At 44.9% G+C, this 132,722-nt stretch overlaps 1 protein-coding gene across 1 annotated transcript; it reads left to right on the forward strand.

The window, feature by feature from the left end:
- The first annotated feature begins 39,663 nt into the window (after positions 1-39,663).
- Positions 39,664-110,180, forward strand: VWC2 (von Willebrand factor C domain containing 2). Its single transcript, XM_066631223.1, has 3 exons — positions 39,664-40,383; positions 65,834-65,963; positions 110,029-110,180. The coding sequence occupies exons 1-3, from the start codon at positions 39,664-39,666 to the stop codon at positions 110,178-110,180; spliced, it is 1,002 nt and encodes a 333-aa protein (XP_066487320.1).
- Positions 110,181-132,722: the final 22,542 nt, after the last annotated feature.

Consider the following 132,722-nt stretch of genomic DNA (forward strand, 5'->3'; position numbering starts at 1 on the left):
TATGAAAGTTCCCTTGTATCTTCTTTGTGGCCTCTGACACTATATCAGGTTTGCTTGTTGAGTAGCCTTGATGAGACCCATTGAATACCTAAACAATTCAGCCATGATGAACCCATTTCAGAAAATCCCAGACTGAAGACACAACAAAAAGCAGGTACAGATTTATTAGGCTGCCATTTTTTTTTTTCAACATAACACCCGGTATTGTTTGCTATTTATTTGTGACACTAAAGATGGCACAAAGGTGTAGCAGTATGCTTGGGGAGAGGGAGAGGTTTTTACAACTCCAGCTCCATAATGATGGTAATTATCCAGCTGCAGCAGCTACTCACAGCAAATTCTCTGTGTGTTCCATATGCCTCAGGGCTACATGACAGTCCCACATTCAACAGGACCAGCTTGGGCTGTTCTTGCGATTGTTCCCAGAATTACATAACAATTTATGCCTTAACACAGTAGTGGGATGAATATAACATTATTAATGGAAAAGTAGCTATTCCTGAAAGATACAAAGCTCTGACTCACAGAGGTATCAAAAACCTGATTAGGACACCCTCAGTTTTGTGTGCCCAATCTCATTCCAGAGGTCATGACTCACTAAACCAGCAGTTTTCAACCAGCATGCTGGGAATGGTCCACAGGTATGCTGCAGGAGTTTGGGGAAGCATAATTTATTAGTAGGGCCATTGGGGATGCGATAGCTTAGAACAGTGGTTCTCACACATTTAGCACCGGGACCCACTTTCTAGAATGAGAATCTGTCAGGACCCACCAGAAGTGATGTTATGACCGGAAGTGACATCATCAAGCAGGAAAATTGGGGAGGGTGGCGGGAGGGTGGACCAGGCCTGGGAGATGGTGGGGCCAGCGTCCAGCACTTAGGCAAGATCCTAACCCAAGCAGCCTGGCATTACACCATCCTGGCAGCTGCTCAGGTCTTAGTAGCTCCATTGGGGTAACTGCCACGTAAAGGGTAAAGGGAAATAGCGGGTAAAAGGAAATTTCTGGGCAAGGTAATTGAGCGGGTGGTGGCGTCCCAACTCCAGAGGGTCTTGGATGAAGCAGATTATCTGGATCCTTTTCAATCTGGCTTCAGGCCGGGCTTTGGGACGGAAACCGCCTTGGTTGCCTTGGTGGATGACCTACGCCGGGGACTGGACAGGGGGAGTGCGTCCCTGTTGGTCCTGCTGGACCTCTCAGCGGCTTTCGATACCATCGACCATGGTATCCTTCTGGGCCGATTGGCCGAGTTGGGAGCTGGAGCCACTGTTTTGCGGTGGTTCCGCTCCTACTTGGAGGGTCGGTCCCAGATGGTGGTGCTGGGGGATGCCTGTTCGACACCCTAGCCCTTGAGATGCGGGGTGCCACAGGGCTCAATTCTGTCCCCCATGCTATTTAACATCTACATGAAACCGCTGGGAGAGGTCATCCAGGGGTTTGGAGTGGGGTGCCATCAATATGCTGATGACACCCAGCTCTATTTCTCCTTTCCTCCAGACTCCAGGGTGGCGGTTGAGGACCTGGAGTGCTGTCTGGAGGCAGTTAGGATCTGGATGGGGGCTAACAAGCTGAAATTAAATCCGGATAAGACAGAGGCTCTCCTGGTTCGGAAATCCTCGATGCAGGTGCTGGACTATCGGCTTGCGCTGAATGGGGTTGCACTCCCTCTGAAGGAGTAGGTCCGCAGCTTGGGGGTCCACCTGGACTCGCAGCTGCTCCTGGATTCCCAGGTGGCGGCTGTGGCAAGGGGGGCCTTCACTCAGCTTCGGCTGGTGCGCCAGCTGCGGCCGTACTTGGATCGTGGAGACCTGGCCACGGTGATCCATGCCTCGGTGGCATCGAGATTAGATTACTGTAACGCGCTCTATGTGGGGCTGCTCTTGAAGACGGTTCGGAAACTGCAACTAGTGCAGAATGCGGCGGCCCGTGTGGTTACTGGAGGTAGGCGGTTCGACTCTGTCAGTCCGCTTCTCCAGCGGCTGCACTGGCTGCCCATTCGTTTCCGGGCCCAATTCAAGGTGCTGGTATTGACCTTTAAAGCCCTATACTGCTCTGGACCAGGGTATCTTAGAGATCGCCTGCTCCCGTACAATCCGGCTCGCCCTCTCAGGTCATCAGAGAAGGCCTTTTTACAAGTGCCGCCGCCTAGGGAGGTACGTGGGGCGGCTGCAAGAAATTGGGCCTTCTCAGTAGTGGCACCAATGCCATGGAACTCCCTTCCCCTTGACTTAAGAATGGCTCCCTCTCTTGAGACCTTTTGGCAAGGCCTGAAGACCCTTCTGTTTAAACAGGCCTTCTGAGTTCTTGGCCTTTTAACATCTTTTCAACATCTTTTAATATTTTTTACAGGCCTGATTCTTTTATGACTTGCTGCTGCTCTATGCTCTTTTTACCTATTTTTTTTTACTCTGACTGCTGTTTTTAGTATGTGTTAATATGTTTTTATTTGTTTTTAAATTGTTTTTAATATGTTGTAAGCCGCCTTGAGTCCCTTCGGGGAGAAAGGCGGGGTAGAAATAAAGTTATTATTATTATTATTATTATTATTATTATTATTATTATTATTATTATTATTATTATTATTATTAAATAAATCCCCTTACTCTGAGTTGTGTGGGATCCCCCTCATACCCAGCACGGGATACAGTTCAGGCCAACCAGCCAGTTCAAGCCAACCAGCACAAGATAGGATTGAGCTGCCCATCTCAAACTCCATCTTGTCTGAGAAAAATCCACCATTCTCAGTATGGAAGGCTGGCTTGTAGCAGTGACCCTGGAAATTGCTTTGAGAACCAGAAACATCTTACCTTTGGAGTGCAAAGGCACATCGGCAAAATATTGGTGCCAAATGTTTCTTCCTGATGCTGCTAGCCCTGTAAGAAGTGCTGACTTTTACTGACAACAAGAAACTGACTAGTTTGGAGTCATGTTCCACTTGCTTGTTATATGGTGATTGATTGACAAGAGTGCTTTTCTGCTTCTGTTCCTTAGAGCTATGAGAACTGTTTGAATCTTAAAATTGGGGTCAGATGCATTCAGCTCTCACTACAGTGCTGTTCCAGTAAGCTCAGAACAATTTTCTATCTCCCACCATGGTTTGCCTAATTAATTTCTTCTAGGCTATACTTAACTCCTAATAACAAGGTAGATGGCAAGAAGCAAAAGAACTCCACACACAACAACCATGTGTGTAAACATGTACACAGTGCAGATCGCAGCTCAGAGTCTCTTAGCAGGCCTTACCCTGCAAGCCGTGTTGCTCTTCCTTTAATCCTATCTGTCAAAATAATACCTTTATCTGTTCCACTTGTGGGATTTTGCCTCCATACCTCCTGGGCTTTCCCTCCACTTGGTGTGAATTTCCTAATTGAATATTTCTCCTCATTAGCAGAAAGATTTTTTTTTGAATCAAATTTGAGGCAAGGAGCTAGATACAAAGGAGACAAAAAAGTCTGTTAATCTCTTCCCATGCACAGGCCAAATGCCTTTTTCATTATAGTTGGATTCTAGCAAATAATAGCTAAGGTGGTTAGGGTTGCATTTGTTATGTCTAAAGTAATACTGACCGGTAAATTCAAAGCTACTCCAAACAAGGCAAATTCTCATGTGCCATGAGCCCAAAGGAGGAGCGATCAAGGTGCACCATCAACACACAGTCTGTAGAGTGCAGAATAAATTCCATAGGCGTAGAAACTCAATTGACAGCACCAGTGGTGTAGCTGGGAGGACTGGGGTTCAATTGCCTAGGGTACCATACCTTGAGGGTGTGTCAAGGGAGTGCGTTTCGACACCTTCTGGGGCCTGGAGAGGCCACCTAAGAAGGCCAACTTGAGGCTGTAAAAGACACTTCTAGTTTTTGGTGAAAACTGGAAGTGCCTTTCAGAGGCTTCCAGGAGGCCTTCTGAGGCCAGAGGGTGTATGGGGGTATGGGAGACGTTAAAAATTTATGGGACCAGGGTGCAAGATGCCCTATCCACGCCACTATGCAGCATCAGTGTGATGTATTATATGCCTGCAGAGTAGAAATGGGATCATGGCAGTTGGGTTTACTTTCCATGTGCTGGTTAGTGCTTCTGCCCAGAGCCTACGTGCAAGGCAGACCCATGATCTCCTGGCATCAAAGAAAGTACACCCAGCATCCTCCACCACCTGCTCCCTGGATCTGAAAAAGAAGAGGGGGGGCCTCTCATACTCCAGCTCACCATTCTCCTCCTCTCCACCCTTCTTCTACCACTCCATTCTCCTCTTCATTTTCTAATCCAGGGAAGTGAAACATGGAGCTGTGGAGGCAGGTGGAGAGGCAGAGATGGGTGGCCCCTATCTCTGAGGCAGCAGATTCAGTCTGCCTCATGGACAATCCAACTCTACACAGGTACATGTAAGCTGCACACACACACAGGCTCTGTATCCACCATTTGGGTCCCTGAATGAAAAACCCTACCTGGAGATGAGGGACTGAATCTGGCCATTCAGCAGGCAAGCCTCTGCTCTACCACTGAACTATAGACCTTTCTCCCATTAGCTCCCATTTCTCCCATTGCAAACAAAAACAGGTATCCATATTGGTCCAGTAGAAAAAACTCCAGCAGGAACAAACAAAAATACCTTTGCAGAAAGCCTGCAGGGTTTTCTCCATTAAGTGAAGACTTGGACCTTGTGCTCAGATTATGGAGTGGTATGATGGCCCCAAAATGGCCCTCATTTGCAAATATATAAATACAAAAAAGGCAGCTCACAGAATCTGTCTCTGGAACTCATCAGGACTCACAGGTCCCTTGGAGGTAAGGAAACAAAAAAAGGAGTAGTTAGTATATTAGCAAAGCATTTATGCACATATTGCCATATGAGGCACAATGACATCATATCTTTCTAAGAGAATCCAGGAAAAGGAAGGCATTGCTGTCTGTTTTGTGAGGGCACTGCCCATCAACCTTCTCTGCCCACCCATCCTATTGGCAAGCAACCATGTCGTAAGAGTGGGAATGATTTACAAACCTTGCCCTTTGCCACAGTCTTGCCAATGAAATACCAGGCAGATGAATGATGCGACTTAACCTTAAGAAGTGCTGGTGATTTGTGACTCAGTTCTTGGTGAGCAGTATAGTCTAGTGCTGTGGGATGGCATGTGGGCAAGGCATGTATGCCAAGTTCTAATGCTGAATGATTGCACAGTGCAAATTATGCCCTTTATTCACCTACTGGTGCTCTATCCTCCTACTGGTGCCCTGATGTCTCTGGTATCTTGTAGAGATAAGGTGCATGAAGGATGTGGTCCTGAGCCAAGGAGTGCCACATATCCTCTAATTGTGCATATCACCCCACTTTATTGCCCAAAGTATTTTTCAATGCATTCGCTGAGATTTTCCTGCTGTTGCACAGATCACGACAATTCAATTGATTCCTTAACCACCTCTCGGTACACTGGTTGAGAATGCAGCAAGTGCAGGATAGTACACACTCTTCCTACACCCTCTGTCACCTGGAGTTAGTAAACTGGAATTTCATCTTGGGGCGGGGGGAAGACAGCAGCAGGACATTTGTCGCTGCAAATCACGTACAGGATCAGTGTTTAGGACAAATGCTCCACCTGCCCAGTGATTGACTGCTCCTGCAGTTGCCATCTATTTCTAAGAAACAGGCCATAGCAGCTGCTCAGTCTGGCTAATCCATCCATTTTTCAAGCACCTAGCCTTTATAACCTGGACAAATTAAATCCAGTGCATAGCATGAAGGGGAAAAAAACAACACCACGAGTTCTTACCCTCAATCCCTATAATACTGCTAAGTGGCTAAATGGTTAAAAGTCAAAGCAACAACAAAAAAGAAACCTCTTGCACTTTATTGCTAAGTGTACCCCAGGCTGCTATGACCTGTCTAATAAATGCAGCACTGTGAAATTGACTAACAGCAAAACCAGTTGCTGCTGTCATACAGCATAACGGCATAGGAACATGTTTTGCTGGAAAGTGCAAGCCATAGGAAATAAAGCATCCCATCTCAGTATGAAAAGGAGAAAGGATACTTTATATATGACAACTGCAAAGTATGTTCCAAAGACTGTAAACAAAAAACAGCTTAATGCTTTTTACACTCATAATCTAAATTGATTTTCAAAATGAGCTTCTGTAAATATCTTTTTAAAAGTACCTTCCACATGCAGCTCCAAATTGGGGTTTTGTTTTTTTCCCCCAGATCTCCAACATTGAAAAATGGCTGATGTCAAAATAAAATGTAAAGGTATTTTAATATCTTGCCCATGATTCATTTCATATTATATATTTCAACTTATATCCTGGAATTTTAAAATTCCATGTTTTGTATAAATAGGCATGTTTTGTATAAATAGAAAATAGCAGCAGAAAAAGACTCAATTAAAACAACTTCCTAACGATGCTTATTCATCACCTCAGTGGTATAACTAGCATATTTGACACATGGGGCAAGCCAGTTGGGGGCAGGTCCCACATCTCTGGGATCTTGAGATGGAAAACAGGTCTACTCTTCACATCAAGTGGCTGGTAGCCCTTGAGATTTCCAGCCCACCCCCTCCCCAATGGAGGCCAGATCTATCAGCTGCTTGAGGCGAGGGGTAGACCTGGTTTCCACCTCAAGATCCTAGAGGGGAGGCCAGTGGTGTATTTGACACCTTGGGGGTATTTGACCACAGTGTTCTTGATATGCCACTGCATCACACACCTCTCTTTTCTTTCAAATCCTTATTCAGAATTCACCTTTTCTGTGAAGCCTCACAGATTTGAGTTTAGAGAAATAAAACTGGTGGATAACTTCAGTATATTTTCAAGCACATCAGCATTACTACTTGTACTTTACATCATTTGGGGGTCACTAGTCTTCCAAAGCAGTGCAAGTGCCTTTAGATTGTTCCTGTTTTATGTGGTAGATCTGGCAAACCTAATCCCTAGGGGCTTTCTTCTTGTCAGAACACATTAGCTTTTATCATCCAAATTACCATGTCTGCTTTTCTCCAAGAGATTGTCCCATTGATTTACTCATATTTAGCATGAATGCAATGTTATCATAATGACGATGATTTTAAGAGTAGCAGTAGCAATGACAGCTTTTTTTCTCAATAATTTCTTTAATCTATCTGTATTGAAGCTGAAAATCAAAGGCATTTAGTGATGCACATTGTTAGAATGGTTTGCCAGTTGCAAATGTTTTAAAAACCAAACCAAGCTTTGCAATACACATCATCTTTTTTTCCATTTCTGGGATATACTTTAGGGATGGACAATAAATCTCTCTCTCTCACATCAGACATTTATTACTGACTCTTCAGATTCTGAGACTTTCAATTTCTGTGTTTAAATTCCAAGTTTCTAGGTGCTAGAAACAGAATCTGAAAATATGACACCAACAACTGTCAGATGTGCTTGGGAACATATATGGATTTGTTCCTGAGACTTAGGGCACAATCCTAACCAGGTCTATTTAGAAGTGGTAAGTCCTATTTTGTTCAATGGGGCTTACTCTCAGGAAAGTGTGGTTAGGATTGCAGCCTAACTCTAGTTAATAATTCCAGAGATACACCTCATTTACATGCCCTTGCTACAATGTTCCATGTTCCAGAAACAAGAGAATCAAGAAAAGGGATCAGCCCAACAGCAATGGACTCTTGCCTAACTACTAGGATACCACAATTTCATTTCACAAATGCACAACCCCAGTCCTATCCAACACCACCTGCCATCGCTACAGCCATGCCAAAACAATTATAGATGCATTATATGGGGGGGGGGGAGTTGCAGAGGACTCTTCTAGGTAAGGAAGATTTGTTCCCTTACCCAGAGGTAAGGGAGCACAGGAGGGAGAGGTGTTCTACTTAAACATGCAACAGCTAAACAGCTGGTACAGGTCCATGTGCACTGCAAGATCCTGGAAGGGGATCTTGTGCACTGTGCACTGCAAGTGTGTTTATCTTGCATCTTGCACCCGGGTCACATGTGCACTGCAAGGTCCTGGAAGGGGGTTAGGATATTGGCCAATCTTGCCCCCTCCAGCCCTGATTGGCCCACCCCTTCCCCTCCCCCTCCCCCACTTCATTTCACCCATTCCACCCTCCCACCATCCCTCCCACCTCTCCTGCTGACTTAGCTTCATCAGTGATCTGCAGGAGAAGTGATGGGGGTGGGAAGGTGCAAGTAGTGTGCTAAGCCAGCATGCTGATGGAGCATCTTTTGTGGCTGGCACTGACTGCTTTATGCACCAAGCACTGTTTCCATGAGCCATTTACAGTTTTTAGGCTGACTAGTCTGTCTAATTCTATTAATGTTCACCAAAAGGTCACCATAATTTTTTTAGAGGAGAAACACATTTTTTAACCATTCTCTGTGGCATGAAAAAACTGCTGAATTCTGCATTTTGTTTTGTTTTTGTCTAAAGGTATAAAGCGGAGATTGACCTTGGAGGTTTTCAGTACAAAAGGTGAAAGTTTTAAAAGCAAAAAACTGAGGAAAAGAAAAGCCGAGCTTCTCATCCAGCAATACCGAAGGGAATTGAAACTTTGTCACATTGGCTTAAGCCTGGATGGATACAGGATAAGAAAACCTGAAGTTGAATTTATGCACTCTTGAGAGGTCAGATCTACAACTTCTAATTGCGTAGTCACTCCTGAGGGTCTTTCCTGCTGGAAGTACTTTATACTTGAACTCACACCTTGAGCATGCATGGAAGTTAAGGGCTGTCTCACATTGTTTTTCTTTCCTTCATTTATTCCATCCTCAGAGTTCGGTTTCTTAACAGTGAGGTGAACTTTCTTTCATACCTGACAGCAACAAATATGTCAAAGCAAGGCTGAAACCCAAAAGTGATTTGGTAGTGATGCGATGACATCATTGCAATTGCAAGCAGCACCAAATTGCTTCCAGGTTGGCTATTTCCAGCCGTTTGGAGCCTCAGGTGGGGGGGGGGGCATCTGCTGCCAAACACAGTGTGGGCCTCAGGTGGACTTGGGTGGCACTCCTGGCACATTACCTGGGGCCCGAGACCACCCCCCTGCTCCATATGCTACTGAAACGACATGTCAGAAGCTGCCCCCATTACCTGGGGATGCACTAGCCCAGAGATGATGATGATGATGGTGATGATACAGGTATTTATATACTGCCTTTCTTGGTCTTTATTCAAGACTTTATTCAAGGCAGTTTACATAGGCAGGCTTATTAAATCCCCGTAGGGATTTTTACAATTTGAAAGAATGTTCTATCTTACAAGAACCACAACATTCAGGTGTTACTTTCTTGATCTGGTTTCATATTCTGGCCTCCATCCTCCCACGCTCAGAGCAGATGGAATAACTCAGCTCAGCTTGTCAGCTGCTTCAAGGTCTCACCATTCACTATGCCGGTGGCCTCGAACTGGCGACCTTCGGATGTTATCTTCAGGCAAATGGAGGCTCTACCCTCTAGACCAGACCTCCTGCCCCTCAAACCTCAAACTCATTTCACACAGAAGGCTGAATAGCACTCACAGAGCCTGCTGAGGGCTGGAAGTGATGTTATTAAGCAAGAAGTGATTCCCTTCCTCCATTTTCTAAATGTGTCTTTCAGGGTCTCCTTGCTTGATCTCAGCTTCTCCTCCTCCTCTCTCTTTCCTCCCTTTTATGCCATCCTGCCCTTCTTCTTCTTCTACTACAATCTCTTGGCCACTATCTTTGGTCTCCCAAGAGCTTGGAAGAATCCTCAAGCTCTTAGGTTCCAAAGTCTTGCGAGACATTGGAAGACCTCCAAACTTTGGTCATGCAGAGCTCTGCAGCTACAACATGAAGAGATTCTTCAGGCCAGATGAAGGGCTTCCATGGCCCAGATCCAGCATGTGGGCCTTGTGTTTGACACCCCTGCACGAGCCTCTCCTCCTCCCCCTCTCTGGATTGGAAAAGGAACAGGGGGACAGAGCAAAAATGGAAGTATAGCAGAGAGGTGTGAAAAGTTTTTTCTTCGTGAGGAAACCTCCCCCTATGAAGCTTGAAGTAGTACAATTCAGAAAAGATGTCACCACTTGATTTTGGTGAATGTATAAACTGTCCCCTCACCAACAGCTCACTCAGAGTTGATTCACCTACAGGCACATGCTTTTTCCCATCACAATCCTGAAGGAAGTCCTACTATGTTCAATGGGGCTTACTCTCAGGTAAGCATTTAGAGGATTGCAGCTCTAATCTCATTGTCAGTTAAAAATAATAATATGAGGACAACCTCAGGGATTCATCTGCAGGAGCAGAACAGGAGAGGGAGGCTGTGGAAGCATTCAGGTCCCAGGCGGCTGTGCACCTATGGGGTCAATATCTCTGAAGTGCCAGTGTATGCCAGGGGCGTGCGGTCAGGGGAGGGCGTGCGGTCAGGGGAGCCTCCCTGGTCCTGTCAGCTCAGCCTCTTCTGTGTTTGCACATGTGCTTCACCCATTTTCTGAGAGGTTGCATGATTACAGGGGAAGCGGAGCTGTCACTACCGCAAGCTCTAGCCCGGCCATTTTCAACCACTGCGCCATGGTACATTGGTGTGTCGTGAGTAGTCTACAGGTGTGTCACAGGAATTTGGGGGAAGGACATTTACTAGTAGGGCCAATGAGGGATGTGAGCAGCATGGTGTGCCTTGTCAGTTGTCAAAAACCTGATGGTGTGCCTTGACAATTCTAATGCCTTGTTAGTGTGCCTTGAGATGAAAAAGATTGAAAATAGCTGCTCTAGCCTCTCGAGAGACTCCGCGAGGCTGTCTGAGTCTCTCTCAGTCTCTCTGAGAACTAAAGCTTGCAGCAGTGGCAGCTCAGCCACCACTGTGATTGCATAGGCACTGGGGCTTCTGGGTAGCCCCCAGAATGCCTTGTGGCCTGATATCACCCAGGAGCTCCGTGTGCTGTGCCTCCCCAGCTTTCAATGTTACTGGTGTATACCTAGTTTCTTTGAGCACTTTTCTTTCTCTTTCAAGAACTATTTTCTTCCCCAAAGGAGCTACTGCTGACCAGGAGTGAGTGAAAAAAAATCCTCACCCTGCTGCAGTATATTTTATAATTTCACCTTTCCTGATGAAAAAGTGTTGATAGTCTCCTGCTCACTGGCTGACTTCCCAGCTGCCTGTTTCTTCAGTTTTATTACAAAGCACTACCATTTTAATCTGATCCTTTCTTCATGATACACGGCTCTCTCGTTTCAAAGTACGCATTCATTGGGGGTGGGGGGAGAGATGTCTCTCGTTTTAAATTAATCGGCTGCTTTCAACATTACCCTGATGGAAAGTGGTGATTGTGTATTATTTACCTTGGAGGTTGGAGGGAGGATAAAATTGTCCTTTTAAAGGGAGATCAGAAGAGATCGTTTTAGGATGAACGGTCCCCTGCGTCAGGAGTGAAGCTTTCTGATGTAACTCACTGATAAACGAGTTTGTCTTATTTTTATTTATTTAGCATCTTGGTTGGTTGGCTTTTAAAGAAAAAAGAGACTCTTCAGCTCCCATTATATTTTATTTTAGCACTGCATCCCAGAACATTCATCACAGTTCGACATTGCTGCACTAAGTCAGTTTCTGCTGGGAACAGTGGCAGACTTCCATGCACCTAAGTATTTAATTTTCTCTTCCCTCCCCGAGCTGTGTTTATTGCAGAGTGACTAGTAATAAATTTTCAGTGTTGACAAAGGTTCTCACCACAGGGGTCCTGTTACCATATGTAGCTGCTGTACATTCACGCTTCAAAGTGAAGGGCTCTGACTACCTAAACCTGGGGAAGCTGGTCCTTGGCCAACCTGCTCAAAGGGCAGACCTGTCCTGATACTGATGGCCCAGTCCAGAGCCAGATGCAAAAGAGGATATACCTCCTCATCACTTTTGCCTCCACTGCAACCCAGCAGAAGTCAGCTGTTTTCAACTGTTTTCACTGTGCGGCGGCATCTTGGTATGCCACAAATGGTCTGCACGTGTGCCAAAGAAGTTCAGGGGAGGGTCATATATTAGTAGGGAGTGTGAGCTCCTGGCTAGCAGTGTGGTGAACCTTGTCAGTTAGAAAAAATCTGATGGCATCCCTTGATCATTTTAGTGCCTTCTCAGTGTGCTGTGAGATTAAAAAGGTTGAAAATCACTGTTATATGTTATCATTGGAGACTAGTGATTCCCAAACTGTGTGCCAGGGCACTCATTTGCCTGTGATTCCTATGACTCCTGGTAAGGACCACAGCTGAGTCATTTGCTGCTGGGTGGGGAGCACTGTCCTTCAACTTCCAATTGAGTCCAGTAGTTTCCTTCAGGGCACAGGTCAATGCTTGTTTCCTTCTGGGTACGGGAACTTGACATTGGGGAAGCAGAGGAAGTCTCCAGAGCATCTTGCTGTTAACTCGAACGGCCAAGGCTTCCCCAAGTTCACTTGCTGATGGTAGAGGATATTTGCACAGCTGGAAAGCAACATGTAAAAAGCATTGCTGGTAGTCATAGCGTCTCAGCCTGATTGCATGTTTATGATTTCAACCATGCCTGGGGAAAAGCCCTACACTGATATCACCACCCTTAAGCTTACAAGTGGCTGTGGATGGAAACCTCTCCACACTCTCCATCAGTGAATGGGGTGAACCTGCAGCAGTTCCTTCCCCTCCCACCATTTGAGATAAGCAGGAAGAGGAGTATGATGAATTTTTGCATTTTTTTTTTTTTTTTTTTTTTGCTATTTAGGGCTCTTCTCCCAGAGGCTTCCGTACTGACTCAGCAGTTTAAAGGTTGCTTGTATGTGCTCCTGCCCAGAGGCATCACTAAGGCTTGTGTGAGAGCTCATTGCTTCACCCCCCATCATGGACCTGCTCCTTTACCAGATCATACAGAATGAATTACAATATCATAAGTGCAGCCTAAATGCGGTGGCATCGCTAGGGTTGGTGTCACCCCATTAACTTTATTTATTTTACTATAGAGCAGTAGGGGTCACCCTATCAATCAGTAACCAACAAAAAAACCAGTGACCAATTTGATGACACTCACACAACTGAAACAGGGTTCCAGTACTAGCTCTGATACACAGAAATGAGAGCTGACTCATACTAAAACCTTACTGGTTCCCTGCAATAATATACCTCACTGACTCTTGGAATAATCTCATTGGTCAGTTTTGAGTTCAGAAAATCCACTTTTTCTTACATAAGGCAATTGTGCTGGGATTTGGGTCCTTCTTCATGCCAGAGTAGCCAAGCCTCCTACCAAGATTGGACGTGCCTACTGATAGGATAGCCAAAACTATGTCTAGGTAAAGGGATGGGATGAAATGGTCAGATGAGTGCCACTCCTCCAATCAGGTAGCTCTATGACACCTTCAAACAGAGATTCCTTAAGTTCAAGCACAGTGATGATCACATGTGTTTCTGCCAGGTCTGCCATGAAATATAGTGCTGGATCATGGAAAGCACACCCACTTACTCTCCAGTAAGTACATAGACTGGGATACCTGGAATGATGTAAGTAGCTAGCAGCAGGGACTGGATTTCTACATAGAAATATTTAGGGGATTAATTATTGGCCCAATCCTGTCAACCTACTGCACTAGTAGAGCATGCGCTCAGCTGGTGCACATTATCACAAAAGCACCATAAAGCGCTTTGTAACAGTGCTTCTAGCTGGCACATCAGTGGGAAGGCCAGAGCTGTCTTGCATGCTCCAGTGCTTGCAGGGATGCCCATTAGAGCAGGTAAGTCCAGTGTAGAGGTGGGGAAGGTGGGAGAAGGGCAGGCAGAGGGTGAAACGGGACAGGGGAGGGCAGCAACGGGGCCAGGGTGTGGGTGGATCAGGCCTAGGAGGGGGTAGAATTGACAGTGCCAGCATATTTGAAATCCACCAACATGAATCAACACAGGCCCAATCCACCAACACAGATCAACACAAATTCGTGCCAGCAATAATACTGGTGCAGGTCCAAGTTGACCCATTGCAATTGCTGTGGCTCACTTCAGGGCAAGCAGAAAAATGTCTCCTTACCTTGAGGAGACCTCCAGCAGCCAGAATTCCCCCATGGGATGCAGCACCACTATATCACCAGCAGGAATTTGATTAGGATTGGGCTGTTCATTTGTTTGCTCTTTTCACTCCAAGTCAGCCAGCATAAACTTCACTGGTTCAGTGATGCAACCCAAGTTGAGGAGGTTATATGCTTTGCTCACGAGTGCTTTGCTCTTCCCAGCTCCCTCTGCTGGGTGTTACAAGTTATTGCATCCAAATTGGTCAAGTTATTTCTTTGTGTTCATCCAGCTGAATGCAGGCATTTTCCATCCATCTGCTTTTGAACTTTTTTGTACCTGCTTTCCCCCCATTTGATTGAATTCCTTTTCCTTTGGGGGTTTTAATAAACTCGTTATTTTATGACTCTCTGCCTGCCTAATCCATGTTCATGGGTCATGAAGATGTTAATGGGTCATGTCTGAGTGTTCATAGGTGCTACTGCAGTTTGATTTAAATAAAAACCCCTGGGGGTCTGTGTTCGCTTGGGAGGGATGGTTTTCCCCAGATACTGCTCCCTATCTGATACCGTTAGCCTGGAATGGTGGCAGCAGATAGAACTATCAACCAGCTATTCAGCTGCTGCACCAGTAAAAAAGGAAAACAGAGGGCAGGAAGGGTATGTGCAAGCTAACCACTAAGCATGACCCCCTCGACCTCTTGGCTTTCTGGCTACCTTCTCTGACAAGAAGCCACTGCTGTGTCCTATCCCCGTTCATAGATAATAATGGGGGATATGAAGAAATCCCCTCCCCAATCTGCCCCCACCACCAGCATACTTGGATCAGTGGCTGGTACGCTGCCTTTGCCCTAGTGACTATACTCCACAGACCATCAGAGAGATGGTTGAGATGGCAAACCACACCAGCAGAACACAGAGTCCACCAGCATACCCTGTGGATTGGATTGGGCCCTAAGCTGCTCTTTTGGAGCTCTCCGGAATCCTGCAGCTCCAGTCGCCAAGCTGCTTCACTTGCCATAGCACTGAGGCCAAAACAGGGCATCCCTGAGATGCTGAGATCAAAACAACAGAGTGGGAGATGTTGCTTTTATGCCCATTTTGTTGGCTTCTCTGAGGCATCTGGCCAACTGTTACTGCAAACACAACGCTGGAGTAAAATGGACTTTGGTCTCATCTACAGTTCTTATGTGCTCAACTACTGCCATACCGCAGTGCTCCATGCAATAATTATGGCCCAAAATCATAACTGATTCAAATTAAATCTGAAGAGAAACTTCACACCAGGCAGTGCTGGCATGAAGAGTCTATATGGGATTAAGTGGAACCATATAGTTAGTGTTGAAATATTATGGGTGCTTCCTGGAGTTTCATCACATAGAAGCAATTTTCAGTGTCACCCAAGAGGGCTATTTGAATTTCTCCTCTCACACAGTGCAGGGTATTTTACTGGAGAGCTTAAGAAGGTAACATGGAGGTAGGCCAGAATCCACTCCCCTTCCACGTATCAAAGTGGACTTACTAGCACAATGATAACCAATATTCTTTTCCCACACAGTCTTTTTGCTTCTGCACTAGCAACTGGGGACAGCTAATTTGGCCCTGGGGCTGTTAGTTGCTGATCCTAAGGTAAAACATCTCATATCTCTTGTGTCATATTGAAGCATGAAGCAGTTCAATCTGTGCTAGAGTGGACAGTGTAAAAAAATGCCATCCTGAATATTGTCTTATGCCTTACTGGGAAACTCTCTTTTATACGTTTGTATTGCACCGAGTTTGAAATTCCACTTGCCTTCAAGGACGAACTCCTCTAACATAACACTCAGTTCCTGTAGTGCACATGCTGTGGTTTCTGCAGACAATGATGAATTTTATATTTTGAGGCAAACACTGATTATTTGATTAATAGTGCAAAGTATTCATGGAAAAGGCTTAGTGATGAAAAGCATTTGTTCTTTTGAGGAAATAAATGATCTATAGTCTAAGGAACATTGACCTAAATTCCGGGTTGGGTCACAAATACATTTCAGGCGTGAGTTCCACTCCATATAAATTAATGGGACACATTCTTAATTCCCATGCTGGTCAGGAGATGCCAGGGGAAGTATTTCCTATATAATTTAATAATATAATATTCATGTCAAAATAAGGAGAGGTTCAGGATGCAGCATTGCCTGGAAACTGTGCCCCCAGGCCTAAAAGTCCTCCCTCTACATTCTGTAATCACAAGGGCTGGCTATGCTACAAGCCAAGAAAGTATGTGTAACTGCAGTGACTGGCCTTTATTCCCTTATTATTTTTCCTTTCTCACTCTTTCCTTTCCCTCTGTTCTCTTCCCCACTATCAGGCTAGGGTCCTAATCTTATGTAACAGGTAGACCACCAGAGTGTGCACCAGTGTACCATGCCTTCATGCTTTTGCAAATGCACCATAAAGCCTTCCCACTTGCTCCAGTGCCTGGAGCAACACCCACTAGGTAAGCCCAGCACAGGGGTGGGGGAGAGGGTGGAGGATGGACAGGAGGGGTATAATGACATGGGGGAGGACAGCGATGGGGGCAAGCGTGGGCAGATTGGGCCAGGGAGGGGGTCTGGATCAATAGCACTGGTGTGCAACATATCCTATCCTACTTTCCAGGCCTGATCCACCAACACATGTCAACACAGACTTGTGCCAGCCATGTAGATGGTGGAGACCTGAGTTGATCTGTTGTGGCTGCTGGGGCTTAACCCAGGGCAAAGGGACAAATGTCACCTTACCCTGAGGAGACCTCCAGCAGCTGAAATTCCCCTGTAGGATGCAGCAGAAGCTACACTGGTGCCACTACATCAGAAGAGGGGAATTTAGGAAGGATTCAGCTGCCCGTTATAAGACCTGCCTTGTTTTGTGTTCTAAAGTTCTACCTATGTTGAAGACACTGCATAACAAATTAAACAGAGTGCAAATATAAGTTTATTCACTTGACTATTCTAATCTCCAAGTTACTTTCAGGCAGACACTGTGACAGAAATCCACATGGCAGCATGGTCTCTCTCTCTCTCTCTCTCTCTCTCTCACACACACACACACACACACACACACACACACACACACACACACACACACACACAAGTAACTTCTGAATGGGACAATCCCATGTTGCTTAGCGGTATGTATAAATTTATTTCGGGGCACATACTAGCAAGGGTGGCAGATCCACCCTCAATTCAAGCAGCAGATCCACTCTAGTCATCCCTGGGTGACAGTGTGGGCATGTAGTGCCATGCCAGTTGAATGAATGGAACATGAATGGAGCATCCTCCCTCAGCCAGTTGCTAGTGGGACAAAAGTTTTGATCTCCAACCTGATTGAGAATTCTGAAAGCTGTCCCACAGGCAGCTGGAGAATACAGCAGAATGAAATTATACAATTTTTCATGGGCTAGAGTGCACTGGTTGCCTTTCCCTATCAGTTGTTTATCCGTGCTTATTTATCTTTCCTTAGCAGGTATTTGTCCTTTATTCTCCCCCTCCAAAAATAAGCATCAATTAGTTGCCAGCTCTCTTTTCTGGGGAAAAGCTCTCTTTTCTGGGGAAGTCTTCAGAATTCTCAGCAGTCATAACTTCATTTACAAGTGGCTACTATTTTCATGCCTAAGTGCTAATGTATATCCAGGTTATCAGAGCCAATCTTCAAGTGCAGCAGAATCAAATGATGCAGTTTTTCTTGGGCTTGAGTACAGCTGAGAAACACTGTATTTGAATGCTTCAGCATGAAACAAACAAGTAAAGTACCTGCACATAGTAAACTGACATATCAGGAAAAGTTTAAACAAGCCATCTCTTTGACATACTAGTTTCTACAGATGCTTCTCCTCAGGGCCTAGGAGAGCAGGGTAAAGGGTGTAATTTGTACCCAGGCCCAGGGTCAGAAAGGGGGCCCAGGAGCCAATGAAGGGGGAATATTACATTTTCCTATCTACTCAAACTTGTTGCCCGCATGGGATGCTGGGGATACTACCACAAGCTTGTGGCTGCAGCTGTTGGCAAGCCATATATGCTGGGCCAAGAAATGCATACATGGCATTCCTTAACACAGTGTCAAATCTGGGAGGAAACTGGCCTGCTACAATAACTCCTTGGCTTGTGGATACGCTTACCAAGAAGGAGCGTTTTGGAGCTCAGGGACCCAGCTGCGGGGCTACAGCTGCTGCAGAAACAAATTTTGGTGTGCACAGGACACTTTCCATGTTAGTGTCAGCCTAAATATAAGGATGCTAATTTTCTGCATGATTTTCTATATTTAAGTGATTTTAGAGAGACTTAGGAGTGTGTTTGGTTTTCCATATTACTGTACCTAGCTGCCAATGCCACATGAGTGGGTAGACCTGCGCTCCAAAGATTTTTCCAGCTGTCTCCACCCTCCCCCCATTTTGGTTGCCCATCAGCACCCTTCCCGCTCTTTTTCACCCCTCCCCCTTTGCAAAGGGAACCAAAAGAAACTTCATACCCCCTGGTAAAATTCCTCTCAGAGCCCTGCTTCTCCTCCTCCTCCTTTTCTTTCTTGATGCTGAATTTTTAAATGCAGCATCCCCCACCTGTAGTGATAGAATCCCAAAAATGTGACCATGTGGTTCTGCTGTATGTGAATATAGCGCTTTGATTTTAAGCCCCCATGTGGGGACCTCTAATTCTGTATTTGGTACAGTAATTATCACAAATGAATATGAAATAGGTGTAGAAAATGTGTGTAGTGGTGGTGGAGAAAGAATGAAGTATTTTCCATTGATCTATTTGAAACTGAGTCCTAGTTCTCATGGAAGTAATAAAGTTACTCCTGCATTCTACCACTTCAGAGTACAAGTGGGATTTCCATGGCTCAGTGATCCTCTATTTTTTTTTTAAGTATATATTCCTGCATGCATAAAACTAGCAGATCAGGAAGAATGCTTGCTAGAACATATGTTCCTGACCTGCTAGTATTCTATTTCCAGGGATTGGGGGAATCGAGGAGAATTCAGTCGTGGAACTCCCAGCTGCTGTCTCAAGATGAAAACCCTAAAGACAACAACAAACTAGGCCTACATCGCCAGGCTGTGTCATAAAGCTGAAACGAAGGTTTCAACATGACTCACAAACACCATGGACTTGCCTATTGAAATATCAGCAAGCTTGCATTTTGCTTCCTTCCAGGTAAGCGCAGTTTGTTAGTTGCCTCAGTGTTCACTTAACATGCTGATCCATGTCAGCCAGGGACCAAAGCTCTAGCCAGGCAGATGGCCTGGGGCAGATACAGCACCTATTTACTACTTTTCATGTTGAAATGGCCTAAGGAATACATTTAAGGAAACATATTCTGATCCCTCCTGGCTGCAGAGATAATCTTTTAAATGTAATCACTTTCAGTAATTAGAGCAAAAGGAAGAGCACCAGGGGAATGTGCACAACATGACATTTTCAATAGCCTACAAATCATACTTTATATGCTCTTTTTTAAAAATGCAAAATTATCCAATGTATAGGCATGAATTTAAATGCTTTACTTAGTTTTAAATGGCACTGCACCATTTCAAATACATAGCCTGAAGAATCAGACAGAATTTTTGATAGACGCGGAGGATGAGATAATGGTGCAGATTCAAAGTGGATTGCAAGGTATGGCTAGTTTCAAATGATTGCGAGCTTCCTTGATTATGATAAGGGGAAATTTAAAAAATAGGGGTCATGATACAAACGTGGTAATATTTCGCATGAGAGAGGCTAATGATCTAAGGTATAAAAGTTTGAATTATCATACAACAACTAGGACCAGCAACTCCCCTCCACCAAACTCTTTCTCTCCTGGACTCAGATCTTCAAATGCCCCTTTTCATGAATGATCTCAACATCTGGATATGCAGGCATGCACACACTCCTGAACTACAGCCCCGTGTATGCTCTAACACACATACGCAGCACTTCCATGCTTGTGAGCTGCTGGATGCATTCTAATGGAAGGAGCAGATTTGCACTCACAAAAGAGCTGGCATGTGAACTTATTCCCAACACTGAAAGGGATGAGGTAGCCCTTTTGAGCTGAGAGCTCTGTCTGTGCATTGGTGTTCCCATGCTCATAAATTTACTTTCAGGGTAATCCTATCTTGCGCTAGAGCAGGCAGGCCAGGAGGCCTGCGCTATATCTAGCGCAAGATTGGGGTCAGAATTGGCTCAGTCGGAGGCAAGGGGAAACTCTTCCCCTTACCCATCAGGTAAGCCACCACAGCCCCAATGGGTCTCCTTGGACCTCAGGAAGTGGCACGTGGCACAAGTCAGAGGAGAATGGAGCGGCTTGGAGCAGCTCTGCGCGGAACAGAGTTGGGATCCGGCATAACTGCTGGGTCCCAGCCCCGCTTCCCACTTCCCACCTGCCCCCAGAACACCCTCCGCCCACTCTCCCCCCCCGCCCTGGAATGCCTCCCTCCTGCCTCCTCCCCACCCTCCTCAGACCCATGTGTCAGCTGAGCTCAGCCAACACAGCCTTCCTGGTGTAAGCGGCCATGGATGCACCCTCCATACGCTGGCGCGGCTTGCTCCTAAGGAGGCGCAAACATGCTTTATGGCATGTTAGTGACCCTCCTAGACTGGCGCCAGCCTAACACAAGGTTAGGATTGTGCCCTTTGCTGATTTGGTCAACAGAGTAAACCAAACCATGATAAAGGTAACAATATCCCATATTCTCCAAACTCTACCTGTTTCATGTTATATATTTATTTATTTCCCACCTTATCACCCCAGAGGGCACCCAAGGCAGCTCACTCTGTCCAGAGCTCAGTGTGCACATGCTTTATGTGCTTAGGGTTCCAGGTTCAATCCCCAGCAATTTTGGTTAAAGAATTTCAGGCCATAGACTGGGAAAGAGGTCTGACTGAGAAGAGCTTCCCAGGCAGACAATACTGGGCTAACAGCCCAACCCTGAGCTGCCCGGGGTGCACAACTGCCACCGCATCCTGAGCTCCTCAACTTGCCGCGGGTGGTACCTAGGGAGAAGGGGACTCTTGTTCCCTTCTCCCAGGTAAGGGAAGCAGCTCCGCAATGGGTCTACTCACTTTACTGCTGACCAAAAGGTCTGCAGTAAGGAAAAGATGTTCATGTAGGCCGCCGAGCCCTACATGAATGTACAGGATCTGGTGCAGTGGAGCTCCCACAGACCCGCGTCTCTGCCTCCCGCTCCCTCCCCCCAGCACGCCTCCTGCCCGCCCTCTATCCACCCCCCACCTCCCCATCACGCTTCCTCCCTGCCCTCCGCCAGCCTCCCCCCTCCCCAGAATGCCTCCTCCCCACCCTTGCTTACCATGCTGCGGCTCAGCAGTCTTGAGACTGCCAAGCAGCGGAGGCCAGGCACCCACCCAGTGCTAGCCCAGTGCTAGCCCGGCACTAGGCCAGTGCCAGCCAGCACTGGGTTAGCACAGGCGGTAGCCTGGCAGTAGGACTTGCAGACGTGCCTTCTGGCATGTTTGTGACAGTGCGTAGTGGCACGAAGCTGCTGCGCCAAGCTCAGGATTGGGCTGTAAATGGGCTACTGGGCAAAATGGAGCAATGGTCTCTGTAGGAGAGCAGGAGGTCTGGTCTAGAGGGTAGAGCCTCCATTTGCCTGAAGATAACATCCACAAGGTCGCCAGTTCGAGGCCACCGGCACCATGCGACCTTGCAGCAGCTGACAAGCTGAAGCCGAGCAATTCCATCTGCTCTGAGCGTGGGAGGATGGAGGTCAGAATGTGAAGCCAGATCGGAATGAAACACCTGAATGTAGTGGTTCTTGAAAGAAAGAACCTTCTTTCATTTGTAAAAATCCCTATGGGGATTTAAATAAGCCTGCCTATGTAAACCGCCTTGAATAAAGTCTTGAATAAAGACCAAGAAAAGCGGTATATAAATACCTGTATTAATTATTATTATTATTATAAGGCAGTTTCATAGTAGGAAAACCCCTACTGACTCCGTGACACTGTGAATCAAAGAAGGAGCTTAGTGGAAAAGAAAGCAAGATTTATGAAAATGCTACCTCTAAAAATACTACTATTATTGGCAAAGCATGCAATCATCAGAAAATTATAACACTGTAACTGAATAGAATAGACAATGTAATTTCTGCCTGAGAAACTAACAAATACATGTTTAAGCATTATGAGCTATGTATCCAAAATGAATGTTTCTCCAAACTCCTGATACCTGAGGCATGCTTTTTTCTGAACTAAATTGGAGTCACACTTCATTCTTGCAATCCAAAAGGAATTACCTTTAAAGCACGTAAGTGGCAGAATTAACAGCTCTCTCAGAAGAGACCCCCAACAACAGTGTTTGCAGACTTATTAAGACATTATGCCTGAAAGTGTGAGGAGGGTGAACGGGAGCGCAACCCCACCACCCAGTCAACATGCTCATTCACCACACTCCAAGGTCTTGGTTCATTTGGTGCTTGTCTGCACAGTACAGCAGTGAATGTCAGGAGTGTTCCTCAACGTGGTGTGAAAGCTTGAACCCTCAAGGCTCTGCATCACATGAACTCTCCTGATGGTTGGCACTGTCTGCTGTAGACAAGCTCCAAATGCATGGAAGACCAGGATGTGTGTGAACAGTAAATACACTGGCGCGATGGCATCACTAACAGGCACAATCCCACAGTCCCCTGCTATGCATTTACTGAACATAGGACTTGTATGGGGGCACTGATCTTCACATGCCTCCTGACTGGGAAGAGGCAAGGACCAAGAAGTGACTCATGCCGGGACAGAATGTGTAGCATCTTCTGGTGGCAGATATTTTTACTGTGTGATCCAGTCATACCCAATATGGAGATGCAAGAGAATTCCCTTGTCCTTAGAAGAGGGTAATTGGATGGATGCAAGGTTAGAGGGGTGAATCACGCAGAAATGGAATAGACAGATGCCTCAGTGAGTGGATACTTTGATCGCAAGAGCCATTTATTAATCAGTGTCTCATGGCATTCTAACATGTCCTGGTTGGTCCCTCACAGAGGCATATCTTGAGTGGCACGGGGGCAGATGCCCCAGTTCAGGTGAAGGAGAAGGAGAACTGACAGGTGAAGGAGAAGAGCAGCAGTGGCAACGACAACAACAGGAAGAGCAAGAGTCAGCTGAGCCCTCCCACCCTCCTGTGTCCATCTGACTCCAAAATGGAGCCATTCTGAATGCTGGGGGGCGGTGTGTGGCAGAGTGGCACAGGGGCGGTATGGTGACGCAGGGAGCAATATTACTACATTGCCCCACCCAGTGCACTATTAAGCCCCATTACACCACTAGCCCATCGTTTGGGGATTTCTGAGCTACCTTAGGCGATTTTTAATTTAGCATGACGTCTCAGAAATAATTTGCTCATTGCTATCATTACCACATATGTTAACTCTTATGCACAAACGATTACACCAGAAACTAAGAAAATTAACACAGCTGTATTTATGGGTCTACCACGACAACAGCACACAATAAAAATAAAATGAATAAAAGCTGAATATTGCGGTAAATGTGGCTAGATGAATATTCACTAAGGACAGTGCCACGCTGCAAGCAGTAAATGAGCTCGTGATGAGTGATAAATGCAATTAACAGATTATAAAACAAGAGTACAAAAGCAAAGAACAGAATGCAAATTAGCATCAACTGACTAAATGGGCTTAGAAGCACAGAAGTTCTACCTTGATATTAAAAGTAGAAAAGCTTAACTCAATCAAAGCAGCTAACAGCACAATCTTTCACATAAGTAATACTTTCACAGAAGTAAGTTCCACTGTGTTCAATGAGGCTTACTTTCACCTAAATGTTTGCGTATGTGTACACACACACACACACACACACACACACACAACCTAAGTAGAATGTTTTCCTAAGCCAGGAAGTAGGGGTGTTTTACCCTTGTGCCATTTTTTTGTACATAATAATACTAGTGTTCATAAATGGGCAATTTTCCTTAGGAGCAAGTAAGGAAAGAGATTAGATAACCAAAATCTAATTCATTACTGTTAGCAGACAAATGCCTTTTTGTGAATTGCTTCCTGCAGTGCAGCATGTGGGACTCATGCCATAGCTCCAGGTTAATAAGCATGTGACCTCTGAGAATAGGTGACTGGTCTTCCTCTTTAAAGGATATATGCCCCACCCCAGAACACAGGTACACACACAACAGGGAGACTTATAAGAGGGACCCTCTCTAGACTAGTTACATGGAAAGGAGCAAGAGGAATAGCCACTTGGTGTCCCTCAAATATGTGTAGACATACCTCCATGCACATGAAAACAGCTGCATACGGAGAAAAACCATACACAAGATTAAATTAAGTAGATTCTTTCAGAAAGATAACACACAGTGCATCCCTAACCTCATAATGGAATGTGTCAGCTTTCAGAGATGAACTTGTTTGCCATCATATCTAGGAAACAAAAAGAGAACTGATTCAGATATGTACTCTTTGACATGATAGCTGCTTGAAGACAGCATCGAACACAGGCATAACAACTACTTCAGATGACCTTTTTAATGCAATTTGTAAAGCACACATGATGAACACGATAGTTATACTGGCCATGAATCTTCATTGTGTCCTTGTTGCCCAGACTAATGCATACCTGGAGGCCAGCATGTTAGTTACACTAACATTATTGCTGCAAATTGTTCTATTTCAAAAGCTGTGATATGAACTTGCCTGAACATGATCTCTTCCCATCAGAAAGCAGTAATAATAAAAGAACAACATGTGATAGACTGAAAAGTTGCCATAAGAACTGATAATACCCCTGTGGGCTTAAAAAGAATGACTGTATTGCAAAAGACAGCAACTAAAATAATCACGGGTCAGAACACCTTCCTTATGAGGTAAGGCTAAAGTGGATCTTTTTGGCTTGGGAAAAGAAGCCATGAGATACTTAAGACATGATTAACAGCCCAACCCTAATCAAAATCACATGCTGCAGTGCAGCGAGGCCAGTGCAGGCTCTGCCGCATCCAGAGCAGGAATTTTGGCTGCTGGAGGTCTCCTCTAGTTAAAGGGAACTTTGTTGTCTTACCCTGGGTAAAGCCACTAAACAGCCACTGTTGGCCACTAAACAGCTTGGTGTACATTGAGGTAGCAGCAATATTTTTCTCCTTTCTTCCTCCAGTGGTACTGTAGGGCAGCAGTTTTCAAACTCTCAGGGAATTTGAAAACCACTGTAAGTCCTTGTGGGGGTGGGAGGGTGGGGGTGAGGGGAAGGCAGTGACATGATCCCCAGGATCGCAACTCTCAGGGGGGCTGCAGGGACTGGGATGTACTCACCAGTCCTTGCAGCAGCGCCCTGGGGGTGCAGGGAGCCCTGCATGGGCATCTGCAGGGTTCCCCAGCCTGCAGAAAGTGAAAGTGGAGCAATTGCACTTCCGGTTTTGCAGAAGTGGAGTGCGATTGGTGCACTTTCACTTTCTGCAGGCTGAGGAGCCCTGCAAATGCTCGTGCAAGGCACCCCCAGGTCACTGCTGCAGGGACTGGTGAGTATATCCCAGTCCCTGCAGCCCTGTTAGCGACGTGATCCGCAGGATTGCATCACCGCCTTCTCCCCTGCCCCCGCCCCTTAAGGGGGCAGAGGCCAGGGCCCTCAGGCTGGGGCGTCACGACGCACCAGTCTGAATACCATTGCTGTAGGGGAAGAGAATCAGAAATCTGACTTAAATGATTCGGTGAGTGGCAAGCAGAGCACAAGGCATTCCTCGTCAGTTTGCCACTCTCCCAAACTCAGTGCTTGATGCAATCCTTTCAGTCTGTATCATGGGTGGGCTTGAGCCCAATATTGTAGATAGGATGCTAAGGCTGTGAGAAAGAGAATGGCTTGCCTATCTTCTAGTTCAGGAGTCTCTAAGCTTTTCGACCAAAGGTACGCATCAAATATCTGGCACAGTGTCAAGGGATGGAAAAAAAAATTAAATATAAAATTTAAATAAATACATTAGAGATGGAACTTAGTTGAATGAATGAATGAATGAATGCATGCCCAGGATTTCTCCAAGCACCAACACAGCCCAAGAAATAAAGCACACACTTAAATGGACCCCCATTTCCCCAACCCAGAAGCACAACTCTGGTTGTGTTTGGTCGACTGGGCCAGAGGCTGGCCATGGGCTGGATAGAGACTCGCTGAGGGCTGCATCTGGCCCCCGAACCGGGGTTTGGTGATCCCTGTTCTAGTACATGATAGAAGCAAGATCTGCATTAAGAACTTCATGGTAATTTGTTTAGCTGCTAAACAAGACATTTGTAAAGCTGCTAAAGCATAAACCTGCTTTTACAGGTTTATATGTCAAATACCTTTAGGGCCAATGTTGCATGAAAAGGCAGCAAAGAAATTTAACAAATAATAAATATTTATTGAATCAGCTCCCTCTTCTTCTCACACACACACCCACCTGCAATGCTTACTGAATAAATATAAGGCTATTAAAGACCCCTGGATTCATGTGAAGAAATTGCTCCAAAATAACCTTGAAAATAACTATCATCTTGATGGGTTTCAAATTTGCTAGCACAACATTTGCCTTGCTGAATCGGAAACGCATTTCTTCCATATCAGTCATTTGCCAAAAAATGGAATACTGTACTCGGTGCGCTTCACTACTACCACATTAATCACATTTATCTGATTCCAGTTTTACAAGGGGATAGCTCAAATGTCAGGGCAGCATCCATCATGCAAAACCTCTCATAAATCTAAATAAACAGAAACTAGATTCTATTGACAAGCTTTTGTGATACAAAAAAAAAAATGATGGTTTGTTCAAACATTCCAATGACAGAAGGTCAAAGTCCCTTAATTCTTTTTCCTGCTGTTGTTACTCTGCCTGCTTCCCAACTTGTTTTGATAAGACATCTCAACTTTCTGTCCTTCCAGGGTCTATTAGGTATATAAATATGAAATAAGGACATGGTACACTGTTGTAAAATCAGCCGCAGAGGTGAAAAATGTTCCAAACGTTACTCAACGAGATTCTGAACTTGTAGATTCCTATCATCCTCATGCACCCACTAAAGCTCAAATGAATCAATGAAATACAGAGATAGTTTCATCCCTCTGCAGCCACAAATGTTTAAAGGCAAATGGGTTTTAAAAAGATGATAGAGATTGATTCTACAAGACACATGTAGTTTTGTTGAAGCCTTGGGCAACAATGTTTTAAATTCACATGATGTGGAGTCTTACATTTTATCCTGTGAGAAACTCACAAAGATCTGAGACCAAATACTTGTATGAATGTGTGCATGACTGGAACTGAAAGGATGCAAGCTAGTAACAAGAAACATACATCAAGAACTCTGATGGAGAACTTTGCAACCCAGGCCCTGGAATGCAGTACATTGTTTCTCCAATACAAATTACATAGTTACATGTCCAAAAGTTCAAGTTTGTAGATAAATATCATTTGGGTTCTGGGTGATAAATCAGAAACTGTCTTAGCTGTGTTTATTCTCCTTGGTCGGTTGATTTAAATATGGTTTGCAAAAAGCCCAATTTGGACTACAAGAACCAATTAAAAAAAAAAGAACGAACCAACTGTGACTTTTAAAAAGCCATGTACAGCAAAGTTTTGAATATGAAATTGCGAATGTTTTGTTTTAAAAATAAAGTATATATCACTTTTGAAGCAATTTCAAAGTAGTGTACAATACAAGTATTAAAAATAAAACACTGAAACCAATTAAGTCCACATAATTACAGGCAGAAGGTCTGGCTCAGTTGGTAGAGCTGCCGCCTTGTATGCCTGAAGATCTGAGGCTGCCAGTTCGAAACAACCGGAAGTACCTGAGAACTGACGACACGCTGATATACTGATGAGCTGACCCTGGGTGGCAGAGAGAAGTTGCTGTCAAGTGAAGCGTGGGAGGCAAAGGGCCAGAGAGAGGCCAGACCAGGAAGGAATCCAGCTGGAACGAGGAGTTCTATGAAAGACTATGTAGAACTATTCAATTGTAAAAATCCCCACGGGGGTTTAGAACAGCCTGCCTATGTAAACCGTCTTGGATTAAAGTCTGAGGAGAAATCTGACGACCAAAGAAAGGCGGTAAATAAATACCTGTATAAATAAATAATTACAATTTTAACCATTAACAGAATTCAGAAGCAAGAGAGCAGAAGGATCAGCTACACAACAATAAAGGACTTTTTGAAAAACACAGATGTTAACTTGCCCTTGAAAGAACAGCATGAATGGACAGATACATCTCTCAGATGGGCATTCCTGAGTACCAAAGCTGCAAGCGGAATGGCCTCACTTCTCATGGAGGCCAACCTAGCCACCATCAAAGATGCAAACTGCAGCAGGGCCTCATAGGTACACTTTAAATTCAGGGATATTTGTATGGGAGGAGGTATTCCCTGAGATAAGTAAGACCCAGATGGTTTGCTTTAAAAGTCAAAGGAGGACTTGAACTGGACCTGAAAACATCTAGTAGCCAGTGCAGGTGTCTTAAAATATGTATATATAACCTTTTATAAGCTAAGAAGGAAAAGGTCAAGAGATGATGGCATGGGTTTCAACTTCCCCAAGCATCTTGTCTGCATTTTCAAATAAGAAAGAGTGCATCTTGAATTGCAATTGACAGTGTTTGTATTAGACTACAGCTGATGAGTCTTCCCACACAGATTCTGCAACCAATGTGGTATCTGACAGATACAAGCAACTTTATCCTCAAAATGCCTTACACATAAGTCAGAGTGGGCTCCAGGTAGCTCCAGGGATGTCAGTCTCCTAGCAGTCATGCTGGAATAGGTCCACTGGACAGCATTCTGCAGAATGTTGGCAGAAAGTAAGATTTCTTTATTAAAGGCACCACTGCAGAAGACACTCAAATGAGCTCTAAGCCTTGTTTGCCTGGATTTATCCCATGTTTTTCACCATCTGTGCTCTAGCCATCCCAACAATTTTGTTTCCAGCAGATCTAGAACCTATTCAGTGAGAGAAGATGGATAGGAGCAATCATGTCAACTGCTCTGAAATCACAGCAATAGTTATTCTAATGTATCGGAAAGTCACTACATTTACTCTTCCAATATTGTGAATTTTCAAGTTTTATAACTTGAATGGATAATTACAAAACATCTGTGTCCCATAATTTGAAATTTCAATTATTCTGAATGCTAACAAAATCAGAACACATTTGAAATTCACAACCTCAGGACTTATTCTAATGTTAACAGAAGACTGATGGTTCAATCCTAATGCGGCCAGTTGTTGTCATAGCGCCTCTTCTGCTGGCACTGCCATAAAGCAGTCAGGTCAAGTCGTAAAAGGTGCTCTGGCAGAGTGCTTAGTAGTGTGCTGCCAAGACCCTGGCAGGAAGACCAGAGCCTTCCTGACCATGCCAGCAGATCCAAAGCTGCCCACTGCTGAACATAAGGTGGCATGGGAGCTGGAAGGGGTGGCAGGAGGGTGGAATGGAGGTGATAGTGGGCAAAACGCGGTGGTGAGGGGACAGGGGAGGGTTGATTGCATCAGTGGTGAGTTCAGCAGATGGGTTCAGTGGTGAAGGGGGACAGGTTCAGCAGCAGCTGAACTCTTTTTCTGGACACCATCACACCCTTGATCCTCCTCCCAATCCTGGGCAGTACATGTGGGTCACAGGCAGCCACCCACCATGAACTGTCACCTACCATTCTCTGAGCCTCCTCATTGGCTTGAAAAGGTTCAGTTCCCCAGCATGGGAGGCTGCCCCTTCCAGCCTCCTCCCTGCCCCTAAAGGAGCCCCACCCCTTTCTGACATCCTCCTCTCTTTGCCCAGGGGTGACTAGTGCATGGCTAGGTATCTGGCCCAAGGGGGAGATCCTCAGCACTGTGGCACTTCTGCTAGCCAAGTGACCCACCAGCAAGTCAAAAGGCATTGGTGCCCAGCCTAGCCAATGTCCCGCAAACCTGAAAGTTAACATACCTGATGCGGCTCAGCTCAGCATCTGGTCTGCTATCCTGTGACCACACCACAACCTGGGCAAGGCACCTGTTCCTGCTCCAAGGTTCACAGGAAAGTCATTTTGTCTTACAACACAATCCTATTCATTCCTTGCACAGGTGCAGTGACAGCACGGAAGATAGGGGCAGTGGGATGGTGTATTAGAATCGCGGAAGATCTGGCGAGGAGGTAGAATGACTAACTTGTTACGTGAAAATCCCCTGAAGTCTGGCATAGTAAATCATTGTTTAAGTGTCTCCTACATTACTGTATTCATTGTATTGTTTTAACTTAATCACTGCTTAAGTACTGTATGCAAACTGGAACTGCCTTCTGTCTGTGTGTTGCTGACTCATTGTATTGTTTAAGTTCCCCCAGCTAGGAACCCAGCCATTAGACCCCATTGAATTTTGCTGATAAGGGACATCCTGATCTTTTCAATGTTTACCCTGCTGTATGGTAGTAAGCAAGCTACCATCCAGCTCAGCACGTTTTGCAAGCCCCTTTTTAAGAGAGGACTTCCCCGCCACATGCTCTCTCTCTCTGGCTCCCCCTCCAGGGACCAACACATCTGTGTTGTGTCAGAGGGTCCTCCACAGAGGACTCTCCCCCCCCCCATCCAACTGCTCTGCAGGACAGGTAACTACCTTTCGTCTGGAACTTTTTCCCTTCTTCCCCCCCTTTTTTCTCCTCCCATCTTTAGTCAGCAACTGGGTTTGGCAGATCAGGGACCCCTAAAATCCTTCCCTACAACCTTTCCCTTTTCTAATTTCCTCGGATGCACCAAATACTCTTTACATGCAACCACCATAAAAGCTAGGTACATTGGATTCAAGTACTAGGACCAAGAAACACATACGTATCATTTTTCCATGTGCATCATGTTTACCTTTGTGCTCTTGTAATAAAACTATAATTTTTTGTTAAAAGTTATCTTTCAGTCTCCTTTTTAAGCTAAAGGGAATTTCTCTGCATTACTCCGTCTTGTTATCCAGCCTGCGATCCTGAGGTTCCAATAAGGGTAGTATAATAATTCCCCCTAAACAAAACAGTCCTTTTGGTAACAAACCGACTCATGAATGAAATACTCTGACTAACGGACTACTTGAACAGGCTGCGGAGTGCTGGAGAGCTGATGTGTGCTGTTATACCTGGAAGGACTGCTGCCTTAGGAACTGGAAGGAGGGGTCCCTGCAGTTTAAACAGGCAAGCTACCCTGGTGGTGGAGTCTATCAGTACTGCTGTAGAGAACTGGGGTCACTGTTGGGGAGCGAAAGGGGAGCTAATTAGCTTAGAGTGGGCATAAGTTCTCTAAGTGAGTCTTGGATTGGGTGTCTGGCACAACAGATGGCCTGTGCCATCCTGCCAGTGCCAGTGGAAGCTTTGATGTGCACCAGAGCTGGCAGCAGAGGCGTGGGGAGAGGATGGGGAGGGGTGTAATGGGACAGGGATTGTGGTTAGAGGGGCAGATCAGAACCAGGAGGGGGTGGGATCGGTGGTCCTGGTGATTGCCAAATCCTATTCCCAGGTCTGATCTGTCAACATGGATTCACTTTAATGTGTACCAGTGAATTTCTAGGAGCAGGTCCAAGTAGACCCTTGCTGCAGCTTGGGCTTTCCCCAGGGTAAGGGGACAAATGTCTCCTTATCTCAAGGTGACCTCCAGCTTGCTGAGTTCTGATGCTGGATGCAACACTGCCACACTGGCCCTGTTGTATCAGCACTGGATAGGACTGGGCTGCCCACCTCCTCATGAAACTGTGATCAGAACATAGCTTTGTAAAAAGCACAATCCATGAAACAATGAGAGAGAGAGAGAGAGAGAGAGAGAGAGAGAGAGAGAGAGAATGGAGTAGAAGTATAACAGGAGAAGCATAAGCACAGGCAAGGAAAGTGAGGACATTGGCAATACTTTCCACAACACCAAATCAGGCACTATAGTGCTCACACAATAACAGGAGGGCCTGTTACAGCAGTACAACAGAGGAAAAAAGTCTGCCAAAGCAAATATGTATAGTGTATAATATTTATTTTCTAGCTTACCATTAAAATTCAGTGCATTTTGAGTTTAGGTGAATGTGTTGCTTTTTTAGGGTATATCTCTCACAAAGAGTTAACTCAGAGTGCATAGGGTTTTATCACTGAACTGGACAACAGATGTGTGCCTGCTCCTATTCTTCCTCACTATAATACTATACTTACTATAATAAACACACTTTCCGCACTCTGGGCTAAGTATCAAGGAAAGACTCATGATGACAAGCCACACTCACCATGGGAAGCCAGTTGTGCAAATTTTTCAGCACACACTGGCCCCTGTTGGTCATGTATTATGCTGAAACACTCTAAACATCTATGGTACTTCCAGATGTCACTTTTGTGATGTTGAATCAGTACACCTGACACCTGCAATCTTCATAAAGAGGATTCCAGTCCCCATGCCGGAACTCAAGTACCTTCTACTGAAATGGCAGAGATGGAATCTTGAACATCAGCCAGCATCTTGAAATGCATGTTTATCAGCTGAGACATGGACCCTCCCTGCAAGAGAAGGCTGTCCACACCATTGCATATCAATGTCCTGGAATTCACCTACTGAATTTGTGCCTTGTCATGCAGCTGTTCAAGACTGAGTGGCACTATACCATAAACAAAAACAAACAAAAAAACCTGGCAAATTGTAACCTGGCAAACTGTAGTAGTAGGATAATGGCATTGTTTTGTGGCATTAATAGAGAAAGAATTGTCCCACAGAATGCTATCTGAACATGTAACAAAAGATGGGTGAATAAAAGAAATCAGAAAAATAAGATCAGTTCAAGAATCAGAGGACAAAATATACGGGGGATGAGAAGTAAGGTGAGTTTAGCCTAGCATCTATTTTCAATGACAGGGCTCAACCAGAATATATTAGCACAGGGGTCTCCAAACTTTTTGGCCAGAGGGCCACATCAAATATCTGAGGTGGTGTTGAGGGCCGGAAAAAAAATTTAAATATAAAATTTATATAAATAAATTAGAGATAAAACTTAGATGAGTGAATAAATGAATGAACGGGCTCATTTATTTATCCTCTCTAGCCCTTAGAACACCCTCCAGACGCAACCAGAGCACAGCTCCAGTCATGTTCGGCCAAGTGGGCCAGAGGCTTTCGGGGGACAAGAGGCTGGACATGGGCCGGATAGAGGCTCGCCTCCGACCACATCTCGCCCCTGGGCCGGGGTTTGGCGACCCCTGCATTAGCAGATGAAAGGGCACCGGAGCAAATGCAGAGTGCATTTCCCTCACCACTCAATAACTACTGAGAGACTCCCAGCATCAAGCATCAAAGGAAGGGCTTCCAGATCTGCAGGTGCTGATTCAGGAGCAGATGGGTTCTGGCAACTCTTTTTCTAGAAATTCAAGACAGTAATCTCCGAGATAGGGAGAGCACATTTCAGGAAACAGTAGATTTTCATTTTCCTCATCACATTTTCTTCCACATGCATATAAACTACCCTGTCTGGAAGAAAATTTCTTTACAGATGTAAACAGTTATGCAAACCAATCAGTGTAACGCACATACACACAATGGGCACAAACAGAAATGAGCAGTCCTCACCAGGTCAACAGCAAGTTTAATACATTTGCTAACCCTTCTTCTGAAATGTCTATCCAGTTAAATTCTGCACGTATTTACTCTAGAGCAGTGGTTCTCACACATTTAGCACCAGGACCCACTTTTTAGAATGAGAATCTGTCAGGACCCACCAGAAGTGATGTCATGACCGGAAGTGACATCATCAAGCAGGAAACTTTTGAACAATCCTAGGCTGCAATCCTACCCACACTTACCCAGGAGTAAGTCCCATTGACTATCATTGTTAAAAGAATATACATATTACCTTGTTAAAAGTACAGGTCTGTAACATTTCCCTAAATGCAGTCACATACCACGGTAGCATCAAGTCTAATATATTAAAAATAAAATATTGAAATGAATGGGGACCCACCTGAAATTGGCTCACGAGCCACCTAGTGGGTCCTGACCCACAGTTTGAGAAACACTGCTCTAGAGACCTACAGAATCCAATAAGGTTGTCTTCCAAATAAGTGTGCACAGGATCAGCCTGAAGTGAGCAGTGCCCGGACCCAAGGTCTAAAGGGGGGCCCAGGAGCCAAAGGAGGGGGCCCAGAAATTTCCTGGGATGTGACATTTTCCTATCTACTCAGACTCATCCATACGGGATGCTGGGGACACTACTGATGCCACATGGGTGGGTAGACCTGGGTTCCAAAGACTTTTCCAGCTGTCTCTACCCTCCCCTTATCCTGCTTCACCCCTCCCTGTCCCTATTCTGTTCACCCATCACCACCCTCCCCTGCTCTGTTTCACCCCTCCCCATTTGCAAAGGGGCCCAAAAGAAACTTTGTACCCCCTGATAAAATTCCTCTAAGAGGCCCTGGCCCAATCCTATCCAATTATCCAGTGCCGGGTGCCAATTGGGCATGCACTGCATCCTGTGGTAGGGAGGCAGTCAGGTCTCCTCAAGGTATGAGAACATCTGTTCCCTTACCTTGGGGCTGCATTGCGACTGCACTGGTGCTGGGAAGTTGGAAAGGATTGGGCCCTCAGGCTGCAATCCTATTCACATTTACCTGGGAGTAAGCCCCATTGGCTTATAATACGACTTGCTTCTGAGTAGACATGCATAGGATTGGACTCTGAGGGCCCAATTCTACCCAATTTTCCAATGCTGGTGCAACTGTGCCAATGGGGCATGCACTGCATCTTGTGGTGGGGCAGCAGTGATAGTAAGGTATGGGAACATTTGTTGCTTTACCTTGGGGCTGCAGTGTGGTTGCACTGGTGCTGGAAAATCGGATAGGATTGGGCCCTGAAGCCGCAATCCTATCCACATTTACCTGGGAGTAAGCCCCATTGGCTTATAATGTGACTTGCTTCTGAATAGACATGCATAGGATTGGGCCCTGAGGCTGCAATCCTATCCACATTTACCTGGGAGTAAGCCCCATTGTCTTATAATGTGACTTGCTTCTGAGTAGACACACATAGGATTGGGCTCTAAACTCTTCAGCTTTTCTCCCCAAGAAGGCAAGGAAAACATAAGCCACCGTGACTGGAGGGCCACCCCCAGTGGCAAATTCCAAGCTGGCTGCACTGTGGAGAAGAGCAGGATGGACAGCAAGTAACCAAATGACAGTCCAATCCTATGCATGTCTACTCAGGAGTAAGTCCCATTAGAGTCAATGGGGCTTACTCCCAGGTAAGTATGGATAGGATTGCAGCCTTAGAGCCCCATCCTATGTATGCCTACTTAGGAGTAAGTCCAATTAGGGTCAATGGGGCTTACTCCCAGGTAAGTATGGACAGGATTGCATCCTTAGAGCCCCATCCTATGCATGTCTGCTCAGAAGTAAGCCCCATTAGAGTCAATGGGGCTTACTCCCAGGTAAGTATGGACAGGATTGCAGCCTTAGAGCCCCATCCTATGCATTAAGCCATTAAGGTCAACAGGGCTTACTCGCAGGAAAGTGTGGCTAGGATTGGGCTGCGAGGCTGCTGGGGGCACGCTGTTTCCGCAGAGAAAGCCCCCTTGTTGGGGGGTTCTGCAAAGGGGGCTGGCAGCGTGTTGCCCAGCGCAGGGCGCTCGATGGTGGTCCTGGAGGCGCGTTGCTGGCAGCGGTGTTCTCATGAGCCACCAGTTTCCCTCCGCGTCCTGCTAGGAGGCGACGCCTGCGCCTCGCGCCCCCCCCCCAGCGGCGAAGGCGGGAAGTCGGAGTGAGGCAGGCAGCTGCTCGCTGCAGTTCGGGCGCCTTCTGGCGGGAGGCGCTGCGGGAAGACGCCTGGCCGACCGCGCGCTTCGCTCTCGGTCTGGGACGGCGGTCGGGGCAGGCGGCGGCAGCAGCAGCAGCGGGGAGAGGGGCTGGCTGGCTGGCTGGAGGAGGGCGCGGAGCTCCGCCAAGAACAGCTGGCAGTGCAGCCCTTTGGGGAATGCTTCGCTGGAGGCGGGGAGGGCGCCGCGAGGAAGCCGCAATGTGAGCAGCGCCCAGGAGGACCCAGCCTCCCTCCCCGCTCCCCACGGGGCCGAGCCGGCGTGTGCGAGCGTCGTGGCGCGGCTGGTGCTGAGGCTCCTTTGCTTCGCCCGGGAACAGACGAGGCAGCGGCAGCCCCGGCGCCCGCCCCTCTCCCCCAGGACAGAGGATGGGAGCGGAAGGGACGCTGCCGTTTCCCCCGCGCAGAGGAGCAGCCGGCCGGCGGGGCTGACATGGAGGGGAAGGACCTGCCTTGCTCGGGCGATGTGGACGAAGGTAAAGCAAAGTCCTCCGTTCTGGTCTCCGGCACTGGCGGGAAGCAGAAAAGTTGCCTTGTGCGGGCTGCAGCCCGAGCCGCCTTTCCAGGTTGCTGGTGGCACCAGCCCTCTGCTGCAACAGAGCGAGGCTGCGGTCCTGTCCACACTTTCCTGGGAGCGAGCCCCATGGCTGTAATGGGACTTACTGCTGCGTAGACAGGCATAGGATTGGGCTGTAATCCTAGCCACACTTTCCTGGGAGTAAGCTCCATTGACTCTAATGGGACTTACTCCTCAGTAGACAGGCATAGGATTGGGTTCTCTGGCTGCAATTCTATCCACACTTACCTGGGAGTAAGCCTCATTGACTATAATCGGACTTACTGCTGAGTAGACATGCATAGGATGTGGCTCTAAGGCTGCAATCCTATCCACACTTACCTGGGAGTAAGCCTCATTGGCTATAATGGGTCTTACTGCTGAGTAGACAAGCATAGCATTGGGTTCTCTGGCTGCAGTCCTATCCACACTTTCCTGGGAGTAAGCCTCATTGACTCTAATGGGATTTACTCCTGAGTAGACATGCATAGGATTGGGTTCTCTGGCTGCAATCCTATCCGCACTTACCTAAGCCCCATTGACTATAATAGGACTTACTGCTGAGTAGACATGCATAGGATTGGGTTCGCTGGCTGCAATCCTAGCCACACTTACCTGGGAGTAAGCCTCATTGGCTATAATGGGATATGGCCTCATTGGGATATAGTAAGTAATGGGATATATCCCATTATATTGGCTATAATGGGATATAGTAAGCCTCATTGGCTATAATGGGAATTATATATATTCTGAGTAGACTGGCATAGGATTGGGCTCTTGCCCCTAAACCCATGTCATCTGCAACCTTTGAATGTAGTCTTTCTGTGTTACACTTACCTTTGCTCACTACTTCTGTCAAAAAATCCCAGAACTCGCATTGCAAGTTCCTCCGGGCAGGAACCTGTCTTTTTGTTTACGTCTTTCTGTAAAGAACAACCTGGTGCACTGTGTGGATGCAACCTGTGCATGGTGTGGATGCTGGATAAAGGGGGGGGTGAGGGTGTCTCCATAAATAGCAAGATATTCTATTTGTGTGTATGTGGGGATGTTTGATCCTGGCAATACTAATTATCTGCCTTCTTCTTTGTCTTATAGTTAGAGGTGTTTGAAAACAGCATTATTTACCTTGCTCAGAAGTAAGCCCATAGTGTCCAGTATGACTTGTGGTGCAATCCTATCTTATTCACCAGAAACAAACAGTATTCATATTTTTAGTAGTTGCCCAACTGACTGAACCCTTCAATTCATCATTCATACTATTTTGTCATCATTCATTTCTGTTCTTTGAAATAGGCAAAGTGCTGTACAATCTTTATCCTCGTAAATGCACCTTTATACTTAGGCATTGCTTCCCATTTTGCAGATGGAGAAACTGAGCCTAAAAACTAAATTTCAACAGAGTAGCTATATTAGGTTGTTGCAATCGAGTAACTAGATTCAAGACTGGAGCCAGACAAAATATTTTTGAGAGAGTTAGAAGAGGCATCACTTTCCATTGTCCGTCTGTGGTTGTCTATATTAAAATTGTTGCACTGTTGCCTCTGGTCAAGCATCTTGTGAGGGTTTTTTCCTTCTCTTTTTTTGGTGGTGCTTCAAAAACCTGTTTACTAGAAGTGAAAGAGGGACTAGTGGTCGGATCACAAACGGCGGTACCTCTCTCAAACCACCTTCAGTTCTCTGAGAAAACTATCTTCTGCCCCAGCCTAAAGCTCTTGTGGAGAGACCCTACATCAGAACTCATGAAGTAAGCTCTTGCCTTTGAGAGCTCATGCCAGAATAAATTTATTAGTCTTTACAATGCAAAAAAACCAGTTGTTTCCAAAATAACTGAAAAATAACTGACTTGTCAAGTTATTCCACCAGGCTGTCAGGTTCATCACTGTCCACCCTACCTCGATGACTCTTATTTTCTTTTCCCTTGCTTAGGGTCTTCTCAATATCCCTGTGTGTAGGCATGCAAGGTATTTATGGGTTTGCTTTTCTTCTTGCATTTTAGCACATGGGATCTTTCCCCAAGAACCCCACACAAGAGGATGTAGTGTTGGCCTTGAAACAATCTTTCTGTTAATCTAAATGGCCATGAGAATCTGAGATGGGTAGTACTATATAGCAAAGAGATGAGGAAGATAATACTTCAGATTGCTTATGCTTGCTTAATCTTGAGTCATTTATTTTGGTGGGAGTAAATTTGGAATAACTGTAACATTGTTTTGCTGCCATGGTAGGTTTCTACTGTGAACTCAGCATATGAAATAAGACTTGCAATGCATTTACATCAGAAAAGGGAATTGAGTACAGATAGTTGGAATATTCATTTGTAGTTGGCAAACAGCAGAGGAGATTGCATATTTTACATACTGATGAGAGGGTAGATGATATCCTTTTTAAATGTGCCCTTTTGATTAATTTCAATCTAGGCAATTTATAGTTGGCACTGATGGTTCTAATTTTCTAAATAACCCTGTACAGCAGAATTCTCAAATTACTGTACAAGCATTCTGTACATTAGAAAGAAAAAAACTAGGAAATTCTGCTCTGGAGGATTCACCACAAGTTTGGCTTCAGTGTGTTGAAATTTGCTTGTGACTTTGTAGGCTTTTTGGGTACAGGTTTTTAAAATAACTATTACAGTTTTACTGATTAGCAGACAGCTGTTCTACTCAGATTTAGAGAGAGATTAATGAAAATCATGATGCATGCAGTCAAAAAACAGAAATATATTGGTGGATGTTTGTTCTGGACTCTGCTGTGATTTGGGGAGCTTCCCTTATTTCTGTGTACTGTACATTCAGTTTGCACAAAGCCAGCTATGATTTTATTTTTCCTCAAATGTAAGATTTTTAAAGCTGTTCAAGGCTTATTTTATCTTGGGATAACGCCTTGTATAAACCTCCTTTTCCTCCTTTCTCCAACGTACGTATGTGTCCCAACCAATGTAATTTTTTAAAAAGTATTTCTTTTTGTATGAATGGTTTTAAATGCCATAAGCATAATTATTTTTCTCCTCTAGTGATTTACAGTCATTAAGGTGTCACATCTTAGACTTACCCCTTTTTAAATTTCTGCAAACTTTTAAGGATGATATAAGTCATTGTCCCTGACTCAGAGACAAGGGAATTGAGATCGAGAAGAATCAACCTGTGCAAAAATGTTGTCCAGCAGCCCAGGTATTCATGACTGTGCTACAATTTGAAGCTGAGTTCCTCAGGTTTAAGACTTCTACAGCCTGTTTTTCCCTTTTATATATGGCAGGTAAAGGTATACATTGTTTACTATGAGAAAATTCAGACTGTAAATTGAAGTGTCCTAACTAATTTCTTTCCAGGGACTGTGGATTGACAGGACAACTCTCTCTGATGTGAATGAAGTGTGTCCTGCCCCTCTGGGATGCCATAGGTGATGCCCAGTTCTACTGCGATGGCAATTGGGGCTCTCTCTAGTTCCCTCCTTGTGACCTGCTGCCTGATGGTTGCACTCTGTAGCTCCACTGCACCTTTGCAAAAACTGACCAAGGCTCAAGACAAGCAGGAGATAAAAGCGAGTCAAGAAAAGAGGGACCACACGTCAGCCCGGGAGAGCCAGAATCAGACAGGACCCGGGAAAATGAATGAAATGGGCCGGAATGGGAGGGAGGAAGGCACCAGAGACTGGAAGAGCAAAGGCAACAGAAATTATTCTAATAAGGAATCTTGGACTAAGCAAAAACAAGTTTTGACTAGCCAGACAACTAGCAGTAAGCTTGGGAGCCTCCAAGCCCAAGAGCAAATGGATGGTACTCAAGAGGAGCTTCCAGCTGCTGAAGATTCCTCCCTCTTGGATGTTGTTGCTAGTACTACCCCTGAACCTCCAGAGGAATATGCCTATCCAGACTATCGTGGGAAAGGCTGTGTGGATGAGAGTGGCTTTGTTTATGCGATTGGTGAGAAGTTTACTCCTGGTCCTTCTGCATGCCCTTGCCTTTGTACTGAAGAGGGCCCTTTGTGCATTCAACCTGAGTGCCCAAGACTCCACCCTCGATGCATTCATATTGATACTAGTCAGTGTTGCCCACAGTGCAAGGAAAGGAAGAACTACTGTGAGTTCCGAGGGAAAATCTACCAGACACTGGAAGAATTCATGGTAAGCCAATGGTAGTGGTGATGTGAAGGCTACTCACTTTGAGTTCTCTCCTCCAGTTGGCTTTTCTGTTCTCAAATTGGTTTCTTTGAGACTTTCACAAGTTTATTTCACATCCTTCCTAAACTTGTAGTGCTGCAGACCCACAACCTTTCTGTTTAGCAAAAAAAATTTTTTAACAGGGAGAGTTCTGATTATTGTTTAATTCATTTGTCATCAAATTTTTTTTAAAAAAAGTTTAAAATTCTTCCAGCCCACTCCTATGCAGGACTGGGCTGCCGGGCGAAGAGATTTACAGCAGCAGAAAAGCCTTCCACTGTCATAGATTTGGTTTTGGAAGCATGTGCAGTTGGTGGCTATTTTAGAAGCACCACTGCAAACAGCAGTTTGAAAGGCTTGCTGACAGACTCCACTGTGTCCATCTGCAAAGGTATGCTGGCTGTGGATGCAGAGGGTAGGCAGAATGGAGCAGGGTATAGGTAGAACTGGGCAGACATTAAGGGCTCTTGTAGGCATGTCAAAGGCAGGCAGGTATTGTGCTGCCAATATCCCGTGCCTCCAGCACTGGTCTCTTGGACTTGTGCCAACCAAAGAACTGGTGCACTTCCAAGTAAACCCATAGAAGACAATAGTGTGGAAGAGTAGGATAAGTAAAACTTTACCTTACTATCGTTACCCATCACGTCATGGCTCCCCCACCAGCCTCCTTGGTGAGGCTGCATCGGCAGGGGAGAAAAAGGGTAGGATTGGGGCCTTAATCACAGTTAAGATATTTGATAGTAACATGGATGTCCTGTGGATTTCTATTGTATTTTTGGAATGCAACTTTATTATGCCTGCCTTTTTAAGAGTATGCATAGAGGTCTGGATGTTGAGATGCTACTTGCTGTTAACAAATTGGTAAAAGGATTGTGTTACTGTGGTCTGGCTCACTTCATACTGTATTTTTTTTTTTTTTACTACTTCAAATGGGGATGTCAGAGTTATATAATCTTCTCTCTGTCAAGATTGATTATGGACCTGTAGTATAATACCAAGAGCATATTTCAGGGAGCTTGATACAGGGAGTTTAACCAGGGTCAGCATTTCTATCTGGTAAAACTCTTTTTCTAATGAGGCAATATTTTCATTATCCTGGAAAATGTAATTTGTACTTTCCGGTACACTGAAATGATTTTGACTTAAGGCTCAACCAAACAGCTGTTTTTCAGGCAAACATTTCTGAAGACAATGGGTGATGTGCTTGCATATAGATTGCAAAATAGTTATCTCTGTAGAGAATTGCACTTTATCTCATTTTTTAAAATGAAGACCTATGCATATGTGCTGCTTGAAAAGCATCTTGAGGGCCTTTTTGGGGATCAAAAGGAAGGATATAAATCTTAAAAAATAATTAATGAAATAAAAATAATCTTTCAATGTCTAAGATGCTCAGTTACAGGTATGTTTTTTTTCTCCTAAGTTTTTTTTTAAACCATTAGCTGACAGAGGAGGTTGCTGTCTTGAGTAGAGTACCAGCAGAGGGAAGGGCTGCTTAAACCTTTCCTTTTCAGTCATTTTTCTTGAGCAGAGAAATGTCTGTAGGGGAAAAAACTAAGTAGGTCTTCTGCCCTTGGTATTCCATTCAAGATTGCAACATCGTGTAGATGTTTTTTGGTTTATAATTGGAATGAGACAAACTTACATACATGCCACCTGTATTTTCCACTTAAGTAACTGTCTTAACTAGAAGCAAGCAAGCTGGGTGATATTAGCCTCTCATTTAAAAATGATCTTTTTACTTTTTTTTCAGATTTGTTGGTGAAAAGGTTAGAGTAGCAATTCTCAACCAGTGGTACACATACCACTGGTGGTACCTGAATTGCTGTCCAGTGGTACGCAAAGCTGATGCTTCTCGCGAAGCTCCACCTCCGCTTTCCGAGCTGATTTTGGCTGGAGGATCAGCTTCTGTCTCAGGCAGGCTCCTGCTCACCAGCTGATTGTCTGCAGACAATGAACTGGTGAACTGCCAGTCAGTAAGTGTGCGAAAGTTTCCAGCAGTCCCCAGAAGCTACCATGGCAGGACTGGAAGGGTTGGGCCGTGGTTTGACATCATTGGTATTGGTGGTACTTGAGTTAAGATAAACCATGAGAAGTGGTTCATCAGGGGACAAAGGTTAAGAAAACACTGGGTTAGAGCAAGTAATGACTCATTTTAAGGTTAGGTTAATGCCTTTTTTAGCTCTCCTGTCCCCCAAGTACGTTCACTATCAGCCTTCCACTTCCCCAAAACACTCTTCACTTACCCTAGAGGCAAGGGGGAGCTCTTTTGTTCTCCCTTCATTGCCACCAGCCCAGCAATAGTTGGCAATGAGCTCAGCACCAGATAAATGGCGTCCAGAGCACGGTAGGAGCTCTGGGCGGGACGGGGGGAGGCATTATGCAGGGCAGGGTGAGAGGGGGTGGGACCAGCCAAGTCCCGCTTCACCATATCCTATGCTCTTCCCCAGAGGAGGCCTCTGGCAGCCCTGGCAGTGCTGCTTGATGCAGGGGTAGCAATTTTGGGATCACTGCACCTGGCAGAGCCTCTTGGAATAGGATTGGGTTGTTAGTTCTCTGGAAAATACACTGCCTCTTTGGTGTACTGTAGGCAGTGTTGTATCTATTTTCCACAAGCTGGAAGGCTGTTGGGGAGCACTGGTGAGGTTGGACCAAAATTCTTTGAGCTTTGGTTTGGAAGCTGAGTTTGGGGAGTTTGTTGTGGAAGTGTGGGAATTTAGAATTGCCCAAACCTGGACCCAGATAAATGTGACAGAATCTCTAGTCTTCACCAAACCTGAGTTGGTAACAAATTAACTCTTGAGACCAGTGAAGAAATAACATAACACTAGCCCTTAACTGAGATTAATGGTGTGAGATGTAGGTTTGCCACTCCCTATCCACCCATCTCACTTGTGAGTTCTGTCCATTATCTTGGTTACTTATACAGTATTAATACAGAAGCCTTCTTTTAGGTATACCACTGCATGAGCATGTTGCATCCAGGTATGGGGAAATGGAAGAGTACCAGCTAGCCATCTACCCGGTGCCAATGTGCTTCATAGCCATATTCCCTGCTCTCCCAGTGTTCTTTTCTTATCTGCAGAGGCAAGCAGTGATCATGGGGAGACTTCCCCCACCCTTGATTTGAAATGCTGGCAATGTTCCAAATCATACCAAATATGGGGGGAGTTGCTGTTGCGTATCTGAGGGGGCCAAGAGGGAGAAATGCCCCGGGTGTCAGGCTGGGGTGGTGGTACTGTGCTGCTATCCATCCCCTGCAGTGCCCCTCTCATGCCACCCAGGGCCTTTCGCCCAGAGGTGTTCTGAGGGCCAGGGAAGCAGCATGCTGCCTCCCTGACCCTCTGAAGGCCTTGTAAAGGCTTCGGAAGGCTGAAAAATGCTTACCCAGCCCTCAGAATGCCATTTAAGGACATTTCCGGTTTCCTCCATGAAACTGGAAGTAATGATTTTGGAACTCTGAAGGCCTTCGGAGGGTTGGAGATGGTGTCCACTGCCTGCCTGGGCCTCTGGAAGGGAGGCAGGGGATGGCAGCACACTGGTGGGGGGTGGTGGTAGCTTGACCAGGAGGGATGGCAGCTTGCGGTCTTAGTACTGGAGCCGGGATTGCCACTAGAGACTATGGTTACAGGGCATGCTGGTTATGTGGCCTTGGCTATCTGATTTATTGCTGTTGACTCTGTATCTGGATACAATGTACCCAGTTTTTGAATGCCTGAACATCGGTACAGTGTCAGAACCACTAGATCCTGTATTGGACAAAATGTCCTCATGAGAGGAGGACTGCATCTATTAACAAATGGAGCATTAATATTTTAAGCTTTGAGTTGGCTGGCATTGACCTCAATGTTATAGTTCTCTTATAGCCATTACTTTGCTCCAAGTCTTGCATACCAAAGCACATAGTATTAATGTTGTGGCATAAGAGCACAACTGATGCCCTTGCAATGGAAATGGAGTTTTGCCATCTAGTGAAATGTGAAAGATGCACACAAGGATATTTCTGTAGGTTTTGTGCCACTGGCAGGCACAGGAGGTGAACGGGATCTTCTTTGGTCCAATTTTGTGTTATCCTGTGGATCGTCTGACATTAGCAGAGGCTGACAACTCTGTACTGATTTTTAGGAAAGATAGCTAGCAATGTTTCCCATCTTGGATCTGGTTTAACTGAATAGATCAGTTATTAATGCATTTCTACAGTCAAATGTTTATGTATATTAAGAACAGGCAGCCTTGTAGTCTTTCATGTAAAGAGCTTTGCATCATTTCTGAAACTCCCTTCTGAAGGCATCCTCATAGCCATTCCCAAAATGTTTGGGAGCAGGTGCTGATTCAAAATGGAAAAATTGCATTTAAGGGAGTGGTCTTGGTGCAAGTACTTCTGGGCTTGCACATATTTAGTTCTTGGCCAGTTTTATAAGGATTATTCTATGCCATCAAGGTCAGGGGGCATTTGATATCCTCTAAAATTAAAATATCAGTCATGATAGTCTAGAAGGAGCTTTATTTAGATTAATGAATATATTTATAATCTTTTTAGCATGGAGAGGGGAAAAAGTCCCAAGTTTTTATACCAAATTTGTGCGAGTAGTTTTATGTTAAACTCAGTGTTTTATCAGCTTTGACTGTGATATAACAAGACTTCCAAAGCACTTGTTTTGTGAACAACATAAAAAAGGAGATGATTCAGAGCTATGCCAATATGATGACACAGCATGCTGAGAAAATCAAGAGATGTAGTGATACTGCTGGTTAGTAGTTCTTTATAGATAACTGTTTCAGATTCTTCAAAATGTAATTCTTCCCATCTGTCAAAAGTTATGTGAGGTTTAACCTGACTTCCCCACCTGGCCAAACTGAAAAGCCTGGTAAATAGTGAAGTTGAAGCTCATTAAAGTTAAACCAAAGCAGAGGATGGAGGGATTGTACTTTCTGTATCTTGGCCTGTCTTTGGATATAGGCAAGGTGAGCGGAGTGGGACATTCACCTTGCCTTGAAGGCTACCAAATATTTGTATCTTGGATCCCCTCAGAAAAAGGCTCCAGGTGACTGGAGCATTTCTGCCTACTTTTGTTTCCTTATTCTTCACATTCAGGCTTTCAGGTGGTTGTATGAGAGAAGATACCCACAGCCTCCCTTAACAACTGTCCAGCTGTCCTTCATTATGCCTAAAATGAGTGCCATATATATAAAAACCTTTTGGTGGAGAAAGCTGGATTTTCATTCTTTTCACATGGACTTATTTTTGTAGATGGATTCCAGCATGATGTGAGAGGTACAATTCATTTATAATAGGCTGATGCACCCACGCAGATCTAGGTTAGGTTACTAAAGATGGAAATGTGCTGTAAACTCAGTGGCAGCCACCCAGAACACCACCCAGTGCTACTCCGGATCTACTGTCTCTTTTATAAAAGCAGCTTGCTATGTTCCTCACATGCTTTCTTCAGCTGCAGAAATGCAGGGCTTCTGGTTTGAGTTAAAGGGACTGTTCAAATGAAGGAACTCCTTCATTCATGAGGTCCCTGTCACATGGTTCCTGTATATTAGTGTTTCTCAACCAGTGGTGCCCATACCACTGATTGTACTCAAGGTGGTATCTGATGGTACATGCAGGACCACCAAACCCCTGCCACCTGGCAGCGAGACCAGCAATGCAACACGACAAGCAGTGGTAGGAGACTCAACTTGGCAGAAAGAGCTCCAGCACGTGCTTGAAAAAGCCCTATTTTCCCTGAGCCTCATCCAGTGTTTGTTGCCTTGCATCTGGCCTCCCAATCTGGAAGTGCCTGGCAATGACATCATTACTAGTTACTTGGTACTTCCAATAGGTGGACCATGCAAAGTGGTACTGCGGAGGAGAAATGTTGAGAAATACTGCTGTAGATCAAACTGGAAATCTGCATTTCTTTGTTTGCAGAAACCATAGCTGGAGTGTGGTGAGGAGGCAGAGATCCACTTTGTTCTTCCTTTAGCAAGCAAAAGCAGATCAGTGTGGGTTGCATCCATGGCATGCTGGAGGGGGGGCAGTGGCAGCCATAGACTTGGGCTTAAGGGTACCCCAAATCTACTTCATCTCCCCCCCCCCCCACAATCTGCTGTTGATGCAACCCACATCGCTAGACCTAATGGATAGGTTTCCCTTGTGAATGCCACTTGTATGTTCATACTCCTTCTCCAAACTGGCCCAAGGACTCTTCTTCCTTGTAGCTTTTCCCAAAATGAGGTTATCATTGCTAGAGGAGACACAGAGGATTCATTACAAAACAAAAGGCTTAACTGAAAAGATTGGCAGTGAGAACTCTTTGTTTCTTAGAGTCAAGTACATGTTATGTAGACTTTCTTGCCTGGACTTTTGCGAGATTTTTTTCTTCAAAAAGCTGCTGTCTAGGCCCAGTTCAGATTAAGGCTGCAGAGCAGGGGAAAGGGCTTTTTGCCCTTTGCGTACACCCTGTTATCCCAAATTGAGTTCTCCCAAAGTAGCCATTTGATCCCCTCCCCTTGTGCTATGTTTCTGTTCCTAGCACACATGCACCCCAGAGTAACAGTCACAGATGTCTGTGTAGCACAAAGTTTGACTCCCAGCATCATGCTACTGAAGGGTTTCTCAGAGTGTGGGTTGCAACCCACTTGGTAGGTCATGAAGCTGCAAGTGACAAGCTGATAGCAGATGAGCGAAAATGGATTGAGCCCTATGGAAAGTGAAATTGAGTGACACCGTGCATTTACTCATGAGGAGATGACTGTGCCTTGGTCCATTTTTTTTCTTTTTTAGTCTTGTAAATCTAGGTAGGTCCTGATGGTGTATAATTTTAAAAAGTGGGTTCCAGTGCTAATAGGTTTAGAACTACTGCTTGATTGGAAAGGGTTGATATCTTTTACAGACTCCTCTCTTCTCCCCCCCTCACAGTGGAGTCTCACTTCCTCCCCTCATCATTCTGGGTTTTTAATGCTGTTTAGAGGGAAACTTTGCATCTTAATCCATCCCGAACAAAAAACATGTTGGATTTAAAATTGATTTTGTCCTGAATCGCACTGAACTGGCTTTAATATAAGAACTGGACATTGGGTAGGGATGAAAATTTTACAGGGTTTTTTTTGGGGGGGGGGAGAGGGGGGTTTGAGGTTTTTGCAGGCAGATTACAGAGAGAAGTCACTTGGTGGAACAGGGCTGGCTTAACCCATCTCATCTTCCCTTATTTATTGCTTTATTTAAATTAAAAAGAATAATTAGAAATAATTTAATGATTCATAACCTGCCTATCTCGGGAAAATGATACAATTTTGGTGCTTGCTGCATTCTCAGGAAAGTATTTCCTGCTTGATGATGTCACTTCTGACCATGACATCACAGGTTAATGACATCACTTCCAGTGGATCCTGGACAAATCGTCATTCTAAAAACTGGGTTCCAGTACTAAAAGTTTGAGAACCACTGAGCTATAGAATTGCAGTTTGAGGTTATCCAATGCCTCAGCAGTAGGGAGATGTATCCTTTGCCTTGTCTGTTTCCCTCTTCCATGGTTAGAATGGGCAGATTACAGGGCAGAGACAGAGTACATGGGTGAAGTCTTTTTATTATTTGTAATGGAAGAGAAACAGTTTTGAAGTTACAGCGGCTGCCACTTAATTCAGGTGTAATTAAGTGCAGCTCTGTACTGTGAGATTTTTTTTGAAAGTATGACCACTTTCATGGTGGTCACTGTGCTCTATTCCAGTTTCCACATTTGCAATACAAAATGCTTTGCAATCCATGAAAATACTGGGCATATTGAATATGCCTTTCTAGTGAAATATAGTTAGAGCTATCATACTCATACCTGTAATTTAAAGCAGATCATCTAGAAATTGTGGAAGAAGAAGAAAGTACTTGTTACCCACTGCAAGAATAAGTATTTGACCAATATTTTGTTAATGTTTTGACCAATATAGCTATGGTGCAATAAAAATATCACCTTGCAGGTTTTAAATACAGTATGTACTTCTTTTGGGTTAACAAACAGAAACTATGTTTGTTTTTTAGTACTGAGAACTACAGCAAAAAGAGCAAGCAATGCTTTTCCTATGCTCATAGTGATCTCTTGCGCACATGCGCGCGCACACACGAATCCTTTTTTGAGAGAGATAATAGCCATGGTAAAGGAAAGTGTGAAACAAACTAGAATTTGGAAAGTTGCCCAGTGCCTCATAACAGATAAATTCATGAACATGAGTTAATTATGTAGATTATTAGTAAAACACAGGCTGTGAAGAAGTTAGCTTTTGTTTATACTTTTTAAAAGACTTTCTGTTTTCTATGCCTTCCCTCACCCCCAATTTATAAGCTGTAAAAGAGAAGAGCAAATCCAGACAGGGTCTTGATAGCTGAGAAACACAAAAGATGTTGTTATTTTCATGATCACAGTCAAGCCCAAGTTCCCAAGGAAAGTAGAAATGGAATTAAAATATTACAGATAACAAAGCAGGTATTGTATTTTTTTAGATAGTTTTTAGTTTTGAGAATATTCATTTTAGTCCATTCTCTGACTAGGACAAAAATGCAGAGAAAAAACTCCTGTTTTGTATAATCCAAAAACTTCCTTTTTTTAGCTCCTTACAGCCCAACTCCAGATTCCTCCAAACTGGTGTATATGCTGACCTTATTTTGTCATCATTATTTTTAGGCTAGGAATCTTTAATCAGTTAAAAAGGTGTCCCTGCTTAATAGCAAAAGATTTTTGAATGGTTGGTAATAAAAGCAATTCCAATAATCATGATGTTAGAAGAGGCGTTCCTCTTCAGCCAGAAGGCTTCTCTTAAAATGATGCCTGATGTGACACATCTATAAAACATATGCAAGCAAAGGAAGAATTATTTTTTTCTTCAAAGTTGTTGTTTTATTCATATTCAAATTTATGCAGGTGTTAGTAACCAATAAAAACCCATATGTTTAATCAACGACTTTAACTGGGTAATAACCATAATGTATGATATAGTTTTGGGATTGGGAAATTGGGAAATGTTGACCTTATTAGCCACTTATTTATATACAGGCAAACTTGTTTCTCCAGTTGTATGTATAGAACAAAAAAAAGAAACATGTATATAAATTTGTTTTATACAGTTCCCTTTATTATTCTGTTAAAAAAATGTGGTTCTAAACCACCTGCTGCCCATTCATTTCATACACATTTTATGGTAGGATGGAATATTTATAATGTACTCCTATGCACCTTTACTCAGAAGTAAGTCCCATTCTGCTCAATGGTGCTTAAGTAAATGCAGATGGGATTCAGTATTTTTTTCCCCTGATTGATTCTGTTTTGTATTAGCAAGGGTATACCTGCTGTTACTGAAAAACTACAGCCTATCACTTATTTAATGTACACTGTTCACTCTAACTGTAAATTACTTTGGAAAGGAGAGGTATAATTTTTGTGCATTATGTAGCCAGGGGAGGATGAATGGCAAGCAGTTTGGCATTATGTTCTCCTTTAGCTTATGTGGAGCAAACAGAGAACTTGGTCACAACAGCTAAATTGACACCCTATGCATGAAAGTGGGGAATTGGGATACAGCTGAAACTGTACGTAAATTAAAAGTCTATCAAAATACCCTTGTTATTACTTTCTGCTAGCACTGTACTGGTGATTGGAAGACCGTGTCTTTTGGAAATAGTGGAAGTCACCACCCCTTCATACTCTACAAAAGGCCATTGCTGATTGTGTTCAGAGTCACTACAATTGACTACTGTTCCATGGTAAAGGTTGGGCCTGGCTCTTACGCAAAAGCAGAGGGACCAGATGTTTAAGATGTTGCAGTTCGTGTTTCTATAGTTAAGTTGTTTACTGGAGATGTAAAAATCTTAAGTAACAGGGCGCAATCCTAACTGACTTTCCATCCCTGACATAAGGACAATGAAGCTCCAAGGCAAGAGAACAAATATTCCCTTACCTTGAGGAGGTCTCCATGAGTGCCACCCAACAGCAAGATGCAACACACATCCCATTGGCACCGCTATGCCAGTACTGGAAAGTTGGTCAGGATTTGGGCTTAAAAGTATTAAGTTTACTATGTGGAACATGCATCATACTGCTCTCTTTGGTTCAAGGTTTTTCACTGATGGTTTATATCAAGAATTCAAGAAATTATGGTTCTAAACAATTAGGCTGTATTTGTATATAAAATAGTATATGTAGTGCATATACTATATATGTTACATATATTACAGCAACCACAACAGATAACTTCAAGACACTTACAGCCTGTTCCTGTTTCACTTTAGCTGTCAGAATGAGCATTCCACCAGCGCTAATTGCTGAAAAAGCACCGTAAAGCTCTTTTTGACAGCATGTTCAGTAGCAAGTTGCCAAGACACTGGTGGGAAGGCTGGAACCTTCTCACATGTGTTGCTGGCTCTCCTGTCACCTGCCAGAGCAGGTGACTCGGCGGGACAGATGGGAAGAGGCAGGGAGGGAACAAAACTGACCAGGGAAGGGATGTAATGGGAGGTGGGAAGGCTGTGGGAGAGGTTGGATCCAATGGCATCAGATCCTGTCCCCCTTTCCTGCAGCCTCCCCACCCCTTTCTATCCTCAGACATGTGGTAGTGAAATTGCTAGCACAAGTCCAAGGAGACCCACTGTGGAGCGGGAGGCTTACAGAGTTGTAAGGGTATGTAAATCACCTTTTTACCTCTGAAGCCTCCTGATTCCCCCTCCAATACTGTGTACCCATTTTTGGCATGACTGCACCAGTAGGGGGAGGGGAGGATATAATTGAAGTCTAACAGCCCAATTCTGAGCTGCCTGAAGCATGGGGCTACCACGGTGCCAAAATGGCTACTGCAGCATCCAACCCGCAACATGGCGACTCCTCAGAAGGGGACTTTCATCCCCTTCCCCCAGGTAAGTGAAGCGGCCCCACACTGGGGCAACTTGTTTCTGCAGTGGCTCTTGAGCCAGCGCAGAATTGGAGAGTCCCATGTTGGACTGCATGGCCCAACAAAGGACTCAAGATCTGATGGATCCAAGCTCCCCCAATTCCGTCCTCCCCCGCCACACCTCCTCCCTGTCTCCCCTCACATCCCTACTCACCTCTCTTTTGTCTGGCATCCGGACAACTGCCAGGTGGTGGAATGTGGGCTCAGTGAGGGCTCCCGCTGGGCTAGCTCCAGCTCTGGGTTCACAGTAAAGGCTCTCAAATGTGTTTTACAGCACGGTTGTGACAGTACGCACCGGCAGTAAGCTGGCACCACACTGTTCCGGACTGGGACCCCAGTTACATAGCATATTCAAGGAGCATTGTATGTAGAGCATTGTCTCAATCAGATCTTACCACAACTATTGGAAGCTGCAAACGCTGGGGGGAGGTGTTCCTGCATGTTTTCTCCCAGATGAGGAAGAAAGAAGTATCTCATTGTAACCTGTCCACTGGGGCAGCACAGTCTTATTATATACAAGATACTTTACTACTTTAAGGCAGGGCTTTTCAAACTGGGGCGTTGCGACACCCCAGCCTGTGGGCCTTGGACTCTGCTCCCTTAAGGAGCAGGAGCAGCCTGGAGGCAGGGAGGAGACAGTGGGAGTGGAGCGGGAGGCAGTGCCTCTGCTAAGGCAGAAGTGGAGCGTGATCGCTCTTCTTTCACTTTCACTGCTGTGGGGAGCCCTGCAGAAGGTCGTGCAGGGCTACCCGCACCTCCGGGAGGCTGCAGGAGGCTTGGGTAAGTGCACCCAAGCCCCTGCAGTCCCCTGAGCGGTGCGATCCTGGGGATCATGCTGTTGCCCCCCCACCCCCGCAAGTACTTCGTGGCTCTCAAACTCTCCCAGACAGTTTGAGAACCACTTCTTTAAGGTAATGTTTGCATCCTTCCCTTTGATTCTAAATAAGATTTATTATTGACCCCTTTGATTTCCATACATTTCATCCACAACTTCAAATGCAACTATATTTCTCCAGAATATCTTCAATAGCTAACCTTCCTTTCCTGACTCCAAAGCTTTGTTTCATCTTGTTTAATCAAAAATTTAGGAAAGCAAGCCTGTTTTGCTATGGTGGACTTCCAACTTGGTTTTTTTCCTTGCAGGGAGAACAGCAGTTTGAGGTGAAAAGTTGAATGAAGGCTCATGGTCTCATAAAGTCATTTTTTTTCTCAATATCTATGACAGCAGTGGAAGCTGCTCCATTTGGAAGCTTTTGCCTGGTACCATGCTCTGTTGCTTTTGCATTCCTAAGCACATTTATGCATATACATTTCATGTAAAGTACATTTCATTTAAGTTAGTGATATTACTTTCAAGTAAATGTGTTAAGAGTTTGAAGCATAAAACTGCAATCCTCAATTATGTTTACCAATTTACTTTTTACTATAAGTTGGAATTCCAGACTTCAAGAGGACCATAGCTCAGTGACAGAGCATGTGCTTTGTTTATACAAGGTCACATGTTCAAGTTGCTGGAGTGTTGCAGCTACTCAGTGTTGATATTCCTGACTTAGATGCACCAAATGTTCATCTAAGTGTAGTGAAATTCTGCATGTTCACTACTTCTGAAGATTTAAGACTAGGTCATGTAGATCTCCCAGACTCCAGTATTTAATTCCCTTCCAATGAAAATTATAAGAATATGAAACAGCTTCCTAAAAGAACAGACGAAAGCCCCACTGTTTAGAAAACCATTAAAAGTTCTGCTGTGTGTCTCTTAGGAGAGATAAAACAGAAGACCAGCAGTATCTTCCCTTCTTGAGTTTTTCCATACCCTTCCCCCACCTCCTTGCAGATAATATATATTTGTATGAAACAACTGTCTTCCATTCCCATCATTTTATAACTATTAACATGAGAGCGTATTTTTTTTCTTTCTCTCCTGTGGATTTTAAAAAAGAAGCAATACACTGGCATTTGGTCAAGGAACATTCACATAAGATTGCCTTAGGCAGTCTGCAAGGGGCAGAGTTAATGTTGCTTTCGCATCTCTTCCCCTTCACTTGCTCTCTAGAAAATATTACTACCAAGTAGTGCTTAAAAACTGAGAAAAAACTAACCCACGCAGAATTACATTGTGTGCCATGTATGCAATATTGCTGAGCATTTTTACGAGAAGGATTTCCTGCTCACATGAAACAATGTCACTATTAATTAGTGTAATTCTGTTCTCATTTTGTGCATTGCTGTCTTACGCATGATCTTTATGCATCACAAGGTACTTGCTTTGCAGTTAACTAGAGTGAACTGCATAATTGGGCAAAGCTAGACTGTTGCACGTTCATATCAGAATTCTGGACATGGAGGATCTTTGATTCATCAGGGCTCTTACGAATGTTTTGTTACATAGTTATAATTACTATTTGACTACTGTTGTTGCAGTCTATATAGGATACACACACACACACACACACACACACACACACACACACACACACACACACACACCAGGATATATAGGAACTTTGAAAACTGGTAAAGCTATGTAAATATTGTGGGGGAGAAAGGGCTAAGGGATGGACTTTGTAAAAACGTTTGTATGAATGGCCTGTGTTTCCTGCTGTTCTTTGCCTATTTTTTCCTTATTTTTGGGAACTTTTAAATCCTTAGAAGCCTCTGTGCATGTTCAGCAGTCCCAAAATGATTGGGATAGCAGTAGCCTGCCGCAGCCTTTATCCTTTGGTTGACATTCCATTATCAACCAGCCATACCCTTTGGTGGATTCAGGGTCCTTCTCCCTAGCTGGAGCAGAAAAGCTTCTTACTGATTGGCATGTGCCCACCAAATGGATAGCCAAAGATTTCTATCTAGGTAAAGGGGTGAGATGGAAAGACTAGGTATGTTCCATTCTTCCAAATCAGGTAACTCTATGATATCATCAAACCTTATTCTCCCAAGTCTGCTGAGATATCTGGAGTTGAGTCACTAGATATCCCACCCACTTACTCCCTGATGAGTGCAAGGGTAGGGATTCCTGGATTAATGTGGATACCTAGAATGTGCTGTAATCTTAGCTAGATATATGAGAGAATTTATTCTGCAGTTTTCTTTCTTTAATCCAAGCCAGCTTGCAAACTTGACTAGTTCAGTGATAGTGCGGTTTTCAGTGCTTTTCTCTTGAGCAGCATATCAGCTCCATCTGCTGGGTATTACTGTTTCCAATTGTATTCATTTGATCAAGTTTTTCAGTGTGTCTATCCAGCATTTTCCATCAGCCTACTTGTGCATTTCCTACACACACATTCTTTTTCTCCATCCGATTCAATTCCTTTTCTTCTTGCTTTTATTAAACTAGTTGTCTTTTGGCTCTTGCCTACCTAGTCCATGATCATGGGTTGTGCAGTGGGATTTCACATCTTATCACTCTGACACTGCCTTGGTTTTAAACCCCTGTGTTTCTCTTCAGTCTTGGGAGGAGGGTTCACTAGGTATGGTTAAAAACCCATTTCTGCCTAGCCCACAGGTGTACACATTTGATCCCTGTTGTGTATATGTACTGTTCATCAGAAATGGCTTAAACTAGATAGGCACACAAACTCATACTATCCAACAGTGCTTCCAACTGACAACTTCCTTTTTTAAATTAAAAACATGTTTGTAGCACTGGGGCATGCAGGAAGGGAAAGGTAAGGCCACAATGAGCATAAGTGGAAAGTAGGGCTTCCAAAGAGGTCTTAAATTTTTTTAAAAACTTTGACAAGGTAGCCTTGTATTCTGTCAACATTTCTCAGTGTCTGACAGCCCAATCCTACACTGGTTCTACACAGACAGTGCAGCAGCTATGGGGTAATGTCAGGATAACCACCATAACGTAAGCCTATTCAGCGTGAAAGGAAAGGAGGGCCATCAGATTCCAGGCATTGCCATGCTAGTACATCCCTCTAGTAATGGTGCCAGCATCCATGTATTACATCCCAATGTCCATGGAATGGTGACTTGATGTCAGCACAAAGTCAGTTTGATATACATGGAGCCAGTCACTACATCTATCCAGTCCCAATGCCAGTGGCCAGAGATGTGTTGCCAGGTTGAGTTGGGAAGGGCGCATACAGGCACAGAGCCATTTCTGGGATGATTGCACCCCCCCCCCCCCAGCCACAGAAAATGATTAACACACCACCAACCATGGGGAGATGCTTCAATGACAGAGTGTGCATATACATGACATAAAGATACCACAGCACCCTTACGCCCTACAGGAGCTGCTTGGTGTAAGCAGCAAAGGAGCAAAAGCAGACTACTTCTAGAAGTTCCACTACCAGGAATTCAAGACCCTTCATGCCAGTCTCATAAACCCAAACATATCAGAAATAGCTTTATGACCACATCAGAATAAAAGATAGAAAATAGCTCTTTTGGAAAAGGGCAGCCATGAAAGCCTTTTGTGTCTGGTTCAAGTCCCCTGAACTGGAAGGAACCCTTTTGGCAGGGGAAGAAGTGGTACAAGTTACAAGGGGAGCCTCAACAACATTCAGGTAAAGCAGAAGTCTGACACATGGACACACAGAAGTCAGGCAAGATGGTTTTGAGCCCAGTCAAGGGGGTTACCCAGCAAGGCATTCATCTTTAGATGACTGGTCAGAAACATCCATGGTAGGGACAAAAGAAAAGAGGAAGGCAGCTCTAGAACTCACACTGGCCAGTTCACAAAGTAGCTCTCCAGTCTCCCAGCCACATCAGGAGACAGAACGAGAGCACCTCATGGAAAATTTAGTATCCTTCATCACCCTAACCAGGCACGCCTGGCTGGGAGTCTGTAGCACATGGGCCTATCAGAGAGAGCACTGCATGGGCCAACCATTAGATTGCATAAAATACAGGGCACCCACTGCACTGGTCCCTCCCCAGTCCACCTACCCTGCACATACAAGTCCTTTACTTCATTGCCAGCACCTGCCAGCATGGCTACCTGTGTGCTACATTCCATGTTGCTCTACAACTCCTCTGCCTTATACATCATAGCAGCAGAGAACAAGGGGCTCATGACCTCTGAAGAACATTCCACCACCATGGGAACCCAAAGAATCAGAGAATGAAAATGCTGCAGACCCTGAAAGCTGAGAGCCCCTGCAAAGTCTCATCCTGAGGCCAGCTGAGATGAGGATGGGAAGAACGAGATTCCTATCTACTAGCAGCCCAATCTTGAGCTGCCTGTCGCCCAGAGGAGTAGCAGCGCCAAAAACTGATTGCTGCAACCTATGAGCTTCGGGCAGTAGCCAGCATCTCTTTGGGGCATAAGAACATAAGAACAGCCCCACTGGATCAGGCCATAGGCCCATCTAGTCCAGCTTCCTGTATCTCACAGCGGCCCACCAAATGCCTCAGGGAGCACCCCAGATAACAAGAGACCTCATCCTGGTGCCCTCCCTTGCATCTGGCATTCTGACATAACCCATTTCTAAAATCAGGAGGTTGTGCATACACATCATGGCTTGTACCCCATAATGGATTTTTCCTCCAGAAACTTGTCCAATCCCCTTTTAAAGGCGTCTAGGCTAGACGCCAGTACCACATCCTGTGGCAAGGAGTTCCACAGACCGACCACGCGCTGAGTAAAGAAATATTTTCTTTTGTCTGTCCTAACCCGCCCAACACTCAATTTTAGTAGATGTTCCCTGGTTCTGGTATTATGTGAGAGTGTAAAGAGCATCTCTCTATCCACTCTGTCCATCCCCTGCATAATTTTGTATGTCTCAATCATGTCCCCCCTCAGGCGTCTCTTTTCTAGGCTGAAGAGGCCCAAACGCTGTAGCCTTTCCTCATAAGGAAGGTGTCCCAGCCCCGTAATCATCTTAGTCGCTCTCTTTTGCACCTTTTCCATTTCCACTATGTCTTTTTTGAGATGCGGCGACCAGAACTGGACACAATACTCCAGGTGTGGCCTTACCATAGATTTGTACAACGGCATTATAATACTAGCCGTTTTGTTCTCAATACCCTTCCTAATGATCCCAAGCATAGAATTGGCCTTCTTCACTGCCGCCGCACATTGGGTCGACACTTTCATCGACCTGTCCACCACCACCCCAAGATCTCTCTCCTGATCTGTCACAGACAGCTCAGAACCCATCAGCCTATATCTAAAGTTTTGGTTTTTTGCCCCAATGTGCATGACTTTACACCTACTGACATTGAAGCGCATTTGCCATTTTGCTGCCCATTCTGCCAGTCTGGAGAGATCCTTCTGGAGCTCCTCACAATCACTTCTGGTCTTCACCCCTCGGAAAAGTTTGGTGTTGTCTGCAAACTTAGCCACTTCACTGCTCAACCCTGTCTCCAGGTCATTTATGAAGAGGTTGAAAAGCACCGGTCCCAGGACAGATCCTTGGGGCACACCGCTTTTCACCTCTCTCCATTGTGAAAATTGCCCATTGACACCCACTCTCTGCTTCCTGGCCTCCAACCAGTTCTCAATCCATGAGAGGACCTGTCCTCTAATTCCCTGACCGTGGAGTTTTTTCAGTAGCCTTTGGTGAGAGACCGTGTCAAATGCCTTCTGAAAGTCCAGATATATAATGTCCACGAGTTCTCCCAAATCCACATGCCTATTGACCTTTTCAAAGAATTCTATAAGATTTGTGAGGCAAGACTTATCCTTACAGAAGCCATGCTGACTCTCCCTCAGCAAGGCCTGTTCATCTATGTGTTTTGAGATCCTATCTTTGATGAGGCATTCCACCATCTTACCCGGTATGGATGTTAGGCTGACCGGCCTATAGTTTCTCGGGTCCCCCCTCTTTCCCTTTTTAAAAATAGGCGTGACATTTGCTATCCTCCAATCTTCTGGCACCGTTGCCGTTTTGAGGGACAAGTTGCATACCTTAGTCAAGAGATCAGCAACTTCATTCTTCAATTCCTTAATACCTCTAGGGTGGATGCCATCAGGGCCCGGTGACTTATTGATCTTTAATTTATCAATACATCTTCTCTTTTAACCTCTATCTGACTTAACTCCTCAGTCAGGAGGGGCCGTTCGGGCAGCGGTATCTGCCTGAGGTCTTCTGCCGTGAAGACAGATGCAAAGAACTCATTTAATTTCTCTGCCATCTCTAAGTCTCCTTTTATCTCCCCTTTCCCTCCCTCACCATCCAGAGGGCCAATCGCTTCTCTGGCGGGTTTCCTGCTTCTAACATATTTGAAGAAGCTTTTATTATTCCCCTTAATGTTGCTGGCCATGCGTTCCTCATAGTCTCGCTTGGCCTCCCGTATCACCTTCTTATATTTCTTTTGCCACAGTTTATATTCCTTTTTATTCTCCTCATTAGGACAAGACTTCCATTTACGGAAGGAAGCTTCCTTGCCCTTCACAGCCTCTCTAACTTGGCTGGTTAGCCATGCGGGCACTCTCCTGGATTTAGTGGAACCCTTCTTTCTTTGCGGGATACACCTCTGCTGGGCCTCTATTACTGTTGTTTTAAGCAGCCTCCATGCACTCTGGAGAGATTGGACTCTTTTTACCCTCCCTTTCAACCTCCTTCTAACCAGCCTCCTCATTTGGGGGAAGTCTGCCCGTTGGAAGTCAAGGGTTTTTGTGAGAGATTTGCCTGGTATTCTTCCCCCAACGTGCATGTCAAAACGGATTGCAGCATGATCACTGTTCCCCAATGGCTCAGTAACGTTTACATCTCTAACCAGGTCCTGCATACCGCACAATATTAAATCTAGAGTCACCTGTCCTCTGGTGGGCTCCGTGACTAGCTGCTCTAAGCCACAGTCATTTAGCACGTCAAGAAATCCGGTTTCCTTATCGTGACCAGAACACAAATTGACCCAGTCAATATGAGGATAATTGAAGTCCCCCATGATTACAACCCTGTCCCTCCTTGTCACCTCCCTGATCTGTTTCCTCATTTCAAGGTCCCCATCCGATTTCTGGTTTAGAGGACGATAGCACGCTCCCAGTATTACATCGCTGCACAAGCCTGGTAATTTAACCCACAGAGATTCTACAGTGGAGTCGGACCCACCTTCAATCTCTACTTTGCTGGATTCTATCCCTTCCTTAACGTAAAGGGCCACCCCACCTCCAACACGCCCCTGCCTGTCCCTCCTGTAGAGTTTATAGCCCGGGATTGCGGTATCCCACTGATTCTCCGCATTCCACCAGGTTTCCGTTATGCCCACTATGTCAATGTTTTCCCTTGTCACCAGACATTTCAGTTCTCCCACCTTTGCTCGTAGACTTCGGGCATTCGCATAAAAGCATTTGTACACGGAATGCCCTAGGATGGGCTGCTTATTCGCTCCTTTGTCGCTGCATCCTCTCAGTGTGCCAAACCATCTATCACATCCCATCACGCTACCTTTCCCAATTTCATATCCTACTCTGCCTTTGTCTTGTTGTTCTCTAACCTCCCCATCCTCATCCCATAGGGATGAGGAGTCCCGAACCGGATGCCCCTCGGCTCCTGTCGGCCTTCCCCCAGGGATCATTTTAAAAGCTGCTCTGCCACCTTTTTAATGTTATGCGCCAGCAGTCTGGTTCCATTCTGGTTCAAGTGGAGCCTGTCCCTCTTGTACAGGCCCTGCTTGTCCCAAAACGTTCCCCAGTGCCTAACAAATCTAAACCCCTCCTCCCTACACCACTGTCTCATCCACGCATTGAGACCCCTGATCTCTACCTGCCTAGCTGGCCCTGCGCGTGGAACAGGTAGCACTTCAGAGAATACTACCTTTGAGGTCCTGGCTTTCAGCTTCCTGCCTAAAAGCCTAAATTTGGCCTCCAGGACCTCCCAGCTACACTTGCCCACGTCGTTGGTGCCGACATGCACCACAGCCGCTACCTCTCCCCCAGCACTGTCTACTAGCCTGTCTAGACGAGAAGTGATGTCCGCAACCTTCGCACCAGGCAGGCAAGTCACCATGCGGTCCTCACATCCGTCGCAAACCCCCCTCTCTATGTTTCTAATAATCGAATCCCCCACTACAAGAAGCCCCCGACCCCCCTCCCGCCGAGGAGTATCCCGAGTGCGTTCAGATACGGGCCCATCCCCTGGAGAAGGGGTCCCCCCTAGGGGATTGTTTCCCTCCTCTCCAGGATGACGTCCTCCAGTCCCGAGACTTCCCACCCGGGCAGCCGAGGAGCTGCACGCCTGAGGTTGGGACGAAGCCTGATCGTCCCCGGAAGTCTCCCCACGGTCCTCCTCTGCCTGCCTGCGCTTCTCCAGATCGGCCACCAAGGCTTCAAGGGAGCGGATGCGTTCCTTGAGACCCTGGAGCTCCTTGCACCGAGGACACACCCATGACTTATGCCCCAGAGGCATATAATCATACATGTGGCACTCAGTGCAGAACACTGGATAGCCCCCTCCCTGCTGCTGGCTGCCTGACTGCATAGCTTTTTGTTGTTGTTGTTGTTGTTTTATTTAGGGGTACTTTTATAAACCCTACACTGGTTAGCAGCCCTCTTCTCAAGGGAAGAGGAAGGGCAGTGTATGGGGCCCTGGTCTCCTCGCCCTGCTACTGAACTCGCCCAGATGCTAAACTCTCAGTTTACCTGGCACTTGGGGTCCCAGAGGCCCCACGCGTCTGCAGAGAGCCTCACGCGATGGCAGGCCTAGCTTTATGCTCCTGGCTGGCTCCTCCTCCCTCCTTCCTTCCTGATTGAAAGGGGGGCTGGTCTTCCCAGGTGAGTTTACAAAAGCTCAGGAAGACAAAAGGCTGCTGATGGGCGTAACCTACTCTGCAGGCTCCTGAATGGGAATTGCCCCTTACTAGGTTCTTTCCCTCCTAGTTCTGTTCTCTTAGGCAGGACTGTTTTGTAACCTCAAGCTAGTTTTTATTTGAGTTTTTAATTATTTATTGCTGTCTAGATCCTCTGTCCCAATTTACTGAACTGTTTAGGCTATGTTCTAACTTAGATTAAGTTTAACTTGGGTTAAGTATAGGGTTAATTTAAAACAAAGTAGAAAAACCTGCTTTCCACTTTATCCTCCTCCCTTCCTTCGATTAGGTGCTACTTTAGGTGTAGCTAACTTTCAACTTTGATTTAAGTGCCTGACCCTTGGGCTCTTACTCACGAGTAGGACTCTGCTCCTGCTCAGAGTAGACCTACGTACCTCCCTTAGGTGCTAACTTTCAATTTTGCTTTAAGATTGATTTAAAGTTAAGGTTAGAAGACAGGGAGTTAGAAAGACAAAGAGTTAGAAAGAGTACACTTACCCTCTCGTCGTCTTCCTCCTCTCCTTCTCCAAAACTCAGAGGTCCACTTGCCTTCTCCTCGCCCAGATGCTAAACTCTCAGTTTACCTGGCACTTGGGGTCCCAGAGGCACTTCGGGTTCCCAGAGGCCACACTCGTCCCCTTTCCCCAGGGAAAGACCCAAGCCCCAGAATGGGGCTACTCAAATTTGTGCCAGCTATTTTGCTGGCACAGAGTTGAAAGGCCCCATGTGGGGCCAGGAGGCTCAACGTGGGGTTCTGGATCAGGCAGAGCAGAGCTCTGCCAGTCCCGCCCCCCTCCTGCACTTCTCCCTCTCCCTCTCCCTGCCCTGCCCTGCCCTCCCTCCACCCTCACCCTGCCCTGCCCTGGAACACCTTCCCCTGCCTCAACTGACCTCTACACTGCCCGGAGCTCATCTCTTGCCTTGGCAGCATGCAGTGGGCCTCTGGCTGTCACTGGCTCAGCACCGACTGGTGCTGAGCCAGTGCCAGCACTGACCCAGCACTGAGTGTTGTGGGCGTGCCTCATAGCATATTTGCAACTCTCAGTGCTAACAGAGGGCTGGTGCTGAGGGTTCAGGATCAGGCCCTAACAAAACAACTACATACTATCAGCCCAAAGTTTTTATTGCACATTCAAAGATGGAGGAACATCTGAAAGAAAAACAGGCATAGAGGGCTGCCAATCACCTCCTCCCAGGAGGCCTGTTTTACTATTGCAAGTTATCCAAGAGACAGCCAAGAAATGGGTGCCTGTGAGGTCTGGTTGCACCAATTTGTTTACTCTTTGTCATGGAGTTTGCAAAACCACAGCGCCTGTTTGGAATGAGTAGGTCAGCAACCTCACTAAGCAGCAGCTGGGCTTACACTAGTCTCTGCAGGCAAGGCAGCCTTCAGGCTTCACTCAGGGTCTGCACACTGTTTTCACCTCTGGGACAGCTGCCTGTGAAGAGCAGAGAGAGAGAATAACATGGAATAGACAGCAGAAACATCAGTAACACATGTTCTCTGAATCAAGGTGCATACTTGGTGTTGGTGTGTGTGTGTGTGTACACAGAGTGTGTAGGGGTGCCTTGTTGGCAGTGAAAGCACAATGGCTCAAACCACTACCTTTCCTTCTCCTTTGAGAACTCTGGGAAATGACTGTTCTGTCCCATGTGGCAAGACTGTACCCCTGAAAAACTAAAGGATTCCAGATGAGTGTTGGACAACTGTGACAACGGCTGATGTTCACAAAGAGAGAGCAGTCACTGTTATTAGCTATTGCAAAAGGAAGGGATGGTTAGACAACACAGATGATAGCAATGCTGCATTTGACAATACTGTAGGGTGTGGTGATGAGTGGGTAGAGATATGAAGCAGCTATGCAACATCATTGGATTCCCTCCCTTTACTTACCAATGCGGGGCATTGTCCCTCCTATTGGAAATACAGAGGGTATTCCATTTGGTGTGTGGAGTATCTTGAGGCATCATCACTGCAATAAGAATTATAAGGAGAGAAGTGGTAAAACAATATCTCACTACAGGTAGAGCCTATTTATGTGCGTTAGTTCTATTCTGTGACTTGGCTGATTAACAAAAAACACATTGTGCTGAGTCCATAGAGCAAATAGGCTGCAGCCTGACACTTCCGGTTAGAAGGAAACTAAGGCAGCTATTCTCAATCCCCTCCCCTCTGTACTCAGCCCTCCTGTTGCCAGCTGTCCTGCTTCTTTCACAGTTGGAATGGTGAGCTTGCTTGGGAAGCCTCTGTGCCCTGGGAAGCCTCCCAACAGTGCTGCAGGTTCTTCTCCTCCTCATTGCTTCCAGTCAATGGGGCTTACTCCCAGGAAAGTGTGGAGAGGATTGGGCTGTAAATAGCATGCTTTGCTTGGTGGGAAGGCTTTGTGATAGCCTGCACCATGTGGGGGGGAGGGGAATTCAGCAAACACTCCCTGGATTCTTTAAAGCAATCCCCTCTTCTCTTTTAAAGCAATCCCCTCTGTTGCTACGGCACCAGCCCGTGTGTGCGCGTGCGAGAGAGAGCGAGCAAGCTCCACCTCCACCACCTGCAAGTGTTTTGGCTACAGAGGTTCTTGCCCCCCCTTCCCCTCTTCAACCGTGTCTGGTTCAGGGGCTCCAGGAATGTTACTGTTCCTTTGCAAGGGGAACCTCTTCCAGGGCTATTCCCTGCCTGGACAAGGCAGAACCTTTTTGCAGTGTTTTGGGCTGCCTGGAAACACCTGCCTGCGAGACACCAGCGTGACGCAAAGGTTTGTGTGACATTCAGTACCCTATCCCATTTGCATTGAGACAAATCCGCAGATTAAAAATCCATGGATAAATAGGCTGCACCTGTATATGTGTTGAAAAGAGCAGCTGGTTGTTCTTGCAGAGTACTCCCTTTGTGTGCCAAGTGCCCCTTCTTCATAGTGCATATCGCCAATGTTCCTCTGTAAGTGTGCTCTAAATGTGGGTGAGCTCTGGGTATGACTGCCTCTGCTGCCTTGAGCTTTGCATCTGTGAAGGTCACCAGCAGTGAAGGAAAGATCAGCCTGGCATGTGCGCAAGGCCTTTTATGCTGGTAAGGTGACGCAAGACTTGTAGGTTTCTCATTAGTTCAAGCCTTGAACTAACATGAGATCTGTAAGCCTCATCTCTAATATATTCATTTATATACATTTATGTAAATATATTCAAATTTGAAATATAAATTCTTTTTTTTCTGGCCCCTCGACACAGTGTCAGAGAGATGATGTTGGCCCTTCTGCCAAAATGTTTGCACACCCCTGATCTACAGCAGATAGTATCGCCTCAGTTTTAACATGGGGCATTATTAAAATTATGAAAACCACCTCCTTACAACAAGCCTATTCTGAAAGAGTACATTTTTCAAGTGGAAGCATCAGTTATTGTTTGTTTTTTTTTTCCTTCTGGACTTTTAAGATTTGGCGAAGGCCAAGATTCTACCAAATGATTTTAGCAGCCTAGGTTTGTGTATGATAGGGCTATAAAATAATCATTGCTTGAAATATTTATCTTATTTTGCCACAATTTTGATTGCAATTTAGATTTGGATATCATGATATAAAATCAGGCTGCCTTTGAAGCGTCTAGATTTTGTCTACTCATTTTGTTTTGTTTGCCTGTACCCAAGGGTTTTATATAGTATATGAAAAGACAATGCAGATAAACTGGAGGTCTTTGCAAACGGTATATAAATAGCGTTTTATAGCGGTATATAAATACTGTTGTTGTTGTTGTTGTTGCAAACAGTTTAATGGTGAAATCCAAAGAAAACAAATTCTGTACTATTCAATGCTGGGATCTTCCAGTATTTTGCACTGTTAGATTTTGCAATGAAGACAGCTGAAGGGGTTTGAGGCCAGCCAAGGGATGTACACCAACCAGGAGGGCACTTACCTTTGCATCAGTAGCCAGAATCACCCATGACAGAGACAAAAGAGGGAAGCAGGTCTTGAACGTGCATTGGCCATTCTGTGAAGCTTCTTGCTAGCGACAACAGGAGACAGGCAAAGAGCATGTCATCCAGCATCTGACATCACCACAAACAGGCACATCTGGCTGGAAGGTTGTAGCATTTGGACTTATCAGAGGCAGTACTACATTGGCTGGCAGGTCACATAGGACGCCTTCTACGCACTTCCCATGCCCTTTGGTGCATGTCTGCACATGCCAGTGTGGCTCTCAGTATGCTGCCTCAACTCCTTTTTACATTTCAGTCCATGTAGTCAGGGCAGGTTAAGCTATTGGTGTTAACTTCCCTGATCTACATTTTTGTTGTTGTTGTTGTTAAATTGTGTCCATCTCTTCGTGACCCCATGGCCCACAGCACACCACGCCCCCCCCCCCCCGGCTACCACTAACTTCCGTTTGTCCAAATTCATGTTTATTGCCTCCGTGACGCTATCAAACCATCTCACCAACATTTTGCCTTCAATTTTTCCCAGCATCAAGGTCTTTTCTAAAGAGTCCTCCCTTCTCATGAGATGACCAAAGTATTTCAGCTTCAGCTTCAGCATCTGTCCTTCCAGTGAACAGTTAGGGTTGATTTCCTGTATGATTGACTGATTTGATCTCTTTGCAGTCCAGGGGACTCTCAAAAGTCTACATTTTTACACTTAACTAAATTTATGGCATAGATTTAGGAAGGTATGTGGGATCAGCAGCTTACTTGTCTTCGGAAGAACTGGAACAAAGGATGTTGCAGCATATCATAATGTAGACACATTCTAGCCTGTGAAAACGTACTCACTGAATTGACTAAAATTCAAATTTTATTGACTCTTTTCAGGTTTCACCGTGTGAGAAATGCCGCTGCGAAGCCAATGGTGAAGTAGTGTGCACAGTGTCTGCTTGCCCTCAGACTGACTGTGTGGATCCTGTATATGAACCAGATCAGTGTTGTCCCATCTGCAAAAACGGTAAGAAACTTCTGCAAGTTTCATTGGTATGCTGCTGTAGTCCGACTTTTGTTCCTTGCAGGCAGCAATTATTGTAAACTTCCCCTCACCATTAATAAAAGGGCAGGTTTAACAGGTATGTTCCTTTTTTGTAAGGATGGTATTTTTCTTGCTTTTGGTGACTTATAATAATCCCAAACCTCACTGTAACACAGGCTCCATGTAATTTGCATTGTACATCTTATTTTTGCTTGTCATAGCATAAATTTTGGCACAAACGGTCAATGCCTAAAGCATTTAAAACATGAATGAAGTTGCAGGTATTGTTGGGTGCTATTGATTTTTTTTTTTTAAAACCTCTTTAAAGTATGTACTGCCCATGTTTTGGTTCTAACTTTCACTTGGTAAGACTTTGGTGCAAAATCTAGACAAACCGTCTATGCTACTGCAGCCTTCCTTGATTTTTCATAGGCAAATTTTTTCACTACGGCTGGTATCCCCACAGTTTTGAATCTTTTGTGTTATAGGTTCACTGATTATAATAAATATATATTTAAAGTTTCAGGTAATACTGTTTATTTTGATTTATTAAGGGAAATGTAGCAGTCCACGGGTTCATTATGTCAGTTTTCTGTTTTGTAATGGAGTATGGTAAGCAACTTCAGTGACTTCAGGTCAGGCCAGCAACTTCAAGTTAGGCATCCAGTGAATGCACAAATGGCAGACAGTGCTGCTTAACCAGACTGCTTTTTGGTATGTTCTGTATTCAGCTGTTTGAACCAGTGGTGCTGACATGAAACAGCCTTGTAGTTAGCCACATGGAGTTTTTTGTCAGATCCACTGCTGAACCCACCCTATGAAGAACAAATATGTTTGGGCCGACTGCTAAACTGTCTGTGGGTTGTATGTTTTTATCTTGTTGGATTTCTCTGATCCCTTAATGCACTGAGCTCAGACTCTTTTTAAGTGTGGCCCTGGTTTGCAATGTGGTTAGTTACTACTTGACCTCTGTACTGCCTAAGGCTGGCCTCATAGTAGAATGAACTGATGCTGCAGATTATCAGAGTGGTAGGGCATCATGAGAGTGTCTGTCTACCACAACTGCATCATTCAGAATTGAAAAAAGAGGAAGGAGGTGGTTAGGAATGCTCTAGTTCACCTTTCCACCACTTTCTTTTCAGTTCCATCCCCTTCCTTTCCAATTCCAAGCAAGGGAATAGTGAGTTAGTTGAGTGGGCTTTCTCCTGCCAGTGCTGTGATCTCAGTCATTCTGACTGGACTATATACACAGTTCTAATGCTTATAAGTTGGTATGCAAAGTTTGCTTTCTGTAGGGTTCCTGACCATGTGTATGGTCTACATATGTACATACAGCTGGAGCCTATTTATCCATGTTAGTTGTGTTCAGTGACTTGGCGTGATTAACAAAAAACACGTTGTGATAATGCCATAGAGTTAAGCAAATTCGCTGCAGCCTGACACTTCCGGATGGACGGAAACTAAGGCAGCTGTTCTCAATCCCCTCCCCTCTGTACTCAGCCCTCCTGTTGCCAGCTGTCCTGCTTCTTTCACAGTGGGATGCTGAGCTTTTCAGAGTCCAGCCCTATGTGTTTCTACAGGAAAGTGTGGAGAGGATCTTAAGCTATATCTGCTGCTTTGCTTGGTGGGAAGGCTTGCTTGTGTCCATGATTGCCTGCATCATCTGGGTGGGGGGTGGATTCTGCTAACACTCCCTGGATTTTTTAAAGAAATCCCCTCTGTTGCTACCACACCTGCCCCTTTTGTGTGTGTGTGTGTGTGTGTGTGTGTGTGTGTGTGTGTGAGAGAGAGAGAGAGAGAGAGAGAGAGCTCCACCTTGCTGCACATGTTCTGGTTACACAGGGTTTTCTGCCCCCCTCTTCAGCCTCTTTGCTGGCTCAGGAGCTCCAGGAATGTTACTGTTCCTTCCAAAGCGGAACCTCTTCCATGGCTCCAGGGCTATTCCCTGCCTGGGCGAGGCAGAGCCTTTTTGCAGTGTTTTGGGCTGCCTGGAAATGGATAGAGAGGCCAGCACAGGGCAAAGGAGGCAAAGGTGTGTGTGTGACATTCAGTACCTCACCCCATTCGTGTTGAGACAAATCCGCAGATAAAAAATCTGTGGATAAATAGGCTTCACCTGTATATGTTTATACTTATAGTTTAGTGACCACATGGAAGTTGAGGCCGTGACTTGCTGCTGCCAGCCCACCCCTTCCCTTCGCATGGTATGCATGGATGTTGTCTGAAGAGTTGTCATGGATGTTGTCTGAAGATGCTTATTTCTTTCTCTTGAATAATAAATGCTAGATGTAACAAGGTGTTACTCCCATGCATGTGCACATACAGCCCCAACCCATTGCTTTTAGGGAACTTAGGAAGAAACTGAATATGATTCTCAGCATAAAAAGCCTTAAATCTATATATCTATTATATCTATATATTCAGCCAAGGAAACAGGGCCCAATCCTATCTAACTTTCCAGCATTGGTACAACCATAATGCAGCCTCAAGGTAATGGAACAAACATTCACTTAACTTGAGGAGGCTTCCGTGACTGCCTTCCCACCTCAGGAAGCAGTGCATGCCCCATTGGCAAGGCTGCACTGGCACTGGAAAATTGGATAGGATTGGGCCCCTAGTCTTTATCCGTTGCTAAGCCATTTCATTAGAGGCACTTGACAAAGCTGCATTATAGGCAGACTGATAGAAATCCAATTTGCCTCATTTAAACAAAAAAGGAGGTTTCATGGTCTCTCTCTTTCAGTGAGCTTTGAGACTACTAGAGAGATAAAGTTCAGACTTGTAGCTTTTCAGGGCTGCTGCTGGAAGCTGCCTCTGGCTATTTTCCAGCAAAACGGAACAATTACATATCATATTGATAAGGACAGCCCACAAATCCATGTTAAACTGCGATAAATCTTGCAATGCACCAGATCTCCAAGACAAAACAAAGATTAATTCTGCCCAGACGTACAACTGTGGTTTATACATGTGCATTAGTGTATTTAAAGCAGGAATAGGGATGCCCTGCCTTTAATCTGAAGTGAAATAGTTCAGTAAGAGGATTCCATATTACTTGGCGTAGTTCAACTTCTAGAGATGGAAGATCTGAACCAAAGTGTGAATTTGAATATGGATTGCCTGGGTGATTTTGAGTGCATCATGACCCCCATTCTCCATTTTTAAAATGGAATTACTAAAGGCATTCTCGGTGTTTCCCAAACTGCGAGTCAGAACCCACCAGTGGCTAGCAACCTGAATTGTGAAACTGACAAGCTGATAGCTGACAAGGAAGATGTATTGAGACCTTTGGAAAGTGAAACTGAGTGGCACATGTAAGTTTACTCATGAGTAGGCAATCATGCCTCAGCCCACTTCAAAGACCAGAATGGTCCTGATGCCACCAGCCCGACATGGAGGCTCAGGATCTGGTGGAGCGAAGCTTCCATCTCCCTCTCTGCTCCCTCCCTCTGGCATGCCTCTTCTCCGCCTGTCTTCCCGCACCCTGGAATGCCTCCTGCCCGCCTCCCCCCCATGCCCCAACTTACCTCTCCACCATCTGGCTGTCCATGCGACCATGGAGCGATGGAGCAGTGGTGATCCAGCGGCGCTGAACTAGCACCAGCGCTGGACCAGTGCTGGGGGCCACAGATGTGCCTTACAGCTCATTTGCAACAGTGTGCACTGGCTGTAAGCTGGCGTGCACTGTTTATGATTGGGCCCGTTGGCATTTATTATCCATTTATATGGTTCCTCTGGGGCTGAATGGCCAAAACTTACATATTGCTTCATTAAATCATATGAGAAAACTTGCTATGACAGGAGTGTTACAAATTATTCTTCCAGTACCAACTTACACATTTTGTCTTTCCTGCTATTTTTTAAAGGGAAAATAATTTCTGGAAGTTTATGTTTTGTTGTGTAGAGCAGTGGTTCTCAAACTGGTGGGTCACGTCCCACCAGTTCATGTAAAGGTCCCCCTGTACTTTTAAGGGGCAGGGGGAGAGGGCAGCACGGTGATCCCAAGGATTGTGTCACTAAGGTGAGCAAGGGGGGTGCTTTTTACTTACTTTCACTAATGTAGGGCTGCTGCTGCCTCCAGGAGGCACGGGGAGCTCTGTGCAGCCCTTCGCAAGGCTCCCAGATGCTTGGAACGTTGAGATATAATCACGTGCAAAGCGCTTCCTCTTTGTGATGTTGCGAGGAAGTGCTTTGTGCATGATTATGTCTCAACGTTCCAAGCATCGGGGAGCTATGCGCAGGGCACCCCACACCTCCCGGAGGCTGCAGCAGTCCTACGTTAGTGAAAGTAAGTAAAAAGCGCCCCCCCCCTTAGCAACTCAGGATCACCTCACTGCCCTGGTCCTTCCCCCTCAAAAACTTCTTTAGGGAGTAAAGCTCCCTAAAATTTTGAGAACCACTGGTGTAGAGACTCCCATGTGCCCAGAAGGGATTTAATTTTCTTAAAAGAAACAATACATTTTTGTGACTTTTTTGAAATGAATGTGGGTATCTCTAAACCAGGCATTTGTTTACTCAAACAGATAATTCCACACTATGAGCCACACCCTCTATGTATTAACATGGTTCCAAATGCAAATGAAATAAATGTCTATAAGGTCAGGAAAATTGCCATCTTCAGACAAGAAATAGTGAGTGAAACAATAACCATGTCCACATTCCAAGTAAACTCACATGATCACGTATTATGATCATATTATACTTCCTTATACTGAGTAAGACCAGGGCCAGTCCACCTATATGCCAAGGTGAAGAGGCTGTTTCTAGCACAGCAATGGGTGGCACCCACTCCAACCCTGTGTCCATTGGTCACCTCTGCAGTAGCCTCATCTTACTCCATTTGCCCATATCTAAAACCCGTGGCATTACTTGCTATTAGACTAGGACAGGGGTCGGCAACCTTAAACACTCAAAGAGCCATTTGGACCCATTTTCCGGAAAAAAGAAAACCTTGGGAGCCACAAAACCCTTTTGACATCTAAAATGAAGATAACACTGCATATAGAGTTTACGCTCCCCTCTTATAGGTCCTAGTTATATAATACACTCCCCTCTTGTAGGTCACAGTTATATAATATGCTCTCCTCTTATAGGTCCCACTAAAAATCAGGTCCAGACTCACAGTTGGAGAACAACTGTTTTAGACTGTGCACAGGTGAACTGCTTGTGAAGGATACTGTCATTCTTTACAGTCATTTACTTCTGTACTTTTGTAAATGCCTTTACACACAATACTACCTCTGAACAAGACCACTTAGTACTACTTAACACTGTTCACAAAAGTGCTCCTGAACAAACAAGCTAAGAGTTCAAAACTGCATAAAATAAAAGGCATACTAACAGTGATTACTTCCCAACAATAAAATATGCTTTGGTGCTACATATACAGTATGTTACACATACAGTATACAAACATATACAGAATACCATCTGGTGCAGGGGTCTCCAAACCCCTTTCAAGTTTCCAAGTGAAGGAAATGGAGCAGTGAGAATGTGAGTGAGTGACGGGGGAATGCTGAGTGGGGAGCTTGAAGGCTGTAATCCTGTGCACACTTTCCTGGGAGCAAGCACAATGGGACTTACTTCTGAGGAGACACGCACAGGAGGACTGAGCAGCTGCACTCAATTGCTTGCTTCTGCACTGCGGCTCGGGCAGGAGGGAATGTGCGGCGGGGGCTCGCCCTCAGCGGCGGTGCGGGCTCTTTGGTCAGGAGCTGCTCCGCCAGCCTGTTCACGCCCTCTCCTATGGGGCGCAGCCGCAGTACGCATGGGAGCAGGCTGGTGAGCTGCGTCGCGGGAGGGGCGAGCCCCTCCCCCCCAGACGGTTTGGCCCCGCACGGAGCCGCAGCAGAATGCTGAAAGAGCCACTTGCAGCTCCAGAATGGCAGGTTGCCGACCCCAGGACTAGGAGTATAGAGGAAAGAGTAAGTTCCTAGCAGAGGAGGGAGCATGGTGATGCAACGTAGAGATGGGGAAAAGATGAACGGGCGATAGTTCATTAGTATCCAGGGAAATGAGAGAAATTACCCAAATTGAAGAAGGTGGTTGAGGGGGATGGAAGAAGTGGAGAGGGAAGAAATGTTAGTTAGGAAGAGAAAAGATACTGTGCCCTGTCAGGCAAGAGACCATGACTGAGATCAGGGTTCACTGGATCTGGATCAATGGCTACAGGCAAGGTGTGAGCCCTTTCTTGGGCCATAATGCACTTCACTCACTTACAGCAGGAAAGTTAGTCTCACCCACTGTAAGATTATGCTTAACCTGGTGCAGGGAGCTACAATTCACTGGTACAAGGAGCTACATAAGTGCTGATGCACTTAGGTTACAAGCTCTAAAAGACCTTTTGGAAAACAAATGACTTCATGAAAAGGAAGTGTGTAAACATTAAATGTAATTCCAAATTGAACTGGGGGAATTAATTGATCACTAGTACTTGAGCTTGGGTTTGCTTGAGCTTTTACTCAAATCTTTTTCTCTCTTTTGCTCTAAGCTTGAGCTTATCAGAAGGATGGGAAGCCTTTGAAGCAGGATGGCTTCCTACCAATTTGGACTACTACATTAGGATGGGTGATTGATTGTTTGTTGACCTATCTCTCCAAGACAGAGCACAGATCCTCTGCTAGCTATAGAAACCTTGAGTTATGGGCAAATCAGTGGCATGCATCGACGTGTATTTCAGTTAATGTTACCATTCCCTCTTTACACCACCCTATTTATGGCTATTAGAGATTTTAAAAAAAATGGTAGGCATGTAATTGAACTTCCTGTGGTTATAAGAATTGTGTTGTTGGGTCATGCTAAGACAGTTTGCATGAATCAGCCCTGTGATTAATAAAGGACTAGGCCAGACTAATTGAGAACACTTGTCTCAGTGACTGCAATAGGGAAAGTGCTGTCATTTAAATTAGCTTGTGAAATAGTTTGTTCGTTCAATGTCAAACTGTCTTTGTAACAATGCATGTTCCAAGCCTCATGGGTCAATTGCTATAATATTGGAGTGTCCTCTGGCTTGAACAAGAATTAACCATAATTCACAGTTCAGTGGTCCCATATATAAATAAAAAGGAATATATCTTTTAGATTTGCTTTATAACTTTGTACTATGGTTTCATGCCAAGCAGCACAGACAGCTGACCTGCTGAATCAGTATTTTGGATACTTGCCAAGTCAAATTCCGGTCATAGTTTGCTCTTAATGCTGTTTCCCCCTAAATGAAACGTAGCATCCCTCATTTCCATTTGTTCAGAACAGTACCTAGTATTCTAGCAGTGCAATCCTATGTATGTCTACTCAGAAATAAGTATCACTGAGTTCAGTGAGATTTACATTCAGGTAAGTATGTATAGAATTGCAAGCTAAATGTGGATATATGGTAGAGTCATAATTATGATTGTGTGATACCTGCTTTCTTTCTTAATAATTTCCAGTGTTGGTTTTGCCTTACTTGCTGCTATTGCACTCTTTGGTGACATTTTGACTGAACTTACAAGATCTTTCTTATGTAGTTATCCATTGCATTTAGGCCTAAGTAAGTTTGCATGTAGAATTTAGACCACAGTCAGTAGGGATGGGCAAGTCAGGTGTGGCTTGACTCGAGTCAGGTCACGAGTCTCCACCCTCCACGACTTGAAAGCAAGTCATAACAGGTGGACTTTCTGAGTTGCCCAGAGCATTTTTGCAACTCAAGTTGTTCCCTTTCAAAAGCACAGGCCTTCAAAATTGAGGGTCAGAAAAGTTTTTCCCAAACTTTATGGTGGTTTGATATGAATTTGGGGTGCTGATTCCAAAAACGGCATTCGTTTTTCCCTATCATGTCTAGTTTTGGAGATATAGTATAGCCTCATTAGTGAATGGTTCAAGCAGCTTCCTCATGAGGAAGCCAGCAAGAGGGAGGAGGGTAATGCGCAGCAGCCGCGAGGCATACCAGAACGACCCAATCTTTTGCAGCTCTACTCAGAGGTAGTCCCATTTGCACTGGTCATTCATTGAGGCTTCCTCTTCCCAAGTAACAACAGAGCCATGAGGAACCATGTGTGGAAAGCATAATCACTACGAATAGCCTCCCTTCCACTTCCCTGCCCCTTCCCTGGGCTTCTCCAGCCAATTTGAAGGCAAGAACCCTCTTGGGCTCCTCCTTCTGCCCTACCTCATCCATTGAAAAAATCCAGACCACCCATCCTTTGTCACATGACTACTGATTCTTTTAGAGATGGGGAAGAGACTCCCACCTTCCCGCCCAATGGAAAAGCAAGACATTTTCCCTTCCCTGCCTCCTGGCTGAAACTTCCTTGCTGCTTGCCTGGTCTGAATGATGGCCCCACGTGGTCTTTCACACTGCTAAAAAAGTAAGCAAGCACACCCAAACTTAGACTCTAGTGCACATGCATGAGTCAGTGCCAAGTCAAGTGGCCTCAGACTCGAGTTAATGCCTGAGTCATTGGCTCAGGTGACTCAAGCCTCCATGAATCAGTGAAAAACGCTGATTTTCACAACTTGGGCTTGAGTCAGCTGACTCAAGTTCCCATCCCTGCCAATCAGTGCATAAGTGGGATTTTTGTCCCAATATTATTAGTTTGCACTTGTTTAATTGCATTTTCTGCCCTGTGAATTGCCCACTAATGCTGGATTGTGCATTAGTCATGCACACTCAAAGGAAGTAAATCCCAACTAAGCACCATTGAAATTATTGGGATTTGCATTAGTCATGACTAATTTGTCTCCTCAATTTCAGTGGTGCTCAGACAGGAATCTCTTTCTTTACGTACAGCCCCCTGTTTAGGAAGATCCTTTGGAAGTACTACAATGGCATCAGGTACTGTGCAGATAACTAGCACTGATCTTTAGCCCATAGATGCTAAATCAAATGATCTAGTATTGGATACTTCAGTAAATACGAAGTAAAAGACTAGCTAAACACAGACAAAAACTTGAAAGACTTTATTTTTTTCCTATAACTGGAACAAATCCACATGCATACACACATGCCCATTTCTGTCTGCCGTTTCCCATGTGCCTGCAATTATTTTTTAATCCCTGCAATTCCATTTCCCCTTTGAAGTCCATTCTCAAAACTCACTTCTTCAGTATTCCTAATTCACCAGCACTTCCATTATCCCTGACTCTCCTCTGCTTTCCCATATTGGATCACTACTATTAAACATATAAAGTATGTTTTTTGACGGTCATTAAAAGAATACCAAATCAGAAGAAGAAGAAAATATGCCATAGTTGAAAGTTATGTTCTCCTTACTATTTTTAGTGCACACCCCTTCCTCTCTATTCTGCAGACTGTTGTCATTTCTTGTCATGTTAATTATATCATATACACCATTAAATTCTAAGCCTAGGGATCTTTTGTCATCTTCCATTTTTGTACTGTACAACACACTTGAATGGCAGCATTTTAAATCTATAATTGACTTTTGTTATAGAGGAAGGAAAAATGAACTGAGGGACCAGGATGGTTTCATTGTTGATTCAGTAATGGTCCTTGTTATTTCCTGACATATGATTTACTGTTGTGGAGTAACCTCTAAGCCCAGAGGGGTATCTGTTATTTTTTTTTTTTATAACTGAGTTGTTATTATCCACATAACCAATTTTTATAGAATTAAGGTCCCTTTAGGACTTAATAGGATTTGGATATAAAGGTTCTCCAACAAGAAATATTCCAGTTCTGTGAATTGACTGCACAACAGTCAACTACTTAGGTTTCAGTCCTCCGTTGCATATTTTTCTAGTGAGGACTAAGCTGTCATAATTACCACCTCCTGTTGAAAGAAGACCATGAGTCATCTCACATGTAAGTGAGTTGAGATGAATTGGGAAGGAAAATAGAAGACTGGCAGCTATCTAAAATACGTATGTTGTATGCCCCAAACTAATGTAGTAATGGAGTGTCGGCATTCTGCTTCTCAACATCTATCTTGTATCCAGAACTGAACATGAGACATGGTGCTATGTTTCCATCACTGAAAATGGCAGTGGCATACAAATGGGTGGCTGGGGGGGAGGTTCCAGGCGCCAGCCTGCAGGGGGATGTCCAAGAAGCTGCCCCAAGATGTTTAAACTTCTTTTCAAGAAGAAAACTTTTCTTTTAAACTTATTTTTCAATTGTTTATTGGTATGTATGCCATCAGGCGCCAAACCCCAATCCATGGGCTGGATCCAGCATCTACAGAAAGCCTTCCCCTGTTGTGAGCAGAGCTTACAATTCCACGCTGCCCCATCTTACCTTGCCAGCCAATCATCTCACAAAGTCGTGCCAAGCATCTGCTTTCTCTGCCTGTCACCCTGCTTTGCGCCCAGATTTCCAGGTGGAAGTGGCTGCTCAAAGCAACTTTGTGAGAAGATCAGCTGGCAAGATAAGATGGGGCAGCATGGAACAATAAACTCCACTCACCATGGGGAAGGCTTTTTGTTTACGCAGCAGCCTGTAGTTTGAAGACCATTGATGTATGTGAAGTTATAAAGTTGTATATAAATATAATAATAATAATAATAATAATAATAATAAAAAAACTTTATTTTTATCCCGCCCTTCTCCCAAAAAGGGACCCAGGGCGGCTAACAACATATAAAACAAATTAAAACATAATTTCACAGATAAAAACATATTAAAAAACACATTAGCAGAACCCATAAAAACAGTAGTCAGAAGAGTCAGAATAAAAGAGCATAAAACAGCAGTTCTTAGAGGAATCGGGCCTGTAAAAAAGCAACTAAAAGATATATAAAAGATGTTAAAAAGGCCAGAACATCAGAAGGCTTGGTTAAACAACAAGGTCTTCAGGCCTCGCCGAAAGGACTCAAGAGAGGGAGCCATTCTCAAGTCAAGGGGAAGGGAGTTCCACAACGTTGGTGCCACTACTGAGAAGGCCCTATTTCTTGCCGCCGCCCAACGTACCTCCTTAGGCGGCGGCACTTGTAAAAAGGCCTTCTCTGATGACCTGAGAGGACGAGCCGGATTGTACGGGAGTAGGCGATCTCTAAGATAACCTGGCCCAGAGCAGTATAGGGCTTTAAAGGTCAAAACCAGCACCTTGAATTGGGCCCGGAAACGAATGGGCAGCCAATGTAGCCCCCGGAGAAGCGGGCTGACAGAGTCAAACCGCCTAGCTCCAGTGACCACACGGGCCGCCGCATTCTGCACTAATTGCAGTTTCCGAACCATCTTCAGGGGCAGCCCCACATAAAGCGCGTTACAATAATCTAACCTCGATGTCACCGTAGCATGGATCACCGTGGCCAGGTCTGCACGATCCAAGTACGGACGCAGCTGGCGCACCAGCCGAAGCTAAGCAAAGGCCCCCCTAGCCACAGCCGCCACCTGGGAATCCAGGAGCAGCTGCGAGTCCAGGTGGACCCCCAAGCTGCGGACCTGCTCCTTCAGAGGGAGTGCAACCCCATTCAGCATATATATACATATATATACAAATATATAAAGTTCCATAAAATAAAATATTCACTGTCTGCGCTTCTTCTCTTGCCATTATTATTATACCCCAATGGGTATGGCTGCCCCACCTGTGAGTCCTCATTTCAGAGGACCAGAACAAGAACCTAGTATAAAAGTTGTCTGGACCCTTAGATTTGCCCTATATTTGACATGAACCAGTGATATTTGGTTGATTTTGTTTCATATACTTTACATTAACTTCAGTGTTTCTGCTGTTTTCTCCCCTTTTCTTTACTTTGTGTCCTATAGACTAGTTCATCTTTTAATGTTCATTTTCCCTTTGACACCTATAGGGCTAACTTCTTACATATAGCAGAACCAGTTTGATGTAAAACGTAAAATCAATTTCCCGCCTTTTATACACTACTCACAGCCCAATCCTATTCTTAACCAACTGTTGTCATCGTGCCTCTTCTGCTGACGTGCTGACTGGCATAAAGCAGTCAGTGTAGTCATAAAAGGCACTCTGGCAGCACACTCAGTAGCACGCTGGCAGAGACTCTGGAAGAAAGACCAGAGCCTTTGGCTCATTGGCTCTTCCACCACCTGCCAAAGCAGCTAAGTCAGTGGGAGAGGCTGGAGGGTGGGGGGGGGAACTGGGTGGGGAGGGCATCGAGGATGAGCATATTAAGGGGTTAGATGGCAAAATTGAGTGGGGCATGGTGGCTTGGGTCTGAAAGGGGACGGGTTTGGTGGCAATGGCGGCTGCTGAATCCATTCCCCTTCCTAGACCCAATCCCATGGTGTGGGTCCATACAGACCTTAGCTAGCACATAACCAACCAACCCCCCCACACCCTGCAGGATGCCATTTTGACACTGCTGTATTGGCAGAGGGTGGGGAAGAATAGGGTTGTGTTCTTAGTTTTATATATTTTAATATACAGTGGGATTTTGAACTCTGGTTTTGGGACTTGATCATCCTTGGGTCCCGAATCTACAGGGTTGACCCGACATGGACCCACTGGAGGCGGGGCCTTCACTGGGGGCCATGCGAGTTTCATTATCCACTGGGAGATAATGGAACAGAACCCCTGCAGATAAGCTCTGAATATGCAAGATTTTCATAGAAACTGGTATTAGCATGCATTTCAATAAAATGCATGGTTGAGGAGAACTGGAGTTCCATCAACAGAGCAATTAAAAATTAATGAGTGCTCAGTGGTAGGAAACCACTGTGGGATTATCTTCTATCTTCTTTGCAAAGGAAGCTAATATATAGAATATTGACACAAACAGAGAAGCTGATGCACTGTCTTTGTTGGTTGAGCTGTACCACAATTTAGAAATGAAATCATTTTCATTAACAAGATATTTACATGTATTGTAAACACATTTACTGTGAGCTGTAGTCTTATTGTAAAAATTCTGACCCTCTAGCAAAGCCAGGAACAGAATGTCCCATCCATCTTTGTTCTACTCATCAGATGCATTCAAATTCAAAGAGGGAAGTAAGTCAGAGAGGGGAGTGGGAAGGAACAATAAACTGAATGACCATTAAGAGGGAAAATAAACGTTGAAAGAACTCCTGCATTTGATACCTTGAATATTTTTCTCATAGAGCATTAGAAAGGGCTTTAACATCTGCATTTTATATACTAGTCTATCAACCATTCAAGTACTTTCAAACAAGTCAGTTAAACATGCTTTAATGATAATGAGCCAATTATTTTTAGGACTTGGTAGTAAACATACCCTGTAAAAAATTTTATGGGTTTTAAATTAATGATTTCAGCTTTCAAACTCAGTAAAAGCTACTGTAAATAACAAGACCTCACTATGCAATTTCCATTGACCAGGAACACTTTAATCATTCTTCAGCCTGATTAAGATGCATTAATTAGAATTTTAGAAACCTGTGGGGTAATTATTCCTTATTCTGCATTTTAATTTGTTTCCTATTACTGTATTCAACTATCACTTAAAGGACATAGTTTTAAAGTGCTCTATATTACAAATACTTTAATTTCAGTCTTTAAGAAGCTTATAAATTCAGTCTTTAAAAAATAAGAGTGCAATTCATCCGAAGTAAAAGGTTTTTTGGCCCCATTGACTTTCAGTGGGAGGCATTCAGGCACAATTAATTTTTGCATTGAAATAAGTGAAACTTTGGCTGGATCACACCCATATATTTTCCTTTGAATATGTAAGTTTTGGTGTTATTTACTTCTAAATGTATTGATCTAGCAAAGCTGACTTAACTTGTGACTGCCTAGTGTGCCAGTAAGCATTGGTGATATACAGCATATATTTATCGCAGTTACCTGGGCTTTCAATTGTTTGTGCTGGGACAAAGCTGGTCCCTGGTCTTCATCCAAAATGGTGTAGTGGCATCCCCCATGATTTTGAAGGTGCGTGGGAATGAAGAGGAGCCCACTGCTGTGGCCTTTGGCAGTGACTCCTCCCTGCTCTTGCCCTCAGAGGATGAGAATAGGAAGAAGCCCTTATCATAACACTGCTGCCTCAAACTGTTAAATCCCCATAAGATCTGTCTCTCAATACCCTCTTGTCTGGAATATGGTTCATATGGCTTATATCATGAGATTGCTCTGAGGCAGTAGCATGAAAGAAAGAGGCAAGTAAGTAACCTCTGGCCCAATCCAACCTAGGCTGGGTATTGGCAGTGCACCTCTCCTGCTGGTGTAGACTGCCTTTAATCAGTCAGTGCCAGTTGTAAAAGGCAGTCCAGCAGCCTGGCTGGTTAAGCAAAAGGTGAGTGCCTTGCTGGTCAGCACAAGTCTCTTGGCTGGGCTTGAATCCATCTCAGGTGACTCCCAGTCTGTTCCTTTGTTTAGTGAGCCATGAGTACCCTGCTTTGACTGAGGCTCCCTTTGTGACTTATCCCAGTCCCAGTCCTGGCAAACTCATTCTTTCCAGCTGGCAGATACCCCTACAAAATAGCCAGTGCAGACTCGAGAAGCCGTTTGTGGGGCTTGGGGTGTTCCTCGGTGCAAGGAGATGAAAGTCCCCTTCCCCCAAGGAGAACTCCTATGGCCCCAGCAGTGCTGTTGGATACAGCAGTAGCCATTTTGGTGCCACTGCACCTGGTGGTGCCATCAAGTGTAGGGTTGTGATTGTAGAGATGACTCTCAGTTCTGATGAAATTGTGTGTAAGCAATGCACATTCACCGTCAAGGAAGAATCAGTCTGGGGAACAGCATTCTGGAGCTACCTGTTTGCTCACAGATGCCAACTTACTTTTGCTTGATGATGTTATAGTGTATCTGCTGGTGAAATTCCTTCTTAAGAAATGTCATAATGCTTAAATTATTGCTAATATATTATGTCAGTGTTTCTCAAACTGTGAGTCGCGAACCCACTTCAGGTGGGTCCCCATTCATTTCAATATTTAATTGAAATATATTTTTAATAGACTTGATGCTACCCTGGTATGTGACTGCATTTGGGGAAATGGGACAGATCTGTACTTTTAACAAACTACTCTATATATGCTTTAAACAATGATAATGGGACTTACTTCTGGGTAAGTGTGGTTGGAATTTCAGCCCAAGATTGTTAAAAATGTTCCTTCTTGATGATGTCACTTCTGGTCATGACATCACTTCCGGTGGGTCCTGACAGATTCTCATTCTAAAAAGTTGGTCCTGGTGCTAAATGTGTGAGAACCACTGCTATAAGTAATTACAGCTACGTTTTCCCAAGCATGGCATAAGTGAAGCAAAAAATCAGCTTTTTAAAACAAGAACTGCATTGCAGTGGAAGAATGAAACACTTTATTTATTTATTTGATGTGGGGCAGTCCAATCCTGACCTGCCCAGCACACAAGGCTGCCACAGCACCAAAATAGCTACCGCGGCATCCAGTGTGTGCTGGGCAGCCCGCAATAGCTCCTCCATAAAGGAAAGTAGCCCCACAATGGGGCTACTCAATTCTGCAGTGGCTCTTCCAGCGCAGAATCAAAGAGTCCCTTGTCAGGTCATGAGGCCCAACAAGGGAATCGGGATCTGGTGGAGCTGAGCTTCACAGGTCCCACCCCCTCTGGCCCTGATCCCTCTCCCAGCCACACCTCCTCCTCCCACTTCCCCCATCCCAGAACGCCTCCCCCATGCCATGACTCACCTGTCCGCCTCCCAGCGGTCTGGGCGAGGGCTAGGTGGTAGAACGTGGGCCCAGAGCCAGAGCTGACCCAGTGCGCTGGGCTAGTTTCAATGCTGGGCCCAAAGTAAGGCTTGCAAACATGTTTGCAACATGTTTACAGCATGTTTGCAACAGTGTGCACTGGCAATAAGCCAGTGCACCAGGCTCTGGATTGGGTCCTGAACCATGTTGTGAACCTTTTTGTTAAAAAGTGAATGAATATTATTATTATTATTAGCTATATAATAATAGATATTCTGTTGAGCCTGCTGTCCCCTTCAGAACTGCTCTATCACACAAATATCCTCCTCCACCAAATTGTTATATTTCACTATGAAAATGATCTGGATCTTTGCAATTTTTCAATTCATTTTCTAGTATGTACTCATCACAGTGCTGCATGTAAATCAGAAAGGCTGACAATATGTTCAGTACCAAGGACAGCACTGACATATCCAACAGGGGATATGATGGTTGATTTACTTATTTCATCACATAGTGTTTACTATTTTTTGTGTTTGTGCAATTTCCAGCACAACCGTAAAAAATTATTTCTGCCAAATACCACAGAGTGTTTTGAAGCTATCTAAGTCTAATCCTATAGAATTTAAATGTTCCAGTGAGTTCAGAATATGAGGAAATTAATTTCCAAGGAATTTTCAACTGAAAAAGTTAATTGCACTATTTATAATAGCTAGGAACTTTCTGGTGAGGACTTCTTGTATGTTTTGTGCCATAGTTTAATAGCCCATTCACTATATTGATACAAACCTGGGAGTAATGTCTACTGGGCACAATCGGACTTATTCTGAGTAGATATGCATAGGATTGTGCTATTGGTTATTAAGGATGACTGGTGAAAGTATTTCTTCATATATATGCACTGCCAAAGGGTGCAGTTTTTTTAGAGCATGTTGCAGCACTAAGAGCCCAATCCTGAGCTCGGCAGCGCCCACGCGCACTGTCACGAACGTGCCGTAAGGCATGTCAGCGACAGTTACCACCGAGCTACCGCCGGTGCTGGGCTAGCGCCGGACTAGTGTGGGACAGGCACCCAGCCTCCACCACTTGGCGGTCTCATGGACCGCTGAGCCACGGCACAGTAAGTGGGGATGGGGAGGGGGGTGGGAAGGAGGCATTCTGAGGAGGGGGAGGCCGGTGGGGGCAGGGGGAAGGAGCGGGGAGACAGGAGGCAGGTCCGGTAGAGCGGAGCTGTCCTGTCCCTTCGTGCAGGGCTCAGCGCCCTACACAAACGGCTTTACAGTAAAGTGAGTAGCCCCATTGCGGGGCTGCTTCCCTTACCTGGAAGAAGGGGACGAAAGCCCCTTTCTCTGGAGGCACCTCCCGCAACAGGCTGAGATGTGCAGGATGCGGCAGCAGCTGTTCTCTGCACCGCTGCAGCTGCGTGCACCGGGCAGCTCAGGATTGGGCTGTTAATTTGTTCATTTTATAGTTGTTGTTTTTTAAAAAGTTCTAGAATTTAAAAAAACAGAGATTCTAGGCTTCTAGCAAGAAATACTGGTTTTCTGTATAGCCACAAATGCAGGACAAATTGCAGAACATCAATGCAAAATCCATTACATCTATCAGATGCATTATTATTACAAGTACATCCTTCATTATAAAAAACATAGGCACACTCACAAAAGGCATATGTCTAGTCCATTTGGTTATATTAATAACATTTCATGGGCATTTATAATGTTGCCTAAAGGGGGGATGGACTTTCTCACTCCTGAGACTTCCCTGACCTCAAAAATCTCCCTATCAGCACCTTCTTTTGCTTCCCAGTCTTAACAGCTGTGGGATGTTGGGAATATCAGCAGTATCATCACATGGGGAAGAGGGAGGCTTCCCCCTATTCTTGGCAGGACAAAAGCAGCAGCATTGCCTTGTGGGGCCTAAAAAGCTTTTTACCTTCCACGTGTTTCCACTGTAATGCGTCCTGAGAAAAGTCACGTGCCCCTTGGAATCTGGATTCTTCCCAGAAGCTGCTGCCCTGTATCAAACACAGCAGAACAGTACTTTTTCTGGGAAGGGAATTGCATGGTGCTAGTCATTCAGGGTGCAGTCCTGAAGGTGCCTGTCACCAAGGCCCACCCTGGGTGGCCAGGAGTTCCCTGGGAGCAGGGGTCTCCTCTGGAGGTGAGGCCTACTCGGGAGTAAGCCCCAAGTGCCAGGAGGACTGGGGGCCATGCAGGGCACCTACATGGGAGTAGGGACAGGGAACAGCTGGGAGCAGGAAGACACATGGGCAGGAAGGGCGGGGCTAAGCCAACCTGAGGTAAGCCTCATAAGGGAGCTGGAGGAGGAGGAGAGAGGTCACTCCTCTCCGGAGGGGTGGAAGGCCAGAGGGAAACCAGAGGGAAAGGGTGACCCCGGCCAAGGGGAAAGGAGAGAGGCCTCCATAGGGAGGGGGCTGCGGTCAGCTCTAGAGAGAGGAGGCTGGGGCAGAGACCTCCCTGACCCAGGGCCTGCCCAGACCCAGAGGGCATACCCTGGAGAGACATGGTTATCGAGACGGGTGCTCGACGCCAACTACAACCCAGGGGGACTAACTGACAAGGGAGCCAGCACCAAGGTACCGTGGGCCCTCCCAAGGCCAGCTAGCCTGACCCCGGCCAGCCAGGGCAGTGCCCTCCAGAACCCGGGCACAGGGCCGAGGGACTCGGGCCGGAAGGCCTGGACTACAATCTCCGAAGAGCCGGAAGGACCGGGGCCTGAGCTGCTCCGACGACGACGACACAAGTCAGCCTAGACTGAGGTGAGCCGTGAAGTAACGAGCCACATGAATGTAAAGAGGTTGACTCAATTAAACTGTCTGTGTAAAGCTACCATACCTGCTTCCCGTCCATTAATTCACTGCCGACCACCGCGCTTCGACCGGGTAAGCCCCTCACGCTCGGTACCGACCCCAGGGCAGGGGCCTCCTCCCCCATGGACGTTACAGTGCCCTAGGCTGGTGCAAGACCCTTGTGCCAGCTGAAGAGTGTCACAAAAGTGTTGTGCCAGGGGAATGGTAGATTCGCGCCCGCCTTTCCAGGCTGGTGCAGGGGTCTGGGGAGGGTGGGGGACAGAACAGAGGAGTTCTGGGGTTGAGATGGGCAGGCCTGTGGGCAGGTCGTGGTTGAACAAGGATGGGGCCAGGATCTGGCACTTGTGCTGGATCTTAACCCTGATCCCGGGAAGCCCAGAGCAGCTCCAGGCCGCTTGAATCTGTACCACCCCTAGAGGCGGAATAGATCCGAGTAGCTCCACGGGCTGCTGCAGCATTACCTGAGGTAAAGGGAAGGAATTCTCCTTGCCCTGGGCTGAGTCGCAACCACCCCCAACCCTGCATTGGATATGGGGCAGGCTAGCCAGCTACCCTGTTCCAGCACTGGTTAGGACTAAACTGTCAGTCATTCGTTATTCCCATTTTAATGGTGGGGAGCAGACAGATAATGTCCAGGCTAGTTCAAGGTGAGCTCTGAGGAGCTCAGTGGTGGGATTTCTTCAGTCCTCATAGCCTTCACTTCATTGCCTTCACTGTCTTGACAAGACAGCCAAATATGGGATGTGGAATTTTGCTACCTCTTCCTTTACTGAGACCAAACATTTCATTCTATTTTAAGAGTTTGCCTCTTTCCTGACAGTTGGTGTCTGCAGTCAATCACGACCTGTCAACACAATTTTATTTAGTATGAATAAATAGGACATAATTAGACAAAAATGAGTCTCATAATTACAGGTGTAGTTTTACGTCTTCGTGATTCAGGGAAAATGCCACACTGCCAAGAGCATTTAAAACATGAAATCTTCATTTAGGAGGACAATTATTTAGGGCACAATCCTAACTAAGTCCTGGGCTGGCGCAAGTCTCTTGTGCCAGCCTAGGAGAGTTGCAAAAGTGACATAAAGCACATTTGCACTTCCTTAGGAGTCAGCTGGGCTGGTGCATGGAGGAGCACTGGCCCACAGATGCTGCATCCAGCCTCCGCCACGCAGATGGAAGGTAAGTCCACACAGGCCAAGCTTGGCCGGCACAGGGGTCTAAGGGGGGGCGTGGGGAGGGCAGGGAGGAGGCGTTTGGGGGCAGGGGAGGGCGGGCGGTAGGTGGGCCCTTGGGCAGGCGGGGAGCGGAAGGTGGGGCCAGGACCCAGCAATTATGCCAGATACTAGTCCCATTCCCAGGCAGCACAGAGCAGCTTCAGGCTGCTTGGTTCTGCCTGGATCTGTGCCATCTCTTTAGGTGGCACAGATCCAAGTAGACCTATTGGGGCTGCAGCAGCTATCCCCATAGTAAGGGAAATAATTTCTCTTTGTCTCGGGTTGAGCCGCTTGCAGCCCGAATCTCGCACTGGATACAGGGCAGGCCTGCCGACCTCCCTGTTCCAGCGCAAGTTAGGATTGCACTGTTAGTGTGATTAGAGCCTTCCGACTTGGTCCCAGTTTCTGTAGAGCATTGGTTCTCAAACTTTTAGCACCAGGTTCCACTTTTTAGAATGAGAATCTGTCAGGACCCACCAGAAGTGATGTCATGACTGGAAGTAATATCATCAAGCAAGAAAATTTTTAATAATTCTAGGCTGCAATCCTACCCACACTTACCAGGGGGTAAGTCCCATTTACTATTATTGTTAAAAGCATATACATAGTAGTCTGTTAAAAGCACAGATCTGTAACATTTTCCCAAATGCAGTCACATGCCATGGTAGCATCAAGTCTACATTAAGAATAAAATATTGAAATGAAAGGGGACCCACCTGAAATTGGTTTGCGACCCACCTAGTGGTTCCTGACCCATAGTTTGAGAAACACTGCTGTAGAGTCTTCTGATGTTTATAGCTTGATCCTGAAATGCAAATGTAGCCAGAGTTCAGAAGTATTTCCTGTAGTGTAAAAGAACACTTGCGAGTTATCTAGCTACACAGTTCTGTTGTTACTCTCATCTTTACAGCTGGATTAGCTTGTCCTGCTGTTGGTGCCTTTATTACCTAGAGCACTGATCTTAATATGATACAACTGAGCGGACACAGGAATTTAAACACCTGAAGAAGACTAATATAGGTGTTAAATTCATGCCATTGCTCATTTAAATTTCATGTAGAAACACTGTGTCTTATTTTCTTTGAAGGTTTTACAATGGTCCTTGTAACTGTTCACAATACAGATAGCCAGCTTCTTAAATTGGTGTGGGTGCACATGCCTCACACCTCAGATACCTGGTGTCTGATCCAATCTACACATTGTGTTTACCATGTGACAGTGTAGTTTGTTTCTTTAGTTTTGATCATGTGTAGCAATTGTCCAGAGCTGCAGTTCAGAGCAGGGCTATAGCTCAGGGCATTTAGACTAAACTAAATGAGGGCGTCTTAACTAACATCCTTACTTTTCTTCTCTCTCTTACCCACAAGTCCCCATATAGTCACACAGAGGCCTTCACTGGGTAGTGCTTGGCTGAGGAATGCTATGAAGACACAGATTGCTCTTCACATTAAAAATCTAGGAAGGTGTGTTTTAATCCAAAAGTAGGAAAAGGTATATCATGTGTAAAAGGGGACAAGGAATAAACAGACAGTCAAATAATATACTTGAGAACAAGAGGAAAAATTCAAAATAAAATAGAAATGGATTCTAACTGTGCCCTTTCCCCCTGGAGAGAAATCCACACCAGCACCCTCCTGCACCCAAGAGAAAGATCTTCATAGGAATTAATCCTGTCCTAGATGAATGATATCACATTTTTCATCATAGCTTGGCTGGCATTTCACAACTTATCCCAGCTGATCATCTTGCTTTTATCCCATTTTGGGTAGGTAAGTCCCCCCAAGCTCTGATGGGCTGCTTTGGAATTAATGGACTTGCAGTTATTGGTCCAGTCCACTAACCTGACTTGAAAGCAGGGAGTCCATTATTGTGTTCCTGTTTGGTCTAAGCGTCACCGTGATGGGTGGAGCAGATAGGATGTCGGACAGAATGGCAAACTTTTCTTTGCCACAGATCAAGAAGGAACTAATTGAAGGGAGGGGACAGTGTGAGCTCGTTCCAGTCTCATAGCACCTAAATGTACTTTGGCATTCTGTCTTAACTAAGCCCTTATGTTCTTAAATTATTGCATACTCAAGGTAACAAAATTATTTATGCATTAACTGTTAAGCAGTCCTGACTACGCAATCTTGCTTTGTAAATTTAAAATGCATTGGTGGTCTACTGAGATTTGATTAAAACAAAACAGTACAATGAATCCTCAATTTAATGGTCTAATTCAGAGGTGCCCAAACCCCGGCCTGGGAGCCACTTGCAGCCCACAAGGACTCCCAATCCAACCCGCAGGGAGCCCTCAGTCTCCAATGAGACTCTGGCCCTCCAGAGACTTGCTGGAGCCCAAGCTGGTACGTTGCAACTGCTCTCAGCATGAGGGCAACTGTTCAACCTCTCTCATGAGCTGTGGGACAAGGGCTCCCTCCACTGCTTGTTGTTTCATGTCTGTGATGCAGCAGTGGCAGTGCGTGCCACTCTAAGGGGACAAGACAGGTTGGGGATTCTGCTGGTATACTGCTCTCTTGGTGGGCCATTAGTCTCCCTAACTGAGCTAACAAAGGTGATCTCAGAAGTGGTACTGGACTCCCCACGTTCGGTAGTCCTGTGGGACTTCAGTGTTCATTCCAAGCCCCATAAGACAGCTGCGGCTCAGAATTTTATGGCCACCGTGGTGCCCATGGGCCTGTCTCAGTGAATCCTGGCCCACACACATGCTGCAGGGCACACATTGGATCTGGTGTTCGCAGGCAGACATAGAGATAGTGATCTGGCTGTAAAGGAGACTAAAATCTCTCCTTTGTCATGGACGGATCATTATCTGGTGAGCTTTAGACTGGCATCAGTTAATCGGTAAAGAAAACGGGACTAAATGATATGGTCTGTCCCATGGCCCGCCTCCTTAGACTGATGGATCCAAATGGTTTCCTAAGGACTTTGGGGAATTTTCCTGTTTCTGAAAGGGGTCTATGGGACCCCAGCCCCGGGTCTTGGGAACTGGGCCTGGGGGACTCCAGCACTGGGACCTGCCAGGGTTTGGAACTGCCCCAATTCAGTCCCACAGGGCAGGGGGCCCGTCCTCCTTGTGACTGGCCTGCTAAGAGTCCAGGGGCACCCAAGAGGAAGGCAGAACACCCAGGGGGATCTCCTCCAAAGGGGTGACTACTGCTTGACTGTCACTCCACAACCCTGAACCTATCCCCTCCTGCATCGGCCAGGGCTGCCTGAAGACAGACCCTGGGGGGCAGGGCTGGCCCGTGATTGCACTGGAGGACAGGAAATGGCATTGCTCTCTATGAGAGGGTTCCTGTGGCGCAACAGGCTCTCATGAATGTAAAGAGCATCACACAATCCAGCTGTGGAAGTTGTCCATCTCCACCTCCTATGCTTCTGTGCACCAGAACTGCCCCTCCACTGCCCAGGCAAGCCTCCTTCCGCCAACCAACCCCCAAGAGGAGGGGCCTCCGCCCCCCCATGGATATCACAGTTTGCATGGGAGTGCATGCATGTATATGTGTGCATACTCAAACATGAGTGTATCTTTTCAATTTGTAACTCGGTGTCTTAAGCCCAGTCCTATTCCCTACCACCAGCACTGATGCAGCTGTGCCAAAAATGCACAGTGCATCCTATGGTGGGGGGTGGTTACTGAACAGCCTGCAAGAAGTGAGTGAAAACATCTGATTGCCTAACTGATCTCGGAATATGCCACCTATGTTGTGCCATGTCTGAGAAGAGAAAGAAGGGAAGTTGTTTTTTTTTAAGAGGGCCATTTTGTGCCATTTACTGCTGGATCCACTCCCTCCTTCCCACCCTGTTCCTTCCCCTCCCCACCCAGAAACACCCCCAGTCCCCCCCACACACACACTCATGGCCAACTCCCACCGCTGACTTACTGTCACCAGGGGCTCCAGGAAGGCTGTTGCTGCACAACCAGTGCTAATATTTATTTATGAGCTGTGGGGGTGGGGGATATATTTTCAGTTACTGAAATCCAGAAATCTTTTACTGAAATCAGAACAATTTGCTGATTTAAAAAGAAAAAGAAAAAGACACCAAGATAATTTTTATTGGACCTCTTTAGATGGTAAGTCATGCAAGTATGTTTCTTTGTACAGAATTAGTTCATTTGGAGAAAAATACCTTCTCACCAAGAGGAGCTGGTTGTGTTGAAACTTACAGACTAAAAACTACATAGTATCTTTTTGTTATAAAATCTTCCTTTTGGGTTTAGAATATTCTGTGTGAGCAGCAATTTAATCTGAAAAGTAAAACAAAGCTTTTTTAGCTTAGTATTATTGCTCCTTTTGTTGTTGTTTTAGTGCACTAATTATGAGTTTTATAGGAAACCAGTTTGTAATGTCTGAGGAATTAATTTTTAGTTTTGTAAAGTTCTTGTCTTGCCTAAGAGAAAAAAAATATAGCTTTCAGATAAATGTTAAAGTGCCAGCTGTTTATTTCCCCAAGTAGTCTATATTTCCATAATACTAGCCTTCGGAAATAATCTTACAAAATAGAAAATTAGAATGTGCAAATATTTTAAGAAGAGGTTTACAATAATTCATTCACTGTAAATATAAATACTAGCTTGAATACTTCCATTAACAATTCCAGAAACCTAATGCTTTCAGAGAAATGGTAACAGGGAGCCAAACTTTCCCATTTCCTATTCTTAGGACGGTTAGAGGAGCAGTAAAGGGAGCTCTCGATTTATACAGGAGTTATATTCCTGGAAAATGATGCATGTATCAAAAATGCATAAATGAAAATGGTTTTTCCCATAAGAAACAGTGAGATTGCCCTAGGTTACAAGAAAAGTCTGTAAAAAGTGTTAAAAATCATTTAATTCTCACTTGACGACTGGTGACTTCTGCTTGCCCAAGATGGCATGTGGAGAGGTTTGAGGTGGGAGGCTGCTGGGAGTGGCCACTGATGTTGATGGCTGAGAAAGCAATGAGGGGAAACAAAGATTCCAATAAGGAAGCGAAGCAATAGCATCATAGGGTGGGGTAGATTACAAGACTCACTGGCATCGCTACGAGGGCGTCGCACGAGGGTATGGGGGGTGCGGGCTACACCAGATGACGCGCTGGGGGGTGACGTGCCCTGGGGGAGGATGTGCTAACATCGCAGGGTTAGGAGCTACCGCATCATGCCATACACCGTTGGATGCGGAATGGCCGGTGGAGTGCAGTGCAAGAAACAGAATTGAATTCACTCCTTTCCTTCAAAAGTTATGGCCAAAACACTGGAAGGAAAAAATGCATGGAGCCCTATGGAAAGTGAAAGTGAGCCGTATCGTGCGTTTACTCGCAAGTAGGCGTACTTGCCAGTCTGTCGGAAAGGGCAGGCTGAGAGGAATCCAGTGACACCAGACTGGTCCCGATCCAGTGAATGCAGCCCCCAAAAAACACCCAAGAATCTCCCCCCTTCCAGCTGCGAGTCTGAGCCCGAAACAAAGCCATGTGGCTGCGTTTACTCTTGAGTAGGCGGGCTTGCCTTAGTCAAGGCAGGCTGAGAGGCTCCAAGGACGTCAGAATGGTTCTCATCCAATGAGTGCAGCCCCAAAAACACTGGAGAAGGAGGCTCCTCCCTCCCAGCTGCCTCCCTCCCAGTCTATGGAGCCTTATGGAAAGCAAAGCAGCCTCACAGTTGTGTTTACTTGCAAGTAGGCAGACGTGCCTTGGCTGGTGGTCAGGCCAGGCAAAGGGGAATGTGAGGACACCAGAAGGGTCCTGATCCGATGGAGCTGCTCCAGAAGGCAGCCTCCTTCTCCTAAGAACAAAAAAGAGGCTTGAATGGTAAGGGGAAAGTTTTCTATTTTGCACTTGCAAAGCCAGGTGGGTCTTTATTCTGATGTGCCTGAAATAGAAGAACTTTAAACTGGGCACTGGGAGGGCTGGAAATCTCACTGATTCTTTTTGGGGGGTTGTTATTGCAGGCAGACTATAGAGTAAGCTCCATTGACCACTATGGGACTTACTTCAGAGTAGATTCACTTGGTGGAACAGGACTGGCTCCCCCTTATTTAATTATTTATTTTATTTTAATTTAATTATTTATAATTATTTATTTTAATTACTTGATGATGTCACTTCTGGCCATGACATCACTTCCAATGGGTCCTGGACAGATTGTCATTCTAAAAAGTGGGTCCCAGTGCTAAAAGTTTGAGAACTGCTGCAATAAGTTGTTAGTAAGTTGACACGGGGTGTGTGTGTGTGTGTGTGTGTGTGTGAGGGAGAGACTCTACAAGTTTTCAAAATTACTAAAATCAGAATTTGGAGGAATAATACCATCGTGATATATATCAATCAATGCGTAATTTCATGCAGAATGCAATGAAACAATCCACATTGTAATATCTGTGTTCTAACAAAAGGTACAGCCAAAAACCAGTGGGGGCAGGGTGATGGTAGATCACCATGCCCACCTGGGGCGTTGCCCCGCCCACTGCATGACGTGACGCGCAGGCCTCCTGCCCCGGGGTGATGCAAATCCTAGTGACACCACTGACAAGACTGAGGCTGGGCGAGAGTGCAGAGATGCAGCAACTTGTAGCTTACAGTGTAATTTGAGTGGGGAGAAAGAGGGATCACCTTCCCTATTTCCCCAAAGCAAATACTCTGTGGCTTCCAGGCATCTCTCAAGAAAAGTGTTTTTGCTTTTTTTTTTTTTAGTGTGGTGCTTTGCAGCTCCAGAATGCAAGATGCCTTAGGAAGCACCACACGCTGCTAACCAGTGATCACAAATGGAGTGAGTGAGCAGCCGCAGCAGTTTCCTTATGGAGGTGGAACTTGCTTAAGCCATTTCTGCCCAACATTGCATATACGCAACAGGAAACAAATGTGTACACTTGTGGGCCAGGCAAAAATGGATTAACTTCCTTTCTCATCAATTATTTCGAAGCAGGTGGGAGGAGCCAATGTTGGGAAGCGGCTCTGTGAACACATTTTTGTCCCTTTTTAATCTTTTGGCTTTAGAGGAGACAGGAAATTGCCAGCACATAACAGGGTTGCTCATTAGCAACTAATTAGCACCTAACAGACTGCATTATTTCAAAAATGAGCCCACACAAATCGCACTACTAGTATTATATGTAAATTGCACTGTTTCAAAAGCGTGCTAATTAAGAGCACCTAAGTACCCAGAGACTACCAGTACCCAAAAACTTTTACAAAACATTGCCTCCAATGGATATTCTCTTTATTCAGGAAATACCACTAGTACCACCCTCCCATCTGGCAGTGAACACCTGTAAACATTTTTTACACACTATTTTCTTTGCTCATTCATATCCACATTCCTGAGTATTGTATTGGAGCGTACATCTGATTGCATACCTGTGGATTCTACTGAGGGCTAATAATGAAGATGCCATCTGGCCATTTGAAATGGCTTGCAATTATTAGAAAATGAGATTAGATGTGCATTTTGAGGTCAGAATGGTTCCATGCAGTCTGGCAATGAAGATATCTAAGGGTTGGTAACACATGTTGACTTGAAATCTTAGAAGGATGAAAGACACAGGGTTCAGAATTACTGTAAGATACTAAACAAGTACTGCCAGAGCAAGCAAATATATGTGGAGAACATACATCCTCTCCCTCTCATTTACAGGGGCATCCTGGGAAGGGGCAGGATGAGTCCTTTTACTATTTTGTAAATGTGAACAGACATTTAGAGGTTATACCAATGATGGCAAAGCTATGACGTGTCTAAGGTGACACACCATGACATTTGGATGACACACCAGTGTTCACCAACATCTGGCAACAACTGAGTTTGTTTTATTTGTACTTCATTTTTGTAATTATTTGGCATTATATAATAGCAACACACGATTGAACTGTATTTTTTTAAATAAATGAATATGTAAATAATTGTTTCACTTTTGTTCAGAGGAGGGGATGACATGCCATCAAAGTCAATTTAGGCATTGTGGGGCCTTAGGGGTGCCAAGGGTCGTGGCCTGGCAGGACGCTGGGAGTTGTGCAGCAGGCCGGCCCTCCTGGGGTCCTCCCTGGGGTTGTGTGTCTGCCCTGCCTACCACTCTCAAGTAGGGAACACCTCAGATGCATCCAGGGGGAGCCACTCGCCCGGCCAGAGCAGGACGGAGGCGGGTCGGAGAGGTCCCTGGAGGCTGAGACAAGGCAGGAGGGAAACCCCGTGAGCCACAAAGGAGGGCAAAGGCTGGCCCTAGAGGGCCACCGACTTAAAGCATACCCCAGGGGGAAGAGGTGGAGAAGAGGTGGAGCCCCAGGCCCCATAAAGGGCAGGAAGGCCCATGTTGAAGGGCAAGCTGGGAGCAGCTGAGGTGAGCAGCAGCAGCAGCTGAGGTTGCTTGCCTAAGAGCCAGAGCTAAGCTGATTCCAGGGAGTAGGGCTTGGGTGGCCTGAACTCCTCCCCCTGACCACGTCTGAGGCCTTCTTCGCCCGGGGTCATCTACCGGGCTGGAACCTCTGCAGGACCCCCTGGAAGGGTAACCACCAGCCAGCCCACTGGACCCTTCGGACCCTGCCCACAGTCACCCCAGGGTGCAACATACTGATAGGTTATTTTTCAGGATCTGGCCTTGAGTAAAATCAGACAAAATCATAGTCAGACATACCCCCCCAAGTTAGACACACACACACACCCCTGCAACTTTTCCAAGGGTCATAGAAAATTCCATGATTTTTTGGCTCAAAACTTGCCCTCAACTTTTTTTTTTTTTTTTACTTACCAGAGGAAATTAGGTTCCTGTGATCCAAGAAACCGTATGAATTGCAGAAGTTTGCAGATTATATAGGTCTATTCAGGACAACTCATTGTGTAGCAAACCATGTAGCTCTGCATAAGAAACTCAACTCAGAGAACAGGGGAAGTACCAGCTGATGAAATTCAATGCAGCACACACTGGGGAAGAATAAACAACCCCAGCTGTACTTATGCACTGTTGGAGTCTAAATGGTCTATTAATGCTAAGAAAGAAATATTAGAGCCATTGTATATAACTGCCTGAAAACAGCAGATGAATAAGCTGCAACCAACCAAAAAGCAACAGAATATTAGATAGTCAGGAATGCAACTCAAGATGGGACAGACAATAGCATCATGGTTGTGCATAAACCAGTGGTGCACCCCCACTGTTTCTGTACTGTTTTGGTCACCCATCTCAAAAAGGATGTATCTATACAAGCTGAAAAAAGAATTGATTTGAGCAAAAAAAGTGAAACTTTTTCACATAGTATGAAAAGCAAAAAGAGACAGAGCTTCATTCAGACAAGGTTTAGCTAAATAGGAGATGTGACAGATGTATATCAAAACATGTTTTGGTTACACAGGTGTTGAAATAGTTGTTGATGGCTTATAGATGATGCAAAAGTTTGAAAACATCAAAGCTTAAAACAATCTTTATGGACATGTGAGGCAATGAGCTCACTTGTAAGGTTTTTTGTAGCTCCTTCCACCAGCGCGGCACAACCCAAAATGCCACCTGATGCAACCTTAGTTGGCCGCTGCCACCTTTGTACCAAAAACCCCCACAACCCCTAACTGTGGTTCTGGCAGAGTTTTTTTTTCAAAGCATAAGTGCAGGGCTTCCAGTTTGATTTAGAGGGACTGTGCAAATGAAGGTGCTCCCTTTGCATGGTCCCTATAAATCAAAGGAGGAGTATCACACTTCCATGTTTCAAGAAACCATGTCTGGAGCAAGGCAAGGAAGCAGTTGATCTGCTTTCTGCTCCCTTTTGTGAGCAGAAAGCAGATCAATGCAGATTGCATCTGTGGTATATTGGGGGGAGGAAGCAGCAGACTTGGGGTGCTGGGCACCTCAAATCCACCCTCCTTTTGCCCACTCATAATCTGCCACTGATGCAACCCACATCACCTAGCCTCATGGATGAGTTGCCCATGCTTTCCACCACCAACAGGGCAGCAGTGAAATGAATTAAAACCAAACTGATATTAAAGTGATGTTTATTATTACATACAAAACGAATATTTGAATGGACAGAACTGTTTGTATCCCTTTTATTCCATAATGAATGGGAAATTAACCAAATGGACCCTGTTTTGTTCTTTTTTTTCTCTATATTATGAAATGAATGCACACTCCAAATAATATGGTAGTTGTAAAAGGTGTCCCAACAGGGAATGCACCTAACAAGCAAAAGGCATTCATTGAATGTGGTGGATTTGTGAAATAATTTGGCATTATGAAGAGCCAGTGTGGGTTGCATTTGACTTGGAAGACTTTGGATGACTCATGTTTTCTAGCCTTTAAATGCATTTTAAGGTCTAAGGGACTTTCTGAATGGTCAGATCAGTCAGTAGGTGATCCAACTACAGTTATAAAACCTTGATGCAGTTAAAGGGGAATCAGCTTTCTTCTTTATAAAAATGAAGTACAAAAGTTGAATGAGCAGTCAGATCCTAAGGTTACAGAGCAGGGAGGTTAACACTCTGTGAAGAATTAAAAATATTAAAATGAAACAGGAGCTTCACAAAGAGGTGCTGTCCTTGGGAAGAATTTTGTAGTTTGGGTGGCAGTCCGTTAGGTGCTTGTGGGTGCTTGTAGAATGAACTGCTTATTCTACCCATGTGCGTCATTTTTTCCTACTCCTTATTGGACCTTTTCACCACATTACAGCACAAGGGTAACATACTCTAATGCACTTTGAGTGCTCAGAAAAGACCCCCTCACACACATTTTGATTTTAATGTAAGGTAAGTGTTGCATTCAAACACTGGCAAAAACACAGATGTCAGTACCGCAGTATGCTTCCCTATGATTAATGTAGCTTATTATTATTTGCTTGCCAGTGAAACTGTTACATACATTTTACATTACTATAAACAATCAAATTCCAGTGTTGCAGAACCTTTTGGAGAGAAATGAACTGAAACTGAAAAGTAGGTGCATGATGACATTCTTGTTGTAAATTGAATGTTCCCTGCAAAACAGCTGTACTGTACTCTTCAGGTGAGGTCTGGATGCTGTGTATACTGCAGTACCTGAAATTGTTAAATGAATTGCTTCCCACATTACCATTCTAGGGGCAACATCACTATTTCCCAGTTATTAGTTTAGCTGTGCTTTTTAATGGATTTTTCTGGTATAGGACCCATGGCTAACAACAGCTGCTGGACAACCCAGACAGCTGATTAGAATCACAACAATCCCAACCCCACTCCAGCCACAAAAATCTCACATTTCCACCGCTTCTCATATGTTCATCCTGAAGCCCTAGATCAGCCTGGGGTTTTTTTGTTCCCCAGACAAAAGCCCTCTTCTGTTGATCCTGGGATGGGGTATGGGCAAGCTTCATTATGGCATCACCAGCAGCAGAGTGGAGCTATATGTTGCACTCTTTCCCCAGCCCTCTACACCAGAGGTGTCAAACGTATTTCATACAGCAGGCCAAATAGATGTCTGGTGAGGGCCAGAAGTGATGTCATTAAACAGGTCATAACCAAAAATAAGCACTTTTTCCTCATTAAATGACAGAAGAGAAAATAAGCAAATCTTGATCATATTGCAAGATATAAGAGAGCTTAATTTTCATGTAGGTTGCCTTTTCAATAGTAACACCTCCGCATTGCTCAGCAGCTGGGAGCCCGAAGGCCAAATAAAAAGCTTCCGTGGGCCACATCTGGCCCCTGGGTCTTATGTTTGACACCCCTGCTCTACATAGTGGTGGGCCTGGGGGACAGGGGGGCACAATCCCCAGGCACCGCCCTCACCACTGCTGTCTCTGCCTGCTGCGCCACCTATCCGTCAGAGCTATTCCATGGGCAGGCAAAGCCCCTTGTGATGCTCCACAGCACCGGAAAAGCCTTTTGAGGCTTCCAGCATGCTCTTTACCACCTTTACAAACAGGATACATGTGGAGGCAGGGGGAAGTGCCTGAAGAGGGCTTTAAAGAGAAGGTGAAATTTAATGTCAGCCGCGACTGCTGCAGACGTCCTAAGTGTTTATATAGTGTTCAAAAGAAGAAGGGGGAGCATCAGTGATTGCTGTAGAAATTAGGAGTTTTATCCACCCTTTCCTTCCACAGGAACAAGATGTTCCCTACCCACCTGCTGTTGCTTAAACAGCTTTTGGCTTTTCAGTACCCCTCCTGCCTCACCTTGATGCCTCCTACTCCCATTACCTTCCTTCTCTAATGCTATAATTTGTGTATTATTTTTCTGTTTACTATATTCATATTGTATATGGGCCTTTTTGCCAAAGCATCCAGGGCAGTTTACAGTTAGCTTTTGTTCTAAGAATTATGATACAACCAGAAAAAAGAATGAAAAAGGAAGAGGATAATAAGCAAATTCAGATACCAAATCTTTCATGTTACATAATGAACCTGTAATTGGTTACTAACAGCACAATTCCATACTTGTTTAGTCATATAAAAGTTTTACTATGATAAATGGGGTGTATTCTCAAGTATGTACATACAGGCATGCCCCCATATCCATATCCGTGGGGGTTCCATTCCGGAAAACCTCCTCCCCGCAGTTACATGAAACTACCTCCCCCCACCCTCCACCCCTTGCATCTGGAGGTCCCTTGAGCCCTGCATTAAAAGCCCAACCCTTATAAGGCATTAAAAATGTCACTTCTGGTTTCATGCTCATGGTGGACCATGCTCTGTCTGTTTTGGAGTGGGTCTTGCCTCCCTGCAGTCCATGACTGAGAAGAAATTTGAAGCACAGGTCACAGTGTAGAAAACTGTGCAATTTGTTTTCCACACTGAAGAGAATTTTGGGTGCCATTTCAAGTGACATCAACTTTGAAATTAATTCCAATTGCAAGACCAGTTGGTGATATGGCACGTTGGGTTTATCATTGTGTTCAAAGGAACACAAAGGAACTTCTCAGAGTATGGACGTATCTTTTGAGACATACCTTTTGGCATGCTATTGTGACCAACTGGATTTTCAGTTGGAGGGCGTCTTAGAGTCCCTAAGTAATTTCTTCTTCTCTCTCTCATTTTTTGGAAAGAAATACTGAGAAAATTAAAAAAAAGAAAAAGTCCCTCCAGAACCATGCATAGGGATAGGGAGAGAAAGTGAAAGCAAGGCAAGAAGCCAAAGGGGAAAATAAGATACCTATTCCAAGCAGGACAAAGACTTTGCAGTGGAGATAAGCTTCCCCATTCGCTTTCATTTTTCCTTGAGACCAGAGAAGGCAGATCATATTGCTGTAAGTTAGTGCCTGTCTCAAAAACAGCCAAGATGGGAAAATGGGAGAAATCTCCTCTGGGGGAACTCTTTAAACCTTTGCTCCCACTCCTTTAAACCTCTGACTCCTGAGTGAGTGCGAGGAGTTCAGTTGTGTGCCTACCATTTGGTTTGATGGGGCAAATGCCCCCGGCACTGGCCATGAGGACCCCACGGAAGCCTCTCTAAGGCTCCCAACGGGGGCAGAAACCATGCTTCCAGTTTACCGGAAGCACAGTTAATAGCGCCGGGGAACCCCACAGAAGTTTCTCTGGCGTGGGCTGCGCTCAAGCAAAGCTCTGTGAGCCTCTGGTGAGTAGGGGGGCGGATATCTGCACGGGGGCGGCGATAGCCCACGGGGGCGCCATCATGGAGCTTTTCTCCAGGCACGGGGCTGCAGTGGTCCGCAGCTGGAGGAGATATCCCATTCTGGATACCCTCCTCCACCAGATACTACCATGTTGCCAACAAGAATTGGAGAAAGCTTCTGAGCTGAAATATGTTTTCTTGTCATTTGCAGTTTATAAGTTCCTGGGTGAGAACAGTGATGTTACTTCCTGCTTGATGACAGTACTTCTGGCTTTGATATCACAATGATGTCACTTCCAGCTATGACATCAGTTCCAGGTTAATGACATCACTTTCAGTGGGTCCTGACAGATTGTCATTCTAGAAAGTGGATCTCTGTGCTAAAACATTTCAGAACCATTTCCTTAGAATGGCATCAATCACATTGAAATAACCAAGTACATGACTTGCAGTTGACAAGCTTCAAACTACACCAGTATGACCTGCAGACATAAAAGGTGATCTTGCACATGTAACTTAGAAGGAAATCCTACTCAGTGGGGCTTACTCACATGCAAGTGTGCATATGATTGCAGCCTTGGAGATTCCTTAAAACTGTGTTTAATTGTAAGATGTTGTAGATACCTATTCTAAAATACCAACTGTACTTTGTACCATAAGAGATGCAGTCTTCCTTTGAAAATGAGCTGCAGCAGGATGAACTACTGAAGAATAAGAAACATTTATACGCATAATCCTGATCAAATGAGCTGTCCATTTTTGTCTTTAAGTGATAGTTGAGCAGAGGGGTGGTAGCTGACTTACAGCCCAGTCCTGAGCTACCTGGAGCGCAGGGCTGCTGTGGCAGTGAAAATGGTTGCCATGGCAACCAGTACACCCTGGGCAGCCACTGCCACTTCCTTGGGAGAAGGGGACATTTACTTCCCCCGAGTAAAGGAAGTAGCCCCGCAACGGAGCTACTTGATTCTACGTCAGAACTGGAGCACGACACATGGCCTGACATGGAACTCAAGATCCGGTGGAGCTGAGCTCCACTGGTCCCACCCTCCTCCCGCCCCGCTCCCTCCCCCCCGTCATGTCTCCTTCCTGCCCTCCCCTCACCTGTCCAGACTCCGGAACACCTGCTCCTGGCCCCTCCGTACACCCTCACCTACTTCTCCACTGCCTGGCGGTTTGGGCAACTGCCAAGCAGCAGAGCACTGGCTTTCCACTGGCGCTAGTCCAGCGCCAGATGGTGCTGGGCTAGTTCCAGGGCTGGACTGGCTCCGAGGGCTTGCAAACATGCTGTACGGCACATTTGTGACAGTGCATGCTGGCAGTGAGCTGGCAAGCACTGTTTAGGATTGGGCTCTTAATCAGAGGGGTTGGTTTTCTGTAAACTGGGATAACAGTTGTTGATGCCTGAAGTATATAACATCACTGAGGTGGAAAGGGCATGAAGAATTTAGTTCTGTTACATGCAGAAGAAAGAACAAGAAACTGGTGGGAACAGATTTCTGGAAAGAAAGTACTGTAAGCAAAACAGGTAATTTCTAAAATATGTGCTGAGTAACTTGCTTGCACTGCAGTGTCTACAAATTCTTTTGGAATGGCAGTAAAAACTATTCCCAGTAATTTCAGCAGTAAAATATTTCACTTCTGTATAGTGTGCTATGCAATTTCATTGGGGATTAAAAGTACTGTTGTTTATCACTGCCCACCTATGCAGGGAAGGAAGTGGGCTTGCATAGTCCCATCTTTTCAGTAAAGAGAGTACTGGCAGGATAGCCAAAGTACTTAATGTCCCAGACCTCTGTAGGTTATTTTTGTATCCCCATATTCCATGAGTTACTTCAAACTGCTCATGGGACAGCTTTGGTGCATTTCCTACAGTAGTAAGTATACATCCAGTGGGAGGTCCAAAAGGAAACTGTAGGGTTCCACCCCTGGAGCAGGCTTGTTCCAGCCCCAGGGAGGCCTCAGATTGGCTTGAGGGGGAGGGGGTTCCAGCACATTTGTCCTCCTCCCTAGCAGAGCTGCCAAACCTGGCCTAGGAGCAGGGGCTGTTCACCTCACAGCTCCCTGCTTCACACTGACCACCTCTCATCCCTGGCTTCCCTGTTTTATGCAGCAAGCCTGCCCCCTTTGGCCCCTGCCCTTCCTCCAGGTGGGGCAGAAAAGGCTTTTCCTGTTCCTGGCTTGATTCCTTAAGAACATAAGAACAGCCCCACTGGGTCAGGCCACAGGCCCATCTAGTCCAGCTACCTGTATCTCACAGCGGCCCACCAAATGCCCCAGGGAGCACACCTGATAACAAGAGACCTGCATCCTGGTGCCCTCCCCTGCATCTGACATAGCCCATTTCTAAAATCAGGAGGTTGCACATATACATCATGGCTTGTAACCAGTGATAGATTTTTCCTCCAGAAACTTGTCCATTCCCCTTTTAAAGGCATCCAGGCCAGATGCCGTCACCACATCCTGTGGCAAGGAGTTCCACAGACCAACCACATGCTGAGTAAAGAAATACTTCAGTGTTACCTGTTTGCCTTGCCAGCCTCCCCTGCCTCGTTGGGGTGAGCCAACCTTCTTTGCCCTCCTCAAGGGCAGGGAAGCCTTCCCTACCCTGGGCATTGGATCCCTGCTCCAGGGTAAGTTGGGGGTCAGGGCATCTGAGGGGGGCAACAGAAACATAGAGTGAATCTCTAGTGTGAACACCTCTGTGATGAAATTATCTGACAGTAACAATCTGTCTCACAGGATAGTTCATTATAGAATGGCAGCAGGATTGTGAACGTATTTGTATACTAAAGATGCTATATAAGCAGGAATAGCTGTTTGTTAATGAGCTAATGAAATGATAACAGTTAGTGTGGGCCAGATCAAGCTCCAGCTAGCCCACACACTCTCTTCAACAGTGACCAGAGAGATTCAATGAGAAGGTCACAAACAAGGTAAAATGACAATAACCATTCCCTGTTGTTCATATGATTGTTCATATGATCAAAGATATATTTTCCCTGAGCATAGAATTTGTGAAGCTGCCTTAGATTGGTTATCACAGTGATGGGCTAGATGGACCGGTGCTCTGACTTGGTATAAGATGGTTTCATATATTCAGTATCTATCAGTGAATTCATCTAGTAATTTTTTAAAGCTCGCTTTATAGTAGCACTAAATGCAACAACTTGTGGCATTATATAAACTACTAGTTTGATACCCATGCTTCACTATGGCATTTAAATATTTAAAATCCATTTTGACACGAATAAACTTTCCTTTGATTACAATGAACAACTTAAATGTAGCACAACTACCCCATGTCATGCAGCACTCTGTAATTATTAAAAGCCATCAAATGACATGATCGACACCACATTCATGTTCAGGTTGAAATTCCCTTTAATTTAGAGCCATACTCCAAACAGGACCCAAGAGTAACTTCCTTGCAAAATTTTAACTTCTTAGACCTCCCTTGTGCAAAAGCACAGGAGAAAGGGCCAGACTGGCCTAAGTTGGCTTATAGGCCACAGGCCTCACTTAAGAAGTGGCACAGGGAAAAAACCAGCCAGGCCTAAGTAATACAAAGTGTAATACAAGTAATACAAAGTGTATTACTAAGTAATACAAAGTGTTATAAGTTGCCTCTGAATTCACCCCTTTAGGGGTTGATTAGGGCAAAATCCTATATTAAGCTTTTAAGCATTTGTACATATAACCTTTGTAAACAAAAGCTAAGTCAATATCTCATCAGACCTAAGAGATATTGAGGAATCTGTGAAAACCCATTTTACCCCTTTTCACCCCATTAGGGGTCGAATTTCTAAAAATCCCTTCTTAGTGGGTGTTTATATCACAGAAGGAATATACCCCCCAAATTTCATGTTTCTAGGTCTAGGGGCTTGGGCTGGGCTGGGATGAGTGACAGCCCAATCCTATCCACACTTTCCTGGGAGTAAGCCCCATTGACTCTAATAGGACTTACTTCTGAGTAGACATGCCTAGGATTGGATTGTGAGTCAGTCAGTCGTTTTTATGTAGATTTATTTTGTCCATCCAACATGTACTGACCAGTCAGTTTCACTGGATAACTCAGAGTTCTAGTGTTATGCGAGGGTGTTTTTTCCCACCTTTTGTTCATTCCTAATGCATAGCTATAATTATGAACATTCTAGAAGTTGGGATCGTTGTTCATAACTCTGAATGTTCTTGCTCTTTCCCTATGCACACCTCCCTAATCCGTAGCAGCACAACAAATTGTAACAAATTGATCAAAAGTGGAAGTGGTCAAAATTAGTCGAAGGTGGAAGTGGCCAGAAATAGGGGGGAAAGGAAGCACTTGGTTGGTTAGCTAATTAGCTGCTGTCTCTGATATGGAATCTAGGACAAAATGTTTGCTCCCTCTTCCCATTTTTTTTGCACCTGAGGTGGCGTAAGTCCGAGGAGAGCAGAGCAGCTTGAAGCAGCTCCACGCTGCTCAAGGAAGAGGGTTGAGATCCAGCATAACTGCAAGGTCCCAGCCCCGCCTCCTGCTCCCTGCCCACACCCAGGGCTGCACACCGCCCACCCTCCCCCCCACCCTGGAACGCCTCCTCCCTGCCCACCCCAGTGCCTTGCATCAGCCACACTTGGCCAACGCAAAGCTCGGTTCCTCCGTCAGCACGGAGGCTGAATTCAGCCTCTGCACATGTGCCTTTCAGCACGTTTGCGAGCCTCCTGAGCTGGCACAAGGGACTTGCACCAGCCCAGGGGTGCCTCAGGATTGCACCTTGTATATCACAACAGTTTGAGTAAATGAGACATATTTCATGGAAGTTCAACAAAACTGCTAATGGACTTGAGTTCCTATCACTCCTTTCCTTAGTCCCTTTAACGTAGACATTCAATGCAGCTCTGAAAAACTTTCATAATTTTAAAACAGCCAGCATGGAGCAAGACCCCGATAAGCCAAGGACAATGCCCATTCATTGTTTGTGCTTTAAAAGTGCCAAAGTGTTCTTAAAATTGGCTCTAGAGTGAATTCTTCTCTTATAGTTGAAAACACTCCACTGTTCCACTGATATCCAAAGAGATATATAGGATAGTAAAAGGCAAAATTGGATTTAGACGAGTCAATACTGCAGTGACTGGTGATGAACTTGTATTTCAGAGTGAGTCAGCTGTTCTAGCCTCCAAATACGGCTGCCAGGTGGTCTAACTGCCTCTTTTATTTCCAAAAGAAATATTGCTGTGAGTGGAGTTTATTTGATAGAAAACGTGACAAGACACATGGTGGGAAAATCAAATTGGAGAAACAGAGATTGTTAAGTAAAATATTATAAGTTGGGGAAAGAATATAAAACATAAAGGGTGTCACTTCTTTTCAGAAACTTGTGATGGGGGGCAGAGAACAAAAAATCCAGATGAAAAACCTGGAGTTCTAGACTTGAGTTCTCATTTTCTTTCTCTGTGTTTTCCACTTATAATTTCTAGTTCTTCTAAGAAATCTAAAATAGTTCAAAGCTCAACTTAATACCCTGATTATAACTCTCAGGTCTTAATCTAGTACATGCATACATTGGGAAGTATCTAGCACATGCATACTCCGGGAAGTCACTTTTGTTGTCCAGCGTCCCAGTAGGCTGTGCAGCAGGATGTCCAGGCAGATGTGACTGCCCAGAGCATCCCTGTGCAGAGAGCAGATTGAAAGATAAGTGGTGCAGAACAGTAAGCACTGTTCATGGGGGAGGGCTTTTTACAAGAGCCCTGCATTTGGAGAGTTTGGAGAGCCCTGCATTAGAAGAACACTTATTCACAATTCCCTGCAATACCTCCAGCATCCGTGGAAACACCAACATTGGCATACATGCCACAGTGTCATCAGCATGTTATCACTATGACATCAGCATGTTATCACTGTGACATCGGCGCATCATCAGTGATGTCTGTACATCATTACTGTGATATCCGTGCATCATCAGTGTGGTGTCTGTGTGTCATTGTCCATGGCCAGGATCATTAAAAAAAGTGACGGAGAATAAAACAAACTGATGGTAAGGCGTCATCAGGCCTTTGCGTCCAGGACCAGTCACCACATCTCAAAAAGGATACAGGTCCAGCCTATTTATATGAATTTTTTTATACACAAATTTGACTCAACACGAATGGCCCCTGCAAATGAGAAGGAATGTGCTGATCCCTGGAGAAGGGGAAAAATGCACCCCTTTAAAATCAGTTTAAAAAACTGAACAGTCTTTTAACAATAGCCTCCTCAATGAGAGAGAGAGAGACAGCTGGCTGAAAATCCATAAGTCCTCCTCTCTCCAGCAGACCCCTTCCTTCCTCCTGAGCAGGTGAAAGAAAGGTGATCACTTTGATTGTCTTCTTAAGAACTCTTATCTTACATCACAAAGGTCAGCAAGGCTGTTTTTAAATCACCTGAGCAAAGAAACTTTGTTTTTTAAATTGATTTGCTATAGTGCGTTTCTTGCCAAAGCACTATAGTGCTTGGAATGGAACCCACGCGAATAATGAGTTTCAACCTGTATAGTGGAACTTGAAAAGGTGCAGAAGAGAGTGACCAAAATGATTAGTGGGCTCGGGGAGGAAGGTCTACAGCATTTGCAGCTCTTCAGTCTAGAAAGAAGATGACTGAGGGTAGACATGATTGAGACATATAAAATTATGTATGGGATGGAAAGTAGATAGAGAGAAGTTCTTTTCCCTCTCATACAAAAACAGAACCAGGGGACATCCACTAAAACTGACTGGTGGGAGAGTTAGAACATACAAACACTTTACCCAGCGTGCAGTAATCTGTGGAATTCCTTGCCACAAATTGTCACCTGGTCTAGATGTCATTAAAAGAGAATTGGGCAGATTTATGGATGAAAAGTCCATCGCAATTTACACACCACGATACCATATGCAATCTCCAGCTTTTAGACAGCCTGTTTCTGAATGCCAGATGCAAGGGAGTGATAAGAGTATACAGGCATTTTGTTGTATTGAGTGGTCCCTGAGACATCTAGTGGGCCACTGTGAGAAAGCTGTACCAGATGGACCCTTGACATGATCCAGCAGAGCTCTTTTTATGTGACATCAGTATATCATTTCTGTGATGGCACATTACCATCCATGTGTCATTGCCATGACATTGGTGTGTCATCAGTATGATGTCCAAGGAGCAAGTCACCACATTTAATCTGCCCCAATACCAGTAGCCAGAGAATTGCCATGAATGGAGGAGCAGGCACAGGGCCAATGAGTGGCCAGTACTGGGGCCTCACGCCATCCCAGCCACTAGGAATGAGCAACACAGCAACAGGCACCACCCCCAACTGTGGGGAGATTCCCCAAGGCACTAAAACACACACACACACAGTGAAGTGAGGATGCCATGGCACCCCTCCATACAGTGGCATCAGAAGCAAAGGGCAAACATGAAGAGCTGCTGGGGGCTACTGCACCAAAGTCCCCTCATCCCACTTACACAAATACAGTCTGTCCTCTCTATTCATTGATTTGTTACCTACAGATTCACTTACCCACCTTTCATGATTTGCAGGTTGCTGAGCTATCCATGACCTCCCCAGCACTTGCTGGCATTCTGAAGCTTCATTCTGCAGCAGTGATCTTTAACGTGGCACCCGTGAGTAGCGCGGAGCCCTTAAAAATGGTCCTGGGAAGCTTCAAAATACCAGCAGAGACGCTGTCTGGACCATTTTGCAGGTACCCGTTCTAAAATAACTGTACTGTGGGCCACAAGACATGCAGTCTTCCTTTGAATTTGGGCTACAGCCAGGTAGGGCTGTTCCAGAATATGTGCCAGCATTGTGCTGGTATACCTGAATATACGAGGCCATGTCTTGGACTGGGCTGTTAGAGAAATATTAAACTTAGCAAATGGAAATTTGTATTTTATTTCCTGCTTTAGGATAGAAGCGTATTTTTCAAGATGTCTGTCTAGAAATTTTTTACATTCTTAATTGCTAGTTTTACTGATTTAGAAAGTATAATGAGGTGCAGTTTATATCCCATGGTCTGTCTTATTCCACTGAAAATGTACCTGTAGTTATTGTGGATGCAGGCTAGTGAGCCTCATGCAATCTTTGTCATTTCAGTGGTAATCATAACTTTTCCAACATCCTTGGAATTTGTAATATGCTAATATAGTTTCCTGTTGTATATAAGAAAACATTTATAGAAAAAGAGTTTTTAGATATCACAAAACTGGTCCTGTCTGGAGGATATGAGACTAAGGGTGCAATCCTAACTCTGAATCCTAACTCTGACTGTAAAGCACATTTGCGCCTCCTCGAGGGGAAGCCAGGCCAGCACTCTGAGAAGTGCCGGCCTGCAGACACCTCTGTGCTGGCTTCCCCGCCGGTGCTTGCATCGGCCCTGCAGGGCCGACACAAGCGAAAAAGATAGGCGTGGGGGGCAGGGAGGAAAGGAGGCATTCCTGGGCAGGGGGAGGGAGGGTGATGGGTGGCCCCAGGGGTGGGCAGGCGGGGAGCAGGAGGTGGGGCTGCGATCCGGCAGTTATGCTGGATCCCAACCCCAGTTCCCGGGGAGAATGGAGTGGCTTCAAGCCACTCCGCTCTCCTCGGACTTGTGCCACCTCAAGAGGTGGCGCAAGTCCAAAGAGACCCATAGGTGCCAGCAAGTTTCCCCTTGCCTCTGGCTAAGCTGCTGCTGGCCACAATCCTGCGCTGGATACAGCGCAAGCCTCCTGGCTTGCCTGTTCCAACGCAAGTTAGGATTGCGCCCTAATTTCATGCAATGTAAAAGCAATGAACATTAACATATGGTGTAACAAAGTAGCAAGCAGGTAGCTTTACACACTCCTAATATTTTTGCAACAATCCCATCTGCCCTTCACTGGATTCTGCTCGTGCCCTGTTTATACCACGTCAGTTCATGTTGAGTTGATGATTTCCTGCTCAGCCCCTCAGTACAATAGCAGGGAAATAGCTTTGCTAGTGCAGTCAAGGGAAGCAAGCCAGTAAACTGCAGAGCAGCTGGAAGGAAATCTCTAGTGGAGGAGAAACTGGCATAGCAGTGGCATAACAATTCATATGTCTGTTCAGTAGATGGCAAGGTGGGAGGGAGAGAGTGCAGAGATTGATGTTGAATGCAGTAGTGTGAATGGAGCAAGGAGCTAGCAAAGAAGCAGGCTCAGTAAAGGGAAGGCAGAAAGAGTATAGAAAGCACACTGCCAAACAACTGGATCAAGAAGAAAAAGGGAAATATCACTGCCAGTGGGCTTAACTGAGTGCTTTGTGAAATCTTGTATTACTCTCTTGGCTGTAATATACATTTGGTGACTCAATAAATGTGTTTGCTTTGATGTTCTATACAAATTGGGCACTGACTTTTTTAGTGGCGCTGAATTTTGATTTATGCAGTTCACAAAACATTTTTCATGAAATATGCTATTGTTTTCCTGTTGCCAAAACAGCTGTTTCTTTTTTACAATTTCTCAGCTGGCTAAGTAGGATTAAGAGAACAGAGGAGCCCACCTAGGTTTTGGAAGGAAGGTTATGGATTGACAACAGAGCCTTAAATGGATTCAGTGTTGTACATTGTATTAGAAACCTTATGTTCTTCAAAACACCTCCAGTTATTATTGGGTAGAAGCACATGGCCAAGAGTAGAATCCCCACCCTCCATTCACTTCACTGGCTGTTTTATGGAGATCTTAGATCAGGTCTAACTGAAATAAACTGGTTGCAACCTTGGATGTTTTATTTTTGTTTACTGTAAATTTGGGTGTTGATCTTGTTGCCATTTAGTGGATATTGTTTATGCCAAGAAAGGCTAAGTGAATGAATGAATGAATGAATGTCCAAAAGCACATGAGTCTTACTTCAAAGTGTGAATGGTGCGGATTTCTGATACTTCCCTGTTTTCTGCAGCTTCTGTCTCAAGTTAAAAAAAGTTTAGCAGTAAGCAGGGAATTGTGACAATTCCAATATCAACAAGAACACACCAACATGAACTTTGGGATCGCATGCGCTCCCATTCCCTTCTACCTTTCTGTGCATGTGTGGGGGAGGAGATAGAATAGACCCAGATTAGATTACTGCAACGCGCTCTATGTGGGGCTGCCTCTGAAGATGGTCCAGAAACTGTAACTAGTGCAGAATGCAACGGCCCGTGTTGTTGCTGGGGCTCGTTGGTTTGACTCAGTCGGGCTGCTGCTTCAGCGGCTACAGTAGCTGCCAGTACTGTTTTGAAATAAAATGGCAGCTGGTGAGGAGTGGCAAAAGCTAGTAAGTGCAGCAGTCACGAGGGAAGAGGCACGGCAGCCCCCAGGCCAGCTGCCTGTTGCCACCACGCGGAGCCCACTTTCCCCTTGGTTGTCGTTCAGCAACAGCAGCAGCAGCGTTCCCTTCACTGGCAGCTATTGCCACAACCATGGACAGTAGTGCTTAACATTTGTATAGCACTTTCTGAATGTGCAAACCACTTTAACTATATTATGTTGATATAATCCTTACAACAACCCTGTAAGGTGAGGACGTTTTATTAACTTCCCCCTCCTTCCCCAAATTCCTGCTGGGGAATTGAGGAAGAGGCTTGCCCAAGACCACCTAATGAGTTCATAGCAGAGGCAGGATTTGAACCAAGGGAATCTTGATTTGCAGCTCAGCCACTATGCTTACACCAGCTCCTTGCTAGTCCTGAACATTTGGGGTACACATTCAAGGACACAGTTACCACATAATTCCTATGAAGCACTTGAGCAGCTGCTTTGCCACAAAAGCAAAATGCAGCTAAGCTGAGTCATTATAGAAATACTGTTCTTAACTCGTTCATCTTTGTAGCAGTCTTGTGACACGTTAGGATGAAAAGGCTGCACTTTATCCAAGACCAAGCCAGGCAGCTAGGATTTCAGCCCAAGTCTCCACATTCTACTTTCTGTTCACCATGCAGCCTCACACAATCTGGATCAGATGAACTAGCTGCTCTAACAGTTCTCCCTGTCTTCTGTTTCAGGCCCCAACTGCTTTGCAGAGACCACAGTCATTCCAGCCGGTCGAGAGGTGAAGACAGATGAATGTACTATATGCCATTGTACTTACGAAGAAGTAACTTGGCGGATTGAGCGCCAGGCAATGTGTACCAGACATGAATGCAAGCAAATTTAATCTCCGAATCCAGTGACTCCAATGTTTTTATAAAATATTTCCATGCACTGGGTGATCTTTGGGAAAACAAGAATCAGCCTCAAAAAGAAATTTGTTTTGGCTGAGGACAAAGTAGCCTACAGATATTTTCTTTTTCCACAGTAAAATAATACTGTGAGTCAAAGAAAGTTTGGACTTGAAAGTTTCATGTCTTACTAAATGTGTTATATTTCCACGGTGAGTACTTTAAAGTACACTCTATCAAAGATTATTTTATTTCTATAATCCCATTATAGAGTTTAAAATAAATGTTTTATATAGATAACAGATTAAAATACTATAAATGGTTGACTGTCTTCTTGCATACCTGGTCATGCCTGAAATAAAATACTGTTTTATAATAGGAGCTATTTTTGTGGGGACAACAATAGACATGGAAAATATATTCCTGGAAAGTTATCTATACTAAATTAAAACGTTTATCAAAGGTGCAACCTAAATTAAATCTACTAAATTAAGACGTTTATCAAAGGTGCAGTCCCGACTCATTAAAAACAGTAAGACATTTCTTGTTAATTGTGTGAAGGATGTGCAAAAAATGGGCCAAATTCTCTCTACTTGGTTATGGGAGGATATTGATTACACCAACATGAACATATTTTAGAAAAAGCTGGGTTACCCTGTGACCTACTTGGCATCTGGACTAATCTTGGTCTGGTATAAAACAGTTTCATCTCCTGCCACTAATCTTGAAAGGTTATGATCTGTGAATTTACAGTATTATTTAATGGGTGTGAAAAAAAGAGCATAGTAATTTCTGCTTTTCTATATTTTAACTTGAATTGACATGAATTACTTTTTCTGGTATGCAAACAATGTCAGAGAAAACACATGTCTAAAATAATCATATACTGCATTATTCCCGCTACTAATATGTAAATTTTCACAGAAAGGTTGGGTTGCCAGTGGGGGCCAAACCGAATGTTCTTCTGACAGTACCCCCACACACATTCATTGACTGCAGACTTCCAACCTTAGAAAAACATGTACGTAATCACTCAAAGCTAAGACAGTCGTGGCTTTTTTATGATGTACATGTTTTTACAAGTTATTTATTTATATAAGTTTAATCATGTTTCCCACGAAAAATGGTAAGAGCTGCAGTATATGGCCACATTACTGAAAAAAGAATGTTATGTAAATTTCAGATTTTTTTTCAGCTCTGTATCTTCTCAGGCATATTCCAGTAGTTTCTAGACCCACAGTTTAAGAAAGTCACCCCTCAAGAATATGTGGGTCAGAATAAAAAGAAATGCACATGTTGTGTGATCAGAATCCCCACTCCACCCTTACTGAAAATATTCAGAGGTAATTGTGATATAAGAACATAAGAACAGCCCGGCTGGATCAGGCCAAAGGCCCGTCTAGTCCAGCTTACTGTATCTCACAGTGGCCCACCAAATGCTTCAGGGAACACACAAGACAACAGACACAATCTGCGTCCTGGTGCCCTCCCCTGCATACCAAATACTGCAGCATACCAAAAGGGAGCATTCTGCATGCCTCTGATATGCTGCAGGGGGGGACTGCGGTTTAAAAATTAGAGTCAAAAAGCCAATGATGTATGTCCAAACCCTCTGGCATGCCTAATGTAGATCTTGGATCCTGACCTGGAAGTAGTTACATTTTTGTTGTGATAAATAGAAACCACTGGATTTTGAAGATGCTACCTGGAATGTCAAGGTTCTTCTCATCTACTGTGAGTGTGCTCATCAAGATAACAGGACATGGCCATCATAGAGGACACATCTGACAGTGGATCAGTTCTGCTGAAATGGCTCACATTGTAAAGCCAACACCCAGTCTGTGCCCAAACATAATTTCTCTGGACATGGTACAAACTCACAATACAGGCCTCCTCTCCCATCCCTAACTCCGCAATAGGTCTTGTCCATTTTTAAAAATTGGGGGATTTGTGTTATTTTGTTTGTTAATGCTTGTTACCTCTCTTGTCCGATTTGTACTTGTAGCTGGACATGACAGTAGGACACGTATGCATATTAATTATACATGGGTGACAAATACCCTTTAAATGTTGCTCTCTGTCCCTGGGATATAGTTTCTAGGCACTCGCACTGTCAGGAAGACCAAGGCTGCAATTCCATACACATTTTCTTGGGAGTAAGTCCAGTTGAACTCACTTCTGCATAGACATACTTAGGATTGCGCTGAAACTCATTTACTCTGCACGTGTTCTGCAGCCTATAAATCCTGGTGGCAGCACTGGCTCCTACTGTTCTTGGGCTCTCAATGTCCCTGCTTATTATGGTGCTTGTCCCCAACTTCTGCTGCCAATCAGTTGCCACACCCTACCAGCTCCTTCTCCTAGTGCTTAGAAAACACCAACAGGAACACCAGTACGCTGGTGTTCATGAGAAAGCGTATCGTGGAGTAGAGCACATCTCTCAGACAACAAGCCCCAGAATGTCCTGTGAAAGACAGTGGCTCTGTGTGTGTGTGTGTGTGTGTGTGTGCGCGCGCGCGCATGTCACTGTTGTAAACCAGCAGCACTTTGTTCAAATATTGCTTGTTTTGTTCCAATTTAGCACCTGATTTGCTCCAGAAACCATCACAACATCTGGAACCCCATACAGATGCAGATCTATAAGTTTGCATAAATATTGGCAAGCATCATTTACAGCTTACTCTCAGTTTTTCTCTCATGGCAATGGGCTGGCAATCCAAATCAGGCTCTCCTGAAGCTCCAGGCTCAGGTAAAGTGCTTCCCCCCCCCCACACACACACACTTTTGTCCCTGCATGCCATCATGTGCTGCTTTGTCTTTTTTTCTTTTCATAGCAATAGCAACTTCTTTACTATGGTCCCATTGAAATCAATTAGAAATTCATCCTGGATTCTCAAATTAATTAATTAACTCACATTAATTTTGGTGGCAAATCATTTATATTACCATTACTATTTGTTCCAGGAGACAAGATGGTATGCAGCAGCTTCTCTCTTGGGGCAAACAGCAGTTTAGAGGGGCAATTTTAATCAGGAAAATGCTGCAGGGGAGAAAGGCTAAATTTTCTATTCCCCCCCCCCAAAAAAAATCCATTCACATGTAAACCAGTCTTAATACAGATGGCTGCCCACAAGTACATATTTAATGATAAGCAGTATATAATAATAATAATAATAATAATAATAATAATAATAATAATAGCTTAGAAAGCAACACTACACTAAATCACTTGGAGGAGAAAAACGCAGCCTATTCTTCAGGTTTGATCATTACAGAGGACCAAACTTATCCATTTCAAAAGGAAAAACAAGTCCTAGAAAATGGCAAAAACTGGAATGAGCATTTAAATTTTATTCAATGATCTTTCTGCAATGATGTACAGGAGGCTAGTTCAAACCTCTAAAAACCTCACTTGTTAAAAAAAAGTACTAGTGTGGCCAAGAATATAACATCACATTCTTTTGCAAATTCTTATGGGGGAGGTTTATAATTCAGAAAGGAAAATTACTGCAGTGAATTTTCTTTATTTTTAACTGAGAAATTTCTAGGTAACTACACCAAGGGCCTTTGCTTGACCACCCCCGCCCATGGTTTGTCAAGGATGGTCTACATCTCTTTGATAAGGAAAAGTTACTATTTCAATATCATGCCAGGAGCACTGACAAGATGGCTCAGGGGATTGATAATGGGCATGGAAACTTTTCACATCTAGGCCATTGGACTGAGTTATAGCTTCCCTTCTAGCTAGCAAGCGACTATCACTGGATGGAGGTTCAGTGGCCTGTGTGAAATTAGCTGATGAACTAAGGCAAATCTGTAGTAGGCAGATATCAACAGCATACAAGCACTCAGAATTGGTTCTGTCCTGCATTTGGGTTGGAAGGCAAAAGCCTAAGAGGAAAATGACAAATCACCAACTGCTAAAGGTGATTCTATCTGATCAGCAAAAGAAATGCAAGACATCAGAATATCTCTTTATATGTGGTAGGTTGAATATTCTTTCTCATTCCTGTGACCTTATTAACATACAGGACAAAGGAAAAATTGTCAACTATGAGAGACAGATTTGACACAGGTTATGCTTGCAGCATGTTGTTTTTCCTTAACAACCGGAAAATTAGACAATATATTGAACCAAAAGAAGCCAGAATGTGGGGGTTTTTTTGTTTGTTTTTTTTCCAAGCAGCATTAGATAAGGAAAAATGTGTTTTTGAACAATGGAATATGTTCATATCCAAAGCTGTATTTCAAGTTCAGACATACAAATCTTTTTATGCTGGCAGCTCTTGATTTACGCAGCCTTAATTTGCATGTTTTTGAAATAGCGTGATTTACAAATTGACCATTAGTGTGATTTGCGCAGGCTCCTCTTGAAATAACATGGTTGAGTATCCCACACTTCAGCACGTTTGGCCAGCAAAAGAGAAATGTGAGATATTTTGTGTGTTTTCACTGCAAGACCATGTCTGGAGAGCTTCCTTCTGCATTGCCAGGGGAGCCTAGAGCAAAGACGATGCACAAATCAATCGCATTGGATGTTAAGTTGGACATGATCAACTGGCTCCAGGGAGGGGAGAATGTCTTGGATGTTGGCCGCATGCTTGGCTCACGGGAGAGCCACTGTTCATGCAGACAAGATAAAGAAAAGTGCTCAGTCGGGAACACATGCAAGTGGCAAGACCTCTTATGCTAGAAGCTCCATAATGAAATGTATGGAGTGAATTTTGAGCATGTGGATAATCAAAATCAGTGCAGTATACCACTCAACATTTTCCTAGCCCAAGAAAAAGCCTGCACAGTCATGGAAGAACTGCAGAAAGAGGAAGTGATGCTTGTCTATCACTCTGCAAAACCGCCATGCTCTCAAAGGGTACATGTAAAATCTTTTATTTATTTACTGGATTTCTATCCCACCTTTCTTCCGGTAAGGGCACCCAAGGCAGCTTCAATTGATCAGTTCATTTCTTCACATACAGCAAGTGGTGGTTACCTTTCATATTTTCTGCGACTCTCATGTCTAAGCTCAAAAATGAGTTGAACCATTATTGTGAAGGGGAAACTCTCTCCTTTGAGATCTTACTTCTAGAAGACAATGCCCCTGGTCATCCCAGTGCCATTCAAGATCTTTGCAAAAATATCAAAGATCTATCTTGCCCCCCCCCCACCATCTCCCTCATCCACTCAATAGCTCAGAGTGTGATTTGTATGTGTAAAGCTGATCACCTAAAGAAAACTTTTGATGCTGTAGTGAAGGCTGCTACTGATGGAGCAATGACTTAAAGAGTTCTGGAGATCATTTAACATCAGAGACTCTATCATGTTTGTTGATGAAGCATGAGCAGCTGTTAGTCATTCATGTATGAATGGGGTTTGGAGAAAACCATGCCTCTACCTAGTGAGTGACTCAAGGCTTCAGTGTTGAAATGGAACAATTTACATTGTGAGCTTGGCTAAGAAAGTGGGTCTTGATGAAGTGGAATCAGAAGATGTGCAGGAGAGAGTCTTGCAAAGAAGAGCTTTCATCCCAAGATTTGCTTCAACTTGAAAAGCAGAAAGAACATGATGGGTTGGAGACCAAAAAAGGAGGCTGATGTCATGCAAACTCAGCTAAGCGGTTAACAGAGGCATTCACTTTAATCGAGAGTGCTTTGGCTATTTTAGACAAGGATGATTCACACACCAAACGTAGCTCCAAAACAAGTAAAGATGTACACTTGGTTATGCAATGTTTTCAAGCAGTGGCATAGCTAAGTGGGGCAGGGGAGGTACTTTACCCCAGGTACCATTCCTTGAGGGGATGCTAATCCACACCCCTGTTGGTGAATCCCGAGGCAGAGCCTGCCCGTCTGCCATGTCTCCCTTCCTGCTTGTGGCAAAATGGGGCAGCAGGAGCAGGTACTGTGGCAGTGAAGGTACTGTGGCGGTGAGGATGCCTCCCCAGTCACAGGCAGGCAGAGTGGTTGCGAGCTGCTCGGAGAAGCCGATGGCTTTTTTCACTTCTTTCCAGCAGAAAAAAGGCTAAAAAAAAGCTGTTGGCTACTGAGAGCAGCTCACAACCACTCTGAACATGCCATAAACCCAGAAGTAATTATGGTGATGTCATTCACATCGCCGCAATTACTTCTAGATCAGGTGGTTCAGGGGGTTACATCTGATGTCACAGCCCCAGATGCCAGATTCTTTAGCTATGCCAGGAGATCTTGTAGGGAAAATTGACGAAAGCCACATAAAAGACACTGTTATCCTACTTCTCAAAAACATCCTGAGACCAAGAATTATCTAACAGCCTAATCCTGAGCTGCCCAGTGTGTGTGTGGGGGGGGGGGCTGCAGCAGCACCAAAAATGACTGCTGCTGCATCCAGTGCACCCCAGGCAGTCGCCACCGCTTCATCGGGAGAAGGGAACTTTGTCCCCTCCCCCTGGGTAAAGCACGTAGCCCCACAATGGGGCTACTCGATTCTACAGCGATTCTACAGCAAAGGGTTGATGTAGAATTCAGAGCCTCTATCGGGCGGATGGCCTGACACAGTGGCTCAGGATCCAAAGGAGGCTTTGCTCCACTGGTTCCGCCTCCTTCTCACCCCACTCCCACCCCCCTGCACACCTTGTCCCTGCCCTCCCTCCGCCTCTCCCGCCCCAGAACGCCTCCTCCCACACCCTATTTCTCCTCTGCCTGGTGGTCTGTGACCACCAAGCAACGGAGCTCTGGTGCTCCACCAGCGCTAGCCCAGCACCAGCCAGTGCTAGGCTAGCACTGGTGCTCCACTGGTGCTATGGCCTGCAAATGTGCCTTACAGCAGGTGTGCAACAGTGTGCGCCAGCAGTAGGCCGGCACACACACTTTAGGATTGGGCCCTAAGCCATCAACATTGGCAGCCTTGATGTCCCACTTCCAGTATTGTCCTTCTGTATTCCCCACTAATCAACCTGAGTACTTGCTGACTTTTCCCTTTAACCCATACTACTCTAATTGTTTCCTAAGAGAAAGCCAGCTTTCATGTATGTGTTTTCAAGATACACATTGTTTTCCTGGAACATAACCCTCATGCAAATCAAGAGCTGCTTGGATAACCAAAATGTATCTAACTGCTAATTAATACATTTGGCTTGAAACTTTGCCACCCAACCAGAAAAAATATTCCTTTGGAAATTTAGCAGTACATGCTCACTACTTTATAAAACAGTAGAATTAAATTACATTGAATCACTTAGTGGGGGGGGGGGGAAATGCAGCCAATTCCTCAAGGATTTCAATTTGTAGAAATGGGAACATCATAATATTATACAGAAGTAAATGATGCAGAGTTGAAATTATACAGAGTTAAATGATAGTCAACTATCTTTAGTGGGTTCTTTATAATACCAACTGCAATCTTTTATTGGGAGGGGGGAGAATTTATAAGCCAAACAAGTTGCAGTGCCCAGATCTGAATAAGGGGCTCCATGTAAATTATTCCCATTCCTAAGGACTTAGCTATTCATGTTTTGGAAACTGCTCTTGTGTTAGTATGATTACCTAGCTAGTATGATCTAAAATTTCAACGACTGTGCTATGGCACATTGGTGTGACATGACTGCTCCGCAGGTGTGCTGCAGGAGTTTGGAGGAAGGTCATTTATTATTAGTGCCATTGGGGAATATAAGCCCTCACCAGGAGTGCAGTATGCCTGTTCAATTATCAAAAACTGATGGTGTGCTTGACAATTTTAGCGCCTTGTCACTGTGCCATAAGATGAAAAAGGTTGGAAAACGCTATCAGAAATAATGTATGCCTTTCCTGCCAAAGCATCTGATTCATATTCAACTTATTATCCATAGCATCACCTCTAAATTTTCAAAATCGTCTTGCTTAGCTTCATTTTGCTTAGCTTCATTTGGCCCCTATGCAAGCTGGCACAACATGACCATCAAGATGAACACAAGCCACCAACCATGGTGCTTGACAACCCCCTACATTTGCAATTTCCAAAGGAATAAGGTGATAGGAAGTTTATGGAGTCTTTTGGGCTGCCATACATGGCTTGGAGGCTGCATTCAGTTTGGGAAGTTAGCTAAGTCTGCTCTAATGTGTTTGGCATTCCAACAGTTTTCTCTCAGTGTAAATTTAAGTGTACTAAAATAAGTGCTGGGCCAGGCTCTGGCCTCTGCACAAAACTACGGTCATCTCTTTCTCGTCTAATACCAAACATATCACTATCAACATCTTGAGAACAGCTTTTCCTCTAACTGCCTCTGTTTTTCATATTTAATAACACTTCGAACACAATCCACAACTCAAATTGGTCCACTGCAGGGGGAAAATATTCATGTTGGAGAACAGTAATAACATCATGCAAGGGCCAAACTCGACATGGATGGATGGATGGATGATGGTGATGAACACTATTTATATATCACTTTTCAACAAAAAGTTCACAAAGCAATTTTCAGAGAAAATCCAGTAACTAATAGCTTCCTGTCTCAAAAGGGCCTCATAATCTAAAAAGATGCAAAAGAACACCAGCAGACAGCCACGAGAATAGACACTGCTGGGTCCAGGAGGGCCCTGCTAAATCTTGCTTTTTTTTTTTTTTTTACAAATAGCCAATGAGTCCAACTGCAATGAGGGACAAGACTCTCACACCTCACTGCCACTGTTTTGCAGCCGGCCCAGTTGTTTGTACAAAAATCCCTAATCCCTCAATCATACCATACTGTATGATTATGCACACATCTAATTTGGCCCTAAATAACTAGAAATGCATGCTATAGTTGTGGAGGCCCCACATACTACAGCTAGGCAAGGATTACTACTTCGGATGAGCCAAATGTCCTCTAGAAAATATTGAACACAGATAGGGGAGCTTTCAAGGGCTCAGAATGTTTCCTAAAAGACTTATAAAAGTTTATCCTTTTTCCACCTGTTCAGATTAAGTGCTGCTTTGGTGCCATGTTTTTTGTTTTAAAATCTATCTTCTTCCTGATAAATGACACATAACCGAAACCATTTGACTATGAGTCATCTGAGGTCAAACAAAAGGTAGTTCCAAGTGAGGGCAATGCTTGGTTCACTGTTGCTAGAAAGAAGGCAGATTTGAAGGATATAAATGGTACTAAAAGATATAAATGGTACTGAAACTGCAGCCAATGGGGGCTAAGAAGAGGCTTACAATGGAGAAGCTACAGGGAAGGTTCGGGCTCTGTGAGTGTCAAAATCCCTTCTTCAGTCTCCCAAGGAGTGCTTTTTGCAAGGGAGAAAAAATTAGCAAAATATGCTTCCCTCTCACCTCGTTCATTTTTTGAAGTGTAAAATAATTTTAAGTTAGCATAACAGCGCAATCCTACCCATGCCTACTCAGAAGTTCAATCAGGCTTACTCCCAGCTAAGTGTGCTTAGGACTGCAGCCTAATGGCCCAATCCTATTGATACAGGGTAATGAAAGCCATAAGCCACTTATGCTATAGAACACAGTATGCTATGCTCACAAACACATTATTAGTTTAGCAGTTAATGGGAAAATGTATGCTTAAAACAAATCATTAGAGAATATGTTTAAAAAGCCTAAGTGCTTAGCATTTCACAAACAAATTTCACAAACAAAAATCCATTTTGCTCTCTGTCTGAAGCTTCAAACAGCAAACAGACTGGCAGTTTTGGCTAAAATTGGCAAAGGAATGCTTGGCATGCAGCAGACAATGATATTGAAGGCACTGTCTCTGAATAGGGAGTATGAGGAAAACTCCCAAGTCATCTTGGAAGCTGCTTATATGTCAGGCTGAACAGAAAAAGCATTTTTGGATTTTTAAAATATTATTCATTCAAACTTCCTTAAACCAAAAAAACCAGTGTTGAGTGCAAGTATTGAACACTGGGACTAAAGCATCTTAGCAAGTGTCAAAAGATTACTAACTTAGCTTGCTTGCCAAATAATTCTTTAATGCCTTAACAGAAAGTGTCTTTAAAATGTAATTAACATATATATAAGGATGTAATAACTTAGAAGTGAGTTTTAACAGTATGAAAATTTAATAAAACACACAGAATAGTAACAAGCTATTAGGTTTCACTGTTAAAGAGGCTTAAACCTCAAGTCTGAAAATGTAACTCAGAAAAAGCCATTCCAGCTCTAATCAAAGGTCTGACAGGGAGACAAGCTCACAGACTGTGGAATGTGGGGAAAAACAACTCAAAGATAAGACCATTCACTGAGTCTGTAGACCTCGAAGAGCTCCAAGTCGTGCAGAATTTGTTGCATCTCAGACTTTTGCAACATTGAGATGGGAAAAGTTATCTGCCTTGGCACCAGAAACCAGGAAATTGAGAAGCTATAAGGCTGAAAACACAGATTTGTAACATTTGGTAAGGGACTTGCAACATTTGATGGAGATGCCTTAGCAAGAACAATTTTTATCTGTTGGCAATTGAAAATTGATAACAAAGTTTTCTATGGGAAATCCCCGATTAACAAAACATCCATGAACAGCCTCTGTCTGAGCTACAACTGACACAGAGGGAAATGTGATTTGTTTAAAGTAAATAAGAAAAGAGTTCTAAAAGAGAATCCTTTTGTACAATAAGAGTTTAGTTTGTCTTGTATTAAATATATGTTTATACCACTATACATCACAGTAAAAGGTCAACATATGAGATCACAACATGGAATAGAGGCAAGTCAAAGGACTTGGCTCAGCTCAGACAAAGGTTGGCACACAGCCCCATGGTGTCTGGAAGAAGGAATTTAGAGAGATAAACAGGTGGCACCTTGCAACATGTCAGGGCCAACTAAGTGGAAGAATGCCAAGAGATAAGTACAGGATACATACCAAAAGGCCAGTTCTGAATATAATTGAGGTTAGAGTGCCATCTACTGGTTGTTGAAATCTTTAAATTATATACAATGTATATTTTTGCCTTATTTGAAACCCGTAATTTAAAGCCAACCAATCAAATGACTGTAATGCTATCTCTAGCCAACCCTGAGAAGGCCCCATCTATGATGTCAAACACCAGCCAATGAAATGTGTGAAACTCCTCAGACAAAGGAGCCAAAATGAAATGTAAGTGAGAGGGACAGACTGGGAAAATTGCTCTCTTCACTTTGGACAAGGAGTCCCTGAGAAGCCCGTTGCTGGCAACGAAATAAAGCTTGCAGACGATCACCACCCTTGCCTACTGAGTTTGCTTTTGAACTTTGCTGCTACACCTTGCAACACTATCACAGGCCTACCAGCAGTGGATCTTTTAATTCTGCCACCAGAGACCCTGTTGTGTCGGAGCGAAAGTTACATAACCATCATTCGCTCTGGAGTTACTGCCACAAAGCTTGTGGATATGTGCACATGCCAGAATCACCCAGACGCGCCACCAGTGCAGGTAAAGCGGTGGGGTGAGTGGTTCGTGGAAGGATCAAGGTGGGGATCACGCTGGGCGTAGATCTCAGAGGTAGCAACGACACCAATATCCTATGCCCCTGGCCTAGGCCCAACACACCCTCTTGAACCTACCCATTGGGGATCCAGCAGTAGCAAGTAACTAAGTAAAAATATTCTGTGCTTAATTCTTTGCCACTGCCTGGTCGCCAGCCAACCCATAGCATGCAGAGGAGGTGGGGCCAGCCCAGGATAGGATAGGGCCATAAGGGCCCAATCCTATCCAACTTTCCAGCACCAGTGCAACCAAAATGCAGTCCCAAGGTAAGGGAACAAATGTTCCCATACCTTGAGGAGGCCTCTGCGACTGCCTCCCCACCACAAGATGCAGTGCATGCCCCATTGGCACAGCTACACCGGTCCTGGAAAATTGGATAGGATTGGACCCTTAGTCACTTGAAAGACTTAGGGCCCAATCCTATTCAATTTTCCAGGACCTGTGTAGTCATGCCAATGGGGTGTGCACTGCATCTTGTGGTGGGGAGGCAGTCACAGAGGCCTCTTAAAGATACAGGAACATTTGTTTCCTTACCTTGGAGCTGCATTTCAGTTGCACCAGTGCTGGGAAGTTGGATAGGTCTGGGCCCCTAGCTAAACCTTTTCTTCACTACCTTTTTTTGAGGAAGCTTATCTTAGCGTGTGTCTCAGAAGAAAAATACAAGAAAAGAAACTATCTAGAACTGACTAAGTCAGGGGGATTACTTGCCATGTGGCACAGAACTCACTTGCTTCTTCAAGGTGCAAAGAGCTCCTAATAGTCTATCTCGCTCAAGACCAATGCAAAAAGCATCCCTAAAAATTGCATGCAATTTACAATGACGGAATATCTGGCTCACAAACATTGTAGTGAGGCATGCAATTGGCACTTGAAACAAGGACGCAATTGACAGAACACTGCAGTATATGGAGCCTGTCAACAGCTGAAACAATACAGCACCACAAACTTCAAGATTTTGCACTGTTTTGTGAATGTAATTATTTGGGAAGTTGTGGTTGCCATTGAGAAGATGGAATGGTAAATGAATTAAAGACTGGCAACATTCATGTTAAACACAAATAAAATATGTTTTCACAGAATTACTGGGGCAACTCTATTTTTTTAAATTAACCTTGCCTCAGTATTTAACAGCCCAGTCCTGAGCTGCTCAGGGCGTCCAGCCTCGGTGGCACTGAGAATGGCTGCCACTGGATCCTACGCACCCTGGGCTACCACGGGAGGTGCCTCGGAAGGAGAGGATTTTAATAATAATAATAATAATAACAACAACTTTATTTTTACCCCGCCTTTCTCCCCGAAGGGACTCAAGGCTGCTTACAACATATTAAAAACATAATTTAAAAACAAATAAAAACATATTAACACATCATAAAAAACAGCAGTCAGAATAAAAACTAGGTAAAAAGAGCATAGAGCAGCAGCAAGTCATAAAAGAATCAGGCCTGTAAAAATATTAAAATATGTTAAAAAGATGTTAAAAGGCCAAGAACTCAGAAGGCCTGTTTAAACAGAAGGGTCTTCAGGCCTCGCCGAAAGGTCTCAAGAGAGGGAGCCATTCTTAAGTCAAGGGGAAGGGAGTTCCATAGCATTGGTGCCACTACTGAGAAGGCCCTATTTCTTGCAGCCGCCCCACGTACCTCCCTAGGCGGCGGCACTTGTAAAAAGTCCTTCTCTGATGACCTAAGAAGATGAGCCGGATTGTACGGGAGTAGGCGATCTCTAAGATACCCTGGCCCAGAGCAGTATAGGGCTTTAAAGGTCAATACCAGCACCTTGAATTGGGCCCGGAAACGAAAGGGCAGCCAATGCAGCCGCTGGAGAAGTGGACTGACAGAGTCAAACCGCCTACCTCCAGTAACCACATGGGCCGCTGCATTCTGCACTAGTTGCAGTTTCCGAACCGTCTTCAAGGGCAGCCCCACATAGAGCGCGTTACAGTAATCTAATCTCAATGTCACCGAGGCATGGATCACCGTGGCCAGGTCTGCACGATCCAAGTACGGCTGCAGCTGGCGCACGAGCCGAAGCTGAGCAAAGGCCCCCCTAGCCACAGCTGCCACCTGGGAATCCAGGAGCAGCTGTGAGTCCAGGTGGACCCCCAAGCTGCGGACCTGCTCCTTCAGAGGGAGTGCAACCCCATTCAGCGCAAGCCAATAGTCCAGCACCTGCATCGAGGATTTCCGAACCAGGAGAGCCTCTGTCTTATCCGGATTTAATTTCAGCTTGTTAGCCCCCATCCAGATCCTCACTGCCTCCAGACAGCGCTCCAGGCCCTCAACCGCCACCCTGGAGTCTGGAGAAAAGGAGAAATAGAGCTGGGTGTCATCGGCATATTGATGGCACCCCACTCCAAAGCCCCGGATGACCTCTCCCAGCGGTTTCATGTAGATGTTAAATAGCATGGGGGACAGAATTGAGCCCTGTGGCACCCCGCATCTCAAGGGCCAGGGTGTCGAACAGGCATCCCCCAGCACCACCATCTGGGACCGACCCTCCAAGTAGGAGCGGAACCACCGCAAAACAGTGCCTCCAGCTCCCAACTCGGCCAATCGGCCCAGAAGGATACCATGGTCGATGGTATCGAAAGCCGCTGAGAGGTCCAGCAGGACCAACAGGGACGCACTACCCCTGTCCAGTCCCCGGTGTAGGTCATCCACCAAGGCGACCAAGGCGGTTTCCATCCTGAAGCCAGATTGAAAAGGATCCAGATAATCCGCTTCATCCAAGACCCTCTGGAGTTGGGACGCCACCACCCGCTCAATTACCTTGCCCAGAAACGGGATGTTGGAGACTGGCTGGTAGTTATCCAACACAGTGGAATCCAGGGAGGGCTTCTTCAGGAGGGGGCGAACCACTGCACGTTTCAAAGTGAGTGGTAACGTCCCCTCCATCAAGGAAGAGTTGACCACCCTCCCTGTCCACTCAGCCAGTCCACCCCGGGCAGCTCTTATCAACCAAGCTGGGCAAGGGTCGAGCAGGCAGGCAGATGGCCTCACACTCCAAAGGAGTCTGTCCACATCCTCAGGCTGTACAAGCTGAAAAGAATCCCACAACACAGGACAAGCAGTTGCCAAGGGGACATCGTCAGACACTGTCAATGTGGCATCCAAGTTGTGACGAATACGATCGATTTTATCGATTTTATTTTCATCCCCTTCTCCTCGGTAAGGTAAGCAGCCCCGCAATGGGGCTACTCACTTTACCGCCAACCATAAGGTCGGTGGTAAAGGCACTCATGTAGGGCACCGAGCCCTCCACGAGCACCTTGGATCTGGTGGAGCAGAGCTCCACAGACCTGCCTCCCTCCCTCCCCATGGCACGCCTCCCACCCACCCCCATCCCCGGCTCCCTGTCACGCCTTCCCTGCCATCTCTCCGCCCCCTCGCCAGCCTCCCCCCTCCCCGGAATACTTCCTCCCTGCCCCCCTCCGCCCCACTTACCATGCCATGGCTCGGTGGTCCATGAGACCGCCAAGCAGCAAAGGCTGGGCGCTTGCCCTGCGCTAGCCCAGCACCGGCCAGCACTGGACTAGCATGGGTGGCAGCCCGGTGGTGAGGCTCACAGACGTGCCTTATGGCACATTTGCGAAGCCGCGGCACTGAGTCCAGGATTGGGCTCTAACGTATTAGCAAATCAAAAAATGCCAATAGCGAATACTTTTATACACATGTAAAAAAAACAGATATACATGCCGATATATTCATACCAAATTACATGCAATGATCACAGAGGCCACTGACATTTTCCAGTTAAATATATGCAGAAGTTAATGTGTACAGTTCTGGGTGGAAGACCAATGTTGATAAAAACTACAAAGCAGGAACTAATTTTAAAAAATGTGTTACTAACGCTGGAATACATTTTTATTTCCAAGGCACCAGCTTTGAGACAACAAATGAATTTTAGCAAGCAGCTCTGCCCAGGACAGCATGCAATGCCACCAAATTTATCTGAAGGTTAGGTGAATGTCTCCCCCTACTGGCCCTTGCTATCTCAGCTCTTAAATCGTTTCTGCCCAACGTTGCATATACACAACAGGGACCAACCTGTGGGCTGGGCAAAAATGGGATAAAGGAGATTTAGCCTAGTCAGGGCATCAGGCAAGATTGTAATTCGCCATTTTAAATTGCCATTCATTATAAATACCAAAAATGTAACTGGGTTAAAATTTTATTTCCCCTAAATAAATAAACCCTAAGCAAAGAAAGTATATACCTAAAAATACTACTAGTAAAACCTATAGTTAGGGGTGTTTGAAAACAATGTTATTTACTTCGTTTATTTACTTTACTCAGAAGTAAGCCCACTGTATTCTGTAAGACTTACAACCCAAACCAGTGCTGCCATAAAGTACATGTGCAGCATCCAGGGAGTAAGTGGCGCTGGCAAGGAGGTCTGCGCCACTCCATCAATGCCACAGTTGGAACCCCAGCAAAGATAAGGTAAGCTGCATGGGGAGGGTGGTGGGTGGAAGCATTGCTGGGTGTGAGGAGGGTAGAATGGGGGTGTGGCAGGCCCAGGGGAGTGGTACCAGCAGAGGCCTCCTCTGCCAAATCCTATCCTTGCTCCTGGGCTTGGAAGCCCAACACAGGGCTTCTCAAGCCTGCAAGGTCCCACTGAGCAGGCTAGGGCTTTACTTGGGTAAGAAGACTAATGTCCCCTTATTTCGAGAAGACTCCAGCCTGCTCAAATCCAGCATAGGCTGCAGGGGCTGCCATTTGGTGCCATGTCCCTGTGCAAGATAGGACAGGGTAATCTTAGGCTGTAATCCTATCTTACTCCATGGAAACAAACACCTCTGTCTATAATATCCAAATACTCAGATGCTTTTTTGTCCACAAAGAATTATTATGAATTGATTATGATGATTTGGTTAATCACAGCCCACTGGGTGGTGGCTGGTATTTTCTAGATATTGAGGCCTTTCCCAGGACCGATGATAGCCTCGTATGGGGTAATTGGACCTTGGGTGCCCTTCGGGGAGAAAGGTGGATTACAAGTCCAATAAATAAATAAATAAATAATTTTGTTTACACCTAAAGTGTGCACGTGTTTTTCCAAGCTTTTTGGTGCAGCATCTAAAGCAGCTATTATTATTATTATTATTATTAGTAGTAGTAGTAGTAGTAGTAGTAGTAGTAGTATTTAGAAACAAAGTGTCTCAATGCAGCTATGACAGTATGAAATATCAAGCATATCTACTATACTCAGGATACAAGAAGTCTGGATTAGAGGACCAGAAGGAAATCTGGTGCCTATTTAATAGCCTTCTGTGATATAATGTGGAGTTTACACACCCAGCATCATTTTTCTTATGTAATCCTTCTTATCATATTAATTGACACATAAGCTATCCCAGGGACAGGGGGACAGATTTTAACCAGGAACAGGAAAAAACTTTTTTTACGGACAATTTTTTACAGACAATTTTACGGTATGTGTGCTGAGAAACAAGCCAAGTTATGTTAAATGTAGATAATCTAAATACGAACTTACTGAAGCGGAATGCCTTATCAGTTCATTTCTCACCTGGGCTTCTTCCAAGAACTAACACTATATCCATTTTATGAACATTTATTTGCTGTTCAGCAACTGCACTATTTTGAAAAGGTAGACATATTTAGCTCTTGTTAAACATTCAAATAAGCCAAGATACTTTTTGGACACTTTAATTATTAAAGTATTAAAGATACTTTAATTATTCCAAGATATTTTTGGAATAATGCATGTTGTAATCTAGGGCCAATACCCTCATGTCTAACCTGTGTAGTATCAGCCCCAAATATAACCCATTTTCCTTACCTGTATCTGTAATAAATAAATAAAATACTTAATCAAATAAGCCAAGATACTGTTGATCAACATTTCTATTGCCTTATAAAGATTATAGTTCTGACAGGAAGCAAGTGCAAAAATAACTTATAGTGTTATTTGCCCAAATCCAGTTGCCCAAATCCAGCAACAGGAATCTATGTTTAGGAACAGCCTGCCCTGCGCTTAGCCTATGGGGATGCACATCGCATCATCACGCTTGTACAGGCCTCACTGAACTGGCTGGCTGCATTTCTCGATGCACATGTAGTTGCACCTCCCCATCAGAGACCACGTTATTTTGTGACAAGTTGCCTGCAACTAAAACTGGATTGGGGGCCAAAACATGTTTTACAAAGCTTACTGTACTTTCATTAGTTGGCATGTGATAAGCAACAAAGGCTCCATGTTTGTGAATCCAAAACTCACTCATTTCTGATGCTTTATTAAATACTGACAAACCAACACTAAGTAATTCAGCGTCAGTGTGACCAGCTCTTCTGGAGATGATGTGTTTATGTGATGTGCCTGGAATTCAGAGCACTGCCAATTTTCATCCTGTTGTGTCTGTTTTGCCACATGAAAATGAGGACTATCTGCAAACTCATTTGTTAGATTCCAGTTGAATGGAGATTAATTTCTTAAATTATTGCTTAAACTTCCCCCCACCCACCCAACAATGCTTTTCCCCAAGCTATTTATTTTAAAATGGCATTTGATAAAAATAGCTATTTTATATACTCTGCTAAATATTAGTTATGCTGTTTATACTAATGTTTCAGCAATAAAAGTATCATTCTATTAATTCTAATGCCATTTGCATTATTTTTCATTAGTCTGGAAATACTTCATTACATATGCTTTCAAAACGTAGTTCATTAAACTACATGAGCAGAGAAAAAGCTACAGATCTCCCAAAATTTTTTTTGTGGCAATAGGCCTTCTCAAGCAGAAAAATTAATTGCAGAGAGAGAGAGAGAGAGAGATTATACTGTTCCTGCTAGCTCATTCTCATATACTAGCCATATCTGATGGGGGGGGTCCTAAAAAAGCCCACATAAATCCCATTCTTACTAGGAGCAAGCTTAGTCCAAGATGGAACACTTACACATTCAAGATCTTAAATAATATTTAGCTTCTTACCTAATCATACCGAAAAATTGGTTCATTGTCAACTCCTCTTTTTGTGCAAGTGAGATGGAAGCTGTTTGGCCCTTCCTACACAGTGCCAAAATTTTTAATCAAACTGAGATTACTCACAAAGTCCCAAGAAGCCAAAGGTAATTTATCCCCATAAGTGTCTTTGACGGAAAAAGGCTGTTACAAACATGCAAGCAAGAAAACATCGGTATTAAGCTACGGCAAAACAAAATAGCAGAATAAAAGCTTCTATTTCACTGATATATGCAAAAAGGGGAGAAAAGTCAGGGGTTAAACAAAAAGATTGGTTACATTTAGCAAACCAGGCTAGTGGACTGCAAACAATACAAACCACAGCATTTTTATTTACTTAGTGGATGTAGAAAGTAAGTATCCCATCTTTCCAATTTTACAAAAAAAAAAAGCTCAAAGCAGCTTACAATCTCCAAACAAACGAATCACATGAGAACAGTTAAAAGCAAAAACATCACAAAAAACCCAAACCAAACAATGCAACAAAGAACTCAACCAAAGGTCAGTTGGAATAAACAAGTCTTAACATCCCATCTCCCCTCAAGACCAGCTAGAAAGGAGTAGCTCTTATCTCCACTGGGAGAGTATTCCAGAGAACTGGTTCCACAACAGAGAAGGCCCAACCATACCACCATAAGAGGTGGAACCCGCAACAGAGCCTCCCAGAATGGCCTCATAGGAAAAGCAGATTCATGCAGAAAGAGATCTGTGTGTGTACCCAGTAAATCCATTGTGCACTTATAGATAACTCTCAGTTATCTATAATTTGAAGTTTCTGTGTCAACCCATATTATACAGCTGGAAGAGCACCCGCATAATTAAAGTGAAGAGGAATCCCAGAATTCTACAACGTTAAGAACTGAACATTCTGTTGGTCATGATCGAAACAGTTTGTCTGATCTGTCTGAAATTTGGCATGGTGTAAAACTGGTTGAATAATTTTCGAGTTACTAACTGCTGAAGTCCCCACTATAGCAGCATAAGCAAGAGAGGGCACACATCAAATGGCCCAACTGCTCTTGGGAACAGTCAGTCCTCAGTCAAGATGACTGTTGCTTGTCCTAATGCTGAAAAAAATGAAGTGGACCAATTGAGCCACTGTAGAATGCATAGTTGGGCTAGCTAGGAGATTTGAGCTTACCTGGGAATTCCCCTACTCAGTGGTCAGTCCTTGTCATCTGGGAAGCACCTCCCTTTCAGGCAGGCAGGTCAGTGAGAGGAGGGGCTCCCTTGATTCCCCAGACCACGAAAGCCTCAATGGCCCCTCCCAAGATCAGTTCTCTCTTGGACTTGCTCAGGTAGATGTCCATCCTTGAAGTCTGGTGTGTCAAAAGGCCATCTGGATGAACTCTGACAACCTAAATCTCTACACCATTCTGAAACAAGAAAGACTAGGACTATACTGTACCCCAGTCCAGGGACCTAATGAGGACCTGTCAGGGATGTTTTGTCCTTATCCTCTTCAAACTCCATTGTTTTCTGTTTGCTGTCTTTTGTTTATGCTCCAGGCTGTGAGGGTGGGCAAGCTGACCCTGCCATGGAAACCAAGAAAGGGAATTCACAGGTAAGCTCAAATCTCCCCATTCTGAGACATACAAAGTCATGCAGGGGATGGACAGAGTGGATAGAGAGATGCTCTTTTCCCTCCACGCAAGTTGAGTGTTGGGAGAGTTAGGACAGACAAAAGAAAATATTGCTTTACTCAGCGAGTGGTTGGTCTGTGGAACTCCTTACCACAGCATGTGGTGATGGCATCTGGCCTAGATGCCTTTGAAAGGGGATTGGACAGGTTTCTGGAGGAAAGATCCATTACGGGTTACAAGCCATGATGTGTATGTGCAACCTCCTGATTTTAGAAATGGGCTATGTCAGAATGCCAGATGCAGGGGAGGGCACCAGGATGCAGGTCTCTTGTTATCTGGAGTGCTCCCTGGGGCATTTGGTGGGCCACTGTGAGATACAGGAAGCTGGACTAGATGGGCCTATGGCCTGATCCAGTGGGGCTGTTCTTATGTGCCCAGATGCAGCCTGTGGTTGCGCGAGGCTCTGTGAACCTCAGGTGAATGGGGGGGGTGGATTTGTGCACAGGGGGTACCGTCATCCTGCAGGGGGCGCCATCATGCGGGGGGGGGGCGTGAGGCTGGGGTTGTCTGCCACTGAGATACGTACTGGTAATTTTATCTATCTTGGGGTATCCCAAGGGCTGGTTCCTGTCTTCCCATCCTCATGTTAGAAAACTCATCAGGGGAGTGGGCCTTGATCAACTCCCTCCAGTGATTAGAGCTCCTTTGTGGGACTTAGGTCTTGTCTCATGGCACTAACACAGCCTCCTTTTGAACCCATGGCTACCTGTCCATTACAGATTTTTCCCCAGAAAACCACCTTTTTAGTGGGAGTAATATCAGCTAGATGGGTGTCTGAAAAGGCAGATTTTTCTATAGTTAGGATCTATGTTTGTTTCAGGAGGACAGGGTAGTTCTCCACACCAATCCTACCTTCCTCCCCAAGGTTAATTCTGTGTTCCTCTGAAGAGGTTGTACTCCCATCTTTCTGCCCAAACCCTTCTCATCCTAGGGAGTGGGACTGGCATACTTTGGGTGTGTGCATCTCCAGAACCTCTGCCTCAGGCACACAGAAGCTGTATTTGTGTCACACAAGGCAAACGAACAGGGACTTCAGGTTTCGCCATCCACCATCTCCAGATGGGTAAGGGATGCAATAGTGGAGGCCGACAGGGCTCCTGGGACGGATCCACCTCAGGGCATAGTTGCTCATTTTCTAAAGGGTGCTGCGATCCCTGCAGTGTTCAGGGAATTTCTGCCCTTGGAGGCAGTTTGTAGAGCAGCCACCTGGAGCTCCCCCCATACATTTATAAAGCACTACAAGATGCCTATGCTTTCAGGGATGCAGCTTTTGTCAGGCACATGCTTCAGAGCGTAGTTTCAGATGGTTCAGGCAGTCCCCACCCTTGATGAGGCAGGGTTTGGGCATTTCCTAGACAAGGACTGACCCTGCAGATGCTCCCGCAGGGCTCCCTGCACCCTGGACAGGCTGCTGCAGGGACTGGTGAGTGCATCCCAGTCCCTGCAGCCCTCCTGAGCGGTGCAATCCTGGGGATTGCGTCGCTGCCTTCCCGCCCCCCGCCCCCGCAAGGACTTAATGTGGGTTTCAAACTCCCGGAGAGTTTGAAAACCGCAGCCCTAAGGGGTCTGCAGTTCCTGTTTAACAGTACAGATTTTTGCATATTTACTCCAAAGAAAGTCTTATTGTTTGTAAGAGGGCAAGTAATGCAAAATCCCTTGTAAAACAGGGAATAATAAAAAACGCTTCTTAAAAGATTCCTTTTAAAATGAGCAATCCTGTAAAATATAATGAGGAGAAAATAATAAAAAGACCATTTTTAAAAATGCAGAGAGATAATAGGCTAATCTCTATTCAAAATTGGAGGGATAATGGGTTTTTTTAAAAGGGGGAAATAATGGAACAATTGATAATCCCACTCATCCACTATACTCAAATAATTCTGATACAGTATCCCATAGGGGTGGAATCTTTTAACACAGCATTTCTCAACAATTGTCCCCCACTGTACCACTTCACACAGTCCACCTATTCAAAGTACCACTGGAAGTAACTGGCAATGATGTTATTTCATGGTTGGGAGGCCAGTAAGAGGCTCAGGGTGGACAGGAGGTCTTTTTGAGCATGGAAAGCATGCTTTGGAGCCTCCTACTCTGTCTGTTGTGTTGCATTCTTGGTCCTGCTGCAAGTACCAAAAGACACCGCCTCAAGTACCAAAGTACCACCTCAAGTGGTACCAAAGGGCAGGAAGCCTGATCTAGAGGGTAGAGCCACTGTTAAGCCCAAAGGTATCATCTGAATGTTGCCAGTGCGAGATCACTGAAGCTTTCGGGAGTGGCAACACCTCGAGAAGCAACTGGCAAGTACAGCTCAGAAATTCCATCTGCTCTTTGGTGAGAGCAAAGAAGCTGTTTTGACTTACCATTATAACTCAGGAGAGCAGCAGCAGGCAGGCAATCAATCAAACTCTCTCCAGAGGCTTAGAACAACTTAGTTTCAGTATGACCCCTCCTTTCCCCTGGAATGCACGCAAAAGAATGCAGAAGTGATTATCACTTTTGCTTT

This window comes from Tiliqua scincoides, chromosome 5 (genome assembly GCF_035046505.1).
Source record: "Tiliqua scincoides isolate rTilSci1 chromosome 5, rTilSci1.hap2, whole genome shotgun sequence".
Taxonomy (NCBI): domain Eukaryota; kingdom Metazoa; phylum Chordata; class Lepidosauria; order Squamata; family Scincidae; genus Tiliqua; species Tiliqua scincoides.

Excerpts from the sequence above, each read along its gene's own strand:
- VWC2 (XM_066631223.1), top strand. The coding sequence starts at position 39,664 with ATGCCCAGTTCTACTGCGATGGCAATTGGGGCTCTCTCTAGTTCCCTC. Across the intron at positions 40,384-65,833 it reads AGACACTGGAAGAATTCATG|GTTTCACCGTGTGAGAAATG; the intron begins GTAAGCCAATGG and ends GACTCTTTTCAG. Across the intron at positions 65,964-110,028 it reads TTGTCCCATCTGCAAAAACG|GCCCCAACTGCTTTGCAGAG; the intron begins GTAAGAAACTTC and ends CTTCTGTTTCAG.